Source organism: Procambarus clarkii, chromosome 76, assembly GCF_040958095.1.
Source record: "Procambarus clarkii isolate CNS0578487 chromosome 76, FALCON_Pclarkii_2.0, whole genome shotgun sequence".
NCBI lineage: Eukaryota > Metazoa > Arthropoda > Malacostraca > Decapoda > Cambaridae > Procambarus > Procambarus clarkii.
The window spans coordinates 23,185,463-23,329,641 of record NC_091225.1 but is presented as its reverse complement, the minus strand read 5'-3'; the positions used below and the strand labels follow the sequence as shown (position 1 = coordinate 23,329,641).

The following is a 144,179-nucleotide window of genomic DNA, read 5'->3' as shown; positions in this document are numbered from 1 at the left end:
GGCCCTCAGGGTCAGACTGTAGAGGTGAGCCAAGCGGGCCCTCGGGGTCAGACTGTAGAGGTGAGCCAAGTGGGGCCTCAGGGTCAGACTGTAGAGGTGAGCCAAGCAGGCCCTCAGGGTCAGACTGTAGAGGTGAGCCAAGCGGGCCCTCAGGGTCAGACTGTAGAGGTAAGCCAAGCGTGCCCTCAGGGTCAGACTGTAGAGGTGAGCCAAGCGGGCCCTCGAGGTCAGACTGTAGAGGTGAGCCAAGCGGGCCCTCAGGGTCAGACTGTAGAGGTGAGCCAAGCGGGCCCTCAGGGTCAGACTGTAGAGGTGAGCCAAGCTGGCCCTCGGGGTCAGACTGTAGAGGTGAGCCAAGCGGGCCCTCAGGGTCAGACTGTAGAGGTGAGCCAAGCGGGCCCTCAGGGTCAGACTGTAGAGGTGAGCCAAGCTGGCCCTCGGGGTCAGACTGTAGGGGTGAGCCAAGCAGGCCCTCAGGGTCAGACTGTAGAGGTGAGCCAAGTGGGCCCTCAGGGTCAGACTGTAGAGGTGAGCCAAGTGGGCCCTCCGGGTCAGACTTTAGAGGTGAGCCAAGCGGGCCCTCAGGTTCAGACTTTAGAGGTGAGCCAAGTGGCCCTCAGGGTCAGACTGTAGAGGTGAGCCAAGATTGCTGCCCCAAATCTATGTAAATGACCTACTTGGGTTAACTTCCTCATACATGACAATATATGCAGAGAGAACATTAAGTAACCACTATGGGGAGCCAGGTGCTGCAGGAAGACCTTGGCATTCACCAGGAGTGAGCACACAGGTGGCTATAAGAGTTAAACAAAACAAGTGTAAGGTAATTATAAGACTCAGAAACACTGACAGACTCGGGGTTATCTTGAGAGATGGTTAGCTTGAGATGATTTCCGGGCTTAGTTTGTAACAAGAGAGCAGTACATAGTACATGAACATCATAACAGCATGAACAGGCCACGTGGAGGATGAACAACCCACAGGCGCCAGACAGGCGGCGGCAGACAATGTAAAAGTTACACCTCTGTACAAGTTAGCCATAGAGTCAGGTCAACGGTCATCGAATCACAAAGAGGTCAGAATTGATGCCGTCATGGTAATCTTCAGGGATTAACCCCTAAACAACAAATGCAAAACCCTCATGTTCAGCTGAGGAGCAGCAGGTCAGGGGAGTCAGTACAGTGGGCGCAGCCCAGTAGGAAGGTGTGTGTGGACTCGGGGAAGGAACATCATCTCCCGGAAACGGTGGAACAACATACGAGTAAGTACGGCTCTCTTGTACTAAAGCACCTCATTCAGTACCCTTGGCCTCTAGTAGGGAATATAGTTAGGGAGTGTCTTATTTAATTATTTTTAATAAAGTCAGATATTAAGTGTTATTAAATGTGTATTAATGGTTCCTTGCCTAGTGATATTGGGCCTACCGTCCCCTTTGCCCTAGTGACCTAGTTCTCTTAATTATTCAGTACTCCTTCCCCTGTTCGTCTTCCGTGTTGAGGTGTTAATATTGGTGTGTCCCGCCTTATTCCTGTGTACACTATAGTTCCCAAGTGGTCAGGATTATTCGAGTGTCAGGCCAGGATCCTTGTACCGTTCAATTGTCCTCTACACCTGTCCTGGTAGGTTATTCCATCTGCAAGACCTACGAATCTCACTCCGGTCCCCTGTCCGGTAACTCAGGGTGGTGGCAGCGTCACTCGGTAACTCATACGATAGGTTGTGACTACGATTACCTCTATCTTTCTGTCTCACTCTCCCTCACTAGTGTCTCACTCTCCCTCGCCCTCACTCGCTCTCGTTCTCCCTCCCTTGCTCTCGTTCTCGCTCTCTCCTCTCTCTCTCCTCTCGCTCTGCCTCCCTCTTCCTCTCTCTCTCTCTCCTTCCTCTGTGTACTGGTTTACGTCTTCGTATGACGGCCCGAGTGTTAACATCTTATATGATCGGTATAGCATCTGTTATTACCATAGAAAGAGCGGAGATTGCACGGTTAGCTCAGTGGTAGTAGCGGAGTGCGCGGTCGAGATAGATACAAGGCGAGTTATTACAATCAGGGTCATTACAATGGTGGCTTAGCGGTGGTGAACATTGTTTTACAGTGTTCAGTCTCACGCGTCTTGTGCCGTTCGGTGTAGCTATTAAGTAGTTTTAAGCGGTGTTTCTGTTCAAATTATCGCGATTGACTGATTTACTCCAATTGAATGCGATAATCTGAGGTGTACTGGTATTGTACAGCATGCTAGTGTGGACTAGTGTGTCAGTTGACTCACGTCTAGGGACGCCTGGCGTTTGAAGTCTGGTCACAGGAGTGGCAAAAGTTTTGAGTTGTTGACCGGCGAAGAAGCTAGGGAAACACTCTGGGTCACGTGATGTGGCTGTAGGTTTAAGGAGTAAGAGTAACTATTAGTTAAGCTCATACGAGCAGTAATTACAGTTTCCCGATAGGAAGTACAAATAGTTTCTATCAGTGAATTATTGTTAATGAATAGTGCGTGGGAAATTGTGTATTGGTATCGCGTAGGAGAAGTTGTCTCAACGCGGTGAAAGTAATATCGAATATTATCTGTCATAAGAGCAGGCAGATTGTAAAGTAATTACGTTTTTTTGTTTGTTTTAGAAGTGACATTGAAATTACCATCCTTGTTAAGTAAAGGGGCTAGTTATAACGACGTTGTGAGTTTTTGTCTTGTTCTCAGTGAATCATTGTTAGTTCCAAAGATTTTTTTTTTATTTTTTTTTCAACATTTTTGGGTCAGCGCTAGTCCGGTGAACTAGTCGTTCAGACGTAGTTTATTGGCATCATGAGTTCAGATAGGGCTTTAAGGAGTCAGGGAGGGCTTAGCCAACAGAACCTTCTAGCAATACAGCCGAGACAGGCTGTCCAAGTGGATAGCACGGTTCAAGAGTCAGGTGACGACCCACAAGGTGCAGGTGATGGGGTCACATCAGGTCACATGCTGGGTAGCCGTCCTTTGTCCACCCCTGATACTCAGCAGCCTAATGACATCACCCCTCCCCCACTTCCTCCCAACCCAACACCCCAGGGGCGCGGCGGCCTGCACCTTCCCCACATACCCCTCCCCAACCACCCCCCCTCCCACCTTACCCATCCTCAGAAATTAGGAAGCGCCTCTCTGAACCCCTATATGTGAACCTTCTGGCAGGGCGCTTACATACGCCTACCCAGGGGTCCACTCAGGGGTCCGGTCAGGTGACTGTCCCCACCAATACCACCCCACCTCTCCCCCCTCGCAACCCCAACCTTGGTCAGACGACCAAACCCTCTTCTACCATCTCATGCCTTGCCCAGAACCAACCCCTAGAATCCCCTACCTCACACCATCACCCCACCCAACCCTCCCCCCCACCTGACCATCACTATAACCCTCCCCCCCACCTGACCATCACTATAACCCTACCTTACACCAACCCTTCCCTCCCCATTACCAACCCTTCCCTAACCATTGCCAACATCTACACTCCATGCCCCCTGCGTCTCATGGTATGCGTCAGCCCCCATTTTCATCATTCTCATTGCCTAGTCCAGTGTTACCCAAACTAATTTGCAAAGAATTACCAACAAATATAGTGGAACGTAACCGGAAAATAGACGACTGGCTAGGGCAAGTAGGTTCATGTTTGTCAGCTGCCCAGGATGACTGGGTGAAAATGAATTTAGCAGCAGGAGCGTGTATAGACCCTAATGGTTCAATAATGTAGGACCAAGAGTTTCAATATTTGCAAACATGGCCAGAGTTTGTGTCAGCAATTAAGAGACGATATAAAGAGAAAATAACAGAGGAAACAGCTAATAGGTATTTAGCTAGTTTAAAACGAGGCTCAAACGAAACTCTCAAAGACTTTGGAACTGGCATATTGCGTAGAGTGCGTGACTTGAGGCATGAATTAGGATACGATGACCTGAGAATTAGTCAGAAGGCTAAACAACTGTTGTGTATGTCAATCCCCGGGACACTTGGAGCTCACGTTTCGGCTGCAAGTGTAACGATGGATTACTATAGTTTAATAGAGTACGCTACGGACTTACAAAACATTCAGGGGCAGTGTAAGGATACAACTGAAACTAGACAATCCTCTTATGTCCAAGCGGTAGATACGAACAATTCGCATCGTGTTAAGGAGAGTGTAGGTAACTCTTCTAGCAACCAGAGGGGAGGGCACCATAGAGCTGGCCCGTCTCCTCACTGGTACTACACCTATGACCCCAGGTGTTGGAGTTGTGGCGGACGAGGCCACAAACGAGAGGACTGCCCCAATAGTAAGGAGGAATTATGAGATAAGGCCCCCAAGGAGGAAGGGCGGCCCACTTTTGAAGTGAGGGTGTGCGGGAAGAGGTTGACTGCATTCCTGGACACTGGTAGTCAGGTAACCATCATTAAGATGGACTCATTTAGGACCTTCAGTCAGGTGCGCCTTAAGGAAGGGGGTGCACAATTAACAGCTGTCAATGATCAACACTTTGACGTTCTGGGAAAATGTATTTTAACTTTTAACATTGAAAAAGATAAACCTTGTATCCATGAGTGTACTGTGGTGGATAATGTAACATTCCCTGGTGATATATTGTTAGGCATGGATTTTTTGAAACGATTTACATATTCTTTGACATCGGAGAAGGGAGCAAGACACAGTAGGCTACAGTTGGGATCTGTGTCTTTCCCAGTAAAGTTAACTGATCACCCTCCCATAATTGCTTCAATTCAACGAGCACCTAAATATGTAAACCTTCCTAAACAATTGTTCAAGTCTCTTCAAGACCCTGACAAGAAAACATGTAGACTACATGCTGTACACAGACAAGTATGTCCACCACGGTCATTTAAGTTTATTCAAGTCGCCGTAGGAAGAAACATTCAACCCGGAAGTACCCTTCAGGTAGCTGGCAGAATTGATAAGTTGATGATACCATATACTCTGGTATCTGTACATGACAAAGGTGCGATAATACCAGTGGTCAACCTCTCACAAACCTTATCGCTTTAGGGTAGGCGATAGTCTGACACAAGGAATTGTGGTAAATTTAAAAGAAATAATAGAGTCAGATACCACACAAACATCAACTGTAACAGCGCAATGTAGCGCATTGAACGTAAGAGACGAGGAGTCACACAGTAAGATCGGTAAAGAAACCCCGTTATCTCCTCAAGATAAGGAAATGGTGGACAAATTAATAACTGCTCTAGATTTGACTCATATGTCACCTGCTGAACGTAAACAGGTACGGGAAGTCCTCCGTAAATTTCCTAGGTTATTTGCGACCGAGGATGAGGAAATAGGCTACCTGCCTCAAGTCGAACACACCATTCCAACAGGTGATAATCCTCCGGTCCAAACACGTCAATGGAGACTCCCAGAGCAGGCGAAACAACCTATTAGAGATGAGTGTAGAAAGATGGTGAGACAGGGCGTTATAGAAGAGAGCACGTCACCGTGGCTTTCCCCAGTAGTGCTAGTACGCAAACCTGATGGTAGTTACAGGTTCTGTGTAGATTACCGTAAAGTGAACGAAGTGACAACAGCGGACGCTTATCCTCTGCCTCTCATTCAGGAAATCATAGACCAGTTTGGCACAGCTAAGTACTTCTCGACACTTGACGCAAAGTCAGCGTATTGGGCCATACCAGTTGCAAGGCAAGACAGAGAAAAAACAGCATTTTCGGATGGTGTGCGGACTTACCATTTCAAGCGTATGCCATTTGGATTAAAAACAGCTCCTTCATCTTTTCAGAGGGCGATAAATTATATTCTAAGCCCTGTTCTTGGTAGGCACTCATTGGCGTACCTTGATGATGTTGTAGTGTACTCTAGAACTTTTGATGAACACCTCCATGATTTGACAGAGACCATGTCGCTGTTGAACAAGGCGGGGTTCAAACTGAACGCCCAAAAGTGTACCCTGGCGGCTCAGAAATTCAAGTTTCTGGGTTTTCAGGTAAGCACAGATGGAATACGCCCTGACCCGGACTCTTGTCGCGCTATTGCTGAAATGCCAACACCAAAGACAGCAAAGGACGTGAGAAGATTTCTGGGTGCAGCTGGGTATTTCCGTCGACACATAGAAGGTTTTGCGAGAACGTCAGCTTCACTGACGAACCTCACTAAGAAAAATGTTAAGTTTGTATGGACCCGAGAGCATGAGGAGGCTTTTGAGAAGTTAAAATCACAATTGAGTACTACTCCAGTTTTAGCAATTCCTAACTTTGAGAAAGATTGGGAAGTCCACACTGATGCAAGCGGCATTGCCATAGGTGGCTGTTTAATTCAGCGTGACTCGGAGAACAACCCGCACCCGGTAGCTTACTTTAGTAGGAAAGTGAAAGGACCGGAAGTAAGGTACTCAGCCACTGACAAGGAAGCTTTAGCTGTAGTAGAGAGTGTAAGGTATTTTGAGCCTTACTTGTTTCAGCGTCACTTCATAATTTATACTGATCATCGAGCATTGACCCACATTTTTAAGAAAAAGACACGTTGCCCGAGAATGACAAGGTGGGGTCACGAACTGTCAGCACACTCGTTTCAGATATTGTATAAGCCTGGTCCATCTCATGTTGTTCCTGATGCGTTAAGTAGGAACATTGCCACCATCAATATGAATGTAAACATTGAAACGATTGCGAGCGATAAAATGAGAGAACTTCAGATGAAGGAACAGCGATGGAAGGAAATTATTGAACATCTGGAAGGAGGGAAATATCCTTCGAGAAAACAAAGTACCTCTTTAAATGACTTTGCACTCAAAGAAGGAGTGTTGTATCATGTAAATGCCCAGAAAGACAGGGCGTTGTTTCAGCTAGTTATCCCTGACGCATTAAAGCCTTCAGCATTAAAACTTGCGCATGCGTCAAAGATTGCAGGTCACCCGGGAGTGTACAAAACTTACACAAAGGCCAAGTCATTATTTTATTTCCCAGGGTTATTATCACATGTAATTAAGTACGTGAGGTCATGTGGGAACTGTCAACGACGCAAAGGTACTCCTAAAGTACAAGCCCCACTCCAGGAATTCTCAGAGATAGCAGAACCCTTGGATCAGGTGGGGGCTGATTTAATTGATTTACATAGCAGCAATTCAGGCAACAGATATGCGGTAGTTCTAGTGGACCATCTGTCCAGGTATACCACTCTAGTAGCCCTTCCCAGGAAAGACCCCCAAACAGTGGCAGAGGCATTTTTAGCAAGGTTTGTTACTGTGTTCGGTCCGCCGAAAGTTCTAGTATCTGACAGGGGACAGGAGTTTATTGGTAGCTTATTTCAGGAAGTATGTAAACTCTTAGAGACAACAACAGCGCTAACAACAGCATACCATCCCCAGACGAACGGCATGGTGGAACGAACTAATAGAACGGTGAAGGATATGCTTGCCATTTTAGCAGAGTCAAATCCACTTGACAATCACGACCGGGCATTTGTGTTCCTCACGTGTGCCCCAAAGAATGAGGTGATTTGGTAAAATGCTATGCCCAAGATTACTATCCGAGTGCCGGCGGTGGGGTGGTTCAAATAGCCTCGGCTATCACCTCATTATGTCCGGTCGTGATGGTCAAGTGGATTAAGGCGTCTTGTACATACCAGTTGCGTGGCTCCTGGGAGTATGGGTTCGAGTCACTTCTGGGGTGTGAGTTTTCAGTTGCATATTGTCCTGGGGACCATTCAGGCTTGTTCGCATTTGTGTTCCTCACGTGTGCCCCAAAGAATGAGGTGATTTGGTAAAATGCTATGCCCAAGATTACTATCCGAGTGCCGGCGGTGGGGTGGTTCAAATAGCCTCGGCTATCACCTCATTATGTCCGGTCGTGATGGTCAAGTGGATTAAGGCGTCTTGTACATACCAGTTGCGTGGCTCCTGGGAGTATGGGTTCGAGTCACTTCTGGGGTGTGAGTTTTCAGTTGCATATTGTCCTGGGGACCATTCAGGCTTGTTCGCATATATATATATATATATATATATATATATATATATATATATATATATATATATATATATATATATATATATATATATATATATATATATATATATATTTTATATATATATATATATATATATATATATATATATTTTATATATATATATATATATATATATATATATATATATATATATATTTTATATATATATATATATATATATATATATTTTATATATATATATATATATATATATATATATATATATATATATATATATATTTTATATATATATATATATATATATTTTATATATATATATATATATATATATATATATATATATATTTTATATATATATATATATATATATATATATATATATATATATATATTTTATATATATATATATATATATATATATATATATATATATATATATATATATATATATATATATATATATAATGTCGTACCTAGTAGCCAGAACGCACTTCTCAGCCTACTATGCAAGGCCTGATTTGCCTAATAAGCCAAGTTTTCATGAATTAATATATTTTCTCTAATTTTTTTCTTACGAAATGATAAAGCTACCCATTTCATTATGTATGAGGTCAATTTTTTTTTTATTGGAGTTAAAAATAACGTAGATATATGACCGAACCTAACCAATCCTACCTAACCTAACCTAACCTATCTTTATAGGTTAGGTTAGGTTAGGTAGCCGAAAAAGTTAGGTTAGGTTAGGTTAGGTAGTCGAAAAACAATTAATTCATGAAAACTTGGCTTATTAGGCAAATCGGGCCTTGCATAGTAGGCATAGAAGTGCATTCTGGCTATTAGGTACGACATATATATATATATATATATATATATATATATATATATATATATATATATATATATATATATATATATATATATATATATATATGTCGTACCTAATAGCCAGAACGCACTTCTCAGCCTACTATTCAAGGCCCGATTTGCCTAATAAGCCAAGTTTTCATGAATGTTTTTTTGTCTACCTAACCTACCTAACCTAACCTAGCTTTTTTTGGCTACCTAACCTAACCTTACCTATAAATATAGGTTAGGTTAGGTTAGGTAGGGTTGGTTAGGTTCGGTCATATATCTACGTTAATTTTAACTCCAATAAAAATAAATTGACCTCATACATAATGAAATGGGTAGCTTTATCATTTCATAAGAAAAAAATTAGAGAAAATATATTAATTCATGAAAACTTTGCTTATTAGGCAAATCGGGCTTTGCATAGTAGGCCGAGAAGTGCATTCTGGCTATTAGGTACGACATATATATATATATATATATATATATATATATATATATATATATACCTAGTAGCCAGAACGTACCTAGTAGCCAGAACGCACTTCTATGCCTACTATGCAAGGCCCGATTTGCATAATAAGCCAAGTTTTCATGAATTAACAGTTTTTCGACTACCTAACCTACCTAACCTAACCTAACCAAACTTTTTTCGGCTACCTAACCTAACCTAACCTATAAAGATAAGTTAAGTTAGGTTAGGTTAGGTAGGGTTGGTTAGGTTCGGTCATATATCTACGTTATTTTTAACTCCAATAAAAAAGAATTTACCTCATACGTAATGAAATGGGTAGCTTTATCATTTCATAAGAAAAAAATTATAGAAAATATATTAATTCAGGAAAACTTGGCTTATTAGGCAAACCGGGCCTTGAATAGTAGGCTGAGAAGTGAGTTCTGGCTACTAGGTACGACATATATATATATATATATATATATATATATATATATATATATATATGTCGTACCTAGTAGCCAGAACTCACTTTTTGGCCTACTATTCAAGGCCCGATTTGCCTAATAAGCCAAGTTTTCCTGAGTTAATATATTTTTTCTAATTTTTTTCTTATGAAATGATAAAGCAACCCATTTCATTATGTATGAGGTCAATTTTTTTTTATTGGAGTTAAAATTAACGTAGATATATGACCGAACCTAACCAACCCTACCTAACCTAACCTAACCTATATTTATAGGTAAGGTTAGGTTAGGTAGCCAAAAAAAGCTAGGTTAGGTTAGGTTAGGTAGGTTAGGTAGACGAAAAAACATTAATTCATGAAAACTTGGCTTATTAGGCAAATCGGGCCTTGAATAGTAGGCTGAGAAGTGCGTTCTGGCTATTAGGTACGACATATATATATATATATATATATATATATATATATATGTCGTACCTAATAGCCAGAACGCACTTCTCAGCCTACTATTCAAGGCCCGATTTGCCTAATAAGCCAAGTTTTCATGAATTAATGGTTTTTCGTCTACCTAACCTACCTAACCTAACCTAACCTAGCTTTTTTTGGCTACCTAACCTAACCTTACCTATAAATATAAGTTAGGTTAGGTTAGGTAGGGTTGGTTAGGTTCGGTCATATATCTACGTTAATTTTAACTCCAATAAAAAAAAATTGACCTCATACATAGAGAAAAGGGTTGCTTTATCATTTCATTAGAAAAAAATTATAGTAAATATATTAATTCAGGAAAACTTGGCTTATTAGGCAAATTGGGCCTTGAATAGTAGGCTGAGAAGTGAGTTCTGGCTACTAGGTACGACATATATATATATATATATATATATATAATGTCGTACCTAATAGCCAGAACGCACTTCTCAGCCTACTATTCAAGGCCCGATTTGCCTAATAAGCCAAGTTTTCATGAATTAATGTTTTTTCGTCTACCTAACCTACCTAACCTAACCTAGCTTTTTTTGGCTACCTAACCTAACCTTACCTATAAATATAGGTTAGGTTAGGTTAGGTAGGGTTGGTTAGGTTCGGTCATATATCTACGTTAATTTTAACTCCAATAAAAAAAATTGACCTCATACATAGAGAAAAGGGTTGCTTTATCATTTCATAAGAAAAAAATTATAGTAAATATATTAATTCAGGAAAACTAGGCTTATTAGGCAAATCGGGCCTTGAATAGTAGGCTGAGAAGTGAGTTCTGGCTACTAGGTACGACATTATATATATATATATATATATATATATATATATATATATATATATGTCGTACCTAATAGCCAGAACACACTTCTCAGCCAACTATGCATGGCCCAATTTGCCTAATAAGCCAAGTTTTCATGAATTAATGTTTTTTCGACTACCTAACCTACCTAACCTAACCTAACTTTTTCTGCTACCTAACCTAACCTAACCGATAGAGATAGGTTAGGTTAGGTTAGGTAAGGTTGGTTAGGTTCGGTCATATATCTACGTTAATTTTAACTCCAATAAAAAAAAATTGACCTCATACATAATGAAATGGGTAGCTTTATCATTTCATAAGAAAAAAATTAGAAAAAATTTATTAATTCGGTAAAACTTGGCTTATTAGGCAAATCGGGCCTTGCATAGTAGGCTGAGAAGTGCGTTCTGGCTATTAGGTACGACATATATATATATATATATATATATATATATATATATATATATATATATATATATATATATATATATATATGTCGTACCTAGTAGCCAGAACTCACTTTTTGGCCTACTATGCAAGGCCCAATTTGCCTAATAAGCCAAGTTTTCCTGAGTTAATATATTTTTTCTAATTTTTTTCTTATGAAATGATAAAGCTACCCATTTCATTATGTATGAGGTCAATTTTTTTTTATTGGAGTTAAAATTAACGTAGATATATGACCGAACTTAACCAACCCTACCTAACCTAACCTAACCTATCTTTATAGGTTAGGTTTGGTTAGGTAGCCGAAAAAGTTAGGTTAGGTTAGGTTAGGTAGGTTAGGTAGTCGAAAAACAATTAATTCATGAAAACTTGGCTTATTAGGCAAATCGGGCCTTGCATTGTAGGCTGAAAAGTGAGTTTTGGCTACTAGGTACGACATATATATATATATAAGAATAGAGGTAACTGCACCACCAGCGCTCCTGAAATAGCTACAACCACCAATCAACGACACCTAAACCTACCTAAGGCTGCAGAAGGCTTATTGGCCCATACGAGGCAGCTCCTATCTACATACAAAGATTAATCCAGTGTAATTGGCCTGTTATGTTGGACATTGTCTTCTGTGTTGGCATCGTTATGTTCTGGTCTTGTCCTCACTCTCATGGTGGGTAGAGTAAATAGTTCCGTGATTTGGGTGTTCATGGTAGGTTGTTCTATTCTTATGTGAATTGCTTCAAGAATTTGTAATCTTCTTGCATCTTAGGTTTTGTCTATTATACAGGTATTTTTGTTCAACATTTCTCCTGTTAGAGTGATATCATGGGCTTGTCTCATGTGATTCCTAGGGGCACCGGATTGAAGATGGCATGTCAAACGCCTCGTCAGCTTGGTCGACGTCATAGCTATGTACTTTGATTGAAGGTTACATCCTTCGTGGGGGCAAGTGTACCTGTATAAAACGCTTGACTGCTGTAGAGGGTTCTCCGTCGGCTTCGGGCTGTTTTTGATAAGGAGTTCGGAAGTCTTCTTGGTTTTGTAGAATATTATCAGGTTTATGTTTTGGTTAGGAGTAGTGCTTTTTACTCCTTTACGGATTATTTCTTTCATTATTCTTTCCTCTTTTATATGTTCACTGTGCATAGTTGATTTGTAATATAATTTTATTGGAGGTATTGTGGTTTCTGTTCTTGGTTCTGGATTATACCAACGGTCCAAGTGTCTTCTTATAGCAGCGTTTATTTCCGCGTTGCTATATAAGTTGTTCACCAATACTTGAGTTACTCTTTCAAACTCTCTACTCACGTTGCTCCATTCAGAGCAGTGGGTAAGCGCTCGACGAATATAAGCATTCAATGCTTATATTCAATGAATATAAGCATATATATTCAATATATATTATTATATATTATATCATATATATATATTACGATTATTTAAATAATTTAGTTTAGTAGGTAAGAATTTAATTTAATTACTTACATAACTTAATAGTATATTTATTTAAATTAAACTACCCCAAATTTAATATTAGTAAGGAATTTGCTGACCTAATCTTTATAAAATAGATATGAAAGTTATTTGGAAAGACATAACATAAAGTTCATAACAGAGGTGCGGATTCCATGCTGGTGCTGCATGCTCTGGTACAGATCTAATGTAGGAAGAGCAAAGTGTCTTGAAAGAAACAGTTTAAATTGGTAAATACCATTCATATCTGCCAGCTTCCCATATAACTCCGATGTTATCCTGCTTCCGAGTAATTCTGGTGTTAGTGCTGATGGTGTGTTCACCCCTGATAGGGGACTGACAGCTGAGTGGACAGCGCTCGGGATTCGTAGTCCTAAGGTTCTGGGTTTGATCCCCGGTGGAGGCGGAAACAAATAGGCAGAGTTTCTTTAGGCCTGTTGTTCACTTAGCAGTAAATAGGTACCTGGGAGTTAGACAGCTGCTTCCTGGGGATGTGTAACAAAAAAGGAGGCCTGGTCGAGGACCGGGCCGCGGGGACACTAAGCCCGGAAATCATCTCAAGATAACCATCTCTCAAGATAACCCCGAGTCTGTCAGTGTTTCTGAGTCTTATAATTACCTTACACTTGTTTTGTTTAACTCTTATAGCCACCTGTGTGCTCACTCCTGGTGAATGCCAAGGTCTTCCTGCAGCACCTGGCTCCCCATAGTGGTTACTTAATGTTCTCTCTGCATATATTGTCATGTATGAGGAAGTTAACCCAAGTAGGTCATTTACATAGATTTGGGGCAGCAATCTTGGCTCACCTCTACAGTCTGACCCTGAGGGCCACTTGGCTCACCTCTACAGTCTGAACCTGAGGGCCCGCTTGGCTCACCTCTACAGTCTGAACCTGAGGGCCCGCTTGGCTCACCTCTACAGTCTGACCCTGAGGGCCCGCTTGGCTCACCTCTACAGTCTGACCCTGAGGGCCCGCTTGGCTCACCTCTACAGTCTGACCCTGAGGGCCTGCTTGGCTCACCCCTACAGTCTGACCCCGAGGAGCGCTTGGCTCACCTCTAGAGTCTGACCCTGAGGGCCCGCTTGGCTCACCTCTACAGTCTGACCCTGAGGGCCCGCTTGGCTCACCTCTACAGTCTGACCCCGAGGGCCCGCTTGGCTCACCTCTACAGTCTGACCCCGAGGGCCCGCTTGGCTCACCTCTGCAGTCTGACCTTGAGGGCCCGCTTGGCTCACCTCTACAGTCTGAACCTGAGGGTACGCTTGGCTCACCTCTACAGTCTGACCCTGAGGGCCCGCTTGGCTCACCTCTACAGTCTGACCCTGAGGGCCCGCTTGGCTCACCTCTACAGTCTGACCCTGAGGCCTTGCTTGGCTCACCTCTACAGTCTGACCCTGAGGGCCCGCTTGGCTCACCCCCTACAGTCTGACCCCGAGGGCCCGCTTGGTTAACCTCTACAGTCTGACCCTGAGGCCCCGCTTGGCTCACCTCTACAGTCTGACCCCGAGGGCCTGCTTGGCTCACCTCTACAGTCTGACCCTGAGGACCCGCTTGGCTCACCTCTACAGTCTGACCCTGAGGGCCCGCTTGGCTCACCTCTACAGTCTGACCCTGAGACCCCGCTTGGCTCACCTCTACAGTCTGAACCTTAGGGCCCGCTTGGCTCACCTCTACAGTCTGACCCTGAGGGCCCGCTTGGCTCACCTCTACAGTCTGACCCTGAGGCCCCGCTTGGCTCACCTCTACAGTCTGACCCTGAGGGCCCGCTTGGCTCACCCCTACAGTCTGACCCCGAGGGCCTGCTTGGCTCACCTCTACAGTCTGACCCTGAGGGCCTGCTTGGCTCACCTCTACAGTCTGACCCTGAGGGCCCGCTTGGCTCACCTCTACAGTCTGACCCTGAGGGCCCGCTTGGCTCACCTCTACAGTCTGACCCTGAGGGCCCGCTTGGCTCACCTCTGCAGTCTGACCCTGAGGCCCCGCTTGGGTCACCTCTACAGTCTGACCCTGAGGGCCTGCTTGGCTCACCTCTACAGTCTGACCCTGAGGCCCCGCTTGGCTCACCTCTACAGTCTGACCCTGAGGACCCGCTTGGCTCACCTCTACAGTCTGACCCTGAGGGCCCGCTTGGCTCACCTCTACAGTCTGACCCTGAGGCCCCGCTTGGCTCACCTCTACAGTCTGACCCTGAGGGCCCGCTTGGCCCATGTTACGACCTTGGGTTCTTCAGTAAAAACCAGAGGTCAAAATTGAGTTATTAAACTTTCCTATAGTATAGTTGAACGCATCACGAGCTGAAATTGTTTGTATCTTCCCTGCCAGACGTAAGACTATTCTTGTTTCTCAAAGAGCATTTAAAGTCTGAGCTGGGGCTGATTATTAAATAACAACATAGGCACCAACTATGTTTACTAATACTTTAATCATTTATAAAGTAACAATACGTTGCATGGGGGAAGATTTTTAATGTGCTTAGCTGCACGATCAATTAGGCTCCTTCCGGCACCACCACATGCGGGAGGCCTAAGCTGGTCGCTGGGAGCGTTCTTCTTCTGGCTGGCGTTCGTGGGCATGAGACCTACTCTGTTGCTGCACCCCTACTCTCCTCCCTTCTCCTCTTACTTATTTCCTTTACCTTAAGTTCCTGTACCATTACAGGAACTGTAATGGTACTGATCTCCAGAAATGCACATATAAGTACTTACTCATTCACGCTGCCGGCTACACACCATTCCCATACATCAGGCACCCCGCTTCCGGTGGCTGGCTCGCTCAGGGCAGCGGTAGGCGGCGGTAGTACCTTACGTGGTATTTTTTCGTACAATTGGCGCGCACTCGAACCCCTCCCACTCAACACGGCTGAGTTCGCACCCTCGACCCACCGGTGAAGTGGAGCGTTCGTACCCAGGTGACGCGCACAACGATAGCGTCTCACACAAACATGGGAAATCTGCCTTAACACTGACACGAATTTTCCCGTTCCCATCGACTGCTACAGAGCACTAGCAAGTCTAATCATCACTGGTATGGGATCTACGAGTCCGTTACTGCTCGTATGCACATTACCCCACGATCCCAGATCACTGTAACTGTACCTCTACCCACTGTACACAATGGCTTTCTCCCCTCCAAGCGACGACTTCGGCCGGATTCTGTGACGACCGCTATCGTAGGTGAAGCAGGAAGTGAAGCAGTTGGGTAGTCCAGCCACCACTGCGCCCTATACTTCAATTTGGCCGAATTGAGTACAGGAAGCGTCTTGACAAGGTGGCAGCTGGGTTCAGAATGATGCTTACACCGGCGATCCCCGCGTCCTCGAAATAACCAATGAGAGGAAGGCATACAGCGGCCTACCCCTCTCATCCAATCAGCGACGGTGTAGCATAGCCCCAAGGGCAACTCCAAGATGGCCGACCAACATGGCGGCTCAAGATGTTTACTAAGATGGCGGCTGTTTCCATGACAACGACTCAAGTGGCTAGCGAACACGGGAGGCCCGCAGCTCACCCACGCCTGCAGCCTAGCTGTTCCTGTGCAAAGTTGAGTAAAGTTGAACAAAGTTGTTCCTCATGCCATACAAGGAGATGATGCTATCAGCTTTAGCACTGTCCACAGACGTGTTACTCCGGCCAGGGTAACATTTCTGGACTGCTGATGACTGGGGCTCTCACATGAGCCCAAACACTAGATGTTTCGGTTGCTGGTTACCAAACTTAAGTCCGCCCACTTAACAAGTGCACTTAACAAGTGTACTGGCTACCACAGGCATAAGAGCACTATTGTAAGTGAGCTGGTGAACATCTCCTCACATAACCTCTTACCAGAAGATAAAATTTCCCGGAGGAAAATTTCATCTAAATCACCAGCCACTTACACTTGTGCTCTTAAGTGCACGGCGGCTGGGTGGTGGTGATTCATCCGTTTTCTGTGGACGTCGGTGGCTGGCGGGACAAGATTTGATGTCACTGGCTCGTCCAGGGTGGTACTTCCTGACCGTAGTGCGGTCGTGCTCAGGTTCTGGGTCCAGGTTAAGCTGGCTCAACGCCTCGCAGCTTCCCTTCCTCAGTCCCTTCACACTCTTGCCCCACAGGTCTGTGTCATACTGGACACAATGGGTAGCACACTGGAATGGACTTACCAATGAAGTACAGACTCAACACGTTCCCTACCCTACCGACACAATTCCGACAGTTAGCAGAGTGTCATGACTTCCAGGTGACAGGGTCTTTCTTCCTGTCTGTCTGTCACTCTCAGACCGGGTTGCTCTACCGACTGAGTTGACTGGGCTGAGGCCTCTTCAGCAGCTGTCAAACCTCGCCCCTCACTGAGCACTGGGTCATTGACCTGCTCGTTATTCAATCTCTCAGCGACCGTTCGTTTGTCTGAGCGATCTTCCCACAGCCTGAACGATTGGTCCAGAATATCCACTTCACTTGTTGGAACCACAGCTACCTTAGCCTCACCACTGGTAACATCAAGCAGACGTTTACTCTCCTGTGTGGTGTTAACCCTCGCGGGTCTGGCTGGTTGACAGGTCGTGACGGGATCACCTGATCCAGGCCACACCCGTCTCACTGGGCGTTTCACTCCGTTTTCTGTGAAATGAAAAAAGGAAAATTGCTCTTTTTTCCTTTTACCTCATGCACCTGATCTTTCGCCTGACAAGAGGCGACCATGACTTCCTCAGTTGGCGGCCGTGTGACATCGCCGTAAGCTGGTGAGACCCATCTGAGTCCCTCTGAGTCAGTTCTCGTTTTCTGTGCAATAGGGAGAGGAGGACGGCTCCGGTTTCCTTTCACCTGCTGCTTCTCTTCTTCTGTCTGGGCAGCGGTGATCTCTGCTCGACCGGCCGGCTGACGCTTGGTGTCAACGCCAGCGGGTTTAACCTTCCTCTCACCTGTTCCTGTTTCCTCTGGGTCATTTCCACAGGACAGACCCACCTGGTTCTCTATACCAGGAGTATTACCTATCAAAAGTCCATACACTGCCTTTCTACTTAGTGCAACTTTGATCTTACCTTTGATATATGGGGTGTCTACCAACACGGACACTTCTTCCATGTCCTTACCAGTGCCATCTGGGAACTGGACACGGAGGGTTCGGCCCTGTTCTACTCTCAGGCTCAACCAAACTGCTCCTGACCATGTTAACTGTAGCACCCCGGTCTCGAATTACACTCGTCCATTGCCCATGAACTCTTCCTCTAGTTATAATAATAATAATAATAATTTTTATTTAGGCAAAGGTACGTACATAAAGAGATTTTACAAAGTTTGTTGGCTTTATAGATAAAGCTAGTATATACAATGCCTAAAGCCACTATTACGCAAAGAGTTTCGGGCAGGAAAAAACACTACTGACTAAAGCTTAAAACTAATGGGTAAAAAGAAAAAAATGCGTTGAGTACAAATAAAAATAGGGGTAAAAGAGGGGGGAACATTGTTGAAAAAACAGCATAAATACAATTACAAATTATTACAGAAAATTACATTAAAACAGCGTTGATTTGAAAAACAAAAAAAAAAAAAAAACATACATGGGTTGACAATAGAGAGGTAAGGTAGGTTACAGGGAATTTATTAGGTATAGCTTCGTTTTTAACTTAAACTGGTTGAGAGAGGTACTGTCTTTAACATGGTTGGGAAGGTCATTCCACATTCTGGGCCCCTTGATTTGTAGAGCATTTCTGGTTTGATTAAGTCGTACTCTAGGAATATCAAAACTGTATTTATTTCTGGTGTGGTGCTCATGGGTTCTGTTACAACCTTCTATGAAGCTTTTGAGATCAGGATTGGCATTACAGTTTAGCGTTTTATATATGTATAATACACATGAGAGAATGTGCAGTGACTTAATGTCTAACATATTCAGGGATTTGAGTAGGGGTACCAAGTGATGTCTGGGGCCAGAATTGGATATTGTCCTAATAGCAGCTTTGTGTTGAGTAATTAGAGGACGTAAGTGATTTTGGGTAGTAGAGCCCCAAGCACAAATACCATAGTTGAGATATGGATAGATAAGGGAGTAATAGAGAGTCACCAGGGCAGGGCGTGGTACATAATATCTGATCTTAGAAAGAATGCCCACAGTTTTTGAAACTTTTTTTGATATGTTTAGAATGTGTCCCTGGAAATTCAGCTTGTGGTCAATGAGAATGCCAAGGAATTTGCCATCTAATTTGTTACAAATTTGGGTATTGTTTATTTTGAGATTTATTTGATTAGAGGATTTATTGCCAAACAGAATATAGAAAGTTTTGTCAATGTTAAGGGTGAGTTTGTTGGCAGTTAGCCACAGATGGACTTTATTTAGCTCAGTATTTACTGTGGCATTTAGAGCAAGGGGATCAGGACTGGAGTAAATGAAGGTTGCGTCGTCAGCAAATAGGATTGGTTTGAGGTGTTGGGAGGCATTTGGAAGGTCATTAATGTAGATGAGAAAGAGGAGAGGGCCAAGTATGCTGCCCTGGGGAACACCAATGTTGATGGGTAGGGTGGGAGAAATTGTATTATTCACAGAAACACATTGGAGCCTGTCAGTAAGGTAGGATTTGAGGTATTGTAGGGAGTGTCCTCTGACACCATAATGATGTAATTTAAGAAGAAGGTTTTGGTGGTTGACAGTATCGAAAGCTTTACGCAGGTCCAAAAATAACCCAACAGGGAACTCATTTTTATCAAGAGCTGTATGAATCGAGTTAAGCATACTAATAAGTGCATCGTTAGTGCTTTTTTTGGGCCTGAAGCCATATTGGCAAGGGCTAAGTATATTGAGTTTGGCTAGATATGAGTAAAGCTGCTTATAGATTAGTTTTTCAAAAATTTTTGACAAGTTTGGCAGGATTGATATAGGTCTGTAGTTGTTAACATCTGTGAGATCACCACATTTGTGGACAGGCGTTACTCTCGCTTTTTTTTAGAATATCTGGAAAGGTTTGGAGTTCAAGTGACTTGTTGAAGAGCAAAGCAATAGCAGGGGCTAAAGATCTGGAGGCTTTTTTGTAGATTAAAGTTGGTATCTCCTCAAGGACACCAGACTTGGTTTTAAGGGAAAGGATTATATCATTGACGTCAATGGAATTAATAGGCTTTAGGTACAGAGACTGGGGATAGTTCCCTGTAAGATAGTCCTTAATGTCAGTACTGGAAGATGGAATATCATTAGCAAGGGATGAACCAATGGAAGAGAAGAACCTATTGAACTCAATAGCAGAATCAGAGGCTGAAAGCTGACCATCGTTATTAGACAGGAGAGTCGGTTTGTTATTTAAAGACTTCTTTGATCCCAATATTTGTGAAATTGTTTTCCATGTTTGTTTAATGTTGCTCTTTATTTGGGTAAATTTATCTTCGTAGTTTTTAGTTTTGGCTCGTCTAACTATCTTAGATAGCAATAATGAGTAATTCTTTGAGAATTCTTTGGAGACAATTCCTAACCTATACTTTTTCTCAAGGTCATGTTTTTTATTAATAGATTTAAGTATTCCCTTTGTAAGCCAGGGATTGTTAAGCCTTTTGGTTGTGACTTGTTTTGTAAGCATAGGACAGTGGGTATTATAAAGGCTAAGAGTTTTTTGAAGAAAAGATTGAACTGCTAGGTTGATGTCCTCTATGTTACCTAACTCGGACTCCCAGTTGACATTATCAGTAGCAGTTATAAAATTGTCTATAGCAGTTTCATTGTGTAGTCTAAAACGTATCTCTCTTGACTCAAGAGGTGGTTTGCTAATGTTAGTTAAGAGAAATGTGGGGTAATGGTCTGAAGTGCTATCGGTGATTATACCTGAAGTAAGCGGAGAGGTTATATTGGTCCAGATGTGATCTAGAGTCGTGGCAGTGCTATCAGTGATTCTAGTAGGTCTAGTGATTAAGGGTATGAGGAAGCAGGAATTCATACAGTTGAGGAAGCTAACAGCAGTAGGGTGTTCTGGCTCGCAGAGGTCAATATTAAAGTCCCCTGCGATAATTAGGTGGTTTTTGTTCAGTCTGTTATCAAGTATTAGATTTCTAAGGTTTGAGTTGAATTCGGACACATCAGTGTTAGGAATTCTATTCATCAGTTAACATCAGTTAACTCGAGTGTGTGCCTTAGGGCATCACCTCCCACGGTACTCATGCCTGTAACTTGCACCTTGGTCACCTTCTTAGTCTTAAGCCTAGTGCTGCTCGGGCACTTAGCTGCTCGGTGACCTGTCATGTTGCATGTGAAACACCTGGGTCCCTTAACCTTGGGTTTCTGTTGGTGTCCCTTAGACTTACTTTCTTTAGGTTTGGCTCCCTTACTTGGAGCTTGAGTAAACCTTTCAACCTTCGTCACACATCGATCTAGGTATGCATCCCTAGGATCGATCTTCTCCTCTCTTGGCAATAGAGGAGGTATCTCTACTTCCAGCGCCGGTACCTCTGAGCTTGGCGCGGCAAGAGGGGTTTGACTCCCCGTCCTTGCCTGGGATTGCACTCCTGCAATTTCCAATCTAGTCAATCTCTCGTGGTGGGCATTCCACATGATGGCCACGAACTTGGCCTTATTAACTCCTTGCAGTTTAAAACCATCAGCTTGAGCTGCTAGGTACTGTAAAGTCATTTCCTCCTGGGGTTGTTCAGTCCCCCTCTTGAGAGGTTGTTCTGGTATCTGATTGACTACTTCTAACAAAACGTTTCTGTGGCCCAAGGAATCAGTCCTTAGCCTAGGCTGGGGTCGCGACTCCCCTTCCTTCTCCTGGGGTGGACTCAATCCCACACCCCCTGACATACCGACTATACCACGGTCGGCTAGGGGAACTCCCTTGTCCCCTAGATCACTTCTGTTTGCTCTTTCTAGGCGCAGACGCCGTACATAGGCCTTATGCTCCTCAACATACTGCCTACATTCCTCATCTGTGCGAATGTTTCTATCCTTTGGCAGCACGCCATACCTAGTTACATACAGATCTATGTACTTATCCCTATAATAATCATCCATTCTGTGTGTGTGGTGTGTGTGTACCTAATCTTGCTAACCGACAACAAACACACCCACAGCAATATTGTTCTGCAATGTTCTGCACACCTTTCTTCATAGGTTTCTCAACTTGATGAGTCTTACTTTTCTGATTATGAATCAAAAGTCTACGGCCCCACGTTGGGCGTCATGATGTGAGAGTTTTTGTGTTGTAACTTGTGAGAAGTTTGGAATAAAATGTAATTGGTATAAGGAATTGAGCTCGGAAAATTTCTAAGAATTTTCTTTATTCTTTAACCTTTATTCCTGTCGTGATATTCAATTAGGTCGCCTGAGGAAGGACTTGCTTAGCTAACACACCAGTGTAGTAAGCAGCTCATTCCTCACTTTGGGACCATGTATGAACAATTGACTAGGCGCGAGCAAACGCCGAGACCCCAATGAAAATTGAAATCCCCTCCACTAGGCCGACGACCTTCGCCATTCGCCAAAGCGAATCTAACGAGTAGGTCAAGTAGGTGGTGCCGTATATTTGATCCAAAGCTCAGAATTAGTCACAATTTTATTAGTCGAGTGTGAACATTTGCATAACAATAATAATGTGTGGGGGTGTAACGAAAAGACAGTGTTAACCATAACAACTTAGTTTATTCAATAAAGTACTAACTACTACAACAAAACAAAAAGAAATGTCAATGATGTTACTCGAAATCCTTCCTGTGACACTATCAATGACAGCTAGACACCAGCCCCTCGGGCTGCATAATGAACTAACTCGAACATAAGCGTGACCACAGAGGAATCAACAAGCAAGCAAGAACTAACAGATCTATAATCACAATTACAACAAATGACACAGTAGGTTCTGAAACACGTCTCCAGTAACCTCCTAACTGTTCTACGCCTTAGTGCAGTCTACACCTGCAATAGCGGTTGCAATGCAATCAAATCAGTAGTCTTTCAATGACAACAATAACTAATGGGTTCACTGGCAACTCCAGCACCCTTCCTCAAATTAATCCTTACGTTAACACTCCGTCCCACGGACGATCAACAATCAATACCAATAGCATTTACGTTAATAACAAGGTAACATTTACGTTAAATTAATAACTCTAACAACTGTCACTAGTAACGCAGAAATTACACAACACTCTACCCGTCGAGCATTCAGTGAGAAAATCTCATTAATCCCTGTACTACCAGACAGCTGATTAATCTCTTTACTAGTTACGTTAATTTACGTTAATCGGTTGCTAATCACTCAGCGATGGTAAACTCTGATTTACAATGTCCAAAGTGCAAAGAGAACGGTAATCATTCGTGATTACCTTTAGAGTAATTAATTACTATCCTCAAGATCAATCAGCTATCCTCAAGATCAGACAGCTGATTAATCTCTTTACTAGTTACGTTAATTTACGTTAATCGGTTACTAATCACTCAGCGATGGTAAACTCTGATTTACAATGTCCAAAGTGCTAAGAGAACGGTAATCATTCGTGATTACCTTTAGAGTAATTAATTACTATCCTCAAGATCAATAATCAATAATCAATTAAAATATAATTAATAATCAATAATCAAGATCAATAATCAATTAAAATACGCAACCTTTCACACTGGCTCAGCAATTTACATTAAGGTATGAATTCCGTCTAAGCCTTCCATACTCAGACCAATTCAGGTGGCTAATAACAGTAATTAGCCCCACGTTTACGTTATTCTAAAATGACGTTACTCTTCCCACGAGTCAATCAAGTGCCGGTACCTCCGGGCAGATAAATAACGACGTTACGTTAATGGAACAATATAGCCTTCGTGTGAGTTGATCAAACAAGGATCGAGGTTAATTACTTTGACTTCCTGAAACACGTCAATTACCCGGCCCACTGACCGTTAATTACGACAGACAATACTCTAATTCTTATCTGGCTGATGGCTAGGCTCCTCGAGACTACCGTAGCTGCTTGCAGGAAAGTAAATTAACCCAAACGTATTCTACGTTACTCAAATTGTCAAAGAACAAATTCTCTTAAAGCAATGGGCGTTCCCTTGGTTACGTTATATTAATTGCCTCGCAATCACCTCACTGAATACTGGACTTCGATGTCCTACCAGATAACAGGAGAATATATGTGTACCCCAGTACACACAATCTTTACGTTACAATCCGGTTGCAATGACAATACTGCAGAATTTAGTAAAATAACATACAGAACATGAACCCTCTAGAACACTGCCCCACAATGACTTTACTGAACTGCAATCACATACGGTGATGCTCAACACTAGCAACAATCACCATCAAATAACAACCCCTCTGCAATAACACACACGGCAAGTACTCTAATTTACAAGTATTAGAATACAGCACAACACTTACTTACTTACTTACTGTTGCAAATGACCCCAGTGCTCTCAATAACCCCTAGAACATAGGTCAATATATTTCAATCACTACACAGTAAATGACACAATAACACTGGGCACCGTGACACTATGATTATATATATATATATATATATATATATATATATATATATATATATATATATATATATATATATATATATATATATATATATATATATATATATATATATATATATATATATATATATATATATATATAATTACTGCTGACACATGTAGCCTACAGCTATCAAACGTTATTGGGAACACTAAGGAGATCTCACACTCCTTAAATCACATGGGTGAGTGATTTATCGATCACGCATGTCGATAAATACTCTCGAGAGTTACCTTACTCGACAGAGCGGTGGCGGTCTCTCCAGACAGCCTCGTCACTCACCAAATTCTACCAAAATTACGTTAATACATATATATATAAATATAAATCACACTTGTCACGGCCCTGGGAACAATACAAGAAATTAAAACCACACTGTGGTACACTCCACAATAATCATTGCCAGGAATCACTGGCGTTACACATACCTGAGCGCTCAGTGTTGGAATTCCACACCTGCAAGACCACACATGGAAATGATATCACTCCGTCCCACGGACGATCAAAAATTATTACCACAATGGAATAATATAATTATTACATGGACATCCTCTCAGTCCTTGACAAATCTATGTATACTCTGTTCCCGTGTGTACCCACACACACACACTGTACGTCTATGTACACCAGACGTAAGTCCCTCTGGCCTGACAAGATGACAACAAGGATGATTATCTCCTCGCCCACACTTCACTCCACCTCCACAGGTGCTGCGTGACAATGTGATGGAACACTTGACCTCGAATTCAAGCTTTTAGAGACTAACTGATCACCAGAAATACACACATAAGTACTTACTCATTCACACTGCCGGCTACACACCATTCCCATACTTCAGGCACCCCGCTTCCGGTGGCTGGCTCGCTCAGGGCAGCGGTAGGCGGCGATAGTACCTTACATGGTATTTTTTCGTACAATTGGCACGCACTCGAACCCCTCCCACTCAACACGGCTGAGTTCACACCCTCGACCCACCGGTGAAGTGAAGCGTTCGTACCCAGGTGACGCGCACAACGATAGCGTCTCACACAAACATGGGAAATCTGCCTTAACACTGACACGAATTTCCCCGTTCCCATCGACTGCTACAGAGCACTAGCAAGTCTAATCATCACTGGTATGGGATCTACGAGTCCATTACTGCTCGTATGCACATTACCCCACGATCCCAGATCACTGTACCTCTACCCACTGTACACAATGTCTTTCTCCCCTCCAAGCGACGACTTCGGCCGGATTCTGTGACGACCGCTGTCGTAGGTGAAGCAGTTGGGTAGTCCAGCCACCACGGCGCCCTATACTTCAATTTAGCCGAATTGAGTACAGGACGCATCTTGACAAGGTGGCAGCTGGGTTCAGAATGATGCTTACACCGGCGATCCCTGCGTCCTCCTCGAAATAACCAATGAGAGGAAGGCATACAGCGGCCTACCCCTCTCATCCAATCAGCGACGGTGTAGCATAGCCCCTAGGGCAACTCCAAGATGGCCGACCAACATGGCGGCTCAAGATGTTTACTAAGATGGCGGCTGTTTCCATGACAACGACTCAAGTGGCTAGCGAGCGCGGGAGGCCCACAGCTCACCCACGCCTGCGGCCTAGCTGTTCCCGCGCAAAGTTGAGTCTCGCCTCATGCCATACAAGGAGATGATGCTATCAGCTCTAGCACTGTCCACAGACGTGTTACTCCGGCCAGGGTAACATTTCTGGACTGCTGAGGACTGGGGCTCTCACATGAGCCCAAACACTAGATGTTTCGGTTGCTGGTTACCAAACTTAAGTCCGCCCACTTAACAAGTGCACTTAACAAGTGTACTGGCTCCCACAGGCATAAGAGCACTATTGTAAGTGAGCTGGTGAACCATCTCCTCACACTAAGGACAGCAAATTCATCTGCCGTGTTGGAGGACGAGTGCTGTGGTGAGCCTGCAGTTCAATCGGAACGGAAACCAGCGAGGAGCGGCGGAGCGCAGGCCCCTCAGGCTACTCAGAAAGTTAAGGAGGTACGGAACCGAATTTTGTTTGTGGGAGATTCCCAGGTGAGGTATTTAGACAGAACGTTTTATGCCAGAGATACAGGAAACAGGTTAAGGGTTTGTTATCCGGGAGCTGGTATTGGTGATATTGTTGGAAACATGAAAGATATTATGACGGGAAATGGGAACAAACCCATTATTTGTATTAGTGCAGAGGTTAATGATGTTGGACGAGTTAGGAGTGAGGAACTAATACAGAGATTCAGGACAGCCATTGAATTAGTTAGGAGCAAGGATGGAATCCCGATCATATGTGGATCATATGTGTGAATCCCGATCATATTCTTCCAAGAAAGGGAGTGGGAAATGAATGGATGTCGAGGGCACTTGGGGTCAATTGCAGGCTGGTAAGATATTGCAAATCAAATGCAATATCTTTCATAGACAACTGGGAACACTTCTATGGAAGAAATGAAATGTATGCTCGTGATGGGGTGCATCTATCCTGGGCTGGGGTTGTTGCTGTTGCGAACTCGTTGGAATCAGTGATTAGAGGTGTTTGTTTGGGTTTAAACTGTTAGTAGATAGTGGTATGGGAATTGATTTGGAGGAAGGAGGTAATAAAAATATGTGTTCATGGGAAAAAAGAATTGGCAAAATGATCAGGGAAAGAAAAGGGCCTCAAAATAACAATTCACTTAGGGTATATTACACTAACAGTAGAAGTCTAAGAAATAAAATTAACGAATTAAATGCTCATGTCTGCACAGAAAAAATAGATATTATTGCACTTACCGAAACGTGGATGAATGTAGAAAATAGAGAACTATTAGCTGAATATCAAAAACGGATTTAAACTATTTCACACAGAGAGATATATTAGACGAGAAAGGGGAGAAGCCATATATGTTAGGGACAATTTGAAATGTAGTCTCAAAAAGGGAATCAAAACTGAGCCACACACAGAAACTGTTTGGATAGAATTAAACGAAAAAGCAAATAATATTATAATAGGAGTTATATATAGGCCACCAAATTTAGACAGAATGGAAGCAAAGCATCTCTGGGATGAAATATCTAGAGCATCTAGATCTAACAGTATTTATGTCATGGGTGACTTTAATTTTAGTGGAATAAACTGGGTGAACAAAACAGGGAATAGTGAAGCAGAAGATTTTCTAGAATTAATTGACGATTGCTTTCTTACGCAACACATTAAGGAACCAACGCGGGAAAATAATATTTTAGATTTAGTGTTAACTAACAGGGAAACACAAATTAATGACATCGAAATAGGGAGTGAGCTAGGGAACAGTGATCACAAAGTAATCAGATTTAGCATAGAATGGAATAGACCTGTAGGAGAAAATTCTGTTAAAGTGCCAGATTTTCGAAATGCTGATTTTAATAGCCTAAGAAATTTTTTGGGTCAAATAGATTGGAAAGTCTTGGGTATGGGGTGTGGGCCGGTTTTGGAGCGAGACATGAACCCAGCGATAGGTGACGTAAAAGGGGATTTCGATGTGGATTTAATATATAACATATTTAAGAATATTCTAAACAAAGCACAGGAACGTAGTATACCATACAAATTGAATAGATCGAATACTAATGACCCAAAGTGGATAACAAATAATTTAAAGAACCTTATAGGTAAAAAGAGAGCTTGGTACAAAAGGATTAAGAATGGGGAAGCCAGTTTAGAACGGGAATTCATACAACTGGTTAGAAATGTTAAAAAAGAGATTAGGAAAGCAAAAAGAAACTATAAAGTTCGCATAGCAGAGCAAGCAAAGTCAAATCCTAAAGGTTTTTTTCAGTTATATCGAACTAAGACTAGGGAAATATAGGTCCATTAAAATCTGAGAAAGGTCAAATAACAGATAATGACAAGGAGATGAGTAGTATTTTTAACAAATATTTTATATCTGTATTTACTAAAGAAGAACTTAACAATATGCCTTCAGCCGAACAAGTCTATGTGGGTGGGGATGAGGACAGGTTGACTAGTTTAGCAGTTAACAGGGAGGATGTAATTAAACAATTAGAAAAACTAAAACCAAACAAATCCCCAGGGCCGGATGAAGTGTTTGCCAGGGTGCTTAAAGAATGCAAAGAGGAGCTTTCCGAGTTACTGTCTACCATATTTAATAAATCAATAGGGTCAGGCAGAGTGCCAGAGTCATGGAAGGTAGCTAATGTGGTACCAATTTTTAAGAAAGGAGATAGATCACTTGCGTCAAACTATCGGCCAATTAGCCTAATGTCTATTGTGGGAAAGTTACTTGAGTCAATAATTGCAAATACAATTCGTCTCCATCTTGAAAAACATAAATTAATAAATGAGTCGCAACATGGTTTTACAAATGGCCGTTCATGTTTAACAAATTTGCTAACTTTTTATTCTGGCATAGTTGAGGCAGTTGATAGTGGTAAGGATTGTGATGTTGTGTACCTTGACTTTAGCAAAGCTTTTGATACAGTGCCACATGAAAGACTAGTTAAAAAAATAGAAACTCATGGTATTGGGGGTGCTATATTAAGTTGGATTAGGGCATGGCTATTCCAAAGGAAAGAGAGAGTTAGTATAAATGTGGTTAAGTCAGAGTGGGATAATGTTGTTAGTGGAGTACCTCAGGGCTCTGTCCTGGGAACTCTGTTGTTTATAATATATATAAATGATTTAGATTCAGGTTTGAGTAGCAACATTTGCAAATTTGCCGATGATACGAAAATCGGTAGGGAAATTAATTCGGAGGACTCACTATCACTTCAATTTGATATAGATAGGGTTTTGAAATGGTCAAAGGATTGGCAAATGCAGTTTAATGCTGATAAATGTAAAGTTCTGAGGCTAGGTAATGATGATAGAGTTACAAGATACGAGCTAGATGGTGTTGAGATTGTGAAGTCAGATTGCGAAAGGGATCTGGGAGTTATGATTAGTAAGAATTTAAAACAAAAGGATCAATGCATGAATGTTCGTAATAAGGCGAATAGGACACTGGGATTTATTAATCACAGCGTTAGTAACAAGACACCTGGTGTGGTTCTTAAGCTATATCTTTCTCTGGTTAGGCCCCATTTAGATTATGCAGTTCAGTTTTGGTCGCCATATTATAGAATGGATATAAATTCACTTGAACGTGTCCAACGTAGGATGACTAAGTTAATTCCTCAAATTAGAAATCTTTCATATGAAGAAAGATTAACAAAGCTTAAGTTGCATTCACTGGAAAGGCAAAGAATTAGGGGTGACATGATAGTGGTTTACAAGTGGATGAATGGACATAACATGGGGGATATTAATAGGGTATTAAAAATATCAACACAAGACAGAACACGAAACAATGGGTATAAATTGGATAAGTTTAGATTTAGGACAGACTTGGGTAAATACTGGTTCAGTAACAGGGTTGTTGATTTGTGGAACCAATTGCCGCGTAACGTGGTGGATGTGGGGTCCCTCGATTGTTTCAAGCGCGGGTTGGACAAGTATATGAGTGGGATTGGGTGGTTATAGATAGGAGCTGCCTCGTATGGGCCAATAGGCCTTCTGCAGTTACCTTTGTTCTTATGTTCACGTCTAGCTCTAAAACCGGCCCACACCCCATACCCAAGACTTTCCAATTTATTTGACCCAATAAATTTCTTGAATGTCTTAAATAATGAAATTAACTTTTCAAAAATCAGGTACTTTAACAGAATTTTCTCCTACAGATCTATTCCATTCTTTGCTAAATCTGATTTCTTTATGATCACTGTTCCCTAGCTTCTTCCCTATTTCGATGTCATTAATTTGTGTTTCCCTGTTAGTTAACACTAACTCTAAATATTATTTTCCCGCGTTGGTTCCTTAATGTGTTGCGTAAGAAAGCAATCGTCAATTAATTCTAGAAAATCTTCTGCTTCATTATTCCCTGTTTTGTTCAACCAGTTTATTCCACTAAAATTAAAGTCACCCATGACATAAATACTGTTAGATCTAGATGTTCTAGATATTTCATCCCATAGATGCTTTGCTTCCATTCTGTCTAAATTTGGTGGCCTATATATAACTCCTATTATAATATTATTTGCTTTTTCGTTTAATTCTATCCAAATAGTTTCTGTGTGTGGCTCAGACTTGATTCCCTCTTTGAGACTACATTTCAAATTGTCCCTAACGTATATGGCTACTCCCCCACCTCGTCTAATCTACCTATCTGTGTGAAATAGTTTAAATCCATTTATTTTATATTCAGCTAATAGTTCTCTATTTTCTACATTCTTCCACGTTTCGGTAAGCGCGATAATATCTATTTTTTCTGTGCAGACAAGAGTATTTAAATCGTTTATTTTTCTGATAACGGAGGAATGAGACACCGACAGCATTGGGACCTATTTTATTTAATTTTTTAGTAGAAACAAATAAATAATTTTTTCAGACCATGTTAATGAACAGGATAACTTGTATAATTTTACAACAGCATAAATACATGTATAACTTGACTACAATGACTTAAATAACATTAATACATATGCTTATATCCGGTAACTAAATAGAACATGGTCTGCAGAACGCGGAATCCTTATTAACTATTGGTACAAGTAAGGCAAACGTTTACATAATTTTCAAGTAGAATCAGGGCTTATAGAGTATCATATGGTGGCCTAACACATGACAGAAATAATGCGCCAATCCCAGACATAATGTGAAATGGTAAATTACTAGTAGCTGTAGAATACACCTATAGGACAAATTTAACAATACTCTTACAAGTGAGAGTAAGTAGCTGCGGACAGCGTAATACTTAGGGGCCGGCGCTGCACCCCCGCTCCCAGAGCCAGCTGGCCGGACCCCCCCCCCCCCCCCCGAAGGGGCAAGTGCCTGCTGGCCGCGTAATGTTTTCAATGTGGAAGCATGATGACATCTTGCCTGACGTAAGAGTGAAAAACGTCACTCCTCCACCGACCGACGGCCTTAATCGTGTCGTGTACATGACCGTCAAGTGACAGCTGCGTGGCCCGCCCAATCTGGAAGGAATGTGGGGCGTAGTCTTTGGGAGGAAGACCCAAAGCGGCCAGGGCGCCTCGGAGCGTCCGAGAGAAGTCTTGCCTCGTCACAGGGGCGCCGTGTGCATTGAGGAAAATGGGTCCTGGCGCGGTACCCCGTAGGGCGAGGTATTTTGAGAGGGCTCGGACCGGGCAGTACCTGTTATTGGTGTTCACCTTCAAAGATAGTGTAGGCGTGCGACCCGCATTGTGTTTGTAGGAACCGAGTAGTATATCAAGTCGTGTGCTTGTAAGTGTTACCTGTTCTAGCCGGAGAGTGTGTTGGCCGTTCGCAGCGTAGACTACTTCCCCAGGGCGCAGGCATGCGTGAAAAGCCAAGGAAAAAATTGCCCTGTAGCACTTTTTATCGTGCTCCGACGTACATACTTTTCCAGGGATCGTAGAAGACGGTGTAGTAGGCGCCTAGTCACAGGAAGACGCCGTATCGTTGACCGCCGTGCAGCTTTTCTTGCCCCTTTTATCAGCTGAGTTACAACGAATTTACGTGTGGGGTCCTTTCGACCATTCAGTTTGAAGATGAAAGCTATAGCCGCTAGGTAAGTGCTCAGCGAGCGGAAGACCAAACCCCGCGTAAGCAGAGACTGTAGGAAATTTGCAAGTGTTGAAGTTGGGGCATCAAGAGGGTGAATCCCACGCCGTTCCCCCGCGACATAGTCCACGTACTCTGCCCATTTTGCCTGATATGCCCTCCGTGTTGTAGGTTGCAGTGAATTGAGTAGGGTCCTCAAAGTTGCATTGCGAAGTTGTGGGGCAGAAAATTGTGCGGCACGTCGGCTGGTTTCTCTGCGAGGCCCGCTTCCCTGAGGAACATGTGCGGCAGTACCTGTAATCGTGAAAGGGCATCACAAACTGTATTAAGCTTGCCGGGAATGTGTGATGGGAGAAGTGTTATATTATGCGTAAGCAGGAGTACAGCCAGAGGCCTGACTATTTGCATAAGAATTGGGCACTTGGCAGACAGCGAAGAAAGCACATTTACCACAGCGCCATTATCAGACCTGCAGACTAGTCTCTTGTTGGACAATACCTGAGCGAAGACGGCAATACCCATATAGAAAGGATAAAGCTCCAGCAGGGCTATGCTAAGCCTTTTCCATGAATCTGGCCAAATGCCCCGGAACCATGCTGCCCCCAGTGTGAGCCCGTACCCTCCAGCAGAGGCGTCCGCGCCCATCGATAGAGACACAGCTGACCCCCATCCTCCATCGGGGAAAAATACCGTAACACCGTTAAAAGTATTGAGGAAGGAGCGCCAGGCTACAAGGTCTAGCTGAGCCTCAGCGTCCAGAAAGCATAGACGCAAGGGACGCTGTACTCCACTAGTGAGCGCGTGCAGTCGTCTTAGGAAAGCCCGTCCTCCTGGAATTACCGCTGTGGCGAATTGCAGCCTTCCTATGATCGACTGAAGGTCTCTCAGGGGAAGTGACTTCTTCCCCATCGCCGTCTCTACTTCTGCCTGGTACTTCGTCCGCTTGTCCTCTGGGAGTCTGGTTTCCATCCTACGTGCATCTAATTCGAGGCCTAGGAACGTAAGCCGAGTGCACGGTCCCTCAGTCTTGTGTGGCGCCAGGGGAACCCCCAGTCGTTCGCAGAGAGCGGTGAACACCCGCAGGTCACGCAGGCATCCTTTGAAAGAAGTGCTGGCGAAGAGAAAATCATCGAGTACCTTCACAACACCTCGCACGTTGAACTTCTCCTCGAGGATCCATTGCAGACCACTTGAAAAAGTCTCGAAGATCCTGCAGGAGGAGGCAGCTCCCATACTCAGCATCTTCTCGTAATAGTACCGCCCACCGTAATTAAAACCTAGGAGATGATAATCGCTCGGGTGTACTGGCACGATCCGAAATGCTTCTGCAATGTCACACTTTGCCAGGAACGCCCCTGGCGAACACCTGACAACCAACTCGATGGCATCGTTGATGTTCTAGTAGTGCACGGTTGAAAACTCTTTAGGAATGTTGGCATTCACGCTTAGTTGTGAATAAGGAAAGCTAAGATTATGCAAAAACCTGAACTTACCTGGCGTGGATTTTTCTCTCAGAGCTATGGGGGAACACTTAAAGTTCGGGAGCGGTGGGACCTCAAAAGGTCCCGCGATTTGTCCCAGTCTCAATTCTTTGTCTAGCATTGGTCCCACAATATGCGGGCGTTCCGTCGTGTCCGAAGGGTTACTTGAAGAGAGAGGGGTCCGCGCCCCTTCAAAGCCAAGTAGGAAACCCCTTTTGAAGCCACTCACAATGTATTCCCGTAGTGGGTAACCCACCAGTAAAACATCAAGTGCGTCTGCGTTGAACGGCGTTGGTACGTCCACGGACGTCTGTAATTCCGGTGTTCTGTGTATACTTATCCTGTGGGGGGCGACGTTGTTGCCGCTCATACCCATATCTTTTGTGCACTTGTGAGCATGGATTGTAGGCGGGGTGTCGCTTGTAACACCGTGGGCAAATATGTTGAAACGCACAAATGGGTTGTCGGCAGCCTGACCTTTTGTGTGGAAAGCGTAGCAGTAGCCCGGGGGAACTGCCGGGCCTCGTGCCTCGTCTTGAAAATTTCTTGACGTTCGCCCCGAGACAAGACGCATGATACCCTCCTGCTGTATGCACTGTACTGACCTCAGTTCCAGGTCTAGTCTGTAAGCTCGCCATGGGCAGCCCGACCTTTCCCTGTCCCACCTGAAAGCCTCGTCGTACCACATCTAGTCACCTCTGAGGGACGTTTTCATTGTTTTTACATATCTAACGTATGTGAACAGCTCCTGCCCTGCCTCCGGGTGCTTCTCTAGGTAGATCGTTGCATATATGTCAAAAGCGTGCTCCCACTGGTCCGGTGTTAGAGGCGGTAGCTGTTTATCGGATGCTTGCTTGTCGGAGGCAGATGCAGGTTGCGTCGCACGGCGCCTTGCATCCCTTTCATATCCTAGCAGATCCCTGAGATCCACGTACCTATCCGCCCAAACCTTCTCTCTGATGGAATGAGGGACGTGTTCACCGAGCCGTGGAATGTATGTGCCCTGCTGTGCCCCCTGCCAGGTGATGGGGGGCATGGACATGCTTTCTAATTGGTACTCACCGTCCGTGGACGTGCTGGTGGAACTGTCGTGTCGCCGTGAAGTGTCGCCCTTGGCTCTTTGTCGCGGTCGTCCTACTATAGGGGAGGGCTGCCCAGCAGTGACATCCACGTTGTTTCCAACGTCGTGTTTTTCCGCGTTCACAGAGGGATCCCGAGCCTGCGTGATAAGTTCCCGTAGCGTTGCCCAGTCTTCTGCTGAAATTAGTGTCGGTAGTGACGCTGATCCGGCCTCAGCGATTACTGCTGGTCCGATCCTTGGTACATGCTCATCCTCTACTTCCGAGTCCCCAGATGATGTCCCCGAAGAGGGGGAAACATAGCGAGTAGGCTTTGCCCGCGTCCTTGATGGCTGCGTCCGTGCTCTTCCACGTTGGTGTCCTCTCCTGGAGGCCACCCGTGTCCTCTTCCTCGCTGGAGACGGTGGGATGACCGGATTCTCGTCCCTGTGTGAAAAAAAAGGGAACAGGGGCAAGTGAATAGGCGGCGACATAGCTACTACAAGGCTTTTTCCCCCACCATGATATTTTAAGTCCAACAATGTCATACCATCTCCGCCGGCTGTCAAACTTAAACGAAATGTACAACTTGATTAATGCTAATGGAACGCCGCCTAACTAAAGATAATTACCAATGAAGAATGACGCAAAGGCATGGGGAAGAATTTGGATCAATGAAAAAAAATATTTGAGTTGGAATGCCGACGAACCTATGTGGACCTACAGACCATACAATAGTAACGCCATAAAGAAATTGAATAAGGGAGAGAAAAGAATAAATAACAACCCCATGCTTACTGAATTACAAATGGAACGTGGAATAATTTGAAAATAAGACTGAGAATGGATAACGTAATGTAAGAGAAACCAACAATAAGTCCCGAGATTAAATTACCATGCCCGTGCCACCTCTAGAAATAAAACCCAGAATGAGTGGGAAGAAGCATGCGTCTACCGAGAATTACTTACAGCACTAAATTACCTATAGTAATTCCCAATATCTAATGTATAGATTAAAATAGAAGTAACAAATGTAAAATTATAAAACCCTTCCAAGTATATTTTTAAATATGATCCGGAAAAACCCGATGACCGAAATAAGAGGAAGCCCCAAAAACCCTTAACTGTAATCCTATTGGGACGCGACAAGATGGTTTCAGTTAAATTAAGTAGCTTTAATATTTAAATCATTTAAATCATGACTGTGACATGCGTGCGTCCGGACGGCACTGACTCCATAAGTATGTGGATGTGGGGGGGGGGGGGATGGAAAAGAGATATTCATGTCTGGTGCGGTGAAATATGGTCCTTGCGTCTGTCCCGTAAGAATTTCGGAGCAGCAAAGTATAAAATTTTTGTTACCGAGTCCATTGCAATGATCTCCAGCTTCTGGAGTCGTTGTTGGTGGGGCTTCCTGCTACACCGGCGGTCAAAATAATAATTCCGGGCTCAACCGGCAGACATAAGTCTGTCAATCCAACAGCGAGGGCGGCTGCATAATAATTCCGGGCTCAACCGGCAGACATAGGTCTGGCAAATACAATAGCGAGGGCGGCTGCATAAGAATTCCGGGCTTAACCGGCAGACATAGGTCTGGCAGTCCAATAGCGAAAGCAGCTGTATAATAAGAATTCCGGGCTTAACCGGCAGAGATGAGGTCTGTCAATCCAATAGCGAGGGCGGCTGCATAATAATTCCGGGCTCAACCGGCAGACATTAGGTCTGGCAATCCAATAGCGAGGTCAGCTGCCTAATAATTCCGGGCTTAAACCGGCAGACATAGGTCTGGCAGTCCAATAGCGAGGGCAGCTGTATAATAAGAATTCCGGGCTTAACCGGCAGACATAGGTCTAGCAATCCAATAGCGAGGGAGCCTGCATTAAATTCCGGGCTTAACCGGCAGGCATGAGGTCTGGCAGTCCAATAGCAAGGGCGGCTGATAGAATAAATCTGGGTCTATCAACCAAAAGCAAGGGCAGCTGAATAGTGGAGAAAACGTGCGACTACAGTGAATACCTACAGGGAGGCATCAAGTAAAGAAAATAAAAAAAAAAAACAGACAGGAAAACAGATGTGGACTACCCTTCAACGAGGAAACAGAAAAATTTAACTGTCGATAAATACCACGTTAAGGAGATAATGAGTCTTTGTGGGAAATAATAAGAATTAAATGAGGATAATCCGCTTGACTTAAGGTCCAACAAAAATTAAGAAAGAAGCTTAACCCTAAATGTAATCCTATTAGCACGTCACTAGAATCTCGCGCGCCTAATCTTACTGAGGTCTGTTTAAGGATTAATGAATTCCCCCCTAGATGAATCGCACGAACTGGGAAATCTAAGCAGCTTAATTATTTAGACCGAATTAAGGTTCTAGAGAAGTTATTCAGTGACGGGGAGGAAAAAGTATAGGGGAAAACATAGTAACACACAATATAGAGGAGAGAATCGTAACTGTGTACAACTGTTTGACTGTAGAAAGACGAACATTTTATAAGAGTTATAAGTACTAGTAGTACAGTAATTTTTTAAAGTAGCGTAACAGAGATGTTTATAAGTGTAATGACCGAGACCAAACCAGCCCAAAAGAATAGAGGCCACTGCAGACAATAGGAAGGAATCTATTACCTCGAATCATGTGTTGTCCTCCGATGATGTCCGACAAATAACCTTAATTAACCTTTGCGAATATAGTTATTATTAATAATGTGGAGTGAAAATTATGTAATAATGTATTAAAGAATAACCTCTTAGTGCGTAAAACACATCTTCTAATCGTATTGCTGGGAATTAAAACCTAATCTCTGACCCCGTAGGATGTAAAAAACCCAGACTGTGACCAGCTTGTGCCTAGAAGGCGAGAGCTCCAGAATGTAACGAAAAGAGACATGAGGAAAAAAAAAATTAATAAAGGTGTGCCAAACGGCGGGATCCTTCTTATGTTGTACTCCTTATTCGTTGTGCGTGTAACAGCCTTGTGACCTTTTTCCTGATTGTTGATCAGCTGTAACGACATCAGTCGGGGTTAGTTTCCAATGTGGTGATAATGGGGCCTTTTCGTCTGTCTAATGAGAATTCCATAACAGCAAGAAGATAATGTTGGTAACCGGGACTATGGCGATAACAATTGTTTTGTTAGGCTTAACCGGCGGGCCAAGGTCTGGCAAACACGCAGCGGGGACAATTCATGCGGCGAAAGAGGCTGCATAGAAAAAATTCCGGGCATAACCGGGAGACGAAAATCTAAAAATCCGGCGGCGAAGGATGCTGCATTAAAATTTTTATGCCTAACCCGTAGAAATTTTTTTTTGGCCAAACTATGTCTGGAATTCTGGCAACAAGAATGTCTGTATATAATTTTCGGGCTTAACCGGCAGACAAAAAAAACCTGGCACTCCAGCACGTGGCTTGCCTCATAAAATTTAAATGCATAAAATTTAATTGGCCTAACCGGCAGCCGAAAATGACTAGTAATCCACAGCTAGGAGCCACATAAAAGGATCCGGGCTTAACCGGCAGACAAAATTCTGGCAAACTAGCATCGTTGATACTGAATAAATAAAATTCCCGGGCTTAACCGGCAGACGATAATTCTGGCAAGCTAGCGGCTAGGGCAAGGGTGTATAAGAATTCCGTATTAATAGTCGGACAATAGGGCTGGGGCAGCCTAACATGCCCTGCCTAGGTATGACCTAGCTGGAACGTCTACAGGCCACGTGGGGAACAGCGCTGGGCACACGCCGACACTTGGGAGGAACCTAGCTTTACAATTAGAACATAAGAAACCACTTTACCTTGGAGAAAGTTGAGTAGTGTAGACCGACCCTAGCTTTTCAGCATGTGAGGTTGAAGGGTCCATGGAGTTAAACTCAACCTGGGTGGGGCTGTGATCGGGGTAGCAATCGTAGTTTCCATAGTTTCTTGAAGTCCTAAGAACACAAAAATCCTAAGTTTTTCTTCTTTCTTGCGAAGCGAAACGAAAAAATTTTTCCTTTGACTTGTGAAGAGGAGCGAGGCTGGAGCAAGAGAGAAACGCATGTCGATTGATTGATTGATAAAGATTAAGCCACCCAAGAGGTGGCACGGGCATGAATAGCCCGTAAGTGGTACATTTTTTTTTTCTCAGTATTCTGAGGTTGCATTTAACCATCAAACTGTTATCGCGGGGGAGGATACTGCTTCACAGTCTTTATGAGGGTGTCCAGCTGCTGGACACCTTTGTTGACCAGGAGAGTGGCTGTGTTGATGGCTTCAGGGTGGCCACTGCATGATTCAAGAACTCTTAAAGCTCTTCTAAGGTCATTGGTTGCTTCACATTCCAGAAGATAGTGAAGTAATGGCTTTTCTGTGACAGTTTGGCAGAAGATGCACTCTCTCTGTCGGGGTTCACCAATCTCCCAGTTGCATCCGAAACCTAGACGTAATCTATATAGCCTAACTGCTATTTCCCTGTGGATTCCTTTTGGGATATTTAACCTTTCTAATTTGGTTGCCTGAAGATACCATGTTGCAGATGGCGAACCTTCAGCTATTCTCTGGTGCAGGTAGGCTTTGTTGAGATGTGAGAGTTTTTTGGTGATGATGTTTTTTATGTTCTCTAGGCTGGGTTGAATTGTTTTATGTATCACTGGATGACGAGTTGCCAATTTAGCAATTTCATCAGCTTTTTCATTTAATGGGATTCCAATATGGGATGGGATCCAGTTTAAAGTTATGTTGAGCCCTTTGCATTTAGCGACTGCTCCAAGATACAAAATGGTGGTAATTATTTCCACATTATCTTTCCACTGTTTTTGTCCTAGTATTTGAAGTGCAGCTTTTGAGTCTGTGTGTATGATTGCATTTTGAGTGTTTTGTGCAATCACATATGCGAATGCCTGTTGTATGGCAAACAGCTCAGTTTGGGTTGATGATACTAGTCCTCCCAGTCTCCAATATGCCTGTACGCTGGTCGTGCAAAGAGCAGCGCCAGCACTCTCATTTTCTGTGTCCACCGATCCGTCTGTGAAGATGTGGGTGGCTCCTGCTACTGCTATGCTATACATTTGCTCTTCTATTATGCGCCTTAGGATTGTCGGATCATAGGCAGCCTTTTTCATTGGGAGACTTTCTATTACTATTTTGAAAGTAGGCTCTTCCCACGGCGCGGAAGGAGTGTAATTTGGGTGTGGATGATCACCCTCACTATCAAGAATCATGTTTTTTAAATGTAGTCTGTTTAGGACTTTTCCTGCTCTTGCAACCCAAGAGTTTCCATTAAATAAATAAATATAAATAAATATAAATAAATATAAATAAATATGTTTATTCAGGTAAGGTACATACATACAAGTGATGTTACATTAATGGATTGATATATAGATAGAGCTAGTACATACAATGCCTAAAGCCACTATTACGCAATGCGTTTCGGGCAAGAAAAACATTAATATCTAGAACTTAATACTAATTGAGCATAAAGAATAAAAAGTGTTGAAAACAAATACAAATAAAGATAAAAAAAGGGGGAACATGACTGAAAAAGCAGCACAAATACAATAGGTTGACAAACAGTGTTGATTAAAAAAAAATATTAATAATAAAAAAATAACAGACATGGGTTGACAATAAAGGAGTGAGGTGGGTTACAGGGAATTTATTAGGTAGTGTTTAGTTTTTATCTTAAACTGGTTGAGAGAGGTACAGTCTTTAACATGGTTGGGAAGGTCATTCCACATTCTGGGTCCCTTGATTTGTAGAGCATTTCTAGTTTGATTAAGTCGTACTCTAGGAATATCAAAACTGTATTTATTCCTGGTGTGGTGCTCATGGGTTCTGTTACAACCTTCAATGAAGCTTTTGAGGTCAGGATTGGCATTACAGTTCAGCGTTTTATATATGTATAATACACAAGAGAGAATGTGCAGTGATTTAATATCTAACATATTCAGAGATTTGAGTAAGGGTACCGAGTGATGTCTGGGGCCAGAGTTGGATATTGTCCTAATAGCAGCTTTATGTTGGGTAATAAGAGGACGTAAATGATTTTGGGTAGTAGAACCCCAAGCACAAATACCATAGTTGAGGTATGGATAGATGAGGGAGTAATAGAGAGTAACCAGGGCAGGGCGGGGTACATAATATCTGATCTTAGAAAGAATGCCAACAGTTTTTGAAACTTTTTTTGATATATTTAGAATGTGACCCTGGAAATTCAGCTTGTGGTCGATGAGAACGCCAAGGAATTTGCCATCTAATTTGTTACAAATTTGGGTATTGTTTATTTTGAGATTTATCTGATTAGAGGATTTATTGCCAAACAGAATATAAAACGTTTTGTCAATGTTAAGGGTGAGTTTGTTGGCAGTTAGCCAAAGATGGACTTTCTCTAGCTCAGTATTTACTGTGGCATTTAGAGCAAGGGGGTCAGGACTGGAGTAAATGAAGGTTGTGTCGTCAGCAAATAGAATTGGTTTGAGGTGTTGGGAGGCATTTGGAAGGTCATTAATGTAGATGAGAAAGAGGAGAGGGCCAAGTATGCTGCCCTGAGGAACACCAATGTTGATGGGTAGGGTGGGAGAAATTGTATTATTCACAGAAACATACTGGAGCCTGTCAGTAAGATAAGATTTGAGGTATTGCAGGGAGTGTCCTCTGACTCCATAATGATGTAATTTAAGAAGAAGGTTTTGATGGTTGACAGTGTCAAAAGCCTTACGCAGGTCCACAAATAACCCAACAGGAAACTCCTTTTTATCAAGAGCTGCGTGAATTAAGTTAATCATACTAATAAGTGCATCGTTAGTGCTTTTTTGGGTCTGAAGCCATATTGACAAGAGCTAAGTATATTGTGTTTGGCTAGAAAAGAGTAAAGCTGCTTGTAGATTAGCTTTTCGAATATTTTTGACAAGTTAGGCAGGATTGATATAGGTCTGTAGTTGTTAACATCAGTGAGATCACCACATTTGTAGACAGGGGTTACTCTTGCTTTTTTTAGAATGTCAGGAAAGGTTTGGAGTTCAAGTGACTTGTTGAAGAGCAATGCAATAGCAGGGGCTAGAGATCTGGAGGCTTTTTTGTAAATTAAAGTTGGTATCTCCTCGAGGGCACTAGACTTGGTTTTAAGGAAAAGGATTATTTCATTGACATCAGTGGAACTAGTAGGCTTTAGGTACAGAGACTGAGGATAGTTACCTGTAAGATAGTCCTTAACATCAGTACAGGAAGATGGAATATCATTTGCAAGGGATGACCCAATGGAAGAGAAGAACCTATTGAACTCAATAGCAGAATCAGAGGCTGAAAGCTGACCAACGTTATTGGAAAGGAGTGTTGGTTTGTTATTTAAAATCTTCTTTGATCCCAATATTTGTGAAATTGTGCTCCAAGTTTTTTTAATGTTGCTCTTTATTTGGGTAAATTTATCTTCATAGTATTTAGTTTTGGCTCGTCTAATTATTTTAGATAGCAATAACGAGTAATTCTTTGAGAATTCTTTGGAGACTGTTCCTAGCCTATACTTCTTCTCAAGGTCGTGTTTTTTGTTAATGGATTTAAGTATTCCCTTTGTAAGCCAAGGATTGTTAAGTCTTTTGCTTGTGACTTGTTTTGTAAGCATAGGACAGTGGGTGTTATAAAGGCTAAGAGTTGTTTGTAGAAAAGATTTCACTGCTAGGTTGATGTCCCCTATGTTACCTAACTCGGACTCCCAGTTGACATTATCAGCAGCAGTTATAAAATTGTTTATAGCAGTTTCATTGTGCAGCCTAAAGCTTAACTCCCTTGTCTCTAGAGGTGGTTTGCTAATGTTAGTTAAGAGAAATGTGGGGTAATGGTCTGTAGTGCTATCGGTGATTATACCTGAAGTAAGCGGAGAGGTTATGTTGGTCCAGATGTGATCTAGAGTCGTAGCAGTACTATCAGTGATTCTAGTTGGTCTAGTGATTAAGGGTATGAGGAAGCAGGAATTCATACAGTTGAGGAAGCTAACAGCAGTAGGGTGTTCAGGCTCGCAGAGGTCAATATTAAAGTCCCCTGCGATAATTAGATGGTTTTTGTTCAATCTGTTATCTAGTATTAGATTTCTAAGGTTTGAGATGAATTCAGACACATCAGTTTTGGCCTAGTCCAACCACCAATGCCTGCCGTACTGGGATTGGATCAGAAGAAATAATTATCTTACTGATAATTGTAGCTGTCCTTTGTGATATTCTTTCTTGTAGAGAGGGCAAACCCGTCTCCAGTCTAAGAGTTTCAAGCCTGGTCCACATGGGGGCTCCCAGTGCAGCTCTCATAGCATTGTTTTGGGCAACTTCAAGCTTTTTCCACTGTTGGTGTGATAGATTTGTGAGTGCAGGTGCGGCATAATCGATCACTGATCTGACTGCCTGTACATAGTATGTGCGAAGGACTTGCAGATTGGCTCCTCCAGAAAGGGAGGTTAGCGACCTGAGGATTGCCGTCCGGGCCGCAGTTCGCTCTCTCAAGTATGTGACCTCAGCATTAAAATTCATGTGTGTGTCCAGGATGATTCCTAGATACTGATAGGTGTCGACCCATTCTATTGGTTGACCCTGTACTGTGAACGCATGTCGATGATGAAGATTAAGCCACCCAAGAGGTGGCACGGGCATGAATAGCCTGTAAGTGGTGGCCCTTTTGAGCCATTACCAGTATCAAGAGCTGATACTGGAGATCTGTGGAGGCGCGACTGCACCCTGCGTGACGGGAGATGTCTCCCGGACCAAGTCGTGACCAGGTGGTACCAACATTGATTGATTGATTGATGAAGATTAAGCCACCCAAGAGGTGGCACGGGCATGAATAGCCCGTAAGTGGTGGCCCTTTTGAGCCATTACCAGTATCAAGAGCTGATACTGGAGATCTGTGGAGGCGCGACTGCACCCTGCGTGACGGGAGATGTCTCCCGGACCAAGTGGTGACCAGATGGTGGTCCCTTGATTCCTAAGATTGATTGATGAAGATTAAGCCACCCAACCACCCGTGGTTGCTTTTCCCTTTTGCGCGATCCACAGTCTCTCCACAGCACTCGTCCTCAATCGCTTGATCACAAAGAAATCAGATTTAGCATAGAATGGAATAGACCAGTAGGAGAAAATTCTGTTAAAGTGCCAGATTTTCGAAAAGCTGATTTTAATAGCCTAAGAAATTTTTTGGGGCAAATTGATTGGAAAGGCTTGGGTATGGGGTGTGGGCCGGTCTTGGAGCGAGACATGAACCCAGCGATAGGTGACTTAAATGGGGATTTCGATGTGGATTCAATATATAACTTATTTAAGAATATTCTAAACAAAGCACAGGAACGTAGTATACCATACAAATTGAATAGATCGTATACTAATGACCCAAAGTGGATAACAAAGAATTTGAAGAACCTTATAGGTAAAAAGAGAGCTTGGTACAAAAGGATTAAAAATGGGGAGGTCACTTTAGAACAGGAATTCGTACAACTGGTTAGAAATGTTAAAAAAGAGATAAGGAAAGCAAAAAGAAACTATGAAGTTCGCATAGCAGGGCAAGCAAAGACAAATCCTAAAGGGTTTTTTCAGTTATATCGTACTAAGACTAGGGAAAGGATAGGTCCATTAAAAACTGAGACAGGTCAAATAACAGATAGTGATGAAGAGATGAGTAGTATTTTTAATAAATATTTTGTATCTGTATTTACTAAAGAGGAACTTAGCAATATGCCTTCAGCCGAACAAGTCTATGTGGGTGGGGACGAGGACAGGTTGACGAGTTTAGCAGTTACCAGGGAGGATGTTCTTAAACAAATAGTAAAACTCAAACCAAACAAATCCCCAGGGCCGGATGAAGTGTTTGCTAGGGTGCTTAAAGAATGCAAAGAGGAGCTTTGTGACCCACTGTCAACCATATTTAATAAATCAATAGAGTCAGGCAGAGTGCCAGAGTTTTGGAAAGTTGCTAATGTGATACCAGTTTTTAAGAAAGGAGATAGATCACTTGCGACTAACTATCGACCAATTAGCCTAACGTCTATTGTGGGAAAGTTACTCGAATCTATAATAGCAAATAAAATTCGTCTTCATCTTGAAAAACATAAATTAATAATTGAGTCGCAACATGGTTTTATAAATGGCCGTTCATGTTTAACAAATTTGTTATCTTTTTATTCTAGCATTGTTGAGACAGTTGATAGTGGTAAGGATTGCGATGTTGTATACCTTGACTTTAGCAAAGCTTTTGATACAGTGCCACATGAAAGACTGATTAAAAAAATAGAGTCTCATGGTATTGGGGGTGCTATATTAAGCTGGATTAGGGCATATCTATACCAAAGGAAACAGAGAGTTAGTATAAATGGAATCAAGTCAGAGTGGGAAAATGTTGTAAGTGGAGCGCCTCAAGGCTCTGTCCTGGGACCTCTGTTGTTTATAATATATATAAATGATTTAGATTCAGGTTTGAGTAGCAACATTTGCAAATTTGCCGATGATACGAAAATCGGTAGGGAAATTAATTCGGAGGAGGACTCACTATCACTTCAAGTTGATCTAGATAGGGTTTTGAAATGGTCAAAGGATTGGCAGATGCAGTTTAATGCTGATAAATGTAAAGTTCTGAGGTTAGGTAATGATGATAGAGTTACAAGATACGAGCTAGATGGTGTTGTGATTGCGAAGTCGGATTGCGAAGGGGATCTGGGAGTTGTGATTAGTGGGAGTTTGGAACAAGAGGATCGATGCATAGATGTTCGTGGTGGGGCAAATCGGACACTTGGATTTGTTGATCGCAGCGTTGGTGGCGGGACACCTGGTGTGGTTCTCAAGCTGTGTCTTGCTCTAGTTGGGCCCCATTTGGATTGTGCAGTTCAGTTTTGGTCGCCATGTTGTGGAATGGATGTAGATTCACTTGAACGTGTCCAGCGTGGGATGACTGGGTTGGTTCCCCAAATTGGAGGTCTTTCATGTGAGGAAAGATTGACAAAGCTTGGGTTGCGTTCGCTGGAGGGGCGAGGAGTTGGGGGTGACATGATAGAGGTTTACAAGTGGATGAATGGACATAACCGGGGGGATAATAATAGGGTATTAAAAGTATCAACACAGGACAGAACACGAAACAATGGATATAAATTGGATAAGTTTAGATTTAGGAAAGACTTGGGTAAATACTGGTTCAGTAACAGGGTTGTTGATTTGTGGAACCAATTGCCGCGTAACATTGTGGAGGTGGGGTCCCTCGATTGTTTCAAGCACGGGTTGGACAAGTATATGAGTGGGATTGGGTGGTTATAGAATAGGAGCTGCCTCGTATGGGCCAATAGGCCTTCTGCAGTTACCTTTGTTCTTATGTTCTTATGTTCTTAAAAGGTGGCACGGGCATGAATAGCCCGTAAGTGGTGGCCCTTTTGAGCCATTACCAGTATCAAGAGCTGATACTGGAGATCTGTGGAGGTGCGACTGCACCCTGCGTGACGGAAGATGTCTTCCGTGATTTAAACAGATTGAATTGATTGATGAAGATGAAGCCACCCAAAAGGTGGCACGGGCATGAATAGCTCGTAAGTGGTGGCCCTTTTGAGCCATCACCAGTATCAATAGATGATACTGGAGATCTGTGGAGGTGCGAATGCACCCTGCGTGACGGGAGATGTCTCCCTTATGAATGTGTTAAGATGAAGATGAAGCAACCCAAAAGGTGGCACGGGCATAAATAGCCCGTAAGTGGTGGCCATTTTAAGCCATTACCAGTATCAGGAGCTGATACTGGAGATCTGTGGAGGTGCGAATGCACCCTGCATGACGGGAGATGTCTCCCTTGTGAATGTGTTAAGATGAAGCCACCCAAAAGGTGGCACGGGCATAAATAGCCCGTAAGTGGTGGCCCTTTTAAGCCATTACCAGTATCAAGAGCTGATACTGGAGATCTGTGGAGGTGCGAATGCACCCTGCATGACGGGAAATGTCTCCCTTATGAATGTGTTAAGATGAAGATGAAGCAACCCAAAAGGTGGCACGGGCATAAATAGCCCGTAAGTGGTGGCCATTTTAAGCCATTACCAGTATCAAGAGCTGATACTGGAGATCTGTGGAGGTGCGAATGCACCCTGCATGACGGGAGATGTCTCCCTTGTGAATGTGTTAAGATGAAGCCACCCAAAAGGTGGCACGGGCATAAATAGCCCGTAAGTGGTGGCCCTTTTAAGCCATTACCAGTATCAAGAGCTGATACTGGAGATCTGTGGAGGTGCGAATGCACCCTGCATGACGGGAGATGTCTCCCTTATGAATGTGTTAAGATGAAGATGAAGCAACCCAAAAGGTGGCACGGGCATAAATAGCCCGTAAGTGGTGGCCATTTTAAGCCATTACCAGTATCAGGAGCTGATACTGGAGATCTGTGGAGGTGCGAATGCACCCTGCATGACGGGAGATGTCTCCCTTGTGAATGTGTTTAAGATGATACTTGTTGATGTTTAAGACTATACTCTCCAAAATCAGATATTATGTTCCTAACTCTGCTCTCCTCTCACTATATTATGCACTAATCTACCCCTATCTTAATTATGGTATCTGTGCATGGGGGTCTACCACTGCAAACCACCTTAAGCCCATCATCACACAGCAAAAATCTGCTATCAGAATAATAACTAACTCTGCTTTCAGACAACACTCAGCTCCCTTGTTTAAATCTCTAAACTTGCTAAATATTAACTCCCTCCACACATTCTCTTGTGTCAACTACATTTACAAAACCCTGTTCTTAAATGCAAACCATGCTCTGAAACTCTCCCTGGACAGATGTAATAGGACCCATTATCACCACACCAGAAATAAATATCTCTTTGATATCCCCAGGGTCAAACTTAATCTGTGTAAACACTCTATGCAAATTAAGGGACCTAGTCTATGGAACTCACTCCCTAGTGAATTGAAAAACTGTAAAACTTTTGCCTTATTTAAAAGCAAAACCAAAAAGTACCTAACTTCATCTATTTAGTTTCCTACACTGAGCTTTAATTTGCTCTGTACCTAGTGGTACCCAATCTCCTAATTTTTATGTAATATCAAACAACCTTATCATTGTGTTCATTGCTGTCTTCTTTTATGTGCTAGCCATATGCTGTATTGTGACTACCAATTTTTGTCAACTACCATTCAAGCTGTCATTGCAATCAATCTTATATTGTTTCTGCTGTATTGTGCCTACCAATTTGTTGTCAACTACCATTTTAAGCTGTCATTGCAATCAATCATAGCTACCTATGTGCTTTAATATACTGTACCTATAATTTTCTCTCATCTTTTTTTTTTTTCATTCCATGTAATCTGTTATCATTTTTTTGTCTATAAATTTTGCAAGTATTTACCTCCTTAAAATTTTCTTAGATTAAGGACCTGCCCGAAACGCTGCGCGTGCTAGTGGCTTTACAAGACTGTAATTACCATAATTGTATCCTCACATTCCTTATGTACATTCTTGTATATGCATAAATAAAATAAATAAAAAATAAAAAAAATGAAGATGAAGCCACCCAAAAGGTGGCACAGGCATGAATAGCTCGTAAGTGGTGGCCCCTTTGAGCCATCACCAGTATCAATAGATGATACTGGAGATCTGTGGAGGTGCGACTGCACCCTGCGTGACGGGAGATGTCTCCCGGACCCAATGGTGACCAGATGGTGAACGCATGTCCCCTCCTCTCTTCTTATATTAGAAGTTAGATAGCTGCTCCCGCAAGTCAGACCTTATCACTGCTGCAGTCGCTAGGAAATCCAAGGTTTATGTGAACGAATGTCTTACCAGATTCCGACAAAATCTCTTATTTAAACTACGTGGAATTCGCAATAGATCCACTGCTATTAAACATTGTTTTGTGCGCGATGGTAAAATAATAGCTAGGAAGACTGACTCTGGAAAAACTTATGTCATAACCACTGAAGCACACCTCACTTCTTTCCTGGATGACTGTGGGATATCAGCTGAATAACCAGAACATAATTTGTAGTCTCACATACAACCAAAGTGTACTTAAGCTCTGCCTTTCCTTTCCAAAGGTGTTTATTTTTATTTTTATTTTAATTTTTACTTTAATTTTTGTTTGTCATCTTTGCCTGTTTTATACTCTTAATTATTTGTTCTTAGTTAATCCCCTTGTTGTAACAGACTAGGCTGTTGTAAGAATTATCCAGAGTGGTTTATCGACAAAAGAGAATGGGAAGCTGAGCCGCATGGTGACCTGACCCCCAGGGGAATTCGCGGTGGAAATAACCGACGCTTTGTTCATATCTGCGTATAATGAATCATCCTATCATTCAGTAATTTAGAGAAAATTAGCCTTTATTCATTTTGCATTAAAATTGTATTGTATAATAGTACTGGGTACAATATCAAGAGTATTCTAATTATTGAGTTTAAGTCACCATCAGTGACGTCACGAATCAGATCTAACTTTTAAAGCGGAGTGACCGGCGGTCATAGGTCATCAGGGGTTGACAGGTCTACTATTTCTCAAAGTTTTAATAACCATTTTTGTGATCGGGAACAGCTCTGCCGTTAGATGTTTGTAATTTAATTCAGTAAAATAATTCAACCAGTCTGGATCAATTAAGTACAACAGAGTTTAATTGTTATAACTTAACCTTGCTAAAGTAACTGGGTAAGCGATGCGGAACAATACAATACTCTGTCTGGGGTAGTCCAGACAAGGAAAAGATCAGTGTGGAAACGGGAGCAGCTGGGATAAGAGGTCAAACATCTTACCTCTCCCCACGACCAGCCAAAACATCTAGCTGGTCGCCCAAGGTATAGTTGCTATTGTTAATTATAGAAATAGTCTTCTCATTTGCCACTCAGGTCAAGTAGGGAGTGTTAAAGTGATAGGGAGTGAACACATTTAGATTTTGTTTTAGTTTTCTTTTAATAAATTAAATTTGTTATTAATTTGCATTTTATTGTTTCCATTTGGTTATGTGTAAACTTGTCCTGGTCACGTGGTCCACACGAGGCAGAGTTGTATTGGGCGCCGATTCTAACATCGAATCGGAATCATCATTACCGTGTAATTTATTCCACACTCAAGGTCATCGTTTATAGTGGGGATCAAGCCCCTAGGTTGATTAATTAGCGTGATCGATCCAGACCTCGATCATTGCTCTTGTATTACTGGTCTGGTGGTGGCAGCAGAGGTGACTCTAGGGTTTTGTTCAGAGCTTAGGTCACGTCATACTGGGTGTAGAATCCTAAGTCGGTCAATCGTCTTAGGACCACGTGGCGTGGAGTTGGCTTTGGTAAAAGTTTTGGAGTCCCTTGGTTTAGAAATAAAAGTAAGAATACGGGTAGAGGGAGTAGAAGGAAGAAAAGAGAGAGGAACCCAAACCCGTGTTACATTGTCACTAAACCTAGGGCTTTTTATTACCCTGTTAATTAACCATTACTAAGCTAATTATCTTCAAGATCATTTTTTTTATGATTATTATTTTTCTTATTATTTTTTATTTTACATTTATATTGTCAGTCTCTACTGATTTTTTGTGTTTTATTTTATGTAACTTCTGTGTCCTCCCTGGCTATCTATTGGATCTTTATTTTACTTCTAAATTGTTACTATTTTATTGTATCTGCTCTTATTCTCGTGTTTTGCATTATCGTGTATCTTGTATCGTGATCCCTCTGCATCTCTATGCACACTGATATTGATCCTGATCAAAATCTTCTGTCTCATATCTATACCAACCAGCACATTGATCATCATTATTGCAAGTATTTCACAGCACACCAGGCTAAAAACAAACTCCAAAATAGCACCTATCTATCAGTTTATAACCAAAATGTTAGATCACTTGGTAAACATTTTGACGATTTAAATGCACTACTCACAGCACTAGGTACTAACCTATCGTTCATTATTTTAACAGAAACTTGGCTAAATAAAGACTATACCCAACTCTACAACTTAGCTGGTTATAAAGCCATTCATAACTGTAGGCCTAATAAAAAAGGTGGTGGCACAGCTATATATTACCGAGATACATTTATCTGCAACAGTGTTATTAGTGACAGAGATGACTACTGTGAATATACTTTTGCTCAGTTTACAATTAAATCCCTTAAATCCTCTTTGACTATTGGAGCCATCTATAGATTTCCTAATACTAACATAGCTTCTTTCTCAGACAACCTAAGGAATCTTATTATAAACAACAATCTCAACAAAAACCACATCATTCTGGGAGGAGACTTTAATATTGACCTGGGTCAACAAAATTGCTCTCAAGTTGACTATTTCCTTAACAGCATGAACTCCTGTATGCTAATCCCCACAATCACCAAACCTACCCGAGTCACTCAAACATCAGCCACTACCTTGGACCACATATGGACAAACATAACAGCTCCCCTTGTATCTGGTATAATCTACGACAGAACAACTGACCACTATCCTACCTTTCTCATAGCGAACATGGACATAACACCACCAAAAAGCAAGAAACTTTCATTTAGGCTACACAGTGAATCAGCTTTAGACAATCTTACAGAGGCACTTCACAATATTAACTGGGATTCTGAATTCAATAATACCCATGATATAAATTCATTAGCTAACCTCTTCCTCTCCAAAACTCTAAGCCTCTACAACCTTCATTGTCCCCTTCTTACAAAGCAAGTAACTGACAAAAGATTAAACAATCCATGGCTCACAAGTGGCATTCTCAACTCAATCAACAAGAAACATGAATATGAAAAATAAGTTAGGATTGGCCTAGTTTCAAAGGAAGTAGCTAAAAGGTACTCATCAATGCTTACCAGTATCATAAGAAAGGCAAAACTTGCATATTATGTGAATAGATTCAATGAAGCAAAAGGCAACATGAAAAACACTTGGAAAACTATCTCTAGTATCCTAGGAACTAAACAACACTCACATAACCAAATAAAACTCTACAAGGATGGGGATATACCGTCAACTGATTTAGAAATGGCAAATGAATTTAATAGTTTCTTTTCATCGGTTGGTGCTAATCTTGCCAGTAAAATCCCACAGACTCAGACACATATTAACACATATCTCTCAGGCAGCTATCCAAACTCTCTTCTCCTTTCACCAATCAGCCCGGCAGATGTTGTGTCCATCATACACTCTCTAAAAACCAAGGCAGGGAACACCAGTGAAATTCCGTCCATTGTGTACAAGAGAGCCTCCCATGCCCTTGCCCCACCCATAGCACTACTGTTCAACAAATCTATAGAGTGTCACACCTTCCCTGATATCCTCAAAAAAGCAAGAGTAACGCCTGTCCATAAAGGAGGCAATCCGGCGGACATAAACAATTATAGACCAATATCAAATCTACCCATTCTATCAAAAATATTTGAAAAAATTATTTACAAACAGCTCTATTCCTACCTCGTAAAATTCGACATACTCAGCCCCTGCCAGTTTGGCTTCCGGTCCCAAAAGAGTACCAATGATGCAATCATTAGTCTTCTTGACATTATCTACTCAGCCCTTGACAAAAATGAGTTTCCGATTGGACTCTTCATTGTGCTCTGAAACTCTCCCTGGACAGATGTACTAGGACCCATTATCACCACACCAGAAATAAATATCTCTTTGATATCCCCAGGGTCAAACTTAATCTGTGTAAACACTCTATGCAAATTAAGGGACCTAGTCTATGGAACTCACTCCCTAGTGAATTGAAAAACTGTAAAACTTTTGCCTTATTTAAAAGCAAAACCAAAAAGTACCTAACTTCATCTATTTAGTTTCCTACACTGAGCTTTAAATTTGCTCTGTACCTAGTGTTACCCAATCTCCTAATATTTATGTAATATCAAACAACCTTATCATTGTGTTCATTGCTGTCTTCTTTTATGTGCTAGCCATATGCTGTATTGTGACTACCAATTTTTTATCAACTACCATTCAAGCTGTCATTGCAATCAATCTTATATTGTTTCTGCTGTATTGTGCCTACCAATTTGTTGTCAACTACCATTTTAAGCTGTCATTGCAATCAATCATAGCTACCTATGTGCTTTAATATACTGTACCTTTAATTTTCTCTCATCTTTTTTTTCATTCCATGTAATCTGTTATCATTTTTTGTCTATAAATTTTGCAAGTATTTACCTCCTTAAAATTTTCTTAGATTAAGGACCTGCCCGAAACGCTGCGCGTGCTAGTGGCTTTACAAGACTGTAATTACCATATTTGTATCCTCACATTCCTTATGTACATTCTTGTATATGCATAAATAAATAAATAAATAAATAAATAAATAAATATATAGGCCCCCCGCGGCGCTCCGCACGCTGCGCTGCGGATCGCGCTGTGCAACTGTCTTCTCCTCCATCAGAAATTCCTCCGCATTCCTACGTAATGCAGCGGTTATTTATTTCTTAGACTTCTACTGTTAGTGTAGTGTACCCTAAGTGAATTGTTATTTTGAGGCCCTTTTCTTTCCCCTGATCATTTTGCCAATTTCTTTCTCCCCCAAACACATACTTTTATTATCTCCTTCCTCCAAATCAATTCCCATACCACTATCTACTAACAGTTTAAACCCAAACAAACACCTCTAACCACTGGTTCCAACGAGTTCACAACAGCAACAACCCCAGCCCTCGATTGATGCACCCCATCCCGAGCATACATTTCATTTCCTCCATAGAAGTGTTCCCAGTTGTCTATGAAAGATATTGCATTAGATTTGCAATATCTTTCCTGCCGGCATTTGACACCAAGTGCCCTCGACATCCATTCATTTCCCACTCCCTTTCTTGGAAGAATGGACCATATGATCGGGATTCCTCCCCTGCTCCTAACTAATTCTTTTGCTGTCTTGAATCTCTGTATTAGTTCCTCACTCCTAACTCGCCCAACATCATTACCCCCTGCACTAATACAAATAATGTGTTTGTTCCCATTTCCCGTCATAATATCTTTCATGTTTCCAACAATATCACCAATACCAGCTCCCGGATAGCAAACACTTAACCTGTTTCCTGTATCTCTGGCATAAAACGTTCTGTCTAAATACCTCACCTGGGAATCTCCCACGACCAAAATTCGCTTCGTTCCTCCCTTTTCCTTTAGGGCACTTTGAGGGACCTGCGCTTCATTGTTCCTCGTTGCTTTGCCTTTGCCTCCTCGTTGAACTACAGGTTCACCACAGCACTCGTCCTCTAACACATCAAATGCGTTAGAAGTCCTTAGGCTATTAGGTGTCGGTTTTGCCAAGGTCTTCTTAAGACCCCTGTCCTTTACAACTTGCCAAGACGAGGTCTTTTTAACACTGGTCGCCTCCTTTGTTTCTTCCTGATGTTGTTTCAGCTGTCGTACCTCCTCCCGTAGCGAATCCAGCTCTGTCCTCAGAGCTCCAACTAAATTCACCAGTTCCTTCACTAATCCTTCCAATGTTGCTGTAATAATATTACTACAATCGGAGCTCCAGCTAACACAACCTCTCACTGTGACAGCACCTGACTGACTGACCCAATACAGTCAATCATATAAGTTAGTCAGTCATCATATAATATATCTAATTATCTTTGGTAAGGTTGGTTAGTGATACATAGACAATATTCTTACAAAAGTAAGTATAGAGAAAATAGACAGTAGACAGGTGATAAATGGAGTTGGGTGGCATTGATGAATGACTTATGACCATATTAGTACAGTAATTGGGAAAGTATTCATTGCTAATGGTGATTAGAAAACCGTATTTCACCCATAAAAGCTCGACCATACTTGCAAGTGACTTACAAAAGAATTATTCTCTCTAATAAATAAATCAATATTTGCATCAATGAATTCGACGGAATCATTTTGAAGCTTTTTCTCCTAAATGTTTCTCCTGCATAAACGTAATGATTGCTGTATCTCTTTCTTGCTAAACCTAAATTACTGTGCACTATATTATCAACTGAAAAATCATTTTGAAACTTTCAGAAGAACTTTCTGGGAGATGGACTAGAACCTAAAATCCCAGGTTATCATGGCTTCTTCCTTCCACATGTCTCTAAAGTTCCTAAACGTTTACTATTTACTGATTTACCTTAATTTTTTCAAGCTCCAATCTACACACACTAAATAATATTTTAAATAATGAGGTGAAAAAGTACACTCGTGAATGTCAACCAACTAGATTCCACTTAACTTAATGAAACATTGTATGGTAGCTCTATCCATCATAATATGGACAGTCTTAAGGGGATGGGAGTTCAACAAATATTCGAATTATACGAAAATTACTTGAAAATGTTAAATAAAACTCCAATTATTTAGCGTAAGAGTCATCAAAGTTTCATCACAATATGTTAAGAAATTGATTTTATATGAATATTTAAAAAATAAGGTTGATAAGGAGAATAGCTCCTGTTCAAAGAAACTGAGGGACCATGCATGCGTCGGGTAGATGCAAGCACCTATCCGACGCACAAAGAAGAAGAATAGTACTAAGGAAGGGTCCACAAAGTGAATATGAAGCTGATGTCTTTTGAGTATTTCAAGAATTGTAATTTAGAGAATTGATGAGTATTACATATTATCACAAATAATAAGGAATAGGTATGTTATTGTGCTGTATTTTGTTATATATCATTTACATACATTGTCCTATGCCAATATCTGCTACTTCCATAAATTACCACAAAACTGGTAAGACCACAACAAAAGTGGAAAATATAAAGCCATATTGGAGACATTTAACAAACTGATGTCCTCATCGCGGCCACTAGAATGTTAGAGGCTCTGTATATAATAACATGGATTATGTCACGTAACAGTTATATATCAAATTAATTTGATGGATAATTTAAAGACAACTATGTTAATGGAATTTTATGTATTTTTGGAGTAAGTTTATACATGTGAACTTGGCTTCAGCTCTCATATGTGACAATCAGAAGTGAAAGTGTTGGAAAGTATAGTGACACCATCACTGTAGTGTAGTGATGGTGACACTGTATTGATGGTGACGCTGTAGTGATGGTGACATTGGAGTGGTGACACTGGAATGATGGTGATATTGAAGTGATGGTGACACTGTAGTGAAGTGGGACGCTGGAGTAATAGTGAAGCTGGAGTGATAATGACGCTGTAGTGATGGTAACATTGGGTTGATTGTGACTCTGGAGTGATGATGCCACAGGAGTGATTGTGACACGAGAGATTGTGACACAGGAGTGATGGTGACGCTGGAGTGATGGTAACGCTGGAGTGATGGTTATATTGGAGTAATGGTGACACTTTAGTGAAGTATGGCTCCCTGTCTAAACTTCAAACCTCTCAGAAGTAACCCATGGCTCCAGAAACTGCACAACCTTGTGCAAATGCAATCTGAAGCTATTTCGGCCCTCCAAGCCACAGTCACCCGACAACAACAAACCATAGACCGCCTCCTTGAATCGTCGACGAACAACAACCAAGAAATTCTCAACTTACAAACTGTTGTAAATGGTGCAATGGATCAAATACATAAGATTCAGGCCGAGGAAACCCTCTCAGCTCAAAGTGACCTCCTTCAAAAGCTGGAAAAACAGATCAATCTCCTTCAGATTCACCAGGCGGCTTCCGAAGATGACCAAGAGCAACAACAACTTCATGACTCCCTGATAATTAGCTCTACTGATCTACCTGATGAACAACAAGGTGAGAATTGTTGTAACAGCCCACACCCTAATTAATTCAAAGATCAGAGTCAATGTTGAAATCAAATCAGCTATCAGGATAGATAAAAACAGTCCCCGTAACAGTAGGAGAATGCTCATCAAACTTGCAAATCCCTCTGCGAAGTTTGACCTCATACAATCAGCTGCTAAGTATAAAACCAACCTCTATATAAATGAGTGTCTTACAAAGCAACGTGGATCCCTCCTCTACAGGCTGCGTCAAATTCGCAAACAAAACCCTGGTCTTATCAAGCAGTGCTACACTAGGAATGGAACGATTTTTGCGAAGAAGGAAAGTACAGGAAAAAAGATATGAAATAAAATGTGACCAACAACTCCTGGTCTTCTTTAGTGATTGTGGTATATCTGAAAACCTGAACCCGACCAATGCCAGTACTTAAAATAACTCTTTCAGTGCCTGAGCCTAACCTAACTAAATCTAACTTTGTCTAAGGTGCTGTCTCTGCCTAACCATTTACCTAATGTTTTCTCATTCATATAATTTCCTAAATAATCCATCAAGTCTCCATGCACTTATGCAAGCATCTACCTCAGTTTCATTGTAAAATTTTACTCTTAAATCTAATCTTACCCTATTCCATTTAAATTTTAAATTTAATTGTATTGATTTATGTCATTTATTGAAATCAATTATTGATCTCATTTTGTTCTTTTAATTAAGTTCATACTAATTATAGGTTAAAAACTAAGCTAAATAAAATTTATTATCTTTAAGATTATTTTACTTTACAATTATCATTTGTCAAATTTTTTATATATTCATCTTGACAGTCTCTACTGATTTTTTGTTCTCTCCACCAAACTTGTGTATCCTCCATGGCTATCTAGTGACCTTTATTCTACCTCTAATTGTTTCAATTCTTTTGTTTACTTGCATTTATTGTTGTGTTTTGCCATAATTATTCTCTAATTTTAGCAGACTTAATACTTTGTAAGCTCTTATTGTATTGTTATATTGTTGTGTTTTGCTATATAATAATAATAATAATAATTTTTATTTAGGCAAAGGTACATACATAAAGAGATTTTACAAAGTTTGTTGGCTTTATAGATAAGAGCTAGTACATACAATGCCTAAAGCCACTATTACGCAAAGCGTTTCGGGCAGAAACGCTATAATTACTTTCTATTTTACAGCAGATTTAGTATTTATCTGTTCCTGTAATTGCTTATCTTATTGTATCGTGACATTATCTTATCTATATGCTTACTGATATTGATCCTGATCGAAATCTTCTGTCCCATATCCACACAAATCAGCACATTGATCATCACTATTGCAGGTATTACACAGCAAATCTTGCAAAAAACAAACTCCTAAATAGCACCTGCTTATCAGTTTACAACCAAAATGTTAGGTCACTTGGTAAACATTTTGATGATATAAATGCACTACTTACAGCACTAGGTACTAAATTATCATTCATCATTTTAACAGAAACTTGGCTAAGTAATGACTATACCCAACTCTACAATTTAGCTGGTTATAAAGCCATTCATAACTGCAGGCCTAATAAAAAAGGTGGTGGTACAGCAATATATTACAAAGATACCTTCATTTGCAATAGTGTTATTAGTGATAGAGATGACTATTGTGAATATACCTTTGCCAAGTTCTCCAGTAAATCCCTTAAATCCTCCCTGACTATCGGTGCCATCTATAGATTTCCTAATACCAACATAACTTTATTCTCTGACAATGTAAGGAATCTTATCATAAATAACAATCTCAACAAATATCACATCATTCTGGTAGGTGATTTCAATATTGACCTGGGTCTTCAAAACAACCCTCAAGTTGACTATTTCCGTAACAGCATGCACTCCTGTATGCTAATCCCCACAATCACCAAGCCCACCCGAGTCACTCAAACATCTGCCACTACCCTGGATCACCTATGGACTAATATAACAGCTCCCCTTACATCTGGGGTAATTTATGACAGAACAACTGACCACTATCCTACTTTCCTCATAGCAAACATTGACACATCACCACCAGAAACCAAGAAACTTTCATTCAGGCTACATAGTGAATCAGCTTTAGGCAATCTCTCTAATGCACTTCACAATATTAACTGGGAATCTGAATTTAATAATTCACAGGATATAAACTCATCAACTAACCTCTTTCTCTCCAAAACTCTAAGCCTCTACAACACTCACTGTCCCCTCCATACCAAAACAAGTTACTGATAAAAGAAAAAATAACCCGTGGCTCACAAGTGGCATAATTAAATCAATCAACAAAAAACATGAATACGAAAAGAAATTTAGGAGTGGCCTAGTTTCAAAGGAAGTAGTTAAAAGGTACTCATCAGTGCTTACCAGTATCATAAGAAAAGCAAAACTTTCATATTATGAGACTAGATTCAAAGAAGCAAAAGGCAACATGAAAAGCACATGGAATACCATCTCTAATATCCTGGGAACTAAACAACACTCCCACAACCAGATAACACTCTCTAAGGATGGCCTTACACCGTCATCTGACTTAGAAATGGCGAATGAATTTAATAGCTTCTTTTCATCGATTGGTGCAAGTAAAATCCCACAGACTCAGACACATATCAACACATATCTCTCAGGCAGCTATCCAAACTATCTTCTCCTCTCACCAGTCAGCCCGACAGATGTTGTGTCCATCATACACTCACTAAAAACCAAAGCTGGGAACATCAGTGAAATCCCATCCATTGTATACAAGAGCGCCTCCCATGCCCTTGCGCCACCTATAGCTCTGCTGTTCAACAAATCCCTTGAGTGTCATACCTTCCCTGATATCCTTAAAAAAGCAAGAGTAACGCCAGTTCATAATGGAGGTAATCCGGCAGACATAAACAACTATAGACCAATATCGAACCTACCCATACTATCAAAAATATTTGAAAAAATTATCTACAAACAGCTCTACTCCTATCTCGTAAAATTTGACATTCTTAGCCCCTGTCAGTTTGGCTTCCGCTCTCAAAAGAGTACCAACGATGCAATTATTAGTCTCCTTGGTATAATTTACTCAGCCCTTGACAAAAATGAGTTTCCAATTGGACTCTTCATTGACCTGAGAAAGGCCTTTGATACTGTTAATCACGATTACCTCTTATGTAAACTCCATCATTATGGAATCCGAGGCCATGCACTGGACTATATCCAATCCTATCTTAGTGATAGACACCAATGTGTAGCCATCAATAATATAATCTCTCCCATTCTACCAATAACCGTTGGAGTGCCACAGGGCAGCATCTTGGGACCTCTTCTATTTCTTATATACATCAATGATCTGCCTAATGTCTCTAACATTCTGAAACCTATTTTGTTTGCTGATGATACTACCCTCACCTACTCTAACTCCAACCCACATACACTAAATGATGTTGTTAATAATGAACTAAAAAAAGTCCACTTATGGATGTCAACCAACAAACTAACACTTAACATAGAAAAGACCTACTACATCCTATTTGGAAGCAAATCTACAAATGCAATTCAGCTTCAGATAGACAATGTAAACATTAGCAATAAAAATGATGGAAAGTTTCTTGGCCTGTACTTAGACAAGAGACTCAACTTCAGTACCCACAAACAACACATAACTAAGAAAGTCTCTAAAACAGTTGGTATACTCTCCAAAATCAGATATTATGTACCTAACTCTGCTCTCATCTCTCTATATTATGCACTAATCTATCCCTATCTCAACTATGGTGTCTGTGCATGGGGTTCAACCACTGCAAACCACCTCAAGTCCATCATCACCCAGCAAAAATCTGCTATCAGAATAATATCAAATTCTGCTTTCAGACAACACACAGCCCCCTTGTTTAACTCCCTAAACATGCTAAACATAATCTCACTCCACAAATTCTCTTGTGTCAACTACATTTACAAAACCCTGTTCTTAAATGCAAATCCTTGTCTGAAACTCTTGGACAGATGTAATAGGACCCATTATCACCACACCAGAAATAAATATCTCTTTGATATCCCCAGAGTTAAACTTAATCTGTGTAAACACTCTATGCAAATAAAGGGACCCAGTTTATGGAACTCACTCCCTACTGAATTGAAAAGCTGTCCAACTTTTACATCATTCAAAATCAATACTAAAAAGTACCTAATTTCATCTTCATAGTTTTTCACTTTTTGCCTTAAAATTGCACTGTATCTATTGCTACCCAATCTCCCAACCTTTATGTTCCCAATTTGAACATCTTTACCATTGTGATCATTGCTGTCTTCTTATATGTGCTGCCAATCTGCTGTATGGTGTTTATAAATCTTGTTTATCTGTATCTTTTGCTACCCAGTCTCCCAATCTTTATGTACCCAATCTGAACATCTTTACCATTGTGATCATTGCTGTCTTATATGTGCTGTCAATCTGCTGTATGGTGTCTATTAATCTTGTTTAAATTACTAATCAAGCTGTCAATGTAATCAATCAGAGCTTTAATATAACAATGTGCTTTAATATACTTACTAAGCTCTCTCATCTCATTTTTCTCTTGCAATGTATCTTTATCATTTATCAATTCTGATAGGAATTACCTACTTAAAATTATCTGCTAGATTAAGGACCTGCCCGAAACGCTGCGCGTACTAGTGGCTTTACAAGAATGTAAATACTGTACTATCCAATGTATTCTCACAAACCCAATGTACCTTCTTGTATATATATAAATAAATAAATAAATAAATAAATAAATAAATAAATAAATAAATAAATTATGGTTGCCCTGCTTACTCTTCTGCTCTTCACCGTCTTGATGCTTTGCACCATACTGGGCTGCGCCTCAGTTCTGGTGCCTTTTGTTCGACTCCCGTCCTTAGCTTGTATGTTGACACTGGCTTCCTGTCTCTCCAGGACCGCCGTGATCGCTACTGTCTTCGCTATCTTGTTCGGTCCTTGCAACATCCTTCCTCTCGCCTCTGTCGTGCTTTAACTTTTACCCCTCCTGCAGTTCCTGTTCCTCTTCACCACCTCCCTCTGTCTGTCCGGTTATCTCGCTTACAGGATTCTCTTTCCGTTCGTGTTTCTAATGTTTCTCCTCGTGTTGTTCCTTCTTTGCCCCCGTGGAGAGTCCCCCTTCCGCAGTTTTGTACGTCCTAGACCCGCGTCACTAAAGCTATTACCCCTCCTACGGTTCTAAAATGCCTTTTCCTTGAGCACTTTTCTTCTCACTCCCGCTCCGTTTCTGTCTTCACCGATGGGTCCAAGTCTGCGGACGGTGTTGGCTACTCTGTTGTTTTTCCTGATCGCACTTATATGTGTCGCTTATCTCTGGAGACTAGCATATTTACAGAGGAGCTTTAGTAGTGCCCTCATGGCTCTCGGGTCCTTTAATCCGGTTCATCCCGTAGTTGTCGAGATCCAGCATTGGCTGTTTCTTGTTCACAGTAAGTTTAAGTCGGTTAAGTTTTGTTGGGTTCCCAGTCATATTGGTGTGTCTTTAAATGAGCGTGCGGATGCTGCCGCCAAGGAAGCTGTCCGCTCTTGCCCCGTCTCTCGTAAAGGTATTCCATATTCCGACTTTTACCCGGTTATCCATTCCTCCATCCTTACCCGTTGGCTGGCTTCTTGGTCGTCTGTTACTGGTAACAAACTCCGTACTCTTAAATGTTGTGTTTCCTCGTGGCCATCCTCCTACCACCGTAACCGGCGGTGGGAAACTGCTCTGGCGAGGTTGCGTATTGGCCATACTCGCTTAAAGCAATCGACAAGAAACATGAATATGAAAAAAAACTTAGGATTGGCCTAGTTGGAAAGGAAGTAGTAAAGAGGTACTCATTAGTGCTTACCAGGATAATAAGAAAAGCAAGGCGTTCCTATTACGAGAATAGATTCAAAGAAGCAAAAGGCAACATGAAAAGCACATGGAGAGAGATCTCTAACATCCTAGAAGCTAAACAACATTCACATAATAAAATAAAAAATCTCCAAGGATAGTTATACACCAGCAAAAGAAGAATCCGTGGTTTAATAGGGAATGTATGAAAGCAAAGGAGCTGAACAAAAGGGCATGGAGGAACTTCCGTAATAACAGAACACCAGAAAGTAGAGAGAGATACCAGAGAACCAGGAACGAGTATGTTAGTGAGAACAGAAGCTGAGAAAAGGTATGAAAATGATATAGCTAATAAAGGCAAGACCGAACCAAAGCTACTACACAGTCACATCAGGAGGAAGACAACAGTGAAGGAACAGGTGATGAAACTTAGGGTGGGCGAGGACAGGTACACAGAGATTGACAAAGAGGTGTGTGAAGAACTCAACAAAAGGTTCCAGGAGGTCTTTACAATAGAACAGGGAGAAGTCACGGCGCTAGGAGAGGTGGCAGCAAACCAGGTGACCTTGGAAAGGTTCGAAATTACAAGAGATGAGGTCAAGAAGCACCTATTGGAGCTGGATGTGAGAAAAGCTGTTAGGCCGGACGGAATCTCGCCATGGGTATTGAAAGAGTGTGCAGGAGCACTTTGCTTGCCACTCTCCATAGTGTATAGTAGGTCACTGGAAACGGGAGACCTACCAGAAATATGGAGGACTGCTAATGTAGTACCAATATACAAAAAGGGAGACAGACAAGAGGCACTGAACTACAGACCAGTGTCCTTAACTTGTATACCATGCAAGGTGATGGAGAAGATTGTGAGAAAAAACCTAGTAACACATCTGGAGAGAAGAGACTTCGTGACAACCCATCAACATGGGTTCAGGGAGGGTAAATCTTGCCTTACAGGCTTGATAGAATTCTACAATCAGGTAACAAAGATTAAGCAAGAAAGAGAAAGATGGGCGGACTGCATTTTTTGGACTGTCGGAAAGCCTTCGACACAGTACCCCATAAAAGGTTGATGCATAAGCTGGAAAAAACAGGCAGGAGTAACTGGTAGAACGCTCCAGTGGATAAGGGAGTACCTAAGCAATAGGAAGCAGAGAGTTACAGTGAGAGGTGAGACCTCAGAATGGCGTGAAATCACCAGTTGAGTCCCACAGGGCTTTGTACTCGGACCTATCCTGTTTGATATACGTAAATGATCTCCCAGAGGGTATAGACTCATTCCTCTCAATGTTTGCTGACGACGCCAAAATTATGAGAAGGATTAAGACAGAGGAGGACAGCTTGAGGCTTCAAGAAGACCTGGACATGCTGCAGGAATGATCGAAGAAATGGCTGTTAGAGTTTAACCCAAGCAAATGTAATGTAATGAAGATAGGGGTAGGAAGCAGGAGACCAGATACAAGGTATCATTTGGGAGATGAAATACTTCAAGAGTCAGAGAGAGAGAGAAAGACCTGGGGTTATCACACCAGACCTGTCCCCTGAAGCTCATATCAAGAGGATAACATCAGCACCATATGCCAGGTTGGCTAACATAAGAACGGCCTTTAGAAACTTGTGTAAGGAATCTTTCAAAACATTATATACCACATATGTCAGACCAATCCTGGAGTATGCAGCTCCAGCATGGAGTCCATATCTAGTCAAGCATAAGACTAAACTGGAAAAGGTTCAAAGGTTTGCCACCAGACTAGTACCCGAGCTGAGAGCTATGAGCTACGAGGAGAGACTACGGGAATTAAACCTCACTTCGTTGGAAGACAGAAGAGTTAGTAAGGGACATGATCACCACATTCAAGATTCTCAAGGGAATCGACAGGGTTGATAAAGACAGGCTATTTAACACAAGGGGCACACGCACTAGGGGGACACAGGTGGAAATTGAGTGCCCAAATGAGCCACAGAGATATTAGAAAGAACTTTTTTAGTGTTAGAGTGGTTGACAAATGGAATGCATTTGGAAGTAATGTGGTGGAGGCTGACTCCATACACAGTTTCAAGTGTAGATATGATAGAGCCCAATAGGCTCAGGAACCTGTACACCTGTTGATTGACGGTTGAGAGGCGGGACCAAAGAGCCAGAGCTCAACCCCCACAAGCACAACTAGGTGAGTACAACTAAGTGAGTACCTGCAACAGATCTTGAAACAACAACTGAATTTAATAGCTTCTTTTCATCGATTGGTGCTAACCTTGCCCGAAAAATCCCAGAGACTCAGACATATGTTACCACATATCTTTCAGGCAGCTATCCAAACTCTCTTCTCTCTCCGGTCAGCCCTCCAGATGTTGTGTCCATCATTCACTCGCTAAAAACCAAAGCGGGGAACATTAGTGAAATACCATCGATGGTATACAAGAGTGCCCCCCATGCCCTTGCACCACCCATAGCATTGCTGTTCAATAAATCCCTAGAGTATCATACCTTCCCTGATATCCTTAAAAAAGCAAGAGTAACGCCAATTCATAAAGGAGGTAACACGGCAGACATAAATAATTACAGACCCATATCAAATCTACCTATATTATCAAAAATATTTTAATTTTTTTTTACAAACAGCTCTACTCCCTTATAAAATTCAATATACTAAGTCCTTGACAGTTTGGCTTCCGCTCGTAAAAGAGTACCAATGATGGTATTGTTAGTCTGCTTGACTTAATCTTCTCAGCCCTCGACAAAAGTGAGTTTCCAATTGGACTCTTCATTGACCTGAGAAAGGCTTTTGATACTGTTAACCATAACTACCTCTTACTTAAACTCCACCAATATGGAATCCGTGGCCTTGCCCTGAACTATATCCGATCCTATCTTAGTAACAGACACTAATATGTAGCCATCAATGATATAACCTCTATCCCACTCTACCAATAACTGTATGGGTGCCACAGGGCAGCATCCTAGGACCCTCCTGTTTCTTATATACATCAATGATCTCCCTAATGTCTCTAACATACTTAAACCTATATTGTTTGCTGATGATACTACTCATCTACTTTGACCCCAACCCACTCATGTTAAATAAGGTTGTAAACAATTAATTAAAAAAAAGTCTACTTGTGTATGTCAACCAACAAACTCACACTAAACATAGAAAAGACCTACTACATCTTATTTGGAAGCAAATCAACAAATGCAATTCAGCTTCAGATAGATAATGTAAACATTAGCAATAAAAATGATGGAAAGTTTCTTGGCCTGTACTTAGACAAGAGACTCAACTTCAGCACCCATATACAACACATAACTAAAAAAGTTTCTAAAACAACTGGTATACTCTCTAAGATACTCTCTAAGATCAGATATTATGTACCCTACTCTGCTCTCCTCTCACTCTATTATGCACTTATCTATCTCTATCTTACTTATGGTAGCTGTGCTTGGGGTTCAACCTCTGCAAACTACCTCAAGCCCATCATCATCCAGCAAAAATCTGCTATCAGGACAATAACTAACTCTACTTTCAGACAACACACAGCTCCTCTGTTTAAATCCCTCAACATGCTAAACATAAATTCAGTTCACACACTTTCCTGTGTAAATTACGTTTATAAAACCCCTTTTCTAAGTGCAAACCCTGTTCTGAAACTCTTCCTGGACAGATGTAACAGAACACATGCCCACCACACCAGACATAAATATCTCTTTGATATCCCCAGAGTCAAACTTAATCTATGTAAACACTCTATGTAAATAAAGGGGCCTAGTCTATGGAACTTATTCCCTAATGACTTGAAAAGCTGTCCAACTTTTGCCATATTCAAAAATAAAACCAAAAAGTACCTAATTTCATCTTCATAGTTTTCTACCATGGGCTTTATCTTCACACTGTATCTAGTGCTACTCAATCCCCCAATATTTGTACCTAAGCCATATTACTTTAACATTGTAATCTTAGATATCATTTGATATCGTGGTTGTTGTATTGAGTGCATTTTCTACTGCATTATTCCTTGAAACTTTTCCTCGAAATGATCCTCATATTGTGCTTCAGTGAACCAATGTATGACCCTGAAATGCTATTCTCATGTATCTAGTAATCCTTGTTTCTTTATTGTGTATTATTCTGATCTGCTTTTGTGTCAATATTTCTTCAAATTACCTGTAAACATTTTTGTTGATTTTACTGTAATTATTTTACTTAAAATTATCTGTACCTGTAAAGAAAAGCTATAAAATACCTGGTAACATTTTTTATCAATTTTACTGTTAATTTATCAAAAAAAAAAAACTGTTAGTTTAAAGACTTACCCGAAACGCTATGCGTGCTAGTGGCTTTACAAGAATGTTAATTCAACTTATTTTCTATATTCTCTGTTAACCTCCAGTGTAACTTCTTGTATAAAAATAAATAAAAATAAAATAATATAAATAACAAAACTATTTATGATGGGTTCAAGCGACGATTGAGTAGTGCGCAAAGCGTCCCTCACCTGTGACGTCACAGCGTCATCCGCCGCCAGGAACATCAACAAAGCGGTCAGTTTGTGGTCCGTGCAGTCAGCAAGAAGACAAACGCTTCATGCAATCACGCAAATATTATCGTAAGTAAACACTTATATTTTATAATATTATTAGATTCTGGTGCTGGCTATAGTGCTGGTGTATTGAGAGGTGACGGGCAGTGGTGGTGTATTGAGAGACGAGGGGCAGTGGTGGTGTATTGAGAGGTGAGGGGCAGTGGTGGTGTATTGAGAAGTGAGGGGCAGTGGTGGTGTATTGAGAGGTGAGGGGCAGTGGTGGTGTATTGAGAGACGAGGGGCAGTGGTGGTGTATTGAGAGGTGAGGGGCAGTGGTGGTGTATTGAGAAGTGAGGGGCAGTGGTGGTGTATTGAGAGGCGAGGGGCAGTGCTGGTGTATTGAGAGGTGAGGGGCAGTGGTGGTGTATTGAGAGGTGAGGGGCAGTGGTGGTGTATTGAGAGGTGAGGGGCAGTGGTGGTGTATTGAGAGGCGAGGGGCAGTGGTAGTGTATTGAGAGGTGAGGGGCAGTGGTGGTGTATTGAGAGGTGAGGGGCAGTGGTGATGTATTGAGAGGTGAGGGGCAGTGGTGGTGTATTGAGAGGTGAGGGGTAGTGGTGGTGTATTGAGAGGTGAGGGGCAGTGGTGGTGTATTGAGAGGTGAGGGGCAGTGGTGGTGTATTGAGAGGCGAGGGGCAGTGCTGGTGTATTGAGAGGTGAGGGGCAGTGGTGGTGTATTGAGAGGTGAGGGGCAGTGGTGGTGTATTAAGAGGTGAGGAGCAGTGGTGGTGTATTGAGAGGTGAGGGGCAGTGGTGGTGTATTGAGAGGTGAGGGGCAGTGGTGGTGTATTGAGAGGCGAGGGGCAGTGGTGGTGTATTGAGAGGCGAGGGGCAGTGGTGGTGTATTGAGAGGTGAGGGGCAGTGGTGGTGTATTAAGAGGTGAGGAGAAGTGGTGGTGTATTGAGAGGTGAGGGGCAGTGGTGGTGTATTAAGAAGTGAGGAGCAGTGGTGGTGTATTGAGAGGTGAGGGGCTGTGCTGGTGTATTAAGAGGTGAGGGGCAGTGGTGGTGTATTGAGAGGTGAGGGGCAGTGGTGGTGTATTGAGAGGTGAGGGGCAGTGGTGGTGTATTGAGGGGTGAGGGGCAGTGGTGGTGTATTGAGAGGTGAGGGGCAGTGGTGGTGTATTGAGAGGTGAGGGGCAGTGGTGGTGTATTGAGAGGTGAGGGGCAGTGGTGGTGTATTGAGAGGTGAGGGGCAGTGGTGGTGTATTGAGAGGTGAGGGGCAGTGGTGGTGTATTGAGAGGTGAGGGGCAGTGGTGGTGTATTGAGAGGTGAGGGGCAGTGGTGGTGTATTGAGAGGTGAGGGGCAGTGGTGGTGTATTGAGAGGTGAGGGGCAGTGGTGGTGTATTGAGAGGTGAGGGGCAGTGGTGGTGTATTGAGAGGTGAGGGGCAGTGGTGGTGTATTGAGAGGTGAGGGGCAGTGGTGGTGTATTGAGAGGTGAGGGGCAGTGGTGGTGTATTGAGAGGTGAGGGGCAGTGGTGGTGTATTGAGAGGTGAGGGGCAGTGGTGGTGTATTGAGAGGCGAGGGGCAGTGCGGGTGTATTGAGAGGTGAGGGGCAGTGCTGGTGTATTGAGAGGTGAGGGGCAGTTGTGGTGTATTAGGAGGTGAGGAGCAGTGGTGGTGTATTGAGAGGTGAGGGACAGTGGTGGTGTATTAAGAGGTGAGGAGCAGTGGTGGTGTATTGAGAGGTGAGGGGCAGTGGTGGTGTATTGAGAGGTGAGGAGCAGTGGTGGTGTATTGAGAGGTGAGGGGCAGTGGTGGTGTATTAAGAAGTGAGGAGCAGTGGTGGTGTATTGAGAGGTGAGGGGCAGTGGTGGTGTATTACGAGGTGAGGAGCAGTGGTGGTGTATTGAGAGGTGAGGAGCAGTGGTGGTGTATTGAGAGGTGAGGAGCAGTGGTGGTGTATTGAGAGGTGAGGAGCAGTGGTGGTGTATTGAGAGGTGAGGGGCAGTGCTGGTGTATTAAGAGGTGAGGAGTAGTGGTGGTGTGTTGAGAGGTGAGGGGCAGTGGTGGTGTATTGAGAGGTGAGGGGCAGTGGTGGTGTATTGAGAGGTGAGGGGCAGTGCTGGTGTATTGAGAGGTGAGGGGCAGTGGTGGTGTATTGAGAGGTGAGGAGCAGTGGTGGTGTATTGAGAGGTGAGGGGCAGTGGTGGTTATTGAGAGGTGAGGGGCAATGGTGGTGTATTGAGAGGTGAGGGGCAGTGCTGGTGTATTGAGAGGCGAGGGGCAGTGGTGGTGTATTGAGAGGTGAGGGGCAGTGCTGGTGTATTGAGAGGCGAGGGGCAGTGGTGGTGTATTGAGAGGTGAGGGGCAGTGGTGGTGTATTGAGAGGTGTGGGGCAGTGGTGGTGTATTGAGAGGTGAGGGCCAGTGGTGGTGTATTGAGAGGTGAGGGGCAGTGGTGGTGTATTGAGAGGTGAGGGCCAGTGCTGGTGTATGGAAAGGCGAGGTACTGTGCTGCACATACAGTATATAAAAACAGCATAATATTTTAATCACAAGCAGGGTTTCCTAATGGCTCCTTGAGACTTATGTGCAAAGTACTTAACCCAGTTATAAGTTCCAAATCATGTGTGTCATATTATTAAACATCTCTTTAGAAAGCTGATTTATGTTATTTCTTAGTGTTCACTACTACTAGGTAATGATAAATATATATCTCACTGATATATTATTAATTATATTCAGCTATTGCAGATGATTTTGATGCTGCAAACCAGAGATGCATAGCTGCGGAAGGCACGTCTGAAGTGGAAACTTAAAACGAAGCTTCAGATATGAAGCAAAGAATGCCAAGAATAACAAATGTAAGCATTGAAAACCTAGTTCAGTAATGAAAAAATTTCACAAAATTGACATACTGTGCATTATTTCATCTCATTGTCAATCATATTTAATGATTTTTTTTTTATGGAGTAATCTTTGCTATGTTGATAGTGCTCGTTGTGTGCTATTCATTGTGTGTATGATGCCTGGTGTTAAAGTATTATTTCTTACTCGTTCATGCTCTCATTTAGATGTTTGGCCTCGATGAGGTTCAGTCTTGTGACTGGTGTGTGGCACGTTTCTGTTGAAATGTAGTCTTTTCGAGACTACATTTCAAATATTGCTTAACATACATGGCTACTCCCTCTCCTTGTCTAATATATCTATTTGTGTGAAATAGATTAAATCCATTTATTTGATATTCATCTAATAGTTCTCTATTTTCTACATTCGTCCATGTTTTGGTAAGTGCAATAATATGTATTGTTTCATTGCAGATAAGAGATTCCAGATCGTTCCAGATTTCCGAAGTACTGAAACGCACACCATACAGGCTTGGTGGATCTTGGTGCAAGGTAAAATAATTTATTTACTTGTACAGTATATATTTTTAGCTAATTATCAGTATATAAAACCACAGTACTTAATTTTATCAGTGTCAAAGACACAATTACATCTTACTCATAAATACTATTATATACCTCACTTGTGGTAACATATACACACATTAAGTGTATTATGCAGCATTATCTGTAATCAACTGATTTTCAGAGCTGCTCATTACAAAATACTCTTTTAAAAAAGTGTTTCTTAGCAATAGGAGCATTTCATTACAATATATCCATAATCAACTATATCAAACCCTATTACAGGTAAAACCAGTAGGCATTCTACTGTATTTTATCAAACCCCTATTAGAATAATAGATCTTGTAATGATTTTGCAAAAATAGTGCCATTTACTATTTTTAAATTATTATTAAAAAATTTACCGATATGGTGCATTCGGATGACAAACCAAATTTTTCACTTTTGACAATTGAGCACCTGCTACATCCAGATTCCCGGGAGGAAAGGAAGGACGATCTTTGGAATCATTACCTAAGTAGACAGGAAAGTTCATTTATCAATATTAACATTATACATATTTTGATCAAAATAGAAAATATCACGGAAACTCCGAAACTCGGAAAAATCCAGATGACATCTATAAACAAATCTCCTTTTCCTAGTTCTGCATCTCTCCTTTGGAATAAATTTTGTTGTGCCTTTATCATATATTTCACAAAACTTGACATACATCTCATTTACTTCATGTCCTAACAGCAAGTGTTTGTCAAATTCCTTAAGGAAATATCTGAGTTCCACATAATGACTTTTCCACAAATCAGGTTTTTCAACTGCTTCAAGCTTATTTTCTAACAGATTATAATGCATTGCATACTTTATTCCCAAAAAGACATGGTCACTTTTACCCAAGGGAGAGAGGTACTAAATGATAAATATCTCTTCCTCTTGTAAATATAACATCCAGAATGGAGGGAACATCCCCTTCCCTCATCCTCGTAGCTTGTTTAACATGTAGAAACATGAATGTTTACAGGATGAGGTTTACAAATCTACAAGTCCAAAAATCCTCTGTTCTAGCTTAGCAAAGCTTAGCTTAGCCTACTATATTGAACTTTAACTTTATAACAAAACCAATCAAAAGGGTTTGCAATAATATTAATTGAAAAATTCTACCAGTTTTTGTTTTTAAGTGTTAATAGTAAAAATGCTTATGTTTTTATTGTTAAATTTCAAAGTAATATCAGTTTGAAGACGTTTAAGAATAAATATGGCTAGGTCCCTTTAGTGTATAAATGTATATTATCCACCAAAAAAATCACACACACAAAAATTGTTATTTGTAACTTATAAACTTTTTCTAGTATGTGTCCTGAAGTAAATTTCTATCAAACCTCACTGGAAAATTCATTGGGGTTGTATGTTTATCGCTAGTATGATATACAGTCTACTGATCAATTGAACTAGGTACTATTTATCATCCGAATGCACCAATATGTCTTCATTCTTCCCAGATGAAGGAACTGGGTAATGTTCATCATCTGAATGCACCATCTGCAATGCATCATCTGAATCCTTTCCCACACTCATGACACACGGGAGGTTTATCAGCTGTATGCACAATCCTGTGAGCTTTTATAAGTCGCAGACGATTGAATCCCTTGCCACACTCAGGATATTCACGAGGTTTATCATCCGTATGCACAGTCATGTGACTTATTGTACTGGAACGTTTCCCAAATCAACAGATAATTTTAAGTTGGCCTGGTTGGTCTGTGAGCTCGGTTTGTCCGGCACTTATAATATTAATATTTAAGAACATAAGAACAAAGGCAACTGCAGAAGGCCTATTGGCCCATACGAGGCAGCTCCTATTTATAATCACCCAATCCCACTCATATACTTGTCCAACCCGCACTTGAAACAATTGAGGGACCCCACCTCCAGCACGTTAAGCGGTACAGTGTGTCCTCACTTGAACGAACTATATGGGGCGAAGCCGATTCGTTCCAGTGCGGAATTCGTTCCATCCGTCCGGCCCCAACAACCTTCTTATTTTTTTTTTTTTTAAACATATGCCAGGACACATTAGTTTGTTTCTTTGTTGTGTGGTGCTTCATTATAATATCTTTCATGCTCTTTTGGTGTCAATAATAATCTGAGATGCAAGAATCACCATCCCCCACCCCACTCACACTATCCTCCACACCACCCACACCATCCTCCACACCACCCACACCATCCTCCACACCACCCACACCATCCTCCACACCACCCACACCATCCTCCACACCACCCACACCATCCTCCACACCACCCACACCATCCTCCACACCACCCACACCACCCATACCATCCCCCACACCATCCCCACACCATCCTCCACACCACCCACACCATCCTCCACACCACCCACACCATCCCCCACACCACCCACACCATCCCCCACACCACCCACACCATCCCCCACACCACCCACACCATCCCCCACACCACCCACACCATCCCCCACACCATCCCCCACACCATCCCCCACACCACCCACACCATCCCCCACACCACCCACACCATCCCCCACACCACCCACACCATCCCCCACACCACCCACACCATCCTCCATACCACCCACACCATCCCCCACACCACCCACACCATCCCCCACACCACCCACACCATCCCCCACACCACCCACACCATCCTCCACACCACCCACACCATCCCCCACACCACTAACACCATTCGCCCCCACCACCCACACTCCCCACACCACCACCCACACACCCCACACCACCACCCACACCATCCCCCACACACCCCACACCACCCACATCATCCCCCACACCACCCACACCATCCCCCACACCCCTACACCATCCCCAACACCACTAACACCATTCGCCCCCACCACCCACACTCCCCACACCACCACCCACACACCCCACACCACCACCCACACACCCCACACCACCACCCACACACCCCACACCACCACCCACATCATCCCCCACACACCCCACACCACCCACATCATCCCCCCACACCCAACCACACCACCCACACCAACCCACCCACACGTAAACCACACCACACCACCCACACCATACCACACCACCCACACCATACCACACTACCCACACCGTGTATTGAAGCAGCAGGCTTGGAAGCGTCTCAACTCGCCCGACAAAAAAAAAATGATGGGTTGACAGGTCTCCTCTCACACCTCCAGGACCCCCCCCCCCACCCCCCAGGTACCCGGCCATACACACCACAATGCCAAGTCAGCTATTGTTTTCTTCAGGAAACAATAAAACGTGTTAATGATTAATAATGTATATTAATACACGAAAATTAACATATTTTGGCATAAATATTTTACAGCTAAGATTGAGATTTATAATAGAGTATAAATGAGAGGTTTGGCAGCCATGCGTGGTCACCACCCTTCTCTCTCCACTTCCACCTCCCCTGACAACACCTTCCATCACTGACCCCACCTGCCTCTTTCCACCACCTGCCTCCCCTGACACCGCCTGCCTCCCCTGACCCCACCTGCCTCCCCTGACCCCACCTGCCTCCCCTGACCCCACCTGCCTCCCCTGACCCCACCTGCCTCCCCTGACCCCACCTGCCTACCCTGACCCCACCTGCCTACCCTGACCCCACCTGCCTACCCTGACCCCACCTGCCTCCCCTGACCCCACCTGCCTCCCCTGACCCCACCTGCCTCCCCTGACCCCACCTGCCTCCCCTGACCCCGCCTGCCTCCCCTGACCCCGCCAGCCTCCCCTGACCCCGCCTGCCTCCCCTGACCCCGCCTGCCTCCCCTGACCCCGCCTGCCTCCCCTGACCCCGCCTGCCTCCCCTGACCCCGCCTGCCTCCCCTGACCCCGCCTGCCTCCCCTGACCCCGCCTGCCTCCCCTGACCCCGCCTGCCTCCCCTGACCCCGCCTGCCTCCCCTGACCCCGCCTGCCTCCCCTGACCCCGCCTGCCTCCCCTGACCCCGCCTGCCTCCCCTGACCCCGCCTGCCTCCCCTGACCCCGCCTGCCTCCCCTGACACCGCCTGCCTCCCCCCACACCACCTGCCTCCCCCCACACCACCTGCCTCTTTCCACCACCTGCCTCCCCTGACCCCACCTGCCTCCCCTGACCCCACCTGCCTCCCCTGACACCGCCTGCCTCCCCTGACCCCACCTGCCTCCCCTGACACCACCTGCCTCTTTCCACCGCCTGCCTCCTCTGACACCACCTGCCTCCCCTGACCCCACCTGCCTCCCTTGACCCCACCTGCCTCCCCTGACACCACCTGCCTCCCCTGGCACCACCTGCCTCCCCTGACCCCACCTGCCTCCCATGACACCGCCTGCCTCCCATGACACCGCCTGCCTCACCTGACCCCACCTGCCTCCCCTGACCCCACCTGCCTCCCCTGACCCCACCTGCCTCCCCTGACCCCACCTGCCTCCCCTGACCCCACCTGCCTCCCCTGACCCCACCTGCCTCCCCTGACCCCACCTGCCTCCCCTGACCCCACCTGCCTCCCCTGACCCCACCTGCCTCCCCTGACCCCACCTGCCTCCCCTGACCCCACCTGCCTCCCCTGACCCCACCTGCCTCCCCTGACCCCACCTGCCTCCCCTGACCCCACCTGCCTCCCCTGACACCACCTGTCTCCCCTGACCCCACGTGCCTCCCCTGACACCACCTGCCTCCCCTGACCCCGCCTGCCTCCCCTGACACCACCTGCCTCCCCTGACACCACCTGCCTCCCCTGACCCCACCTGCCTCCCCTGACACCACCTGCCTCCCCTGACCCCACCTGCCTCCCATGACACCGCCTGCCTCCTCTGACACCACCTGTCTCCCCTGACACCGCCTGCCTCCCCTGACACCGCCTGCCTCCCCTGACACCACCTGCCTCCTCTGACACCACCTGCCTCCCCTAACACCACCTGCCTCCCCTAACACCGCCTGTCTCCCCTGACACCGCCTGCCTCCCCTGACACCGCCTGCCTCCCCTGACAACACCTGCCTCCCCTGACAACACCTGCCTCCCCTGACACCACCTGCCTCCCCTGACACCGCCTGCCTCCCCTGACACCACCTGCCTCCCCTGACACCGCCTGCCTCCCCTGACACCGCCTGCCTCCCCTGACACCGCCTGCCTCCCCTGACACCGCCTGCCTCCCCTGACACCGCCTGCCTCCCCTGACACCACCACAAATGATGCCAGCCACCTCACCAAGGCCTAACGTTCACACGACCTGTGCTTGTTTTATTGGCCTACTCAAAATTTATTCTAAATAGGTATTAGTACAGTACGTAGGCTGTTAGAGGAGGGAGGGAGGGGTCCAGGAAACAACCCCCCCCCCTCCAACCCCCACCCCCCCAATGGCTCAGGGAGCGACCGGCCGGCCACACAATGCCAGCTGTTATCTACACCCCAATTGTATTAAAAATTCAGTGAAAAGGAAATGTGTTCAAACTGTTTAAAATATGTACTGTATATATTACAATTTTCACCATTATTATTGCTCCAATATGACATTTTTCTAATAAAAAGGCTATTTTCAGTGTAGATAATGCGATAATTATCATTAAATTGACTCTTGGCATCTGACGACGAGAGGAGAGTGAGTGGTCTCTGTGGTCAGGTGGAGGAAGGAGGGTGGGGGCGGGGGAGCACGTGTTGCCTCCTGACAACAACTCTCTCACCAATGCCCCCTGACACCATTTTATCACCATTTTTATCACCATTTCTCCCTAGAAACAATAGGTAGGGATAATAAAACACTACATAACTGTTTACACTCTGGCGAATCATAGTTGATGACAGCCAGCTCTGACGCTCGGCCTCGGTGACCGCTTGGACGAACATTCCTCACTTAATCGAACATTTGTATGTTCCACTGAACATTTGGTACCGAATTCAATTTGTTCGGCTCTTCCGGGAATTCGATAGAGCGGGGTTCGTTAGTCTGAGGAAGCACTGTAATTGGTTCCACAAATCAACAACCCTGTTACTGAACCAGTATTTACCCAAGTCTTTCCTAAATCTAAACTTATCCAATATTTATTACACGTATAATATTTGACTGGCAGTCTGTCCATGCAAGGATCTTGGTTTCTTAGATTTGCCAACAATTGCACACGTGATTCTGTCTGTGCCGTCGGCATTCGCACACATCATGGCCAAGAGCCTGTCCTTGTTGACCTTACGTCCTGGCACACAACCCTCACTTCTCATTGCTAGAGATTTTTCTGGTAAACTCCTCCAATACAACCCAGTTTCATCTGCATTGTAAATTTGATACGAATATAAATTATTTGCCACAATGTATGCTCTTAATTTGTTTAAATGGTTCTACACTGCTTTCATCTGCACTCAATTTTTCACCGAAAATTTTCCTCTTCACAATATTGTGCCTACCCTTGAACCTTGCAACCCACCCTTCACTCGCTTCGAAATCCTTTATTCCAAGGCTTGCAGCAAACCTGCTTGCAGCAAACCTGCTTGCAGCAAACCTGCTTGCAGCATTTTGTATTTCTGGCTGCAAATTGTCAGGCCAGCTGTGCAGTGCTGAGCAAATCACTTGTACATAGCCTCATCCAACTGTACATGCGTCAAAGTTTTCATAGTCTTCCTACCACACCCTCTGCTAGTGCTTGCACCTTCACTTTTACAGGTTGAAATGAATTTTATAAGTTTCTCTTTTTGTTATCTTATATCAGAAACAGTACTAGTGCCTATATTAAATTCCTTGGCAACACTTGAGGTCGCCCGGCCGTTTTCACAAAGTTGTATAACACATAGCTTGTCCTTAATTGTTAGGACATCCTTCTTCCTCTTAACATCTCCAGAATGATTCATGCTGCTACCAGACAGTCTTGGTCAAAAATGTTCAAAGTTACTATGAAAATAAAAAAGGTATTAAAAAAATATTTCACTAATGGCGCAGCACTGTGGTGTAGTACGAGGGTAGAGAGCACATGGCTTGACCAGGCCTGGATGGGTCCAGTCGGGGCAGGGAGGAGGCACGTTACGTAGGCCGCCAGCAGGAAAAAAAAAACATTTTTGAAGGAAACTTCAGCCTGTGCAAATTGTTTTTAGGAAACTTTTATGGTATTTTTTATTACATAATTACTAGTATTTCTTTTGACTTTGGCTATGATGAATTGTTCTAAAATCAATGGTAACTCGTGTACTGTAGTGTATAGGCCGCTCCCCCATCCAACCCTTATCCCCCCTGGTGGTCCCTCCCAATGCTCCCCTCTCTCTCGAGGGGAGAGGGGAGCGACACCACCCACCCACCCCACCCCACCCCCTCCTACACCATGCGCCTCGAGCCACAGGCAGACGGGATTAATACGGTACGGCCTGCCTCATGGTTTTCATATACGGACAATTCCATGATTATCCGGCTGACTGTCTAGATAGTGTAACATCGGCAGCAAATTAACCGGCTCTGATATTTTATCCGGCTAAACCAAATACAAATACAAATATTTATTCAGGTAAAGTACATACATACAAGGTAAGATACAAAAGTTGATGGATTTATAGATAGAGCTAGTACATACAATGCCTAAAGCCACTATTATGCAAAGCGTTTCGAGCAGGAAAAACAGACTAAAACTTAACTCTAATTGAGATTAAAGTATAAATTGTGTTGAGAAAAAATAAGAAAAAAATGAAAAAGGGCACGGGGGGAACATGACAGAAAAAAAGCAAAAATACAATTTGGTCAACAAACAGCATTGTATAAAATCGTAGATCAGAAATACTACAGGAACAACTGTGGACATCCTCAAGAGGAAACTAGATTGTTTCCTTCAAGGAGTGCCGGACCAACCGGGCTGTGCTGGGTATGTGGGCCTGCAGGCCACTCCAAGCAACAGCCTGGTGGACCAAACTCTCACAAGTCAAGTCTGACCTCGGGCCGGGCTTGGGGAGTAGAAGAACTCCCAGAACTCCATCAACCAGGTATCATGGGTTGACATTTAGGGGTGAGATAGGTTACATTGAGTTAATTAGGTAGCACTTAGTTTTAATCTTAAACTGGTTGGGAGAGGTACATGCAGTCATTAACATAATTGGGAAGGTCATTCCACATTCTGGGTCTCTTGATTTGTAAAGCATTTCTAGTTTGACTAAGTCGTACTCTTGGAATATCAAATAGGTATCTGTTTCTGGTGTGGTGCTCATGGGATCTGTTACAACCTTCTAGGAAGCTTTTAAGGTCCGGATTGACATTACAGTTCAGGGTTTTATATATATATTAAATACACATGAGAGGATGTGCAGTGACTTAATATCAAACATATTCAGAGATTTGAGTAAGGGTACCAAGTGATGTCTGGGGCCAGAGTTAGATATTGTCTTAATAGGAGCTTTGTGTTGAGTAATTAGAGGACGTAAATGATTTAGGGTAGTAGAACCCCAAGCTCAAATACCATAGTTGAGATAAGGATAGACAAGAGAGAGTAATAGTGTGTCACCATGGCAGGGCGAGGTACATAATATCTGATCTTAGAAAGAATGCCAACAATTTTTGAAACTTTTCTGGGGGGAGCCCCGTCGGCTCCCCGGAGCTTTACCGGCTGATATGCTAATGTCAGACTTTGGCATCAGTCATGTGTATGGAGTTCCAGGGCCTACCGGGGACCACGAGCCAGAACCTGGCCCCCTCAGAGAGGCAAGGGGAGCAATGGCCTATAGAAACCCCCGTGTCGTTGGAAGCATTCTATGTCTGCCATCGAACGGGTCAAGCATCCAGAAAGGTAAGCATTCCAAAACAAACCCCTATTCTGGTGAAAATTGCTACCTAAGCCGAACTAGTGGATAGAACTCTTCAACAGAAAACAAGGAAACTAGTATGACGTCATACGTCACCGCGCCGCTGTCTGCGCAGCTCCCCCCTCCCCGGGAGGGGGAAGGGGGAGCCCCAGACCTCCCACGCCGGCTATCCACCCATCAGTTCTTCGGCTGATGCTATAGGCAATGGTTATGTGCTCCGGCTCCAGTGGTTGTTTCAGCACTGTACCTAGAGTGTGGTGTCTGTTTTCTAGGTGGTGCGTGAGCCGGGAGTGATTCTTCAGTACTCGGGCTGCATGCGCCTAGGGTTCCCTTCCCTAGGTGCCCTGTAAGTACTGCCCTTGGGGCTTGGGGCCACCTTCCACAAGTTCCTTGGGTCCTGCCCCTGCTTGGCCGTTTACTGCTTGGTTTTCGGCCGCTCTTTGTGTGCTCGGGTGTTCTGTCTTCCTTGTTCGCCTTAGAGTAAGGGGCAGTGTTTGCACTGGTGGGGCGCAGGGTACTGTGCAGCTTGTCTTTACCAATCTTAGCGGCCGGCTCTGTTCCGCTTGGGTACGCTGGCCTCTTGCGGGGTTTTCTTTTTCTTTTTGTTTATCTACCTGGTGGGGGGGGGTCTGCCTTCGTTCTTGCCCCTTGTGTCCCTTGTGTTCTGAGTATTTTCTGGTGGTACCCCTGCTAGGTCCCTGTGAGTGTACACGTCCCGGGGGTTCAGCTCTTAGAAAGTTGTTTGGTAGCTTTGGGTGCCAGTTAGCAGTACCCTGCCTGGGATTACCTGAGCGCGAGTCCTCTTAAAGTAAACGCTCGGGAAACCCCTGGGGGCGCGCGGTCCGATGGATGTGACCCCAGAGTCCTCCCCCTCGCTTCCAGCGTGTTTGAGGGTTGCTCTCACCTTTGTCTCTGGGCGACTCTCTGTTTTGCCTCCGCCTGCTGCCTGTGGGGTCGGTGACACCTTCAACCCGGAGTCCTGCGAGTTTGGTTGCTCGTTGTGGCTCGGTTACCCAGTTGTGCTAACAAAGCGGGTGCGGGCAGCAGGGGCGTTGCACTTGAGCCTTGGTGGTGGCAACGTTCTCGTGGTTTCCTCCCCGGAAGCCCCGGGGCTGCCCCGTTGTAGTTCGTTTTGGGACTTGGGGGTGTTGGTTGCTTCGGTTCCATCCACGCCCCCTTGTCTTTCCCTTGGTTCACCCTGCCTGCATCTGGTTCCTTACCGTCTGTAGGTTCGGGGCGGGGTTTTTGGTGTTGAGACTCGGGCAGTCTCGGGGAATTCCCCTTCCGGGGTAGTGACGGGGGCATTTGAGCCTGTTCCTCCAGCCGTGTTGTATGAGTCTGCCAGTGGGCTCCCTTCCTTAGTGTTCTCACGGCTGCCCCGGTTTTCTGGTACGGCCGGGGCTTTGGGGGAACGGCTCGGCCCCGGGGCCTGTCGTGTAGGTTCCCGGGGCTGGGGAGGGGCTGACTTGGGGGGGCCTTGGCCCCGTTAGACCCCATGGGGGTTTTTATCCCCCTCTAGGCGGGGCTTGTGGTTACGCGGAGTGGGGTCTTTCCTCCCCACTCGCCGTACGTGCTGTTGGACGTCGGCCCCTCCCCGGGCTCGGTTCCTTGGCCTTTGAGTTGGTTGGTTCCGTCCTGTGGGTGGATGTTTCCTCCCACCCCTTTTTTGGACGGTGTTTTTGTCATGTTTCCCCGTTCGATGGGGTTCTGCGTGACTTCTAATCTCGGGTGCGCCTGCGCCTTCGTGTGCCTTCGGGACTAGTGTTGGCTTCTGTTCTCGAGGGTACGGGAAGGTTTTTCGCTACTTCCCGCGTTATTGGAACGTCTGTCGGCTCCTTGTACTTGTCGCCCTGTTGGGCTACTTGTCGCCCTGTTGGGCTACTTGTCGCCCTGTTGGGCTACTTGTCGCCCTGTTGGGCTACTTGTCGCCCTGTTGGGCTACTTGTCGCCCTGTTGGGCTACTTGTTGCCCTGTTGGGCTACTTGTCGCCTTGTTGGGCTACTTGTCGCCCGGTTGGGCTACTTGTCGCCCGGTTGGGCTACTTGTCGCCCGGTTGGGTTCCTATTTTGGGCTCTTTGCTTCTTTGGCCGGTTTTATTGTTCCTGCTTCCTTTTTTGGCTACTTTTCTCGTGCAGTAGTCCTGGCTGGCGCCTTCCCGCAGGGAGGGTGTGCGGTTCGGCCAGCGTGTTATGTGCATGCGCCGTGGAGTTTGTTTTGGTCTGGGCGGTGTTTCAGTGCTGGTGTTTTGCGCCCTTTTTTGCTACAGTGCTTCGCCTCTCGTTCTTCTCCCTGGCTGCGGTATGTGCCCCTTCACGCCTGGGGTGTCCTGGTTCCCAGTTGTGGGGAGGACACCGCGGTTTTCCCTGTGTCATGGGTGTGGACCGCCTCCTTCGCCTCTCTCTGCTCTCCTGCGGGTCCGGCAGGGTCCGGCTCTGGCGTCTTCACCTGGCGGTGCTCCCAAGTTCTTCTGGGCACGGTTGAGTCGTGTCAAGTTCATGCCACCATTCGCCAGGTGAGTTTCTGCGGTCTGGCGTCTTTTGGCCGGGCGCTGGATGCGGCGGTGTTTATATACCTGTCTTTATTTAGGTATATCTTTGTACGACTGAGACCGTTCGCACACCAGTGACTGTCCCTTTATCACCCCTTCCTGTCCCCCTCATGTGCATGTCCAACCCATGCTGGAGTCATTCAGGGGACCCTCCTTTTTTAATGTTGTGAGGTGTGGGGGTTGTAGGGTTGGTTCTGTACTCACCTGGTAAGGCTCCTGGCTGTGCTTGCAGGATTTGAGCTCTGGCTCTTGGGTCCCGCCTATCTGGTAGAACTTGTGGGATAGTACCAGTGGAGTGCAGTGGTGCTATTGGCACCTTTGTGGAACACTGTATTACCATCAGAGGTCTGTGCTTGTTACACGACCTACTTGCGAGCATAAGCCTTCTTGCTGGTTCGTCCGTGGACTTCCAGGGCGCACTGGCCTGTTTTCGTATGGCAGTTCCGGCCCGTCCTGGTTGTGGGGGTATGTGGGCCGGTGGACTGCTCCTAGTAGCTGCCTGGTGGGCCATCCTCTGGCCGGTCTAGCCTGACCTTGGGCCGGGCTTCAGGTGTAAAAGAGCTCCCAGTACCTCATCCAGCAGGTATCGAGCGGGGTTTCTCCGCCGTCGGTCGCCTGGTGCAGGTTTCTGGGCCTGCAGGGTTTTGTCGTGTCTCCGATGGCCCTGTCTGGGGTCTGCCTGCTCCGTTCTCTGCCTTTGCAGAGGGGAGTTGCTATTTACGTGTTGCAGTGGTGCCTGTTGCTGCTGCTGCACGTGTGCATTGGTACCGTGTTTCACGGTGGCGTGTCCTTGTTCCTGTGTCCGGTTGTGGAGTGGCACTTTGCTGCCGTTTTGTGCCTGGGGATTGCGTGGGGTTTTTGTCCCTGCCTGCTTGTCCACCCCTGGTTGTTCTCCTGGGTTTTTTTGTGCTTCTGCTCTTTCTTCCTGCCTCCTCTGCAGCAGGGATGTTCTGCGTGTGTTCCTAGGCGTTGGTCAGCCTGTGTCCTGTGATGTGCTTCTTTGTCTCGGTCTATTGCAGTTGTTCGTGCCCCTTGGTTCGGGTCCTGTTCTGGCGGCGACCCTTCCGCCTTCTTTGGTTTCCTAGCTTGCCCTGCCGTTTTTTTTTTTTTTGGGGGGGGGGGGTCTTGCGATGTCTCGCGTCGGACCCGTCGTTTCTGAACTCCTGGCGGGCTTGCATGCTTTGGGGAGTTTTTCTGTTCGGCAGACGTTCCATCTCCTTGTGCCGCCTGGGTTTCGGTGGTCGCGCCCGAGATCTTCTCGCGGCTCCGCCTTTTTCCTGGGCTCGGAGGGGCCTTGTCGGGGCTGCTTATGTTCTGCCTCGTGGTCTCGCCTCCAGTTGGTGGTCAGGTGGCTTCGTGGTAGGTGTCCCACCTGCGTGCTTCTCTTGGCGGCAGTATGGGGTATTTTGGCGGTCCTTCCTTTTCCTGTCCCTTCTTAGGTGGTTACTCTTGTTAGCTTGGTTTACTCTCGGCTTGGTTTTCTAGTGGGGGTTGGGGGCTGTTGTCTTGGCACATACTGTCGCCTCTTTTCGTGCGGCGCAGGCGGAGCCGCTTCAGCTTGCTTTCGGTCTTGGTGTTGCTTCTGCACCGTTAGTCAGCTGTCTTGTGCGTCGTTTCACCTCCAGCCTGTTCGTGCGCCGCTTGCACCATCCTGGTCTCTGGTCAGCGTGCTCTGTCTTCTCCTCGGTTGGTAGTGCCCCTTCGGTTCCGGTGTGTTTTTTCGTCGGCTCTTTCCTTTGGGCCTTTGCCTCTGGGGGTCGAGTCGCTGAGTTTTCTTGCTCCTTCGGTTTTAGCATTTTGGTTGTTTGGTGGCAGCAGTCTCCATCTTTTCTGGCGCGGGGTGGGGCTGCTGCATTGTGGAGGGGTCCAGGGTTTGTTGGTGCTTCGTTGGTCGGGCCGGGGGTGTGTCGTTTTTGTGTTCAGTGGCGGCCCTCCGCTGTTGTTTGCGTGCCACGGCGTTTGGGTCCGGAGCGCGTTTTGCGTTGATCCGGTTCTGTTCTTCCCGGTTCGCGGGTGATAGTGTCCCGGGTGGTCAGCCGTGTTCTTGCGGCTAAGCTGCCTGTGTTCTTCCCTCATGCCTGTGGCATTCGTGGCTTCGCTGCTCTCGCTGCCGTCTGGGCGACGTGGCCTTGCGGTCTTTCGGGCATGGATTTTTGGTGTTCGTGCAGGGGCCTTGCTGCTTGTGGTTCTCGTGTTGTTCCCGGGATTTTCGGGGCTGTGGCGCCTTGGGTTGGCGTTTGCTGCCGGTTGTCTCGCCTCCTTGGGAGGTGCGTGGTGTCCGCCTCCCGGTTCTGTCCCTTTGACCTTCCTTTGTGGGTAGTTAGCTTCGGGGAGCCGACGGGGCTCGCCCCAGAAAATCAGCGTTGAATGTAATGAAACGCCATTTTCTGGGTGAGACCCGGAGGCTCCCCGGCAACCCTCCCTCCCTCCGGTCGGCGTTTTTCGCGTGTTTTGACATCCAGCCTCAGAACTGATGGGTGGATAGCCGGCGTGGGAGGTCTGGGGCTCCCCCTTCCCCCTCCCGGGGAGGGTGGAGCTGCGCAGACAGCGGCGCGGTGATGTATGACGTCATACTAGTTTCCTTGTTTTCTGTTGAAGAGTTCTATCCACTAGTTCGGCTTAGGTAGCAATTTTCACCAGAATAGGGGTTTGTTTTGGAATGCTTACCTTTCTGGATGCTTGACCCGGTCGATGGCAGACATAGAATGCTTCCAACCACACGGGGGTTTCTATAGGCCATTGCTCCCCTTGCCTCTCTGAGGGGGCCAGGTTCTGGCTCGTGGTCCCCGATAGGCCCTAGAACTCCATACACATGACTGATGCCAAAGTCTGACATTAGCATATCAGCCGGTAAAGCTCCGGGGAGCCTCCGGGTCTCACCCAGAAAATGGCGTTTCATTACATTCAACGCTGGTTTTTTGTAAATAAAAGTTGGTATCTCCTCAAGGGCACTAGACTTGGTTTTAATGGAAAGGATTATGTCAGTAACATCAGTGGAATTAGTAGGCATTAGATACAGAGACTGTGGATATTACATGTAAGATAGTCCTAAATATTAATACTGGAAGATGGAATATCATTTGCAAGGGATGACCCAATGGAAGAGAAGAACCTATTGAATTCAAGAGCAGTGTCAGAGGCTGAAAGCAGACCATCATTATTTGACAGGAGTATTGGTTTGTTATTTAAAATCTTCTTTGATCCTATTATTTGAGAAATTGTGCTCCATGTTTTCTTAACACTTTAATGCGCGCGGTACCCGCCAAAAAACTCTGCGCATTGTGCACGCGGCGTTTTTTTCTCATGAGCGTAAACGCCAAACAGTGTGTAATCTTTTCACTCTCCTGACACCAATTCTTGAGCTACGTATTTCCTTTTGGTATCAATGTGTTGGCAATAAAATTCTCTACAAGATCATATGTATAAAATGTAACCAAAGCATTAGCTATTCCATCACGAAATAAATAAAAACGTAGATCACTTGCCGTCTCGCTGTACGCCCAAACAGCTACAAAATGTTCATACTCTTTTGTTTGTTGTCAGCTCCACATTAGTCCTACAGCGTTAAATTTTATATCACTGAACTCGCAATAAAATTCTCTACACAGACATATGCATATAAATGTAGAATCATGATCGCGGCCAACACAAGAGTGTGTGGAGTGGGCGATTACCCTCGTTGTGTCACCAACTCAATAGTCTCTCCTCTAAGTTACAATACATTGCCGTTTCTCAAATAGGCACTGTGCCTATTAGAGAAAACGGAAATTTAATGGCAAACATATTCATACAAACCCCAAGTCGATCGAGTAGTATATACCCACTATAACACGGACCGTAAATGTACGTCGTGATCCGACAAGCGCTTAAATAAACCACTCGTACATCCAAGTGAAGATCTCAGAAAAGTGTTAATATTGCCCTTTGTGTGGGTAAATTTATCTTCGTAGTATTTCATTTTGGCTCTCCTAATTATTTTAGATAGCAATGATGAGTAATTCTTTGAAAATTCTTTGGAGACGATTCCTAACCTATACTTCTTCTCAAAGTCATGTTTTCTGGGGGGAGCCCCTACAGCTCCCCGGAGCTATCCATGGCTGATATGGATACCCTAACTATTTTGCATCAGTCGATGTGGGTGGAGTTCTAGGCCTACCGGGGACCACGAGCCAGAACCTGGCCCCCTCAGAGAGGCACGGGGAGCAATGGCCCATAGAAATGCACATGTGATTTGGAGCATTCTATATCTGCCATCGACCGGGACAGGCACCCAGAAAGGTAAGTGCCACAAAACAAACCCCTATTCTGGTTAAACAACAAAATTGACAAACGAGTGGACAGAACTCCCCCAGGAAAACGAACTAACAAGCATGACGTCACATGAGCCGCGCCGCATGTCTGCGCAGCTCCCCCCTCCCCGGGAGGGGGAAGGGGGAGCCCCAGACCCCCCGCGCCGGCGATCTCCACCTCAGTTCCTCGGCTGATGGGATCATGCACGGTCGTGTGGCTCCAGCTCCAGTCTTGTCCCAGTGCTGTGACTTGTTTGCAGTGCTGCTCTTACGGTGGTCGTGTGAGCTGGGAGTAGTATTCTCAGGTACTCAGGCTGCATGTGCTTAGGGTCACCTTCCCTGAGTGCCCTGTAAGTACCGCCCTTGGGGCTTGGGGTTGCCTTCCACAAGTCACCTTGGGTCTACCTCTGTTGGCTTTTCACTGCTTGGCATTTGGCCGCCCCGAGGGTTTGGGGGTTTCACTCCCTTGTTTACCTTGGGGTAAGTGGTAGTTATCGCACTGGTGGGGCGCAGGGTACTGCGTAGCTAGTTTTCACCTATGACAGCGGCCGGCTCTGTTCCCTCTGGGTACGTTGTCCACTTGTGTGGTTTTTTCTTTTTGTTTTTGCCTGGTAGGGGGTCTTCCTTGTTTCCCCCCCCCCCCTTATATTAGGTTCGTTTGTGTGGTGGTACCCCCCTGCTTTGCCCTCGCGAGTGGACACGTCCCGTGGGTTCAGCTTTAGCAGTTTGCTTGGTAGTTTGGGGCGCCAATTAGCAGTCCCCTGCCTGGGATAACCCTTAGCAGACCCAGTCTAGGGGTCCTGGGAAACCCCCCCGGGGGCTCTCGGGTCCGATAGTGGAGACCCTTGCGTCCCCTCTCGCTTTGTGCGATTTGAGGGTTGCTCTGTCCCTTTGTCTCAGGGTGACTCTCCTTGTTTTTGCCTCCATCATGCTGCCTGTTGGGTCGGTGACACATTCGACCCTTGAGTCCTGCGAGCTTTGTTGCTTGTTCGTGACTCCATTCACCCAGTCTGCTGATGAATTCCCGTGGGTGCAGGCAGCTCGCGCATTGCAGGGTAGGATGTTGCAACGCGCTCTGGTTTGTTGCTTCCCCGGACGCCCCGATGCTGCCCCGCTTGTGTAGGGACCCAGACTTGGGTGGTTTTGGTCGCTTCGGCCTTGGTTCCTTCCACCCTTGTTTTGGGTGTTTTGGGTGGCCCCCCTTGTTTTTCCCCCTCCTGCTTCTGGCCCCTACGCATCTGCAGGCTTCGGGGTCGGGGCGGGGTTAGAGGTTCTGAGACTTGGGCAGATTCAGGGGGTTGCCCCGTCCGGGGTAGCTGCGGAGGCATTCGAGTCTGTTCCTCCGGCCGATGCTCCGGGGTTTTGACCAGTGGGCCCCCTTTTCTTTCAGCTCTCTCGGCTGCCCCGGCTTTTTCTTGTGAGGCCGGGGCTTTGGAGGTCGACTCTGCCCCGGGGCCTGGTGCAGAGGCTCCTGGGGTTGGGAAGGAGTGGCCTTGGGAGCCTTGGGCTCCATTGCGCCCCGCCTGGATTTCAGTCCTTCTGAGCGGGGCTTACTGTTACGAGGAGTGGGGTTTTCTTTCCCCCCTCTGCGTACGATTTGGGCTTGGGTTCTGCTCCTCCCCGGGTTCGGTTCCGTGTCCCTGTGGTTTCTTCGGTTCCGTCTTCAGGAGGTTTTCAGTTACCCGCATCTCTTCGCCTGCGGTGCGGTTGGCCTTTGCGGCTTCCTCCTGCGTGTCCCGGAGTTTGCCTCCATACTGGTTCCTTCTGTTCTGGACAGATTGGGCTCCTTGAAGCCGTTTGGGCTCCTTGTAGCCGTTTGGGCTCCTTGTAGTAGTTTGGGCTCCTTGTCGCCGTTTGGGCTCCTTTGTAGCCGTTTGGGCTCGTTTGTGGCCGTTTGGGCACCTTTGTGGCCGGTTGGGCTCCTTGTAGCCAGTTGGGCTACTTCTCGCCTTGTTGGGCTACTTCTCGCTTTATTGGGCTACTTCTCGCTTTATTGGGCTACTTCGCGCCTGGTTGGGCTACTTCGCGCCTGGTTGGGCTACTTCGCGCCTGGTTGGGCTACTTCGCGCCTGGTTGGGCTACTTCGCGCCTGGTTGGGCTACTTCGCGCCTGGTTGGGCTACTTCGCGCCTGGTTGGGCTACTTCGCGCCTGGTTGGGCTACTTCGCGCCTGGTTGGGCTACTTCGCGCCTGGTTGGGCTTCTTCTCGCCTGGTTGGGCTACTTTCTTTCGCGTCCTGCGCATGCGCCGTGGGAGTTTGTTTTGGTTCTGGGCGGTGTGCACACGTGTTCTGCTCCAATTCTCTCGGGGGGGCTTCGCCTCTCGTTCTTTTCTTATTCCCATCCGTGTCCCGTTGCTTTGGGGGTGTTCTGGGGTGCCGCTGTGTGGAATTCATGAGGTTTTTCCCTGCGTTCTAGGGTGGGGAGCCTCCTTCGCTGCTCCCATCCTCTCCAGCGTGGGCGCACTGGCCGCCTCCGGCGGATACGGACTCGAACGCTTGCGTCATGGCCCTTCAGGGCCTATGTTCTGCAGGTGAGTTGGTGCAGTTTTGGCGTCTTCTTCGTCCTGACGCTGTTTTTGTTTTTGGGAGTAGGAATGGGTGTACATACGTACTTGAGAACGTGGACCGTATCACCTGAGGTGCCTACTGCAGGGCTATTAGCCCATACTGGGCAGCTCTTGTTCTCCACCTGATTCCTTCCTCGGTTCACGGGTGTCTGCAGGTGGCCTCTTGTCCCTTCAGAGGCGGTTCCTGCCTGTACTCCTCCTGCCCCTCTCCTATGCTTGTCTAACCTTGCTTGAGTTCGGGGCCCCGCCTCCACCTTGTTCCGCAGTGCAACGGTGGGGGTGCCTGTTTGGTAGTACGTTTTTCCTGTGTCGGAGGTTTTGTGTTCGCCTCCTTGTGTTTGCAGGTTGGGTTCTGCCTGTCGGGCAGATTCTGTGCTTCTTGGGCACTCTCATCTCTGCTCTTGGGGCTGTGTATAAGGTCAGCCCATGTTGGGCTGCCTAATGTGTTCCTTTGATTAACTGTTACACTGCACACGTTTCTTCTACCATCCCTGTGGCTCAGTTGGGTGCTCGGTTTCCGCCTATGTCCCCTTGTGTGCCACTCGTGTACATTTTATCTATCTTCTCTGTTGCTTCCTCGGGGAGTGTGGTGACGTTTTGCTGCGGTTTTGGTACTGCAGCTGCGTGTCGGGGTTGGTTGTGGCGTTATGTTCGGCCCTTCCGTGCTCCCTCTGGGGCTATCCTTCCTTGCCGGTCTTGCCGTGCAGGGCCTGGTTTTTCCAGGTTCCTTGGTTTCACTGTCTTGTCCTCGCCTCATTGTGCTGGCTGGGGATGAGCTTGGGGTCTTCATCTCACCCCTCGCCTATCCTCCGGTTTCGGTTCAAGTTCCAGAGCCTAGTGGGCTCCCTTCCTTCGTGTTTTTCATTGCTGCCCCGGGGTTTTCTTGACGCTGGGGCTTTGAGGGGACAGCTTGGCCCCGGGGCCTGCAGGGTGGGTTCCCGGGGCTGGGGTGGGGCTCACGTGAGAGGCCTCAGGCCCCGTTGGTCCCCGCCGGGGTGTTTCTAACCCTCTGGGGGGGACTTGCAGTTTTGTGGTGTGGGGTTGTCCGTTCCCCCTCTCCGCACGTGCTTTGTGGGCGTCGGCCCCTCCCTGGGCTTGGTTTCCTTGTCTGTTGTATCCGTTGTTTCCGTCCTGTCGGTGGGTGCTTTTCTACGATCTTCGCCCCTTTTTCCGGGACGGGCCTTCTTCCGTCATGTCTCCCTCTTCTTGGGGTTTCTGCATGACTTTTGGTCTCGGGTGCGACGGGGTTTTGGGGCCTTCGTCCTTTGTGTTTGCTTCTTTTTGTTCTCGAAGGTCCTCCGGTCCTTTCTAGGGCTTGTGGGTCCTTTTCCCAGCAGCGTCTGGGTGTTGGCCTTTTTGTTCTTTTGTGAATATCTCTTCTCTTCACACTGTCTCGGCGCTCCTAGTTTTCCTGGGAGCGATTTTGCTCCTCCTAATGAGTCTTTTCGCTCCTGCCCTTCTGCGGGATGTTGGTGCGGGGCGGCTCCTTATGTGAGTTCCTTCCCTGTCAGCTGCACTTGTGGAGGTGGTCTTGCACACTTGTGGCATTTTCGTTTTGGTCCTGCGTTTTCTTTTCCCTCCTGGGGCTGCCATAGGATTGGCTTGCGGAGGATGTAGAGGCGCTTGGGGCCGTTCCTGAGTCTGGCACCTTGGTTTCTGCTGCTAGCTTTTGGTATCGATATTCCTTCAGCGCCGTTTCGCAGGTTGGATCAGGCGTTGTTACACCTCCGGCCTGCTTATGCACTGTCTGTGTCGTCCTGGTCTTTGGACAGGGTGCTCTCCTGTTTTTCTTCTCCTTGGTGGTTGTGGCTCCTTGGGGTCAAGTTTGCTTTCCCTCGGTTTTCTTTTTGTGTTGGCATTCGCCTCTGGGGGCCGTGTGGCAGAGCTTCTTGCTCTTCTCAGGCGCAGTGGTTTTTGGCTCCTATTGTCGTGATCATAGGTTTTCTTCTGCGTCTGTTCTCCCCTTTTTCTGGCGAATGCTATACCTTGGGTTGTTGTCTCGACTTTGTGTTGTGGAGTGATTCTCCTACCGCCTCCCGGGTATGTCCCCTTGTTTTTTAGGTAGTCTTTGGTGAGGTAGCTCTGGGGAGCTGTAGGGGCTCCCCCCAGAAAACCAGCATTGAATGTAATGAAACGCCATTTTCTGGGTGAGTCCCGGAGGCTCCCCGGCACCCTCCCGCCCTCCGGTCGGCGGGTTTTTCACGGTTTTGATATCCAGCCTCAGAACTGGGGTGGGGATCGCCGGCGCGGGGGTCTGAGGCTCCCCCTTCCCCCTCCCGGGGAGGGGGGAGCTGCGCAGACATGCGGCGCGGCTCGCGTAACGTCATGCTTGTTAGTTCGTTTTCCTGGGGGAGTTCTGTCCACTCGTTTGTCAATTTTGTTGTTTAACCAGAATAGGGGTTTGTTTTGTGGCGCTTACCTTTCTGGGTGCCTGTCCCGGTCGATGGCAGATATAGAATGCTCTAAATCACATGTGCATTTCTATGGGCCATTGCTCCCCGTGCCTCTCTGAATGGGCCAGGTTCTGGCTCATGGTCCCCGGTAGGCCTAGAACTCCACCCACATCGACTGATGCAAAATAGTTAGGGTATCCATATCAGCCATGGATAGCTCCGGGGAGCCTCAGGGACTCACCCAGAAAATGGCGTTTCATTACATTCAACGCTGGTTTTTTATTAATGGATTTAAGTATCCCCTTTGTAAGCCAAGGATTGTTTAGCCTTTTAGTTGACTTGTTTCGTTAGCATAGGACAGTAGGTGTTAAAAAGGCTGAGAGTTTTTTGAAGAAATGTTTGCCCTTCTAGGTTGATGTTATGCTCCTGCTATGCTCCTTAATTCGGATTCCAAGTTGATATTAGCAGCAGCAGCTATAAAATTGCCTATAGCAGTTTCACTGTGCAGCCTAAAGCTTATCTCCTGTGTCTCTAGAGGTGGTTTGTTAATGTTGGTTAGGAGAAATGTGGGGTAATGGTCTGTAGTGCTATCGATGATTATCCCTGAAGTAAGTGGAGAGGTTATGTTGGTCCAGATGTGATCAAGAGCCGTGGCAGTACTGTCAGTGATTCTAGTAGGTCTAGTGATTAAGGGTATGAGGAAGCAGGAATTCATACAGTTGAGGAAACTAGCAGCAGGAGGGTTATCAGGCTCGCAGAGGTCAACGTTAAAGTCACCAGAAATAATTAAGTGGTTTTTGTTCAGTTGGTTCTCTAGTATAAGATTTCTAAGGTTAGAGTTAAATTCAGTCACATCAGTGTTAGGAACCCTGTAGACTGCTCCCACAGTCAAGACAGCATCGTTATCCTTGACTCTGAAACAGGCATATATATACTCTCCATAAGGGTCTCTAGATTTACTTACTTTTAAGCAAGTCAGTGCATGGTGGTAGTAAAGAGAAGTACCACCACCTCTTTGTATAGGACGACAGTTGTGAATGGCTGAGTAGTTAGGCACGTTGTAGAGTTGAGAAGTGTCCTCTTTTAACCACGTTTCAGTAAACTCAATAAAAGAGAATTTGTTGTCAACTGTTTGAACCAGGGCATTAACATCATCAAAGTGTTTGCTAAGAGATCTTACATTCAAGTTAATTACAGAAACATTGTGATTACACACTAAAATATTATTTACGTCATGTGCTGTGTAATATCTGCAATTTTGATCATTAAAGTGCTGATTGTCATAGATACTAGATAAGAGGTTAAGGTCTGGATCTATAATAGTTTGCATAAGAGGGCTGTTTTACAGAAAAGCCAAAAAGACAATGATAAAAGAACTAGCTATGAAAAAAAAAATATATAAAACTATACACAAAAATGAGGTAAGTTGCTTAAAAGTACTTTTAGGTACACCGTAGGTAATTATTTGCACTAATGATCAAAATTGCACAGGCAATACAAAGAGCACAATGGAGCAATGGTGGTGTGGCTAGGCAACCTGGGTTACAAAGAAAAAGTAGAATAAACATTCTAAAGTAATATAAGCTTATTGGTAATTTAAGTAATAAAAACTTAATGGGAACTTAGGAATGTAAAAAATGAACTAGAATAATTAATAACAATAGATGACCAAAAAAGTAAAAAAGCAATTATGAAGTCTATAAAATGAAAAGCTTACTTACTATAATATTATAAGTACACTCTAGTTGAATACTAAAGTTACGCTAAAACAAAATGAGGTAGTTTAAATAGAGATACACTCAGGTACACTGGATAATGAAGTTTATACTAGAGGACACAGGCAAAGCCAGTGTACTATGGAACATGGGAGTAAAAAGAAAGAGACAATAATAAAGATGACAATTTTTTTTTTAATAAAGTTAAAACCTTTTGAAAGGAAAGGCAGAGCTAAAGTACAAAATGGTAGTTAAATGAGATTATAATTTGAATTCTGGCTATACAGCACTATCTCACAGTTACTCAGGAATTAAGGTGAGCTTCAGTGGTCATTGAATAGGTTTTTCCCAGTGTCGGTCCTAGCTATAATTTTACCATCTCGCACAAAACAATGTTTAATTATAGGGGAATTTTTGCAGAAACCACGCAGTTTAAAAGAGATTTTGCATGAACCTGGTCAGACATTCATTCACATTAACAGTGGATTTACTAGCGACTGCAGATGTGATAAGATCAGACTTGTGGGAGCAGCTATCTAGTTTAACTCAAATTCTCCTGTTATTTGTACCAGATGATTTGGTACCCACACTATAAGCTGATATGATGTCACTTTTTTGGATTAAATACCTTATCTCATCCTGCAATACCTTGATCACGATGGCAGCACAGTCTTCTCCTTCAGTTTCATGGGGAAAATCACGTGAAGAGATAACACTTAATATGAGAAAGGAACTAAATATTCCAAGCATTGTTGATCGTGTTACTGAAATTAACTATCAAATTGGTATAAAAATGCTTAGGCTAACTCATCCTAACCCTTGCACAGAAGCCCTCCAGAATTTCTTTATTGAAGCTCAGCATTGTTCCAAATGGATAACTAAAACTGGAACTCAACTCAGAATGTATCAGGTTCACAGTTTGTACTGTGAACAGCAGCGAACACAAACCAGCGCATATACGAACGAAATGGTTTGTGTGTACGAACTTCTCAGTGAACGAAGTTGTTTCTAGTGCGGTATGCGAAACCGCAGTAGACGCTTTGACCAGTCCCCGCCGTGGATACCACCAACCATCAACTGATGCCGTAAACACAACATCCCGCCCTCCTTTCCGTCCAGTCTCCTGCAAACATACATCTTTATTTAGTCACCGCTCCTTTATCCTCAGCAAAAGACAACAAACCCAAATCTTGGTGCTGTCATTGTCAAGAGTGAGGAGCCAGGATGACCCAACATTTGTACTCGTGCAGTCATCAGGAGGGTAAACCCTTCATGCAAACTGCATCGTCCATCAACAAGAAGTAAAAGCTGGTTACTTCTCATGGGTGTCTGGCTCAGTATCCTCATTATATGAAGATTTATTGTGCTAACATTGAAACTTAAGGTAAGTTTCAATGTTAGCTTTCTAAGTTTCAATGTCAAGTTTCTCACTGACCATGTAATAATTGTTTAATAATAATAATCACACACAAATCACATGATATATATCAATGAGAAAATCCACTAGGGCAATGAAGTGGACGCAAACCTACGACATTGGCAATACCAAGCAGCAAACTTTTACCACTAGACAACTGATCACTTGTAAGTCATACAACCGGATTTCTACTGAAATCACAGTCTGGAGGCCCCTACTGAAGCTAGTCCAGGTTATACTTATGACCCACAAGCACTCAGGTGGAAGGGCAGAGTGGTCCCACACCTTACACCCAACTTCAGGAACACAGTAATCACATTAACGTGATATATATAAATGAGAAATATATCAATGTTTCTGAAGTTGGTGTGTAAGGTGTAGGACCACTCTGCCCTTCCACCCGAGTGCATGTGGGTCATAAGTAAAACCTGGACTGGCTTCAGTAGGGGCCTCCAGACTAATTGTGATTTTAGAAGAAATCCGGTTGTATGACTTTTAGATATGACCAGATTGTTTATTAAAGTAAAAGTGCATACAGTGGGGCCTCGATTTACGATGGTAATCCGTTCTCAGAGACGTATCGTAAGTCGAAGCGATTTTTCCCATAAGAAATAAAGGGAATTTAATTAATCCGTTCCTCACCCTCCAAAATATTAACTTACAAATACATTTTATACTGGCTACAATTTTTTTCTCTAACTAGAATACAGTACATATGTTTATCTTACCTTTATGGAGGACTCTTGATGGCATATGGAAGAGGGTGATGAGGGGGGGGAGAAGAGGTGTTAGGGGTTGGAAGGGGGGTCCCCTTCCATTATAACATCAGGCAGTGAAGACTTTTCTGGGATACACTCTCTGGCATTTTTGGCCTGCATACCACTAGGACCTGCTTGCGGCTCACTGCTTGCTTGTCTTACTAAGAATCTGTCTAAAGACACTTGTTTTTCCCTACATTTTAACACTTGTCTGTAGTAAGACATCACATTGTCATTTAAAGGTCAATGTAATGGCCTGCTACAGCTTTATCTGGGTGAGTTTTTCAACAAAACTTTGCAGTTCTTCCCATACTTCACACACTTTCTTAATGAGGAAGGAACATCCTCTACTGCCTCTTTTTACAACTATTTTCTTAGGTTGAACCTTACCACTGACTTTCTTGGGACCCATGGCATGATATATAATAAAGTTCTATATTCTGTGACGAAAAAATGAAGGAGTGTAGATGTTCGGCAGTCGTCCTAATGGCTGGTGTCAATGCCTCTCACATTAAGAAAAAAAGATAGACTGCTTGGCTGTTGTCTGTGGTAAAGTAAGGGAATACACGCAAAACACATAGTATGAACAATGAAACTTTAATTAAACTGAGAGCAAATTAAAAACAAAGACAATTCCTTGGCTATGTACAGTGCAAACAAACAAGTCAAAAAATATAACAAAAATTAAGAACAGGGATGATGTTACACTACCTTGAGGTTACCTTGAGGTGCTTCCGGGGCTTAGTGTCCCCGCGGCCCGGTCGTCGACCAGGCCTCCTGGTTGCTGGACTGATCAACCAGGCTGTTAGACGCGGCTGCTCGCAGCCTGACGTATGAGTCACAGCCTGGTTGATCAGGTATATCAGGTCTATAATATAAAGACAAAATAAAATAAGCAGGTGCTGAGAATAAAGCACTAGCTGAGAAACATCCACCTGATAGACCGAGCGTTTATCAGTTAGTTGTTCACAGCTTGAGAGCACAAGAATTATAACTTCAGTGGCTGGTACAAGCCCAGACATCGACTTGGTAGAGGGCGCTGAGGTGCAGAGGTGCAGGTGTGCAGTCGGCAGGTCACCAATCAGAAGCAGGCAGGCTGGGAATGGTAGTTTGCTGGTTGATGACGGTGGGGAGCCGGCATGGAGGGAGTGTGGAGTAGGGGGGAGTTTAGGGTACGTTTGCCTCCTGGTCAAAACTTTTTGTGCTACTGGTAGATGTATCTTGAAGGTAGCATCCTATTGTTGTATGTATATAAGTAACTTTATGTAGGGAAGAGCAGGCTCAATCTCTCTTGAAAAAGATTATCGTCACAACTCTCCCCCGAAGCCTGCTCTAATGGGTGAAGTTACGTCTTCAGATGGTAGAGTGGTAGGTGTAGCTGCCTGTATCTCATAGACTCTGGGGAGGGTATCTGCTATGATGCTAGGCTGCTAGGGAGCCGGTCGGCCGAGCGGACAGCACCCTGGACTTGTGATCCTGTGGTTCTGGGTTCGATCCCAGGCGCCGGTGAGAAACAATGGGCAGAGTTTCTTTCACCCTATGCCCCTGTTACCTAGCAGTAAAATAGGTACCTGGGTGTTAGTCAGCTGTCACGGGCTGCTTCCTGGGGGTGGAGGCCTGGTAGAGGACCGGGCCGCAGGGGACACTAAAAGCCCCGAAATCATCTCAAGATAACCTCAAAATCTCAAGATAACCTCAAGATGTTGTCAGAACCCTTGATGTAGAAGATCTCCAGGTTGAAATTCTGCAGATACAAAGCCCATCGTAGAAGTCATTGATTGTTGAATTGGGCCTGCTGCAAGAAGCGTAGGGGATTGTGGTCCGAGTAGATGGTGGTAGACTGAGCACCTTGTAGGTAAGATGCAAAGTGCTGTAAGTTCAGGACGATGGAGAGGAGTTCCTTTTCGATAGTGCTGTAATTCTTCTGGTGTGGTTTTAACTTGTAGCTGTAGTAGCTAACAGGTAGAACCTCCTCGCCTCGTTGTTGCATCAGGACACCCCCGATGCCAGTACCACTGGTGTCGAAATGGAGGATGAAAGGCTTCGTGATATCTGGCGAGGCGAGAATGGGATTAGAACAGAGCAGAGATTTAAGTTGTTCAAAAGCAATGGTTTGCTGAATGGTCCAATGGTACCGTTGCTTGGGGCTGGTTAACCGCTTAACTGCGTTGCCTTCAAATATGACACCCCCGCAGTGTGCAGGAAATAAATTCTCTGTAAAAGATTCTTTTTTCTTTTTAAAGTGTCAGAAACCCTTCCCTCAGTATGGGTATGTAGAAAAAAATCGAAATTGTACTTACTTTGGCTGCTATGGGGTCTGTAAGTTGGGGCGTGACGTCATCATTCCCTGTTCGTCCGTGACGTACGCTCCCGGAGCCAGTAGGGCGCTCTGGGCGGAGCGCGCGAGTTGCCGCGAATATATTTTCGTTCATTTTTTTCACACAGTTCCAAATACATTTTATTTGTTTTTACGTGCTAATCCTATGTATAGTGAACACGTACACTATATTATGGCAGTAAAACATCCGTACTGTCCGAAGACACTGTTACGTGCATGACACTTGTGTACACATATGCAGCACATATTTACTATGTATCATGCTAATTTATGTATATATACACTCTATTTACACACTATACACTGTCACAGACTATATACATTCACCATCAACACATTCAGAACACCGCGAGTGAGAGCTGCCACACCCAGCCAGCCCTCCCTCACTTCTCCAACATTGTATTTGCCAACTTTGCCCCTCCCATCATACAGTTATTCACACCAATGTTTCATGTTCATTTATGTATATTTACAACATATGTACACACTATACACTGTCACACACTATATACATTTACCATCAACATAAGAACAAAGGCAACTGCAGAAGGCCTATTGGCCCATATGAGGCAGCTCCTATTTATAACCACCCAATCCCACTCATATACTTGTCCAACCCGCGCTTGAAACAATCGAGGGACCCCACCTCCAGCACGCTACGCGGTAATTGGTTCCACAAATCAACAACCCTGTTACTGAACCAGTATTTACCCAAGTCTTTCCTAAATCTAAACTTATCCAATTTATACCCATTGTTTCGTGTTCTGTCTTGTGTTGATACTTTTAATACCCTATTAATATCCCCTTTGTTATGTCCATTCACCCACTTGTAAACCTCTATCATGTCACCCCTAACTCTTCGCCTTTCCAGTGAATGCAACTTAAGCTTTGTTAATCTTTCTTCATATGAAAGATTTCTAATTTGGGGAATTAACTTAGTCATCCTACGCTGGACACGTTCAAGTGAATTTATATCCATTCTATAATATGGCGACCAAAACTGAACTGCATAATCTAAATGGGGCCTAACTAGAGCAAGATATAGCTTGAGAACCACACCAGGTGTCTTGTTACTAACGCTGCGATTAATAAATCCAAGTGTCCGATTTGCCTTATTACGAACATTTATGCATTGATCCTTTTGTTTTAAATTCTTACTAATCATAACTCCCAAATCCCTTTCGCAATCCGACTTCGCAATCTCAACACCATCTAGCTCGTATCTTGTAACTCTATCATCATTACCTAACCTCAGATCTTTACATTTATCAGCATTAAACTGCATCTGCCAATCCTTTGACCATTTCAAAACCCTATCTAGATCAACTTGAAGTGATAGTGAGTCCTCCTCCGAATTAATTTCCCTACCGATTTTCGTATCATCGGCAAATTTGCAAATGTTGCTACTCAAACCTGAATCTAAATCATTTATATATATTATAAACAACAGAGGTCCCAGGACAGAGCCTTGAGGCACTCCACTTACAACATTTTCCCACTCTGACTTGATTCCATTTATACTAACTCTCTGTTTCCTTTGGTATAGCCATGCCCTAATCCAGCTTAATATAGCACCCCCAATACCATGAGACTCTGTCTTTTTAATCAGTCTTTCATGTGGCACTGTATCAAAAGCTTTGCTAAAGTCAAGGTACACAACATCACAATTCTTACCACTATCAACTGCCTCAACTATGCTAGAATAAAAAGATTACAAATTTGTTAAACATGAATAGCCATTTATAAAACCATGTTGCGACTCAATTATTAATTTATGTTTTTCAAGATGAAGACGAATTTTATTTGCTATTATAGATTCGAGTAACTTTCCCACAATAGACGTTAGGCTAATTGGTCGATAGTTAGACGCAAGTGATCTATCTCCTTTCTTAAAAACTGGTATCACATTAGCAACTTTCCAAAACTCTGGCACTCTGCCTGACTCTATTGATTTATTAAATATGGTTGACAGTGGGTCACAAAGCTCCTCTTTGCATTCTTTAAGCACCCTGGCAAACACTTCATCCGGCCCTGGGGATTTGTTTGGTTTGAGTTTTACTATTTGTTTAAGAACATCCTCCCGGGTAACTGCTAAACTCGTCAACCTGTCCTCGTCCCCACCCACATAGACTTGTTCGGCTGAAGGCATATTGTTAAGTTCCTCTTTAGTAAATACAGATACAAAATATTTATTAAAAATACTACTCATCTCTTCATCACTATCTGTTATTTGACCTGTCTCAGTTTTTAATGGACCTATCCTTTCCCTAGTCTTAGTACGATATAACTGAAAAAACCCTTTAGGATTTGTCTTTGCTTGCCCTGCTATGCGAACTTCATAGTTTCTTTTTGCTTTCCTTATCTCTTTTTTTAACATTTCTAACCAGTTGTACGAATTCCTGTTCTAAAGTGACCTCCCCATTTTTAATCCTTTTGTACCAAGCTCTCTTTTTACCTATAAGGTTCTTCAAATTCTTTGTTATCCACTTTGGGTCATTAGTATTCGATCTATTCAATTTGTATGGTATACTACGTTCCTGTGCTTTGTTTAGAATATTCTTAAATAAGTTATATATTGAATCCACATCGAAATCCCCATTTAAGTCACCTATCGTTGGGTTCATGTCTCGCTCCAAGACCGGCCCACATCCCATACCCAAGACTTTCCAATCAATTTGGCCCAAAAAATTTCTTAGGCTATTAAAATCAGCTTTTCGAAAATCTGGCACTTTAACAGACTTTTCTCCTACAGGTCTATTCCATTCTATGCTAAATCTGATTTCTTTGTGATCACTGTTCCCTAGCTCACTCCCTATTTCGATGTCATTAATTTGTGTTTCCCTGTTAGTTAACACTAAATCTAAAATATTATTTTCCCGTGTTGGTTCCTTAATGTGTTGCGTAAGAAAGCAATCGTCAATTAATTGTAGAAAATCTTCTGCTTCACTATTCCCTGTTTTGTTCAACCAGTTTATTCCACTAAAATTAAAGTCACCCATGACATAAATACTGTTAGATCTAGATGCTCTAGATATTTCATCCCATAGATGCTTTGCTTCCATTCTGTCTAAATTTGGTCTCCTATATATAACTCCTATTATAATATTATTAGCTTTTTCGTTTAATTCTATCCAAATAGTTTCTGTGTGTGGCTCAGTTTTGATTCCCTCTTTGAGACTACATTTCAAATTGTCCCTAACATATATGGCTACTCCACCTCCTCGTCTAATATATCTATCTGTGTGAAATAGTTTAAATCCATTTATTTGATATTCAGCTAATAGTTCTCTATTTTCTACATTCATCCACGTTTCGGTAAGTGCAATAATATCTATTTTTTCTGTGCAGACAAGAGCATTTAATTCGTTAATTTTATTTCTTAGACTTCTACTGTTAGTGTAATATACCCTAAGTGAATTGTTATTTTGAGGCCTTTCTCTTTCCCTGATCATTTTGCCAATTCCTTTCTCCCATAAACACATACTTTTATTACCTCCTTCCTCCAAATCAATTCCCATACCTCTATCTACTAACAGTTTAAACCCAAACAAACACCTCTAACCACTTCTTCCAACGAGTTCGCAACAGCAACAACCCCAGCTCTCGATAGATGCACCCCATCACGAGCATACATTTCATTTCTTCCATAGAAGTGTTTCCAGTTGTCTATGAAAGATATTGCATTTGATTTGCAATATCTTTCCAGCCGGCAATTGACACCAATTGCCCTCGACATCCATTCATTTCCCACTCCCTTTCTTGGAAGAATGCCACATATGATCGGGATTCCTCCCTTGCTCCTAACTAATTCAATGGCTGTCCTGAATCTCTGTATTAGTTCCTCACTCCTAACTCGTCCAACATCATTACCCCCTGCACTAATACAAATAATGGGTTTGTTTCCATTTCCCGTCATAATATCATTTATGTTTCCAACAATATCACCAATTCCAGCTCCCGGTTAGCAAACCCTTAATCTGTTCCCCCTATCTCTGGCACAAAACGTTCTGTCTAAATACCTCACCTGGGAATCTCCCACAACCAAAATTCGCTTCGATTCTCCCTTTTCCTTTCGAGCAGTTTGAGGGACCTGCGCTTCAATGCTCCTCGTTGCTTTGCCTCCTCTTTGAACAACAGGTTCACCACAGCACTCGTCCTCTAATACGTCAAATGCATTAAAAGTCCTTAGGTGTAGGCTATTAGTTGTCGGTTTTGCCAAGGTCTTCTTAATACCCCTGTCTTTCACAACTTGCCAAGACGAGGTCTTCTTAATACTGGTCCCGTCAGTCCTTCTTAATGAGGTCCCATCAACACTGGCCTCCTCCTTCGTTTCCTCCCGAAGTCTCAGCCGTCGTACCTCCTCCTGCAGGAATCCATCTCTGCTCTCAGAGCTCCAACCAGACTCACCAAATCCTTCACTAATCCTTCCATTATTGCAATAATAATGTTACTAGAATTGGAGCTCCAGCTAACACAACCTCTCACTGACTGCACCTGCCTGACTGATGACTGCACCTGACTGACAACACATTCAGAACATCGCGTAGCAGCTGCTTCATATGGGCCAATAGCAGCTGCCTCGTATGGGCCAATAGCAGCTGCCTCGTATGGGCCAATAGCAGCTGCCTCGTATGGGCCAATAACAGCTGCCTCGTATGGGGCAATAGCAGCTGCCTCGTATGGGGCAATAGCAGCTGCCTCGTATGGGCCAATAGCAGCTGCCTCGTATATGCCAATAGCAGCTGCCTCGTATGGGCCAATAGCAGCTGCCTCGTATGGGCCAATAGCAGCTGCCTCGTATGGGCCAATAGCAGCTGCCTCGTATGGGCCAATAGCAGCTGCCTCGTATGGGCCAATAGCAGCTGCCTCGTATGGGCCAATAGCAGCTGCCTCGTATATGCCAATAGCAGCTGCCTCGTATGGGCCAATAGCAGCTGCCTCGTATGGGCCAATAGGAGCATTTGGCCATGAACACATTCAGAACACCTCTAGTGAGAGCAGCCACACCCAGCCAGTCTCCCTCACTCCAACATCTTACTCGCCAACATTGCTCCTCCCACTATACTGTTATAGTTCTTATTACACATGTTCTATATGCCTATCTACATGTTTTATTTACCAGAACTATGCAAGTAAGCCGGTACTGTGTCCAAACAGTACAGTGGCCACTATACACTGCATGAAAAATCACACAGCAGACGACGCTACGATTACGTCACCTCCCTCACCAAAATAGCTCCTCTCAACATTCTCCTGTTGCTGTTCTTACACTATATACACACACTATATATACCCATGTACATATGTTTTGCCCATAGCGAACCACTAAGCTAGCATGGTGAGCAAAACAAGAGTGCCTGCCACACACACACACAATGAGGCTACCTCAATTCTCGCCCTCCCTCCCTCACCAAAATTTCTCCTTCCACAATACTACGCACAATGCTAATTATAACCACATTCCTGCTATTATCACAATCCTGGTCACTAATTCCTGTAAATGAATAATTGACCACACATTTATTTTGAAAAGGAACCTAAGAAATCATTTGAAGATTCCTAGATGGACGTAATAATGCTGTGGTGCTGTGGCTAGCGCTGTGAACATCGTGAACAGCACTGAATCACTGATATTTGAACATTGTACCCAGTCATTATCACACTCAGGCTCTTCTATAACACTATCATAGCTAAATAATACAAGTTATATATATATTTTGACATAATTAGGCGATGCTGTGGTCACACGCTGAACAGCAGTGCTGTGCGCTCATGCTGCGAGCGCCAGCCTTGGTTGGTCACACACTACTGAGGCTCCCACACCCGGGAATGTGGACCACGATTTTTTTTTAAAGATGGCGTCTGTTTACAAGAGCCCTGAGGAAGCTGATGTGAACCCCATATAGCCGCAGGAGTTTTGAATGGAACGTGAAAAATACAAATACCCGGAGGCGCGTTGCGCAAACCAGACGTGAGCCTGCAGGCACGTTGCGCAGTTTAAGGGTTAAAGTGATCAATGGTGTCGCTACCGTACTAAAATTCTTCACAAACCTACAGTAGTAGGAGGCAAGACCAAGGAAGCGCAGGAGCTGCTTCCTGGTGGTAGGCTGTGGGTAATGCTGGATGGCTTGAGTGTGTATGTTTAACGGAGCTAGGCTGCCACTCCCTATCACATGACCAAGATAACGCACTTTACCTTTAGCAAAGGTGGACTTGCCCAAGTTAATGGTGAGGCCAGCGGTCAGGAGCTTGGCGAACAATCGTTGCAGCTGGAGCAGATGTTCGTTGTAGGTGTTTGTTGCCACAAAGATATCCAAGTAGGCATAGGTGTTATCTAAGCCATGGATGACGCGGTTGACAGCTCGCTGGAAGGTGGCCGGGGCATTTCATAGTCCAAATGGAAGGCGTTCATATCTGTAAAGGCCAAAAGGAGTGGGGAAGGCAGATATTTCCTTAGCTCGCTCTGTCAAACATACTTGGTAGTATCCCTTGAGTAAGTCTAGTTTGGATAAATACCGAGCATTACCAATGGCGTGAAGGATGTCATCTATTCTAGGTTATGGGTAAGCATCCTTGACAGTCACTAGATTCAATTTCCGGTAATCGGTACACAACCTCACTTTACCGTGCGGTTTCGGCACCAAGATGCAGGGTGAGGCCCAAGGGGACTCACAAGGGGTGGCCAGCCCATGATCCAGGAGGTACTGTACTTCAGCATGCATAACTTCCTTTTTGCTAGGGCTGATTCGGTAGAAAGGTTGACGAATTGATCGAGTGTCAGGGAGTAGCTGGATGTCGTGCTGAACCACATTACACTCCTGTGGATCATCGCTGAACAACTTCTGATGTTCCTTGAAGATTCTGATGAGAGGAGCACTATTACTGTCCTGCAAATAGGTATGAAGATCAGTTAGGATTTCCGAGTTGGAAAGCACTGCCTCAGTGTTAGTGCTTTCGGGAGGAGAAGCAGGGAAGGTCTCACTGTGGAGGTATGGACCTTCAAATGTGGATAATGATACCAATACAGTGGGGGAGTACCTTGATACTGCTTCATGAGGTTGACGTGGCACAACTGGGTCTTCTGCTGCCTATCTGGAGTCTCAAGAACATAGTTGTGGTTGTTTCTGCACTCCTTGATGCGGTAGGGTCCTGAAAACTTGTTTTGCAATGGAGAACCTGGGATAGGAAAGTATGCCAACACGAAGTCTCCTGGTTTAAATTTCCTTAATTTGCTGCTTTGGTCAAAATGAGTCTTCATCCTCTCCTGAGCTTTCAATAGATTGTCATTAGCAAATTTACGTACTCTCTCTAGAATGTGTTTTAAGTTTTGAAGAAACTGGGGCACATTCTGAGGGTCACTGAAGGTGGCATTATGTAGAGAGTCTTTAAAAGCTTTGAGAGGAGTACGGCACTTACGTCCGTAGAGCATCTCATAAGGAGATACTACTAGAGACTCATTAGGGAGACTTCTGAAAATGCACATATTGAGGTCAAGTTGTTTATCCCAGTCCTTCAAGGTTTCATTGCAAAATTTCTTTAGGAGTGCTGTAATAGTCTGATGACTACGTTCAAGAGAACCCTGTGAAGCAGGATGATAGGGGCTGGACAATACCTGTGTGATGTTGAACTCTTCCAGTGTCTTCTTGAAGAGATCACTGGTGAAGTTGGTGCCACAGTCACTTTGAACCTCTTTTGGAAATCCATACTGAGTGAAGATCTTCAATAGTTGTTTCACCACAGTAGCAGCCGTAATGTTCTTTACTGGAACTGCTATGGGGAATCTGGTGGTAGGACACAGGATAGTTAGTATATAGGCGTTGCCAGAACTGGTCCGGGGTAAAGGACCAACACAGTCTATGATGAGTCTGTGGAAAGGTTCTGCAGGCACCTGGATAGGAGTCAATGGAGCCTGGGGAATAGAGATGTTAGGTTTATCTGCCATCTGACATGTATGACACTGTTGCACGTAACTTTTGATGTCTTTAACCATACCTGGCCAGTAGTAGTCTTGTCTGATTCCGTGGTAGGTTTTGTTAAAACCATAGTGAGAAAGTGCTCCGTGGGCCAGAAATCGAATATCGGGCCGTAGGCTGGTGGGAACCACTAGTTGTTCGACATTTGCCCAATCGTCATCCTCCTTCAGCTTACTGGGTCTGCACCTGCGGTAGAGCAACTGATTCTCTAGGAAGTACCCAGGGATACTGTCAGGTTGAGTCTCAGCCTGGAAGAATAATGGTGTTAATGAAGGATCCTCCCTCTGTAACTTACGGAACTCCAAACTAGTAGGATTCGGTGGTAGATTCTGAGGGTCTTGAGGGACAGCGGTTGCAGTAGAGCCAGCTGGTTGCGGGCGTGCAGCTTGTGCACGGGTGGTCACCAAAACCGGAGAGAAACTTCATCACTTTCTTGAACCTCTGCTGAAACATACTCAAAGATGGGATTGTCCACTACAGAGTTACACACCTGGGGTTTGTCCATGATGATCAGGTTGGACGGTTGCAGATATTCTGCCAAGTCGAAGGCCCAGGAGAAGTTGCACTCCAGACATGGGAAAAGGCTTTTACCTGATGGCGACTTGGACTTCACCGGTCACAAAGGACAATCCAGGTGGACTCTGGCGAGTGGATACGGAGTGGTAGCAGTGAGGACAGTGATAAGGACGGTTTTCCCAGTGTAGGTGATATTAGGCACAGCTGATTTCAATATTATTAACTGAAGAGCCGCTGTGTCCCTCAAGATCTTCAATTTGGAACGTCCCTCCGAATCTATACCGTTGGTAGAGACAGTTCCAAGATACAGGTGTTTGCTGAAGAGAGAAAGATCATTACCAGGAACACCAACATTCATCACAGGCTTACCGGACTTAGGAGGAGTCGGTTTGGGTTTAGTAGTTTCATTATTGCCTTTGTATTGAGCCTTCCCACATTTATCTATGGTATGTCCATAGAGGTTGCAATACTTAAAATACAATTGAGAGCACGCTTGATCTGTACTCACTTTATCATAACTATACCAAGACTTCTTACTGGAAGGTGGTTCTGGTGTTAGCCAGTGGATGAGGCTGTAAGTGGCAGCCGACTTCGCACACCTGATGTAGTCGGTTTCTTCTTTTTCTGCTAAATATAAACGGACGGAAGGGGGAACACGTCTCAAGAATTCCTCAACTAGCATGAGGTTGACGAGTTCTGAAAATGTAGAGACATGTGCTGCTTCCAGCCATTTCATGAAATATCTTTTCTTTGTATTGGCAAATTCTAGAAAGGTGGTGGTACTTGCCTTTACATAATCACGGAATTTTCATCTGTAGCTTTCGGTGGAGAGAAGGTAGGCGTCCAGAATTGCTTGCTTCAGGGTCTGGTAGTCATCCTCAGACACTAAGGTACTGAGAGTAACTGCAGCTCTACCTGTGAGGTGCACTCTGAGAAGGGTAGACCATTGATCTGTAGGCCAGCTAAGTATTTTAGCTAGGGTCTCAAAAGTGGTGAAAAAGACATCGATCTCTGTCTCAACGAATGGTGGCATTAACTTGCATGGGAGACATTGAAACTTAAGGGAAGACTAGCTGTAGCTTGTTGACGCTGAGTATAGTGTGTAGTTTCCAACGTGAGTTGGAAACTACATACAGTATCAGCTTGCTTCTTATCATGTTTGCGTTGCATCTCCAGGTGACGTTGTTTTGCTTCAAGCTGTACTCGCTCACGCTCTTGGAGTAGGGCCGCCTCTTCTTTCTTTAGGGCCATCTCGCGTTCCTTGAGGGTGGCTTCACGTTCCTGTTCTTCTTTCCTGATTGCAACCTCTCTTTCCCTTATCTGGAGAGCTTCTTTCGCCAGGGCCGCCTCACGTTCTTGTTGTTCTTTCTTTATGGCAGCCTCTCTTTCCCTCATTTGTAGAGCTTCTTTTTTGTAGTTCCTGTTCAATTTTTGCAAGTTCGAGCTTCAAATTCATAGTTGCCAGGGCATGTCTATCTGCAATAGAATAATTTTCGCGAGTTTCCGAGTCAATCTTCCCTTCATCTAAGAGGTGATCCAATATTAAATTGTGCAAGTCATTTTTGTTGGCTCCATGGGGAACATCTAGTTGATACTCCTGTGCAAGAGTTTGTAATTCGGTCTTCTTGGCATGAATTAAGTTCCCTATTTCACCTGCTGGATCGTTACGGAAAGCTGGGAGACGAAACATGGTGAAAGTAGCAAATAAATGTACACTGAATATACTTGTGATATGGTAAGTGTCAGTAACAGGATGACGTGGCAACTGGTAACTATCCTGTGGAATTTTAATCGTTAACAATTAACGTTAATTTTAGTAGGGTAAATGATTAGTCAATCAAAAGCACAGGAAATCTTGTACCTGGTACTCAATGTAAGAGAATAAGGGCAAGAAAATCCTACTAAATAAATGAAACCGATAGTTTCTAAAACAAATGAAACATTTAATTGTTTCAAAAGTGAATAAGGTAGTCCAAGAATGTAGGCATACCTTGCCGAGTCTCTATAGGACAGAAGCAAGGGTTTTCCCACTAAATGAAATATGATACTTACAGAATTAGCGAACTTTGTGCTCTGAAAAAAGAAAGCTAATTCCCTACCTAAGTAAATATCATTATCTCTGACCGATGTGTAGGGGTGTGAGTGTCAACTGGTGACGAGAACTGCTGTTGAGGTTCCAACTCAGCAACTTAGTCCGTGCTAGAGGAACTATGGCCCTCTGTATCCTCCTTCGGTTGAATTGCAGAAGATAGGGTGCTTTGACCCGAAGACAAATCAAAGTACCAGGGTACCAAAATGATGATTGGTCGAGATTGAGAAATATCCTAGGGACAAAAGGTGGAAAACACGAGTAATAACACGGAGGGAGGAATGACCAATTAAGAGAATGACTGAGGCCTTCAGTCACCACGTAATCCAAAGTTATCCAACACTCACAATATGCTACTCTCGGAATGCACAATACACACACAGCACCATATAAATATTAAAAGTAATGAAAATATTGAAAAGCAACTGTATCAAAGCCAAGTACACTTACCACAAATTGATGTTCTAGTACTAGTACCTGAGTGAGGCTCCCGGACAAGCCCCTATTTAATGTGACAGAAAAATGAAGGAGTGTAGATGTTCGGCAGTCCTCCTAATGGCTGGTGTCAATGCCTATCACATTAAGAAAAAAAAGATCGACTGCTTGGCTGTTGTCTGTGGTAAAGTAAGGGACTACACACAAAACACATAGTATGAACAATGAAACTTTAATTAACCCTTAAAGTGCGCATCACTTCATATGAAGTGTAAATCGTTTTACCAGTCAACTGCGCTTCACTTCATATGAAGTGTATGGGTACCGCGCATGATTTGAATGGCCCGCGGTGTAGCTGGGGGTCCCATACGCTGCCCAGGGGCTCTAGTAAACAGCGGCCATTTTGAAAAAAATTCCCGCTCACGATCCGAAGGCATGGGAGGCCTCAGTTTAGCGAGAGTCACCATGGCGAGCGCACGGTCAAACGCCTCACGGGCACGCACCACTCAGTCCCTCACCCCAGAGCAAATAGCCCACGAATTATTCTCTGAAGGTGAAGAAAGTGTGTTTGACGATTCAGACAACGATGAGGATTATACACAGTTGTCGGGTGATAGTAGCAGCAGCAGTGAAAGTGAGAATGACCGCCATGCCATGGCGAGGCCTATACGCTCACCCATGCCTCCTCGCCCATTTTCTACCCCAATTCTACCACGACCTCACAGTTCCTGTGGATATTTTCTGTTTGAGGGTGACGAGTCAGAGGGAGGTGACTCCTTTTCTGGGTTTAGTGACTCAGATCAAAGTTTTATTGAGCCTGTGGCTGGTACCAGTGGTGTAACTGGGCGAGAAATTGTCGCGTCAGCAGCATCTCGCCCGGCCAAGCGCCACCGCATGGCACCACATGAGGGACCAAGACCCTCGTGTTCACGTGCATCGACCTCACGTGCACCCACCTCACGTGCACGTAGCCGCCGTGCATCTCGCAGACGGTATTCAGCTCCTGGTCGCCGGTATGCATCGCTTCCTCGCCGTCTTTCCTCTGCATCTCGCAGGACGCCTGGTGTACTTGAGTGGAGTGATGGTGACGATTTTATTCCTAATATTCCTCACTTTGACGATAATGATGTAGGGATTACAAACCTTTTCCCTAATCAAGGTGAGGACATGGCTGAGATGGAATATTTTACAGCATTCTATGATGAACCACTCATGGAATACATTGTACACCAAACGAACCTGCATGCTGCTTACCTGATTGAGAGGGAAATCACAGAATTTTCACGACTGCAGCGTTGGAAAAATACCACAGTGGCGGAAATGTATGTGTTTTTGGCACTCTGTTTGTTGATGAAGCACTGTCACAAACATGCAATAAATGACTATTGGAGCAAGGACAAGACAATACCAACACCTTTATTCGGGAAATATGTCACGTGACAGATTTCAGATACTCCTCAGGTGTCTACATTTTGGAAGTGTTCAGGACCGAACACCTGATGATAGACTGTGGCGAGTGAGGCACTACATGAACGATGTGTAAATATGTAAACATATAAGCAGATAGCGTGTGCGTGTGTGTAAATATATACAAATATAAGCAGAACATACAATATAATAGAATGTAATGACATATTATATTGCCGTAATTGAAAACATTTGTGTGCGCCTGTGTATACTCAAATATGCAACAATTATTGATACAAAATATGTTCAAACAGTATTTGAAACACAATTAGTGAAAAAAAATTAGATAAAATGCGCTTAGACATTGTAAATAAATAGCGCGAAAATATATTTGTGGCAACTCTGGCTGTTTGAGGACCGCGCGCAACACCTCCCGGGCGTGTACTGCATGAGCGAACATGCAGATTGTGACGTCATCACCGTCCTTCTCGGCTCTATTGCAACAAAAGTAAGTACAATAGAATTTTTTTTTTATTTTTCCCGTGATCAGTGAACAGAACTTAACAGATTAGCAAAAAAATAAAAAAAAATTCTTTTTCAAAATGACATGCGCCTGTGTGGATGGCAGGATATTAGACCCCGAGCATGTTAAGGGTTAAACTGAAAGCAAATAAAAAACAGACAATTCCTTGGCTATGTACAGTGCAAGCAAACAAGTCAAAAAATATAACAGAAAAATTAAGAACAGGGATGACGTCACTCTATAATATAAAGAGAAAATGAAATAAGCAGGTGCTGAGAATAAAGCGCTAGCTGAGAAACATCCACCTGATAGACAGAGCGTATATCAGTTAGTTGTTCACAGCTTGAGAGCACAAGATATTCTAACTTCAATGGCTGGTACAAGCCCAGACATCGACTTGGTAAAGGGCGCTGAGGTGCAGTCGGCAGGTCACCAATCAGAAGCAGGCAGGCTGGGAATGGTAGTTTGCTGGTTGATGACGGTGGCGAGCCGGCATGGAGGGAGTGTGGAGTAGGGGGGAGTTTAGGGTACGTTTCCCTCCTGGTCAAAATTTTTTGTGCTACTGGTAGATGTATCTTGAAGGTAGCATCTTATTGTTGTATGTATATAAGTAACTTTATGTAGGGAAGAGGAGGCTCAATCTCTCTTGAAAGAGATTATCGCCACAGTTCAAAAAGTAAAAAATCACCACAAAAACGGAATTTCTTATTGGCGTGATCGTCACTAAGCGGGCAGCTCTAGTAAATTGAGGCAGGTCGGCCAGTGTGATCGGGAACCATGCGCTCAATCGACCCAAACGTGTACCAACAAATATCGTTAGTCGACGACACTATCGTAAGTTGAGTCGCATTTTTATATCAAATTTACATCGTAACTCGAAATTATCGTAAGTCCGGTCAATAGTAAGTCGAGGTGCCACTGTACATTCAAAATTAGTTACAAACATATTGTTGTCATTCTAGATAGAGCTAGTTTATACTATGCCTAAAGCTACTAATATGCATTTTGGTACAGTCTACAGGCTGAATTAGAGGAGTGGTGTTAGGAGGAAGGAACTTTATTGTGAGAACATTTTGGGCAAGATGTGGGAAAAACTTAAAACTTATTGAGATCAAAAGCATGAATTCAACTGAAATGGATTGGGGGGTGCAGAATGATGACAATTACATATTGGATGGAACAGCAGAAATTGCAACAGAACATCAGGAGTAATTTAGCTAATAAACAGATAGACTATAATTTTCTTTAAGTTTATACATGGCAGATATCAGCAATTATATGAGTTGGTGAATAACCAATATTGTTTGAAAATAGCAAGACAGGTTGACATTTTGGAGGTAAGGTAGTTTACGTCGACTTGATTCATTTGATTTTTTATTACCAGTCCCCTTTGGTGTAGTGGTTAAGACGGTCGCCTGGCATTTCGTGATCTCTTTGTCCTGGGTTTGTATCCTGGCCGGGGAGGATTTGCTGGGCGCACATCCTTAACCCTTAGACCGCGCAATACATACGTATATGATTTGACAAAATAATTTAACGCAAGTTTTTAAAACTTGCACAAGCATTTTCCAATTTTTTTGGCATAATCAACTAGGCAAATGCTCTAACTTTGTCTAAATGATCACTTGAAAAATAAGAGAATCAAAATTAATTTTAAAATTGAATATTGGAAACTTCAGATTTTCAATTCAGAATATAAAATATGAACTATCACCAATTGTTCATTTAATGTTATTCCTCTCTTAGAATAGCATATGATCTTTATTTTCATCAAATTAGAATACAGTGGTTACTCGGTTTAAGAGTTTAATCTGTTCCTGGAGACAGCTCGTATTCCGAAAACTCATAATCCGAAGCTAATTTTCCCATAAGAAATAATGGGAAATGAATTAATCCGTTCCTGACTACCCCAAAAATCTCACTTCAAACAAAATTTTATACCTAATTCATCTAAATAAACCTACAAAACTATGTTCAAGTTGTTACTTACCCTTGCTGATGAATGCTGTAGGTGTATGGAAGATGGTTCCCGATAGAGCAATTCAGAACAGAAGGACAGACTTATGCAAATTTTATGCAAAGGGCATATGCAGACATAGATATGCTGGTAATAAGAAAGGATTAGAATGCAGTTACCAACATCCCAAAAAATGTTTAAATATGCTTTGGAAAGGTGAGTGTCGATTTGGATCAATATGTAAGTTTTTCCATCCTGACATGTGCCAAACCTCACTGAAGGACAGAAAATGCTATGACCTCAGCTGCCCACACTTTCACGTGAAAGGCACGGAACGCTACATAAAGAGTGGCAAGCAGGATAATGAATTTGGAGGAAACCCTATAAATTTTTTATACCAGACGGGCAGAGAATTCAAAAGGAGCAGCATGGAGAATGTATGGAACTGGATGCCAGATCCACTTGCATTCCAGAATTACAGATACAATTACCCACCGAAAGGGAACTACAACTACGACAGACAACTGCCCTACAACAATCAGTACTGGTCAGAACAAACTCATTATGTCCACGAATAATGGGCTTGCCGAAAAAGTCTCCCATTCAAACTATCACTAATAGAGTAACCTCATTCATCTTTGCCAACATACAAGGACTGAAAACAAGAACAAACAACAAAGTACAGTTCATAAATGGCCTCCTCACGGAGTCAAATGCAGTATTTGGAGCTTTCACAGAAACCCATGCAGGGGAATTGTTGGACAGTGAGATCTGGATTCCAGGATATAACCTATACAGGTGTGATAGGAAAATTCAGCCCGTCCTCCAAAAATGGGGTGGTAAATGTAAGGAGACAAATAAGTGCAATTATGTACTATTCATAGCAGTTATAAATTGTACTTATTTTCACTTAGTATTAAATCGTACTGTCAAATATATTGTGAATATTTGAGTTTACCTGAAAAACTGAATAGAAAACCACACCCTCACCTAACCGTCTTAGTTTTTGAAGATAATAATTTTATAGCTTCTTAATTACAATTAGTACTTAACCTATAGCTATGTTGATATTACAGTTTTATAAAACTAATAAAACAAAACTAAAATATATCAATAAATTGTAAAGTAACTAAGGATATTTTAAAATTTTGTATAAAATCTATATTGTTTAATAAACCTGAAAAAAAATTCCTGATATTTAAAACTTGTGTATTGCTAATTGAAATTGAAAACTGCATCCTAAAATTCTGAGTGTGTTAACAGAAAACGAGGAGAATTAAATCGGGGGAGGGAGTTGGGTAAATAAGTACAATTATGCACTGGTTATGACAGTACGAAAGTGTACTTATTACACTTAGTATTAAATCGTACTGTCAATTCGGAGGATGGGTTGGAAAATTAGGTCACATGGAGGAGTGGGTCTGTATATTAGGGAAGATCTTGTATGTTCAGAGTTCCTAAATGTTACAAATGAGGTGGTAGAGGTACTGGGATTGAAAATAGAGAAAATAAATTTAGTGATTATTCTAATATACAAACCACCAGATGCAACGGCTGAGGAATTCACAGAACAGATAAGCAAAATAGAGAATAGCCTTGATAATTTGGAGAACCCGATACCTGATATTATCTTCCTAGGTGACTTCAACTTGCCTAGTCTCAGGTGGAGAACAGCAAACAATAATATTATACCAGGAAATCTATCAGGACCTAACCAACCACAGATTAGAGAACTACTTAGATTCTGTGACAAATTTTCACTCAATCAGCAGATATCGGAGCCAACGAGAAATGAAAATATTCTAGATCTGGTCTTTACGAACAATGAAGACATTATCAGAGACATTACGATATCAGATATCACATACTCAGATCACAAGCTCATTGAAGTGCAAACGACCATCAATACTCAGAATAGACCTAAAACGTTGATAAAGCGAGAGGGGCTATTCAGTAAATTCAATTTTAATAATAAAAGGATAGACTGGGAGATAATAAACAGGGAACTTACAAACATTCCATGGGGAACTGTTCTAAGTAATACAAGTCCTACAGAAGGAATAGAAAAAACTGACTTCAGAAGCGTATCAAGTCTGTCTGAAACATGATCCTTTGAGGAAAGCCAGAAAGAGATCTAACGTAGAAAGAGAACGCAGACGACACTATAAACGCAGGAAAAAAATAACGGAACTGCTTATGCAGACACGAATTTCCCGTCAAAGAAGGAATAATTTAAATAGGGAGATTGAAGAAATCGAGCGGAAATTGAAACACTCATATGAAACTGAAGAAAGGCAGTTAGAACAGAAAGCAATTCAGGAAAGAAAGAAAATCCAAAATATTTCTTCTCATATGGGAAATCAAAAGCAAAAACCACTGCCAGTATTGGACCTATTCGTACCAGTGAAGGTTCATACACGGAGGATGACAAAGAAATTAGTGAAATCCTAAAAAAGCAGTATGAGGACATGTTTAGCACTCCAATAAACAACATGAAGGTGGAAGATCCAGACAATTTCTTTATGCGGGATATTCAAACCCCTGTAAATATAACTGATATAAACATGAGCGCACTAAATTTTGAAAGAGAAATTGAAAACATGCCCATGCACTCGGCCCCAGGTCCAGGCTCATGGAATTCAATATTTATAAAGAAATGCAAAGTGCCAGTAGCACAGGCACTCAGTATAGTGTGGAGGAAGAGCTTGGACACGGGGGAGATACCAGATGCACTTAAAGTAGCAGACATAGCCCCTCTACACAAGGGAGGGAGCAAAGCATTGGCAAAGAATTATAGACCAGTTGCACTAACATCGCACATCATAAAAGTATTTGAGAAAGTGATTAGGAGTCAGGTCACCAATTTCATGGAGACCAATGACCTTCACAACCCAGGCCAACATGGATTTCGAGCGGGAAGATCGTGCCTCTCACAGCTACTTGAGCACTACGACAAAGTCACTGAGGCATTAGAAGAAAATCAGAATGCTGATGTGATATACACGGACTTCGCAAAGGCTTTCGATAAATGTGACCATGGCGTGATAGCACACAAAATGAAGTCAATGGAAATAGCTGGTAAAGTAGGACGCAGGATACTCAGTTTTCTGTCAAACAGGACTCAGCGAGTAACGGTCAACCATATAAAATCTAGTCCAAGTGCAGTTAAAAGCTCTGTACCTCAGGGTACAGTCCTTGCACCGCTGCTTTTCCTTATTCTCATATCAGATATAGACAAAAATACAAGTCACAGCTTCGTATCATCCTTTGCAGATGACACAAAAATCAGTATGAAAATTACCTCGGCTGAAGACATTGAAAAACTTCAAGCTGATATTAATAAAGTTTTCGACTGGGCATCAGAAAATAACATGATGTTTAACAGTGATAAATTCCAGGTACTCAGGTACGGTAAAAATGAGGACCTTAAACATAATACAGAGTACAAAACAATCAAATGTACCCATAGTAGGAAAACAGCATGTAAAGGATTTGGGAATAATAATGACTGACGACCTAACGTTTAACCCTTAACGTGCTCGGGGTCTAATATCCTGCTATCCACACAGGCGCATGTCATTTTGAAAAAAAAAAAAATTTTTTTTTTTTGCTAATCTGTTAAGTTCTGTTCACTGATCACGGGAAAAATAAAAAAAAAATTCTATTGTACTTACTTTTGTTGCAATAGAGCCGAGAAGCTCTGCGATGACGTCACAATCTGCATGTTCGCTCATGCAGTACACGCCCGGAAGGTGTTGCGCGCGGTCCTCAAACAGCCAGAGTTGCCACAAATATATTTTCGCGCTATTTATTTACAATGTCTAAGCGCATTTTATCTAATTTTTTTTCACTAATTGTGTTTCAAATACTGTTTGAACATATTTTGTATCAATAATTGTTGCATATTTGAGTATACACAGGCGCACACAAATGTTTTCAATTACGGCAATATAATATGTCATTACAGTCTATTATATTATATGTTCTGCTTATATGTTTACATATTTACACACTCGCACACGCTATACACACTTTGAAGCACACTTAGAAGATTTCTAGACTGTGGTAGTCATTGAAGCAGTCGACAGCACATAATGGGATACCACACGTTTCACACCATGTTTGCACAAGCTTCCGTTTCTTGTCTCTACGTGTCGTTGTTTTACACACCAAGCAATCACGTTGGGCTATTGCACGCTTCACACCAGGTGGCAAATACTTAAGTTTGTGTGCTAGGAAGCCTTCAGTGTGAGCGAGGCGTGGAGTACCAGCATGCTGCAACAGTGGGTTTATGATGGGCCGCTGAATACCTGGGACATCTTTTGCAAACTTTCCTAATAACTGTATTGCAGCATCAAATACAAAGTCACGGAAAGTGGGCTTACGTCCAGTTCTCACAAGGTACATGTTGAAACAGTTCAGCATGCTCATGTCCACAAGATGGAAGAACACTTTTTTCGTCCACCTACATGTCTTCCGCACACACTCTGCAGTGCCAATCATCATGTCTGATTTATCAATCAACCGCATGTTGATATTATAGTCTAAAACACAGTCTGGCTTATATAGTGGTGCATTTGTTTTATGGCTCACTTTCCCACTGTTCACCATTGTTCCATCATGAATTGTTGTCAACAAGTTCACCTCTCTTTTGTCTTTCCACCGAACTGACAGAATGTTATCACTTTTCCTTCTCTGACACTCACCAACTGCAATGTCGTTGTCAAACACAGGCATTTCCCTTCGTTGTGGCTTTACTGTACCAACCAATCCGGTTCTATTTTCTAGCAAGAACCGAGCTAGCAAGGGACTTGTATAGTAATTATCTGTGTATAAAATGTGTCCCTTGTTCATCCACGGAGCCATGATGGTCTTCACTACACTCCCCGAGAATCCATGTTCGTCGTTACCGGGAATGTCTACATCACTAGCCGAGTACAGAATCATGTGTAACACGTATCCTGTCTCACAATCACAAAGAACAAAAAATTTCAGGCCAAATCGGTTTCGTTTTGAGGGAATGTACTGTTTGAATGGAACACGTCCCTTGAAAAGTATGAGAGATTCATCAACCACCAGCTTCTGTGCTGGTACGTAAAAATCTCTGAATTTTCCAATAACATCGTTCATGTAGTGCCTCACTCGCCACAGTCTATCATCAGGTGTTCGGTCCTGAACACTTCCAAAATGTAGACACCTGAGGAGTATCTGAAACCTGTCTCGTGACATATATTTCCCGAATAAAGGTGTTGGTATTGTCTTGTCCTTGCTCCAATAGTCATTTATTGCATGTTTGTGACAGTGCTTCATCAACAAACAGAGTGCCAAAAACACATACATTTCCGCCACTGTGGTATTTTTCCAACGCTGCAGTCGTGAAAATTCTGTGATTTCCCTCTCAATCAGGTAAGCAGCATGCAGGTTCGTTTGGTGTACAATGTATTCCATGAGTGGTTCATCATAGAATGCTGTAAAATATTCCATCTCAGCCATGTCCTCACCTTGATTAGGGAAAAGGTTTGTAATCCCTACATCTTTATCGTCAAAGTGAGGAATATTAGGAATAAAATCGTCACCATCACTCCACTCAAGTACACCAGGCGTCCTGCGAGATGCAGAGGAAAGACGGCGAGGAAGCGATGCATACCGGCGACCAGGAGCTGAATACCGTCTGCGAGAAGCACGGCGGCTACGTGCACGTGAGGTGGGTGCACGTGAACACGAGGGTCTTGGTCCCTCATGTGGTGCCATGCGGTGGCGCTTGGCTGGGCGAGATGCTGCTGATGCGACAATTTCTCGCCCAGTTACACCACTGGTACCAGCCACAGGCTCAATAAAACTTTGATCTGAGTCACTAAACCCAGAAAAGGAGTCACCTCCCTCTGACTCGTCACCCTCAAACAGAAAATATCCACAGGAACTGTGAGGTCGTGGTAGAATTGGGGTAGAAAATGGGCGAGGAGGCATGGGAGAGCGTATAGGCCTCGCCATGGCATGGCGGTCATTCTCACTTTCACTGCTGCTGCTACTATCTCCCGACAACTGTGTATAATCCTCATCGTTGTCTGAATCGTCAAACACACTTTCTTCACCTTCAGAGAATAATTCGTGGGCTATTTGCTCTGGGGTGAGGGACTGAGTGGTGCGTGCCCGTGAGGCGTTTGACCGTGCGCTCGCCATGGTGACTCTCGCTAAACTGAGGCCTCCCATGCCATCGGAGCGTGAGCTGGATTTTTTTTCAAAATGGCCGCTGTTTACTAGAGCCCCTGGGCAGCGTATGGGACCCCCAGCTACACCGCGGGCCATTCAAATCGTGCGCGGTACCCATACACTTCATATGAAGTGAAGCGCAGTTGACTGGTAAAACGATTTACACTTCATATGAAGTGATGCGCACTTTAAGGGTTAAGGAGCATAACCAAGCAAATATTGCGACAGCCAGAAAAATGATAGGATGGATTACGAGAACTTTCAAATCCAGGGATCCCATCACAGTGGTTGTACTCTTCAAGGCACTTGTGTTGTCCTGTCTTGAGTACTGCTCAGTACTCACTTCCCCCTTCAGAGCAGGAGAGATTGCTGAAATAGAGAGAATACAGAGAACATATACGGCACGCATAGACGCAATAAAGCACCTAAATTATTGGGATCGTCTCAAAGCCCTCCAAATGTACTCACTAGAAAGAAGACGAGAGAGATATGAAATAATATACACCTTGAAGATACTGGAGGGCCAAGTACCAAATCTACACAGAAAAATAACAATGTACTGGAGTGAACGATATGGAAGAAAATGTAGAATAGAACCAGTGAAGAGCAGAGGTGCCATAGGCACAATCAGAGAACACTGTATAAACATCAGAGGTCCGCGGTTGTTCAACGTCCTCCCAGCAAGCATAATAAATATTGCCGGAACAACCGTGGACATTTTCAAGAGGAAACTAGATTTATTCCTCCAAGGAGTGCCAGACCAACCGGGCTGTGGTGGGTATGTGGGCCTGCGGGCCGCTCCAAGCAACAGCCTAGTGGACCAAACTCTCACAAGTCAAGCCTGGCCTCGGGCCGGGCTTGGGGAGTAGATGAACTCCCAGAACCCCATCAACCAGGTATCAACCAGGTATGGTGAGGAGGTGGGAAGAGGAGAGGTGTTACTGTTTGGAAGGGAAGTCCCCTTCCATTATAACATCAGGCAGTGAGGACCTTTCTGGTGTGCACTCCCTGGCATGTTTTGCCTGCATACCACTAGGTCCTGGTTGTGGCTCACTGCTCGATTTTCTCAAATCTGTCCATGGAAGCTTGTTTTTCCCTTCTTCGCAAGCTGTCTCTGTAATAAGGCATCACATTGTCATTGAAAAGATTAAGGCCTATTACAGCTTTCTCTGGGTGAGTCTTTTCAATAAAAGTTTGCATCTCTTCCCACATCTGACACACCTTCTTAATTTCTGCAGAAAGGACATTCGCTACTGCCTCATCCTCCTCCACTGGAGAAACATCCTCGGCTGAGTCTTCTTGCTGTTCCATTTGAAGGGCTTGGAGTTCTTCATTGTGTTCTTCCACTAACTCCTCCACATCATCATCGTTCAATTCCAAGCCCATTTGCTGGCCCAGAGTAACAATTTCCTGAACAATAGGCGCATCATTTACAGGCTCAAACCCCTCAGTCTAGTTCTGTCACACATTCAGGCCACAATTTTCTCCAGCCAGAGATCAGGGTTCTTTGAGTCACTTCTTGCCAGGCTTTGTCAACGAGTTTTAAAGAACTACAAATGTTAAAATGGTCTTTCCAGAACTCTTTGAGAGTGAGGTTTGTGGCTTCAGTCACTTCAAAACATTTCCGGAAAAGTGCCCTTTTATACAGTTTCTTAAAATTCGCTATGATTTTCTGGTCCACAGGCTGAATTAGAGTGGTGGTGTTAGGAGGAAGGAACTTTATTGTGAGAAATTTACTGTACAGTATCTGTGCATCAATTCATCTTCCAATCCTGGAGGATGAGCAGGAGCATTGTCGAGGAGAAGCAGGGCCTTGAGTGGCAAACCTTTCTCCTGCAGATATTTTCCTATGGTAGGGCACACCACTTCATTCACCCACTCCGAAAAAAAATCTTAGTCACCCTGTGCCCTTTTGTTAGCCTTCCACATCACACACATTTGGTGTTTCTGCACTTTATACTGTTTGAAACCCTTGGATTTTCAGAATGATACACTAGCAAGGGTTTAATTTTCAAATCGCCACTTGCATTTGAACACAGCACAAGCGTAACCCTATCTTTTATAGGCTTGTGTCTGGGCAAGGATTTTTCCTCCTTGGTAATGTATGTCCTCTTAGGCAATCTTTTCCAGAACAGTCCTGTTTCATCACAATTAAAATCTTGTTGCAGTAGGTATCCCTCAGCCTCTGCAAACTCTTTAACCCTTTAACTGCGCAACGCGCCTGCAGGCCCAGGCTTCAGGTGCGCAACGTGCCTCCGGGTATTTGTATTTTTCACGTTCCATTCAAAACTCCCGCGGCTACATGGGGTTCACATCAGCTTCCTCAGGGCTCTTGTAAACAGACGCCATCTTTAAAAAAAATCGTGGTCCATATTCTCAGGTGTGGGAGCCTCAGTAGTGAGTGAGCAACCAAGGCTGGTGCTCGTAGCATGAGCGCACAGCACTGCTGTTCAGCGTGTGACCACAGCATCGCCTAATAATGTCATAATATATATATAACTTGTATTATTTAGCCATGATAGTATTATAGAAGAGCCTGAGTGTGATAATGACTGGGTACAATGTTCAAATATCAGTGATTCAATGCTGTTCACGATGTTCACAGCACTAGCCACAGCACCACAGCATTATTTCGTCCATCTAGGAATCTTCAAACGACTTTTTAGGTTCCTTTTCAAAATAAACTTGTGGTCAATTATTCATTTACAGGAATTTGTGATCAGGATTGTGATTATAATTAGCGTTGAGCGTAGTATTGTGGAAGGAAGAATTGTGGTGAGGGAGGGAGAGAATTCAGGTACCCTCTCTGTGTGGCAGCCACTCTTGTTTTGCTCGCCATACTAACTTCGTGGTTCGCTATGGGGAACACACATGTACATGGGTATATACAGTGTGTGTATGTATATACTGTAACCCCGTGATTATCCGGGATTCGAACATCCGGAAAACGCCCTTATACGGCCAAAATTGTGACCGGATAAAGTTTTCTCAATATCCGGCCAAAATGGCCACAGGAACTGGATAAAAGCTGGTTTGGCCGGATAAAAATTCGTACTGTATTAATCCCGTCTGCCTGTGGCTCTATAGATGCATAGTGAAGGAGGTGGTGGGGTGGATGGGTGGTGTCGGGAGGGTGGGAGGGGAGTGTCGGGAGGGACCACCTGGTTACAGGAATTACCATTAAATTTAGAACAATTAATCATTGCCAAAAACAAATGAAATAAGTACTAGTAATTATGTAATAACAAATAAATAAGTTTCCTAAAAGCAATGTGCACAGACTGAAGTTTCCATAACCCTTCAATTGCGCATCGCATCATATGATGCTTTGACCGACTTGCAGTAAATTGTGCATCGCATCATGTGATGCTTTGGAGTACTACGCAAGATTTAAACGGCCCGCGGATACACAGGGTTCACCACACCTTCATCAGGGCTCTTGTAAACAGACGCCATTTAAAAAAAAAATCGTGGGCCAAACTCCCGGGTGTTAGGGGCCTCAGTATTGAGTCAGCTACCAAGCCTGACGCACGCAGCATGAGCTCACAGCACTGCTGTTCAGCTTGTGACTACAGCATCGCCTAAAAATGCCATAATATACTTGTTCATGCTATTATGTAGCGATGATATTATTACAGAAGACCCCTGACTGTGATAAAACTGACCAGGGTTCTGATAATAACAGGATTGTGGTGATATTTGGCGCTGTGCGCCATGGAGGGAGGAGTAATGCTGTGGGAGGGAGGATGGTGGCGTTGTCTTTTGAGTGTGTGTGGCCACCTTTTATTGACTGCACTCACCATACCAGCTTAGTGGTTCGCTATGGTGAACACAAATGTAGATACTTATATATAATGTGTGTATAGTGTGAGATAACAGCGAGAGTAGGAGGTTGGGAGCCGCCATTTTGGTGAGGGTGGAGCGTCGTCTGCAGGACTTATCATGTTTACTGATGACCACGATGGTCTTTGGGCACCATACCAGTTTACTTGTACAAGTATGGTGAATAAAACAGGTAGATATTTATATATAATGTGTGTATATAGCGTAATAACACCACAAACAGTATTGTTGTAGGAGAAATATTAGTGCGTCTGGCCGTGAGGGCGGCCGCCACCAGCTGACTGTGTGAGTAGCTACATCTCTGTGCCTTTACTCACCATACAAGCTTAGATGTACCAACACTCTCCCTCCCTCCCTGCCTCTCCCCCTCAATGCCTCCTTCCATCAATCACTACCTCCCATCCCTCCCTCAATACCTTCAAGGTTGGTGGCCCGTTGCCATGTGAGGGCCCGCCGATACCGAAACAAACCCAATATCGACCGCCAGACCGGTATATGAGGTTCCAGATACCGGATCTCCCAAACCGGTCAATGGAACCGGCAGATTGGTAAATAAGAGACTGTTAAATAGTCGATACTGTATCTACATGTGTGTTTTACCATAACAAACCACTAAGTTGGTATGCTGAGTCAAAAAGCAGCAAGGAGTGGCCGGCACACCAGCCAGCCACTGGCTGCCACTCACTCCTTCACTAAAATTCTCCTCCCACTATACTGTTTTTGCTTTTATTCACTATATACAGACATTATATATAAGTATCTGCATGTTTTGTTCACCATAGCAAACCACTATGCTGGTATAGTAAGTGCAGACAGCAACAGGTGGCCACACAGATTCGGCAGTCGATGCTTCAGCCCTCCCACCCGCAACATTACTCATCTCACAGCACAGCACAAATTATCACACCAATCCTGCTATTGTCAGAATCCTAGTAATTTTTATCACAGTCAGGGGTCTTCTGTAATACTATCATTGCTAAATAATACCAGTTACATATATTTTTGACATTTTTAGGTGAAGCTGTGGTCACAAGCTGAACAGCAGTGTTGTGAGCTCATGCTGCTTGTGCCAGCCCTGGTGGCTCACTCAGTACTGAGGCCCCCACACCCGGGAATGTTGCCGACAATTTTTTTTTAAATGGCGTCTGTTTACAAGAGCCCTGCAGAAGGTGATGTGAACCCCTTGTATCTGTGGGCCGTTTAAATAGTACTCCATATTTTTTATGGAGTTATATTATTTTTATTTAAACTTAAGTTTAAATAGCGGGTAGTACTCCAAAAGTCATATTGCGCAGTCGTGCGTCAATTACTCAACATGTCATATAAAGTGTTGTGCAATTTAAGGGTTAACCACCGCACTGTGCAGAGTGCCTTGAGGCATTAGATTGGGGGTACGCAGAGCACCAGATTGGGGGTTAGATCGGGGGTGCGCAGAGTGGCGCTCTTAGGTATAGGGAGCGATTCAAAACTTCTGCGGGTATACGAGGCTCACATCCTGTGTCTCAGGACTCCTTTAAACAGACCCCATTTTTAAAGAAAATCGTTCTTAAGTGTGAGAGCCTCAGTACTGAGTTAGCAACCAAGGTTGGCACACAGTTTGCCACCAGACTAGTACCCGAGCTGAGAGGTATGAGCTACGAGGAGAGGTACGGAATTAAACCTCACTTCGCTGGAAGACACAAGAGTTAGGGAGGACATGATCACCACATTCAAGATTCTCAAGGGAATTGATAGGGTAGATAAAGACAGGCTATTTAACACAAGGGGCACACACACTAGGGGACACAGGTGGAAACTTGAGTGCCCAAATAAGCCACAGAGATATTAAAAAGAACATTTTTAGTGTCAGAGTGGTTGACAAATGGAATGCATTAGGAAGTGAGGTGGTGGAAGCTGACTCCATACACAGTTTCAAGTGTAGATATGATAGAGCCCAATAGGCTCAGGAACCTGTACACCTGTTGATTGACGGTTGAGAGGCGGGACCATAGAGCCAGAGCTCGACCCCCGCAAGCACAATTAGGTGAGTACAATTAGGTGAGTACAGCATGAGCTAACAGCATCGCTGTTCAGCTTGTGACCACAGCATCGCCTAAAATTGTAAAAATATATATGTAACTGGTATTATTTAGCCATGATAGTATTAGAGAGGAGCCTGACTGTGATAAAGACTGTGTACAATTTCTAGATATCAGTGAACACAATGCTGTTGTGGGATAGGTTGGACATGTATATGAGTGGGAGGTTATAAATAGGAGCTGCCTCATATGGGCCAATAGGCCTTCTGCAGTTACCGTTATTCTTATGTTCTCATGTTCTGTTCAAGATGTTCAAAGCACTATGCAGGTAGCCACAGCACCCTACCATTGTTTGGTCCATCTTAGAATGTTGAAATGAATTCTCATGTTCCTTTACAGAATAAACTTGTGGAAAATGATTAATTTACAGGATTTAGTGACCAGGATTCTGATAATAGCAGGATTGTGGTGATAATTAGCCCTGTTCGCAGTATGGTGGGAGGAGTAATCTTGGTGAGGGAGGTAGCGTCGTCTACTGATTCTGTGTGGCAGCCTGTTATTGTCTGGACTCAGCATACCAGCTTAGTGGTTCGCTATGTTGAAAACAAATGTAGATTCTTATACTGTATATGATGTGTGTGTATATAGTGTAATAACAGCAAAAGGAGTATGTTGGGAGAAGGAATGTTGCCGAGAGAGGTGTTGGTGAAAGAGGGAGTGAGGTGGCGTCTGCTAGTGACCCTGAGAGCTTTATTGCTCAGCGCCCATTATTTGCTCAACTTCTCAGCTCCATCATGGCTATAGTATGTCACGTACAATATTTAATTTTATTTTGCCGTGATCAGAGGCTACAATTTAACAAGAGAAAATAATTTTTTGTGCAGAATTTATTTTCGGCTCACCACAGAATTGTCCTTTATTATGGCTGTACAGCATGGTGGTTAAGTCTAGCCAGCCTGCTATCTGTCCGCACGGCCATGACGTTAGGAAGTTTGCTGCTTTGGCTGCCGTGTTTGCCATTTCTTGGGTCAATATTCAGGCGCAGTGCTTTTGGAGGTCGAAAAGTTCTCAGTGATCCCTGGAGGCTCCCAGTCACCCTCCCTCCCTCCCTCCTGCTGATGTTTTTTTTTCTCATTGTTTGGATGCTTAGCTTCCGAACTGGATTGCTAGGTAGCCAGCACAAGGGGTCCGGGGCTCCCCCATCACCCTCTCGGGGAGGGGATGGCTGTGCTTACGAGTGGTGCGACGGCAAAGTGTGATGTTTGCTTGTTTCCCTTGTTAACTTGGGACTGGTGGGTGTTTTGCCTCTCCGGTTTTTGGTTGCTGTTTTCTTACCATGTGGGGTCTGTTTTGTTATGCCTACTTTTCTGGGTGCCTAACCCCATTGGATGGCAGATAAGGAAAAACCCCAACCATGGGGTGTTTTCCAGGGCCATTCCTCCCTGTACCTCTCTGAGGGGGCCAGGTTCTGGTTCATGGTCCCCGGTAGGCTGAACTCCATTGACTAATGCCCTGATCGAGCTCAAGTCATTTCCAGTGCTGTGCCTTGTGGTGTGGTCCTGTTCTGTGGTGGTGTGTGAACCAGGAGTAATTTCACAAGTACTCGGGGCTGCATATGCCTAGGGTTCCTTTCCCTAGGTGCCCAGTAGGTATTGCCCTTGTGGCTTGGGGTTATCTTCCACAAGTCGCTTGGGGTCTGCCTCTGTAGAATCTTTTGCTTCTCGGTAATTGCTTAATTGCCTTGGTGTCAGCTGGGGTGTTTCTTGCACCACTTGTTTTGTCACTGGTAGGGGCGCAAGGTACTGTGCAGCTAGTTTTCACCGGGTCGTTGTCCCTCATGCAGGGGTTTTCTTTTATTTTTGTTTCCTGCCTGGTGGGGGTCTGCCCCTTGGTGTTGGTACCCCTTCTATATAAATTGGTGGTCCTACTAGGTCCCTGTGAGTGTACACCTCCCAAGGGTTCAACTGTTAGTAGTTCGCTGGATAGTTTGGGGTGCCAGTTATCAGTATCTTGCCTGGGCTTCCCTTAGCAGAGCATGTAAGGGCCCTGGAAACCCCCTTTAGGGCTCCGTGGTCCGATGGATGCATCCTCTGGGTCCCATCTCACTTCGTGTGAGTTTGAGGGTTGCTCTGTCCCCTTGTCTCAGGATGACAATCACCAATTTGTGCCTCCCTCATGCTGCCTGTTGGGTCCATGATACCTTTGACCCGGAGTCCTACGAGTGGTGTTCCTTGCTTGTACTCCAGTTCATCTAATCCACTGATCTTAATACTCGGGTGCAGGCAGCTTCGGCGTTGCATGCATGTTTTAGGTTGTTGCAGTGCGCTGGGTTGGTTACTAACCTGGATGCCCCGAGCCTGCCCAGTTTTGCATATAGGGATTCGAACTTGGGGTTGTTATCGCCTCAACTTTGTTTCGTCCATGCCTCCCTTGTCCTTCCCCTGCTGTTCTTCGACCCTCTGCACCCAGTTCTGAAGTGTTTAAGGGTTTCAGAGTCAGGGCAGGGTTTAGTTGGTGGTGAGATTCGGGCAGTTTCAGGGGATGCTCCTTCTGGTGTGATGACGGAGGCATTCGAGCCTTTTTCTCCAGCCGGTGCTTCTGGGTGTGACCAGTGGGCCCTGTTTGTTCCAACTTTTCCGGTGGACTCTGCCTTATCTCTTGAGGCACAGGGTTTGCAGGACGACTCGGCCCCGGGTCCTAATGTGGAGGTTCCCGAGGCAAGGGAGGGGGTTGACTTGGGGGGGCTTGGGCTCCATTTGACCCCGCTTGGGTGTTGGTACCCTATGAGCGAGGCTTGTTGTTGCAGGGGGTGGGGTTTTCTTATCCTCTCCCTCCCTATACGATTTTGATATAGCATCAACCCCTCTCCGGGATCCTTCTGGTACTTCTGTTCCTCACTTCCGTAGATTTTTGGCTTCCCGCATCGTGCCCCATTAGGTGCGGGAGGCCATTGTGGCTCGAGGCCATCTCTTGCACGACCTGGATTGTGCCTCGATAATGGATCCTGCCTCATTTGTGATCGGTTTTTCCTTTCCTTACTGGGTGCGTTACGAGGTTCCGGAGTCGTCCTCTTTGGCAAAATAGCCTGTATTTTCAATGGTGGTATGGCACACGTTCTGTCGGTCCCACATGCTTCAGTGGCGAGAGGCCCTGACATTTGTTCAGATTTACCCGGGGGGGCGAGATTGAACGCTTCACTGCTTGTTTGTTCATCCCTGTCCTTCTTTGGGATGTCAGCCTGTGTAGCTTCGCGTGCAGGTTCCCTTCCTTTCGGCTACCCTGGTTGCTGAGGACTTACTCATCTGTGACCATTAGGCTTCGGTCTTGCGTTTCTTTTCCCTTCTCAAGCTGTCTTCGGACTGGCTTAAGGAGGACATAGAGGCGTTGGTTGCTGATCCTAGTTCTGGTGCGTTGGTCGCAGTGGTGCGGGCATCGGCTGCCTTGTTGAAGCTGTTTGTGCCGATCCTGAGGGAGGCAGTGTCTCTGTTTTTTGCTTCTTGTTTTGGGTGCCATCAGGCGGTGCTCGCTCAATCCTTAGAATCCGCTTGAGCTCTGGCTCTTAGGTTTTTTATGCCAATTTTGTCCTTTCTGTTTGCAGAGTATACGATGGTGCAGTTTCTGCAAACGGAGGCTTCTAGTTGTCGTCCCATCTTGGACTTTTTGGTTCTTAGGGGGGCCCGTGGGGTTTCTTCCCAAAAGGGTCATGCCCCAAGGCTCGAGGTTCCTCTTGTCGTGGTATGCCAGTGGTGCCATTTTCAGAGTCGGAACAGCCTTCCGGGCCGACGACGTCTGGTTGGAGCGGTAATTGCTCTGCTCATCTATCGGCTTTTCATAAGGGGCTTCGGCCCTTTCGTTGGTCATCCTATTGACGAGGCAATTGGGGGGGAGAGGTTCGTACAGTTTGCTCACGCCTGGTCCCACGATTTGTCGGCTTTTCGGGTCTCTTCATGCGGCTTGCAGTGGCATTGGGTGGCCCCTCCTTCTTCGGGGGGCTTGGAGCTGGCAGGGCAGGCTCGCTCTCTCTCTGTTGGGTCATCTTGGAGTGGGTTTGCTTGGGTGTGGACAAAAGTCCTCATCCCTCAGGTCGGTTTCCCGCCTGTTTCCGGTTCTGAAACGAGACTGTGCGGACTTGCGGTACATTCTGGACTTGTTCCATCTGAACCCCTGGGTCTCTTGCTCCTGCTTTCGGATGACTTCTTTGTCCCAGGTCCGGCTTCTCTTGGAAGCGAGCGCTTGCATGGTGCCCCTGGAGCGAGTGGCGACCTCCTCCCGGGAAAGTCCCTCTTGTTTTTATCTTTGGTTAAGTACCTCCGGGAAGCCAAAGGGGCTCCCCCAGAAAACTAGCGTTGAATGTAATGAAACACCATTTTTTGGGTTAGACCCGGAGTCTTCCCGGCAACCCTCCCTTCCTCCGGTCGGAGGTTTTTCACAGTTGTTGACATCCAGCCTCTGAACTTGGGGGTGATAGCCGGTGTGGGAGGTCTGGAGCTCCCCCTTCCCCCTTCTGCATAAGTGGGGAGCTGCACTGACAGTGGCACGGAGATGGTTGTGACATCATGCTCGTTTGTTCGTTTTTAGTTTGGAGAGTTCTTCTCAACAGTTTGGCTTTCAGTAGCAATTTCTGGAGGGAGCCCCTACGGCTCCCCGGAGCTATCCATGGCTGATATGGATACCCTAACTATTTTGCATCAGTCGATGTGGGTGGAGTTCTAGACCTACCGGGGACCACGAGCCAGAACCTAGCCCCCTCAGAGAGGCACGGGGAGCAATGGCCCATAGAATTGCACATGTGATTTGGAGCATTCTGTATCTGCCATCGACCGGGACAGGCACCCAGAAAGGTAAGCCCCACAAAACAAACCCCTATTCTGGTTAACAACAAAAATCGACAAACGAGTGGACAGAACTCCCCCAGGAAAACAAACTAACAAGCATGACGTCACACGAGCCGCGCCGCATGTCTGCGCAACTCCCCCCTCCCCGTGAGGGGGAAGGGGGAGCCCCAGACCCCTGCGCCGTCGATCCCCGCCCCAGTTCCTCGGCTGATGGGATAATGCACGGTCGTGTGGCTCCAGCTCCGGTCTTGTCTCAGTGCTGTGACTTCTTTGCAGTGCTGCTCCTACGGTGGTCATGTGAGCTGGGAGTAGTATTCTCAGGTACTCGGCCTGCATGTGCTTAGGGTCACCTTCCCTGAGTGCCCTGTAAGTACCACCCTTGGGGCTTGGGGTTGCCTTCCACAAATCACCTTGAGTCTACCTCTGTTGGCTTTTTGCTGCTTGGCATTTAGCTGCCCCAAGTGTTTGGGGGTTTTCCTCCCTTGTTTACCTTGGTAGGGGGGTCTGCCTTGTGTTCCCCCCCCCCCCTTATATTAGGTTTGTTTGTGTGGTGGCACCCCCCTGCTTCGCCCTCATGGGTGGACACGTCCCGTGGGTTCAGCTTTAGCAGTTTGCTTGGTAGTTTGGGGCGCCAGTTGGCAGTGCCCTGCCTGGGATAACCCTTAGCAGACCCAGTCTAGGAGCCCTGGGAAACCCCCCGGGGGCTCTCGGGTCCGATAGTGGAGACCCTTGCATCCCCTCTCGCTTTGTGCGAGTTGAGGGTTGCTCTGTCCCTTTGTCTTAGGGTGACTCTCCTTGTGTTTTGCCTCCGTCATGCTGCCTGTTGGGTCGGTGACACATTCGACCCTGAGTCCTGAGAGCTTTGTTTGCTTGTTCGTGACTCCATTCACCCAGTCTGCTGATGAATTCCCGTGGGTGCAGGCAGCTCGCGCGTTGCAAGGTAGGTTGTTGCAACGCGCTCGGGTTTGTCGCTTCCTCGGACGCCATGATGCTGCCCCACTTTGTGTAGGGACCCAGACTTGGGGGTTTTGGTTGCTTCGGCCTTGGTTCCTTCCTCTCCCCCTTGTTTTTCTCCCTGCTTCCGGCCCCTACGCATCTGCAGGCTTCGGGGTCGAGGCGGGGTTAGAGGTTCTGAGACTTGGGCAGTTTCGGGGGTTGCCCCGTCCGGGGTAGCTGCGGAGGCATTTGAGTCTGTTCCTCCGGCCGAGGCTCCGGGGTCTTAACCAGTGGGCCCCTTCTCTTCCAGCTCTCTCGGCTGCCCCGGCTTTTTCTTGTGGGGCCGGGGCTTTGGAGGGCGACTTGGCCCTGGGGCCTGTTGTAGAGGCTCCTAGGGTTGGGGAGGGGGGGCTTTGGGCTCCATTGCACCTCGCCTGGATTTCCGTCCTTCTGAGCGGGGCTTACTGTTGCGAGGAGTGGGGTTTTCTTTCCCCCGTACTGCGTACTCTTTGGGCTTGGGTTCTGCTCCTCCCCGGGTCGGTTCCGTGTCCCTGTGGTTTTTCGGTTCTGTCTTCCAGAGGTTTTCGGCTACCCGCATCTCTTCGCCTGTGGTGCAGTTGGCCTTTGCGGTTTACCTCCTGCGTGTCCCGGAATTTGCCTCCATACTGGTTCCTTGTAACTGTTTGGGCTCCTTGTAGCTGTTTGCGCTCCTTTGTAGCGGTTTGGGCTCCTTGTAGCGGTTTGGGCTCCTTGTAGCGGTTTGGGCTCCTTGTAGCGGTTTGGGCTCCTTGTAGCAGTTTGGGCTCCTTGTAGCGGTTTGGGCTCCTTGCCGCCGGTTGGGCTCCTTGCCGCCGGTTGGGCTCCTTCCCGCCGGTTGGGCTCCTTGCCGCCGGTTGGGCTCCTTACCGCCGGTTGGGCTCCTTGCCGCCGGTTGGGCTCCTTGCCGCAGGTTGGGCTCCTTGCCGCCGGTTGGGCTCCTTGCCGCAGGTTGGGCTCCTTGCCGCCGGTTGGGCTCCTTGCCGCCGGTTGGGCTCCTTGTCGCCGGTTGGGCTCCTTGCCGCCGGTTGGGCTCCTTGCCGCAGGTTGGGCTCCTTGCCGCCGGTTGGGCTCCTTGCCGCAGGTTGGGCTCCTTGCCGCCGGTTGGGCTCCTTGCCGCCGGTTGGGCTCCTTGTCGCCGGTTGGGCTACTTCTCGCCTTGATGGGCTACTTTTCTTTCGCGTCCTGCGCATGTGCCGTGGGAGTTTGTTTTGGCTCCGGGCGGTGTGCACACGTGGTGTTCTGCATCCATTTCTCTCAGGGGGCTTCGCCTCTCGCTCTTTTCTTAATACAATCCGTGCCCCGTTGCTTTGGGGGTGTTCTGGAGTGCCGCTGTGGGGAAGTCACAAGGTTTTTTCCCTGCATTCTAGGGTGGGGAGCCTCCTTCGCTGCTCCCCTTCTCCTCTCCAGCATGGGTACCCTGGCCGCCTCCGGCGGCTACGGACTCATAGGCTTGCGTCATGGCCCACAGAGCCTATGTTCTGCAGGTGGGTTGGTGCGGTATGGCGTCTCCTTCGTCCTGACGCTGTTTTTGTTTTTGGAAGTAGGAATGGGTGTACATACATACTTGAGAACGTGGACCGTACCACCCGAGGTGCCTACTGCAGGGCTATTAGCCCATACAGGGCAGCTCTTGTTCTCTACACCTGATTCCCTCCTCGGTTCATGGGTGTCTGCGGGTGGCCTCTTGGCCCATCTGAGACGGCTCCTGCCTGTACTCCTCCTGCCCCTCTCCTATGCTTGTCTAACCTTGCTGGAGTTCGGGGCCCCGCCTCCACCTTGTTCCACGGTGCAACAGTGGGGTTGCCTGTTCGGTGGTACGTTTTCCTGTGTCGAGGGCGTTTTGTGCTCGCCTCCTTGTGCTTGCAGGATTGGGTTCTGGCTCTTTGGTTCCGCCTCTCCCCTGTCGTTCGGTTGTCGAGCGGATTCTGTGCTTCATGGGCGCTCTCGTTTCTGCTCTTGGGGCTGTGTATGGGGACAGCCCTAGTTGGGCTGCCTAATGTGTTCCTTCGATTGCCTGTTCCACTGCACACGTTTCTTCTACCGTCTCTGTGGCTCAGTTGGGTGCTCGGTTTCCGCCTGTGTCCCCTTGTGTGCCACTCATGTTCCAATTTATCTTTATCTTCTCTGTTGCTTCCTCAGGGAGTGTGGTGACGTTCTGCTGTGGTTTTGGCACTGCGGCTGCGTGTCGGGGTTGGTTGTGGCATTTTGTTCGGCCCTTCCGTGCTCCTTCTGGGGCCCCTCCTTCCTTGCCGGTCTTGCTGTGCCGGGCCTGGTTTTTCCATGTTCCTTGGATTCTCTGTCCTGTCCTCGTTGTCCTCGCCTCGTTGAGCTGGCTGGGGATGAGCTTGGGGTCTTCGTCTCGCCCCTCGCCTATCCTCCGATTTTGGTTCAAGTTCCAGAGGCTAGTGGCTCCCTTCCTTAGTGTTTTTCACGGCTGCCCCGGGGTTTTTCTTGACGCTGGGGCTTTGGGGGGACAGCTCGGCCCCAGGGCCTGCAGGGTGGGTTCCCGGGGCTGAGGGGGGGGGGCTAACGTGAGGGGCCTCAGGCCCCGTTGGTCCCCGCCGGGGTATTTCTACCCCTCTGGGCGGGGCTTGCGGTTTTGTGGTGTGGGGTTTTTCTGTTCCCCCCTTTCCGCACGTGCTTTGTGGGCGTCGGCCCCTCCCTGGGCTTGGTTTCCTTGTCCATTTTGACCTTTGCTTCTGTCCTGTCGGTGGGTGTTTTTCTACGGTCTTCGCCCCTTTTTTCCGGGACGGGCCTTCTCCGTCATGTCCCCATCTTCTTGGGGTTTCTGCATGACTTTTGGTCTCGGGTGTGATGGAGTTTTTGTGCCTTCGTCCTTTGTGTTTGCTTCTTTTTGTTCTCGAAGGTTCGGGACGGTTTTGCTCCTTCCCGTTTTCTGGTACGTCTGTCGTCATTCGGTTGAGCTTCCCTCTGGTCTTTTCTAGGGCTTGTGGGTCCTATTCCAGGCAGTTTCTGGGTGTTTGGCCTTGTTATTCTGTTCATATCTCTTCTCTTAGCGCTGTCTCGGCACTACTCATTTTCCTGGGGGCGATTTTGCTCCTCTTAATGAGTCTTTTCGCTCCTGCCCTTCTGCGGGATGTTGCTGCGGGGCGGCTCCTTATGCGGGATCCTTCCCTGTCGGCTGCACTTGTGGCGGTGGACTTGCATGCTTGTGGCATTTTGGTTTTGGTCCTGCATTTTCTTTTCCCTCCTGGGGCTCTCATAGGATTGGCTTGCGGAGGATGTATAGGCACTTGGGGCCGTTCCTGGGTCTGGCACCTTGGTTTCTGCTGCTAGCTTTTGGTATCGATGTTCCTTCTGTGCCGTTTCGCAGGCTGTCTCGTGCATTGTTTCACCTCCGGCCTGCTCGTGCACTGCCTGTGCCGTTCTGGTCTTTGGACCGGGTGCTCTCCTGTTTTTCTTCTCCTTGGTTGTTGTGGCTCCTTCGGTTCAGGTTGGCTTTGCCTCGGCTCTCTTTTTATGTTGGCATTGGCCTCTGGGGGTCGTGTGGCAGAGCTTCATGCTCTTCTCAGGCGCAGTGGTTTTTGGCTCCTGTGGTCGTGGTCATAGGTCTCTTCGTCTGCAGCCGTTCTCCCTTTTTCTAGCGAATGATGTGCCTACTGCTTTCCGGAGGGGTCCTTGGGTTGTCTCAACTTCGTGTTGAGGTGTGGTTCACCGACCGCCTCCCGGGTATGTCCCCTTGTTTTCTTAGGTAGTCTTTGGTGAATAAGCTCCGGGAAGCCGTAGGAGCTCCCCCCAGAAAACCAGCGTTGAACGTAATGAAACGCCATTTTCTGGGTGAGTCCCGGAGGCTCCCCGGCACCCTCCCGCCCTCCGGTCGGCGTTTTTTTTTGCGGTTTTGATATCCAGCCTCAGAACTGGGGCGGGGATCGCCGGCGCGGGGGTCTGGGGCTCCCCCTTCCCCCTCCCGGGGAGGGGGGAGTTGCGCAGACATGCGGCGGCGAGGCTCGTGTGACATCATGCTTGTTAGTTCATTTTCCTGGGGGAGTTCTGTCCACTCGTTTGTCGATTTTTGTTGTTAACCAGAATAAGGGTTTGTTTTGTGGCGCTTACCTTTCTGGGTGCCTGTCCCGGTCGATGGCAGATATAGAATGCTCCAAATCACATGTGCAATTCTATGGGCCATTGCTCCCCATGCCTCTCTGAGGGGGACCAGGTTCTGGTTCATGGTCCCCGGTAGGCCTAGAACGCCACCCACATCGACTGATGCAAAATAGTTAGGGTATCCATATCAGCCATGGATAGCTCCGGGGAGCCTCCGGGACTCGCCCAGAAAATGGCGTTTCATTACATTCAACGCTGGTTTTTTTAATCAGATAGGGTTTGCTTTGGGGTACCCACCTTTCTTTGGTGCCTGTCTTGGTCGATGGCAGACATAGAATGCTTCCAACCTCACGAGGCTTTCTATAGGCCATTGCTCCTCGTGCCTCTCTGAGGGGGGCCTAGGTTCTGGTTTGTGGTCCCTGTTAGGCCTAAGAACTCCATTCACTTGGCTGATGCCACGGTCTAATTCACTCATATCAGCCCGGATAGCTCCAGGGAGCCTCTGGTCTCACCCAGAAGATGGCATTTCATTACATCAATGCTGGTCTTTTAGGTCCAGATAGACAGTTGGCCAACCATCTCTTTCCTGTAGAATCTCTGTGATTCATAAAAACTAAGTAGATTTGTTACACAGGATCTTCCTGTTCGAAAACCATACCGTCTGTCCATTATGATGTCATTATTGTATTCTCCAGGTGTTCTACCCATTGTTGTGTTAACAACAATGGATCAACCCATTTGGTGTTAGCTATTTTTTTCTAATGTTTTAACTACCATACTTGTTAATGATACGGGTTTATAATTTAGAGGGTCTTCTCGGATACCATTTTTGTAGATTGGAATTATGTTTGCCTTTTTCTATGTACTGTATCTGCTAAGATTCCTGTGCACAGGGATTTGTACCTGTTTACAATCTGCTGGCTGATATATTTTACCTATACTGTATATCTTTGTTTTATTTGGAGAAAGAACCATTATAGTATTGGAATTATTAAAAAAAAAATCCTATTTGGGAAATCTTTACTAGATTTCAAAGATTCTGTATTTGGTATTTGTTGACTTTAAACGACTTGGTAATCTCTCAATCCTTTCTTTCACAGCTCCTACAGTCACCAGAAGAATAATACCTGCAGTGTCAGGACCCAGTGGTATTGAATAATACCTGCAGTGTCAGGACCCAGTGGTATTGAATAATACCTGCAGTGTCAGGACCCAGTGGTATTGAATAATACCTGCAGTGTCAGGACCCAGTGGTATTGAATAATACCTGCAGTGTCAGGACCCAGTGGTATTGAATAATGCCTGCAGTGTCAGGACCCAGTGGTATTGAATAATACCTGCAGTGTCAGGACCCAGTGGTATTGAATAATACCTGCAGTGTCAGGACCCAGTGGTATTGAATAATACCTGCTGTGTCAGGACCCAGTGGTATTGAATAATACCTGCAGTGTCAGGACCCAGTGGTATTGAATAATACCTGCAGTGTCAGGACCCAGTGGTATTGAATAATACCTGCAGTGTCAGGACCCAGTGGTATTGAATAATACCTGCAGTGTCAGGACCCAGTGGTATTGAATAATACCTGCTGTGTCAGGACCCAGTGGTATTGAATAATACCTGCAGTGTCAGGACCCAGTGGTATTGAATAATACCTGCAGTGTCAGGACCTAGTGGTATTGAATAATACCTGCAGTGTCAACATTCACACACACTGTCAGATATACTGCATACGTGTTGTCAGCAGCATTATGAAACACATTATGGTGTAAGAAATACTACATGTAGATGGGTAAGACTGTCTTCAGCACACTCATGTGAATGACTATCTGTATTATCAATATGTCATGCATTATTAACATCTCATGCACTATGGTAACAAAGAAAATGTGTATTTAAATTAAATTTGGTGTATCATTAATTTTAAAATCTCAGTATTAGTTCATTGTGTATGTGGTACAGTATTGTTTTTAATACTATTGTTTGGCAAGAAAACATTTTAAGATTTTCAAATTAATTATTTTTATAATCAGGTTCTAATATAAAAAAGTTTAATATATATTTTCAGTTTTAAAACATTACATACTTTTTCTCCTATGTGAGCCATTGTAAATGTTGAGAAAACATTTAAAATAAATAATCTTTATACTGTATAGTAATTATGAATTTTTTCTTAGGTAATTTGCTCTTAAGCTCAAAAGGCTCTCCAAATAAGATAATATATCAGTGTTCTTAATGCTCAGAATTTATTTATTTATTTACATATTTACATGAATGGTATAGGGGATATAAAAATAACAATGTGCATGGTACATTGGATCAGTAAGTTCTTGTAAAAATCACATACATATATTTTTGCAAATGACAGACCACATGAGGGTCCACTGTACCTGACTCTTGTGCTGTGGTTATATTTATAATAAGACATCCCTCAGTTCTGTGGTTATATATATAATAAGACATCCCATAGTTCTGTGGTGATGTTTATAATAAGGTTCTGTAGTGAAACATCTTAATACTGTGGCTGTATTTATAATAAACCATCCCTCTCTGCTGTTGCTATATGTACAGTATGATAAAACAGTATAATTATAAATAAATTTATAATATATTTAATTTTCCTATACAAAGACATTTTGCTAAATCTTAAAAAAAAAAAAAATTGCCACAAGATTTGTTTGTAATGTTTACAAAGTTATACACGGACACTAACTTTCCTGCTGGTGAACGCATGTGGAGACGTAGATTTGTATGTTTGCTTTTACACTTGCTGATTCACAGGAAATATTGTAGAGTATATTTTATGTCTAGCACATTTTATAATATAATAAGCACAATATTATCTTACTATTTATGAATAATACCTGTGGTTTACATATTGTAACTTTTTCCATTCTCTTGTGTCTTTGACAAGTAATTAAATTGCTTTATATTCCTACAAAAGTTAGATTATTCCAATTGCTTATCTGATATTGAATGCCATCTGTTGACAACAGAGTTAACACTATAACCTGTGTGCTCTATTCTGGTTACTCTATACTGATTACTATGTAGTTACTTGAATTATTTATGTATCCTGACAGTCCAAGTGTTTTTGGCATCTCTTAACAATATTTGCTTTAGTAATAAATAAAAGCTCATGCATTTAAAATTATATAAAAAATATATTACTAAGATTTATAAAGAACACAACAATTTATAAAGGAGACAAATACTAGTAATAATTGTCTACAAGACTTAACTAATGAAATGTAGAATATTTCATTAGATAATACTTGCTTTTTGGATCAAATAGCTGTAAAGGTTTATACAATGAAGAAAACTGTATAAATATTTATTCAAAAGAAAAATGTCATCAGTGTTGAATGTTTAAAATTATATTATGAAAACATCTCGCATAATAGCATACAAAACATTTAGAGAAAAAAAATAAATACATTGTCTAAACTACTTTAAAAAATATCAAAATATAAATAAGTGACCGTTCAGGAGAAAAGTCATATCACTGTAGAATGTGCCTGAAAGACTTTAAAAATAAATTATGGCTAATAACACACACGCAAGGATTCATAAAGGAGAGAAACTATATCACTGTTCAGTATGTCAAAAAAACTTTACACGAAAATCAAATCTAATAACACACATGAGGATTCATACAGGAGAGAAACCACATCACTGTTCAGTATGTCAAAAAGACTTTTCACACAAATTATCTCTAATAACACACATGAGGATTCATACAGGAAGGAACCCATATCACTGTTCAGTATGTCAAAAAAACTTTACACGAAAATCATCTCTAATAACACACACGAGGATTCATACAGGAGAGAAACCATATCACTGTTCAGAATGTCAAAAAGACTTTTCACTTAAATCATCTCTAATAACACACATGAGGATTCATACAGGAGAGAAACCATATCACTGTTCAGTATGTCAAAAAGACTTTTCACACAAATTATCTCTAATAACACACATGAGGATTCATACAGGAAAGAATGCATATCACTGTTCAGTGTGTCAAAAAGACTTTTCACAAAAATCATATCTAATAACACACATGAGGATTCATACAGGAGAGAAACCATATCACTGTTCAGAATGTCAAAAAGACTTTTCACAAAAATCATCTCTAATAACACACATGAGGATTCATACAGGAGAGAAACCATATCACTGTTCAGAATGTCAAAAAGACTTTTCACTTAAATCAAATCTAATAACACACATGAGGATTCATACAGGAGAGAAACCATATCACTGTTCAGAATGTCAAAAAGACTTTTCACTTAAATCAAATCTAATAACACACATGAGGATTCATACAGGAGAGAATGCATATCACTGTTCAGTGTGTCAAAAAGACTTTTCACAAAAATCATATCTAAGAAAACACATGAGGATTCATACAGGAGAGAAACCATATCACTGTTCAGAGTGTCAAAAAGACTTTAAACAAAAATCAAATCTAATAAAGCACATTAGGATTCATACAGCATAAGTCATTTGAATATTGTCAAAAACACACAGAAATCACAATAGCGTGATGCATCAATGAACAAATCCACAAGGACCGTGACGAGGATTTGAATCTACGTCTTAGATCATCGCAGACGCTGCCTTATCGACTGAGCTACGACATGGTAAAAAGAGTTGAAACCAGAAGTTTTACTGAACTTACTTGAATCCTGCAGCCTCTCCGAGACACAAACCAGGGTTTTACACAACTCCCCCATGCACTCTAGCTATGTCAATAGGCCGTTCTACCTCTTCTGACGGTTCGAATCCTCGTCACGGCCCTTGTGGATTTGTTCATTGAAGCATCACGCTATTGTGATTTGCGTGTGTAATGAAGTGAGGGGAAGAGGTAGAACAACCAAAGAACTCCCTCCCAAAAGAAAACAATAAAACTTACTTGGCATGGTTATTACTTTCTCTTTTCCCCTCCAGCTTTTACTGCGCATAACTCTACTGCTCTCTTGATCTGTCGTGATATTCCCTTCATCCCCCGACTTTTTCAGTCACCCATTCAGTGTTTTGTGGTCCGTATCTTTGTGAGTAAATGGTATACAGTCTGTTCCGTTTATCTCCCCTCAAATTTTACGCTTTCTCTTCATGATCCTAAACACCTGTTGGACTCTTTACCAGAGCCTGTGCTCCTTTTGGATGATTTTAACTGTCAGCATACATTCTGGGGAGATATGCTGACAAACACCCGGGGATGCCTTCTTGAACCATTTGTGCTCACTTCTCTTCATTTATAACTAGTGAATTCTGGCAAACCCACTCATGTTGATTCCCCACACTTTCCTGTATTGATCTTTCTGCTCATCTTCTCTTTATATGGACTTCACCTGGTGGGTTCTTGATGACCTACATAACAGTGACCTTTTCCCCATCCTTCTCACTTTTCTTTTCTTCTCACCCTCCCCTCTCCTTCCCTAGGTGGAAGTTTGACAAGGCTGTTTGGAACCTCTTTACCTTTGTGTTACTCTTTCCAACCTCTCTGATTTTCCTCTTTCCCGAGCCCCCCTCCTCCTTTCATGACAGTTTTTGATGCTGCCCTCCTCGCTCTACCTCCCGGGGTGCACAGAAGTGCATTCCCTGGTGGAATGCAGCCTGTGCTCAGGCTGTCCACTGTAAGCGTGCGGCCTGGAAGAAACACCGTTGTTGATGGACGCCTGATTCTTTGCTTTTGCGCCAGAAGTCAAGTGTAGTGGCCCGTAGGGCCATCTGTATGACTAAGAGTGAGAGTTGGAGATCTTTCATTTCCACTATTATGTCTAACACCCCTCTGCCCCTGATCTGGGAGGAAATCTGCAAGTTAGTGGGTAAGTTTTTTCCAGATGTCTTGCCAGTTCTTCACCTCTGTGGTTCTGTTGTGGCAGATCCGGTCTCGGTCAAAACCGAACTGGGTTCACACTTTTCAACTGTTAGCTCCGATTCTCATCTTCCTCCTTTCCTTACTCTTAAGCCTCTTCTTGAATCTTGTCACTTAGATTTTCAAATGCCTCTTCATCTTCTCTATAACGCTTCTCTCTCTCTAAGAACTCCATTCTGCCCTGGCCTTCTGCGGTTCTACAGCGGCGGGTTCATTTGATATTCGTTATGTAATACTTTGACATTTCCCTCCATACATATTTCAGTATTTACTGAATGTTTATAACAGTGTCTGTGAGTTGTCATCGGTTCCCATGGACTGACTTGAGGCGGTTATTCTTCCTATTTGAAAACCTTGTTCTCTGTGGTCATTCCCTAAAGACTTTCGCTCCATTGCTTTAATGAGTTGTGTCTGCAACCTCTTTAAATGTATGGTCAGTGTCTGTCTGATATGGTTCTTGGAACGCTATCGCCCTCCCTCTCTCCTTCTCAATTTGGCTTTCGCAAGTGTTGCTGCATGACTGATGTCCTCCTGAACTTAGAGGTCTATGTTTGTACTACCTTTGCTGTGAAGACCTTCGTGGTTGCAGTCCTTTTGGACCTGGAAAAGGCGTATGACACCACCTGGAGATACCACATTCTGTTCCAACAATGTTCTTTTGGCCTTCGTGGCAATCTCCCTCTCTAACTCAAGATCTTCCTCTCTTGTCGTTCCCTTAGAATGAGATTCTAAGGGAACCTCTCTGCCTCTTTTCGGCAATACGAAGGTGTACCTCAAGGTTGTGTTCTGAGCACTACTATTTTCCTGGTAACCCTCAATGGTCTTCTTTCCTCCCATCCCTCTGGCATTTTCTCAGCTCTCTATGTTGATGATCTTACCCTCTGCTGTCAAGGTGATGACTCGCCTTTTCTCCAATGGCGGCTTCAACTTGCGATTGATGCCATGTCGTCCTGGGCCACCAATCATGGCTTCAAGTTCTCTCCAACTAAGACTTGTGCTATGACCTTTACTTGGAAGCAGGTCGTTCTTCGACCCCACTCTGTCCTCTTTATAGTAATCCTCTTTTATAAAGGATTCTGTTAAACTTTTTGAGTTAATCTTTGACACTTGCTTGTCTTAATCACCCCTTATCTCTTATCTTCGAGTTGAATGCTTCAAAGCCCTTAACTTAAGGTCTTGTCCCATACTTCCTGGGGAGCTGAAGGGCGCATGCTGCTTGCTCTCTTTACATTCCTTTCTCATGCTGTCTGAACTCCTGCTTACTCTTCTGCCTCCCCCCTCCCTGTTCAGCTCATTGATGCCATGAGGGGGGCTTAGTGGGCGGCTGCTGGAGTGTAATGCTCCTTGGGACACTCCTCTGCCCTTTTGTAGCCTTGTGCTCCTGCTGTTATCCTCTCTAATTGTGCTGAACAACTTTTCCTTTTCCTTCTGTTTCGTTTTTCTCCCCCCTCTTCTCCTATCTGCTTGTCGTTTCCTGCCGACCTTTTGCTTGTTTTGGTTATTCCTTTGGACTACTTCTATTTTGACGCCCGGGTGCTTGAGGAGCATACTCCTGCACCCGTAGAACTGTAGTACCCAAAGTCGAGAGTGAGGGGGAACCTTTTATTGTCAATCCTCCTTTCATCACTGAACACGATCTCGACAGACTGACGGTTCTTAAGGTGGGGTTTGTGGGGCATATATTCACGACACAGCCCTAGGGGGCCCCAGCATGATCAGCAATAGCTTCTTGTTGGGTGTCCTGCCTCTAACTGTGGCTCCATGGTGGGTGTGGGGGCACATTTGTGAATGAATGTTTCTTTTTCGTCCTCATGTTAAATTCTGTTTCTCCTTTACCTTCTCAGGCTCGTGGGGTGGGCGACCAAGCCCCCGAGTCTGTCCGTGTTGGAAGACCGGGCTCTGCAGCCTCCGCTGCATTGGGCCCCGACCTTGCTCCTCCTTTGGCCAGAATGTTTTGGCAGTAATGTGCATTTACAAAGGTGAAATGTAATTCTGATCAGCTTCCATATATACTTTATACACATACATATACATACACACACACATATATACATATATACATACATATATACACACACACACACACATGCATTCACATACATTTGTCTCTTTTACTCTGACAGGGTGAGATGCTGATAGAGAAACTAGTGTGCAATTAAGTGCTTAATCACTGAAGGTGATTAAGCACCATGGCTTAATCACTGAAGGTGCTTTTACAAGCTCAGGCTATATAGTTACATCACATACATACATTGTATAATTGATACATTACATGGTTAATCTTGGGTATAAGTCCAATATATCATCAAGTGTTCCAGTACTCATATAGTAATTACACAGTTCAGCATACCTTAGCCCAGGAGGGCGAAAGTCAGTCAATCTACAATATAATGTTCAAGAGAGTGCATGTTTTCTCTTTCACAAAGTTGACACATTGTGTACTCGACATTTGGGTTTTGAGAAAGCTGCCAGATACGTCTATATCCCAGGCGTATTCTGGCCACTATAACATCACATTGCCAGGTTCTTGTTCTATAGTCCCATATGTGAATGTCTCCTCACGATATCCATCATAATATTTAATGCTACAACTTTCAGGTCTTTGTGAATTTGTTAGGTTGGTGAGATCTGCATTAGATATTTGTTTAAGTATTCTCTTTGTCACTGCTAATGAAACACCCATATCAATTTCTACCACTGGTTTTCTACAGGCTTTCTTTGCAAGCATATCAACAGTGTTATGCCTTGAGATGCCAACATGTGATGGTATCCATAGGAATTTAATTTCAAATCTGTTTTCTTTAGCAGCTAAAACATTCATTCGAATATCACTGACTATTTTCTGGGTGTCACTACTATGTGCGTTCAATGCCAGGAGTGCACTCTGCGAGTCACAGTATAAAAGTCCACTGCCTTTGTCTTTTAAAAATTCAGTGGCAAGGTATATGCCTGCAAGTTCGGTTTGAGTTGTACTTGCCCAGTCATTGACGTGCTTCATTTCTGTATGTGTTCAAATATATTACATGCACATTCGGTACATCGTCCACATTCTTCTACAGAGCCGTCGGTATAGCACTGATACACATCGTTACCCATACTCTGAGTACTTTCAGTGATGCTTTTCAGTGTTAACTGTTTTAATAATGTAGAGTGCACATTATCCTAATTGCATTGTCCCTCTTACGGTCGTGCACATCCTTGTTGAATATCCTGACTTCCGGGACGAGCTTGTGTCTTGTTTTCCGACCGTCCCTCGCTGTTGTTTGTATCTTAATGGTATTCTTGGTGACTCGGATACTTTTGATATCGTATGCCTTATGCGTTTCTGTTCTCGTATTAGCGTCCTTGGTGATATTTAGCGCCCTCTGGTTATCCCACACATTTGATAGTGCTACATAACCTTCCCGGTTTGGTGCCTTCTTTTTGATAATTACTTACTTCTGCCTTTCCCTCAACTCTTCGTCGTCTTGATGCTCTTCACTCTACTAGGCTACGCCTCAGTTCTGGTGCCTTTCGTTTGATTCCTACCCAGAGCCTGTATGTTGTAACCGGCATATATCCTGTGTCTACAGGATCAGTGTGATCATTACTGCCTTCACTACTTTGCGCGGTCCCTACAACACCCTCACTCTTGCTAATGTCGTACTTTGACCATTACCCCTCCTGTAGACCCTGTTCCCTTTCACCACCTTCCCCTTTCTGTGTGACTGTCTTGCTGGCAAGGTTCTCTCTCTCGGATCGTCTTGCAAATGTTTTTCCTTGTGTCATTCCATCTTTGCCCCTATAGTGGGTCCCTATTCCTAAGTTTTGACCCCACATGAGTAAAGCTTTTACCCCTCCTACAGTTCTGAAACGAATTTTCCTTGCTCACTTTTATTCACACTCCTGCTTTATCTCCATCTTCACAGATGTATCCAAGTCTGCCGATGATGTAGGCTACTCTGTTGTATTTCCTGAGTGCACCTGTATGTGTCGCCTGCCTCTGGAGGCATCTTCATGGCAGAACTCAATGTAATTTTGAATGCTCTTCGTGAACTGCTTTCTCGCTGTCAATCTTCCTTTGTTGTAGTAGACTCGCAGTGCCCTAATGGCTCTGGAATCCTCTAATCCTGTCCATCCTGTAGTCGTCGAAATTCAATAATGACTGTTTCTTATCTCCTGTAGATTTCAGACAGTCGAGTTTTGTTGGGTTCCCAGTCAAATAGGCGTTTCCTTAAATGCGTGTGCTGTTGCGGAGGCGGCTAGCCGCACTTGACCCATTTCCCGCAAAGGTGTTCCTTATTTCGACTTCTACCCAGTTATTCATTCCTCAATCCTTGCCCGGCGACAGGATCACTGATCTTCTGGTACTGGTAACAAGCTGTGTGCTCTTAAGGGTAGCATGTCACCACGGCCTTTCTCTTACCACCAAAACCTGGCGGTGGGAAATGGCTCTTGCGAGATTATGTATTGGTCATACCCGTTTAACCACTTAACTGCGCCAACCGAGTATTCTCGGTTGGCGCAAAAATCAAGGAGAAAACTCCTTGATTTTTCGGTACCAATTCTAAATGTGTACGAGGTTGGTTGTGTACGAAATGGACTCTTAGGACCTCCAATGAGAGGCAGCCATCTTGGAAAAAATTCCCAGAATGCCCTAGGGCTGCTGGCTGGGTTAGTACTGAATAAGCAACCATGGGTGTCGCACGCGCCTCTGGCTCCCAAACACCTTTCTGTGGTGGTGATGAAAGATCATGCTCTGTCAGTGAAATTCAAACCTTACTGTTTTAAGAACATTAGGGTCATAATATTGGTGAAGCTATGCACAATAAGG

At 44.4% G+C, this 144,179-nt stretch overlaps 1 protein-coding gene across 2 annotated transcripts; it reads left to right on the top strand.

Moving 5' to 3' along the window:
* Positions 1 to 66,370: 66,370 nt before the first annotated feature.
* Positions 66,371 to 138,412, top strand: LOC138357115 (zinc finger protein 271-like). 2 transcript variants are annotated; one of them, XM_069313746.1, is made up of 4 exons: positions 66,371 to 66,509; positions 69,184 to 69,293; positions 69,750 to 69,827; positions 134,586 to 138,412. In XM_069313746.1, the coding sequence occupies exon 4, from the start codon at positions 137,024 to 137,026 to the stop codon at positions 137,984 to 137,986; it is 963 nt and encodes a 320-aa protein (XP_069169847.1). In that variant the 5' UTR covers positions 66,371 to 66,509; positions 69,184 to 69,293; positions 69,750 to 69,827; positions 134,586 to 137,023; the 3' UTR covers positions 137,987 to 138,412. The 2 variants fall into 2 exon arrangements, with proteins under 2 accessions (XP_069169847.1, XP_069169848.1); XM_069313747.1 differs by lacking the exon at positions 69,750 to 69,827.
* Positions 138,413 to 144,179: the final 5,767 nt, after the last annotated feature.

What these genes read in the sequence shown, in the direction of transcription:
- LOC138357115 (XM_069313747.1), top strand. Translation starts at nt 137,024, where the DNA reads ATGGCTAATAACACACACGCAAGGATTCATAAAGGAGAGAAACTATAT.